The sequence below is a fragment of the Cupressus sempervirens genome, chromosome 10 (assembly GCF_028749045.1).
Source record: "Cupressus sempervirens isolate cs-2001-9-10 chromosome 10, ASM2874904v1, whole genome shotgun sequence".
Classification (NCBI taxonomy): domain Eukaryota; kingdom Viridiplantae; phylum Streptophyta; class Pinopsida; order Cupressales; family Cupressaceae; genus Cupressus; species Cupressus sempervirens.
In genome coordinates, this window is record NC_143127.1 from 161,670,111 (window position 1) to 161,814,289 (window position 144,179).

The 144,179-nt window shown below is 33.3% G+C and overlaps 3 protein-coding genes across 3 annotated transcripts; all 3 read right to left on the bottom strand.

The window, feature by feature from the left end:
* Positions 1–16,992: 16,992 nt before the first annotated feature.
* LOC149533096 (aspartic proteinase nepenthesin-1-like) lies at positions 16,993–37,875 on the bottom strand. Its single transcript, XM_089805800.1, has 3 exons — positions 37,491–37,875; positions 37,357–37,445; positions 16,993–17,076 (listed from the first exon to the last, which is right to left on the bottom strand). Exons 1-3 carry the CDS (start codon positions 37,873–37,875, stop codon positions 16,993–16,995), a joined length of 558 nt encoding a protein of 185 aa, XP_089661926.1.
* A 26-nt stretch (positions 37,876–37,901) lies between these two features.
* LOC149533097 (aspartic proteinase nepenthesin-2-like) lies at positions 37,902–38,672 on the bottom strand. The gene has a single exon (XM_089805801.1). It carries the CDS (start codon positions 38,670–38,672, stop codon positions 37,902–37,904), a length of 771 nt encoding a protein of 256 aa, XP_089661927.1.
* A 42-nt stretch (positions 38,673–38,714) lies between these two features.
* LOC149533098 (aspartic proteinase nepenthesin-2-like) lies at positions 38,715–87,031 on the bottom strand. The gene is made up of 3 exons (XM_089805802.1): positions 86,123–87,031; positions 80,792–80,925; positions 38,715–38,925 (listed from the first exon to the last, which is right to left on the bottom strand). The coding sequence occupies exons 1-3, from the start codon at positions 87,029–87,031 to the stop codon at positions 38,715–38,717; spliced, it is 1,254 nt and encodes a 417-aa protein (XP_089661928.1).
* Between the last annotated feature and the right edge of the window lie 57,148 nt (positions 87,032–144,179).

Consider the following 144,179-nt stretch of genomic DNA (forward strand, 5'->3'; position numbering starts at 1 on the left):
ATGGCAGGCTAAGATGTTTCCACATGTCTAGTGCTAGTTGTTGCAAGATTTGCATGGTCAAATGCTTTAAGTTGTGTGGCAAGTTCTCCTTACGACGCATGTCACAAACTCTGCGGCTGCAACGACCAAGTTTCGATGTTGGATCTTAGTTTTTGATCGTCAAGATCTCGTGGGTTTAGTTCCACATTCCCTATGCATGGGGTTTGAATGGTTTTTAAAACCAAGGTGCAAGAAATGTTAAATAAAATGAGTAGCCTGTGTTTTCTTTGGCCGTTGGTGGATTGTGTAGCCAGAGTGGCAATTACTACCTGTGGGACAGGAAAATATTCTCTGTGCTTCTCAAATCCAATATGTCGTTCATTGTCCAGATCCACCTATGAATGAACAAAATATTCTATGGACTATGAAATATTTCGCACAAGTTCAGGGTCGAGGTTTGATTGCTTGGTACCTGAGCCTAAAAAATTTTCTCTGTACAGCCATGAAAATAATTTTGAATTTTTTTTGAAAAAGCAGAGAATAAATTAGATCTATAAAATGAATTGCAAATCAAATAAGACCATACCCAGATTTGCAAATTGGGCCTTCAGGTTTCGATTTGCAAAAAAATTGCCTCTTGGTTGACTATGGCCTAAAATAGGAAAATTTATAGTCAATCTTCATCAAATTGTCGCTCTAAACACAATGGCCAGGTCCACTTTGGCTCTAGAAACTCCCAATTATAGCTAATGCTCTAGATCTGAATTGGGTCCCTTAAAGAGATGAAGCAACAAGGTCTCCAATGGCTATGTGAAGAGTATCTCCCTATGCTCTAATACTATGTAAGAATCTGCCTTAGGGCAGAATTTACACAAGACCAAGGAACTCAAAACACAAGCACAAATTAGACTAGAGTATGATCAGAATAACTGTATAGTATTCAATTCTATGTACAAGTACACTAGGAGTGCCTCAATATAAAAGGCCTCTGAGATGCATCTAGAATGCCTCGAAATCAGCATCATGATAAGTTCAACAACTAGGCACATGTCCACCAAATATGGGTTATCCTCCATTATGCACAAAATTAAGTGCGATGATGAGAGGATAAGCCTACAAAGGTGAAACACGCACATCAGTGTTGTAGACAACATGTGCAAAATTAGGAGTGTGAAAAACTGTGTTGTCTACATGACAACTCAGTGAATGATGCAAACTCATGTGCTATAGACACCATGTGCATAATTAGAGTTGTGTACTTCTGTGTTGTCTACATGACAACTCTAGAAGATGCGCAAACTCCTAAGTGTCTCATAAAGAGAAATAATAAAATAATGCACTAACCTAAGTAAACTTAAGTAAAGTGTAAATAGTAAATACCTATTTACACCAACAACTATTGAGTATACTAGAGCTATATATCTTGTGTTCAATTACATGAATTCAAAATTTCAGCTCCATATCAGTAACGCAACTGATCTTCATACCTTTTCTATCGCATTCAATAAGGGTTTTCTTTTCCAGTTCCACCCAACTTAGGGTTTTGGTGGTTTTTGGCTTTGTCAACATTGGAAGTCCTATGATCGGATGAGTCATTTTCTTCATTATCAAGATGGGCTACTCCAACATAACTACCCATTGTGCCCATGGCCCTAAGGCTAAACCTTATCCATTTTATTTGAAATTCTCAGGGCATGTGTGGAATGTGGGTTAAACCCTTGGCTTCCAAGTGTTGATAATCTGGTTTTAACACACCATTCACACACAACTTTTCCAAAGTTTCATCCATTTCTAGGGTTCTTATATCCTGAATTGAACAATGAAAATGTGAGAGAATATAATTTACCAGAAGTACCTTAGATGGAATTTGAGACTAAGCTCTAATTGGATAAAGAGTTTCTGCAATAGCTAGACTCAACCTGAAATCTGGTGCTTTCCATTCTACTCCTCGAACTAACATCACATACCCTTTCTTTGTCTTGCTATTGGAGGATGCCATCACTTGGTAGGGTTTGAGAAAACATGAAAGACTTCAACAATAATTCACATAGATCACTTGGATGCACAAGAATCGCTCTTCACAAATAGCTCTTGAAAATTTAGAGTGACAAATGAATTCAATTTCACCCTTTTTATCAAATTCCACCTTTCAATCACCATAAATGCTTGGTAAGATTGCTTGGTTGATGATAGACTATCTTCCACTTGGCTTGAATTAATTTCTTGGTAGGAACATTAATGACTCAGTGTCCACACAATGACTCAGTTACTCTTGACCTTTCTCAGTTGAGTCTTGTAACATGACCTAGCTCGATAAGGTCTAGAATTTTCTTAGATACTTGGTGATCCCTTTGCATCTTGAATGCTGATATGGATCTTTCCTCTTATCTTACTAGAACTAATGTAGGATGTCTACTTTAGAATCATAGTTCTAATTATCCTTGTGGTAGATCAAATATAAATTCTCGAGTCAACCAATTCTTGAGTGACATGTGCTTCATTTCTCAGACTTGCATTTTCAGAAGATTTTAGAATCCAGTATTGTCTCATTTATCTTCTAATGTTATCATTCTTAGCTTTCTTTTCATCTTCAATTCTTCTAGTGTTCATATAGTTCTTGGCAATATGACCAAGTTTTGTACAAATGAAACATCTTCTAGTGGTGTCTTTTGTCCTCATGTGATGTCTTACATACTTTATTGCAATGTGTGCAAATTCTCCACAATAGTGAAATCTACACCAAGTGTTGTAGTCCCAACCAAATATAGCTTTTACAATTTTCTATTGGATTCAATATCTTAGTTTTGCATTCAGAGGATTTGTGCCCATTCTTCTTGCATTTGTGACATTTGCCTTCAAATTTAGATTTTTCTTTGCATTCATTACCTCTATGACCATGCATATTGTAGTGTTTCCCATTGAATTTAGCTTTACCATTACTCCAATATTTGTTTGACATATTACCTAGCTTACCACAGTGATTGCAAGTAGGTCTTTGATTCTTTTGAGCTCCTTGCTTGGATGATTTACCTTCTTTTGAATATCCAATTCCTGCTTTGCCCTATTGTCTATATCGACTTTGCTCATTTAATTGATTCATATCTACTTGAGATTTCATCATCCTCTCATTGGTTTTTTTTTTAGTGCTTAGATCATTCTACAATCTTTCATCTTTTGATCATAAATTCATGATTTCTTCATTTACATTAGTAAGATAATTAATGAAGTCTACCTATTGAAGGGACATATGCTAAATTTCATTATTCTTTCCTTCTAACTCTTATTTTATCTTATTTTTCTCTTCCATGACTTCCAACAATCTTATTGACTAAATTTCTTGTTCTCTTTTTTAGCTTTATGATTTCTTCTTGCAGTGTACCATTCTTTTCTAGTAGTTATTTGATTGATTCATTAGCTTCATCCAAATTACTTTCTTAATGGATATCTTCAATTCTTTCTTCAATGTAGAGTTTTTCATTCATCTGTATTACAAGATCTTTTCAAGGATTGAGAGAGTTGCTCCTTTTCTTTCTTAAGTTTTCCAATAGCCAATTCCAAATCCAACTTTTCATTGTCAATAGCCATATCAACTTTGAATACCTCCATAGCCTCTAAGCTTTTCTTAAGCTATTAAACTTCTTCTCTAAGAACCATAATGCTCTAATATCAATTGTCAGAAATATATATGATACACTAATTTACTAAGAGGGGAGGAGTGAATTAGTAACTAATAAAACTTAATCTTTATTTACCAATTAATCCTTCATGTGTATTCTGATCTAATTGCATGCATGAAAAAATAAAAGCATTAAAATATTTATAACACTTTGACACACAATATGGTAACCTAGAAACCTTCCAAATAGAAAGTAAAACTAGGGCAGGGATGATACCTATAAGCTTTAGTACTGTAGTATAAAGTTGGCCTATTAAGGCTTACAATGATCACTTCTGATGATCTACCCTGTTGGGAGCAATAAGGATTGCTAGGTCCACCTTGCAAAAGGATTTATAATCATACAATGAAGTATGCAGTCAATAAAGAGATTTATAAAATATTGTTAAGTCTACCTTGTGAAAGGATTTAACTATTCCACCTATTAGGATGAGCTAGTGGTTGATATTTGATCTACAACTTGATTTACTAAATGAGATTCCTTTGAGTGCAATGATCACCTTCCCATGATAGATAAATCTTTTTTTCTCCTTATACTATTGTAGCCTTTTACTTCACACTTCTACACTTTTATACTTTGATGATACCTCTTTGGATATGATTCAATACATTACATGTATACCAATCCAATTTACAATTCAACAATGTCAACTACAATACAAGTTTCACCAAAATACACAAAGTTAGTGTAATTGTAGGTACTTGGGTTCTAAAGAAAAACTCAGTGAGGCTTTGATAATTGACAACCATTGTCAACACTCAACATCATGATGCACTTGGTAGACGTAGAATCTTGACTCATACTAGTCACTTCCAAGTAGTTTGAACTCGGTCTACACTAGGGACTTGGTGAATACTGTGAAACTTGACATATAAACTAAATCACTTGGTTGACATTGCATACCTCGGTTAACACTATCACTATGAGCTTGATATAAACTAAATCATTTGGTTGACACTACATAGCTCAATCAACACAAGCTACAAACTCTGTAAGCACTGTAGAACTCAATTTGCACTAAGAAACTTGGTAAACACTATGAAGCTCAGTTTGCACTGATAATCACCAACTTGGTAGAAACTGCTCAAGACAAACTAAATCATGTTCTTGAAACTTGGTAGAGATTGAATTACTTGATTAACACTATTAACTATACAATAAGCTCAGTAGCTACTAGTTGTCTAATTAAGTGTGTGTGTCACTAATAAACAAACTTGACTGTAATGTCAACAATATATGTATATGTATATATGTATATGTATACATATACTATACATATACATACATATACATATATATACATATACATCTATATATGTACATACACACACACACACACACACACACACACACACACACACATACAAATTTATAAATTTGCTCTTTTTAAATGTATATATATATATATATATATATATATATATATATATATATATATATATATATATATATATATATATATATATATATATATATATATATATATATATATATATATATATATATATATATATATATATATATATATATATTTAGTGTAATGTTTTATATGTGTGTGTGTGTGTGCATGTATCTACATATATGCATGAATATATATGCATGCATATAAATACATACATATACATGTATGTGTGTATATATCATGTATATATATATATATATGCATGCACTTATATGCATATATGTACACACATATATCGAATGAATACATATTTCTACACATGTTTATATCCACATGTTTAATTCCACATGCACACACACACACACACACACACACACATGTATGTGTATTTAAACATGTGTACACATACTTTTTTTAATGTATATATGCATGTATCATAATATATGAATATTGTGAACCTTTGTCCTAAGAAAAATCTTATCCTTAAACCCTAATCATAACTCTTTATTTACCTAAACCTCAATAACCCTAATAGTAATAATCATATTTACACTATCCCTAAAAATAATCTAGACCAATATTTTGATCCTAAGCCTAACACAATAAACAAATTTCTAACCTATGTCCAAATTTTGAGCATTGTCCTAGTTACCCAAACCTAAACCCTTTACATGATTTAAGCCTAGAACTTATATATGTCATATATAGTTAGACACACACATGATTTAAATGCACATGCACATATATAATAAGATTGATATCTATTGATGTTTAATTTTATGTTTAAACATAGAAATTTTTGGAAATGTAAGAGGAGTAACAGAGAGGGGAGGGGTGAATCAGTTATCACAAAAAAATCCAAGTCTCTTAGATTCTAATACAAACTTTTACTTATTAAACCAAATACCTACACTACTCCATTAGAACTCGATATTCACTATAACTCGCTCAAAAAAGCAATCTTAAAATATTAATGTGTATTAAAATTTAGCAACTTAGTTGTAGAAACATAAAGCATTAAGCACATAACATGAACACATGAGAAACCAAGATTTAATGTGGAAACCCAATTTGAGAAAAATACCAATGCAACTAGTTACAATTTTCCACTCTTCTGAAGTGAGCCCTTTTTGGAGCCAACCTTGTTAAAGGTTACAAAACACACAGTTAAGTTTGACCCTATCAAAGGATTTGAATAACCTTGTTAGGAGTGGCCTTGTTAGAGGTCTTTACAAACTTCTTTCAAGAAATGACCTTTTTAGAGGATTTACAAAATGACTATTAAGTAAACTTTGTTAAGAGATTTCTTTACTGCTAGAATGATTAGAAAGAAACAATAGTTTGACTTGATTGATGAAGAAACTAATTTGAAAATTTAGATCACTATTCTAGCTTAATCTCTAGATCCTTCTTGATCAGATGTTTTTGTTATCATTTGTTCACCCTGCCAAGATTCAAATTTCAAACATCTAGCTTGTCCAATGGCTAATTCCCAAAGATAATACTATTTTAATGCCAAGCCTTATGATATATTTTGCGGCCCACAAGTTTCTAATCGTCAGATCCGATGAAGATCTACGGAGGGTGCTGTTTCTCTATGGTGAAGTTGTGCGAGATTTATGTTAGCGACATCACGCCCTTTTGACGCATGTCTAGTGGGTCCAATTTGCAAGTCATCCAAGACTCTTTGGCGGGTCAAAAAAGTTTCACGGTGGGTCGGAAAGGTTCCACGACACTGTGGGTGCTATGTCGCTATCGTGTGTTGGCCAAAAAATATTCATAGTGACATAGCGCCCGACCGGCCAGAGGTTGTTTCTACGGTGAGTCCCAGTGTCAGCGGCAACGGAAAAGATCAATGGCAAGAGCTTCAGGCAAGTGGTTGGGGCCCATTTTGTACCTCATCTACCTAGTTGGTGGAGTCTAGTGCCATGGTGGCAAATCATTGGAAGACATGTGCAAATCAGAAGACATGTCATCAGTTGGGCACTATGGCACTATGGGGAATTGGCCTCAATTTCCTCATAGCGACATAGCACCTTGTTGACATGTGGCTGCTCTGTGGGGTCAAGTCTTGGGTCTACCAGGTTGATGTTTCAAAGGCCAGTAGGGAGGTGCCAAGTGTATAAGTTTGAGCATATGTGGTTTACAGGCCCAACAATTTTCAAGGGATGTGTAGAGTACGAGGTGGTTCTGACCGTCAGATTGAGATTGATCTACGGTAGGCGCCATCGTGCTATGAGGAACTGCTTGAGAAATATCAACAATGACATAGCGTCGGGGCACCATGTGTCCTGGTGGGACCATATTTTCATGTAGCCATCATAGTAAAGGGTTGGGGTTGCTCATAACCGCCAGATCAGTTCAGATCGATGGATGACGCTATGTCGCTATGGTGAAGTTGTGCGATCTTTACCATAGTGACATGATGCCCATCTGCCACATGGATCAGCAAGGCCAAATCTCACCAAAGTATGACAGGTGTCATTCATGGTGCGTTGTTGAGGTGGTGCCAGATATGATGGGCCCGGGGTAAAGCAGCACAGTAACATGACGAGTCTTCATGATCATCAGATTAGGGCAGATCAACAGAAGGCGCTATCTTGCTATGGTAAAGTTGTGCAATCTTTACCATAGTGACATAGCCTCTTGCTGACACGTGTCTCGCTGGCTTAGTCAAGGTTGGCGGTTAGCGGTTGACGGTTAGTGGCATCATTACAATTAATAATGATAGTTTGATGGGTGGTGTGGTTAGTCCATTAAAAGGAGGTCAACCACAGAGGACTTCCCAGGTGGCAAAACGAAAAGAAGCAATTGGACTGCATGGTCCAGTTGGCTTGTGAAACTAGGTTGACTCTCTGACCCCCGTTGATTCATGAACCAAGAAATGAAGGTAATTGATTTTGTTGTGTGATTTGATCTTCATGATCAATCCCGACCTACCAAAAATGAATGCAAAACATAGGGAGACACTCCACCATCTCAGTCGATCCATCTACCCAGTCAGAACATCGATGGTGCCATTTTTTGTCATCTCAGGACACCTATTGCAAAAAAGATCAAATTTTCTCCAGATCCCCATGATTTTCCTCTGTGGGACTTAATGGTACGTAGCTGCAGGGTCACTTCAGCAGCAAAAAGATCTCAGTTATGCCTAAACTATAAAGGCAGATTTTGTAGTTTTGAGAGGGGACTTTTCTCTTTGATTTTCCTCTACTTTTGCTCTGCAATTCTAGTGTGAAATCCCCTGTGCCTTTGAATTGTCTGATTCTCTATTTATCTCCTTTGGCAATTGGTACTAAGTGCAAGAATTCTTTGTCAGTGCCATTATTTTGTGGAAATTTGTAATTTGCATGACTGTATCTCTACTGGCCTATGAATGATATATAAGTGAACTTCTTCCTTGTGTCATTCATCTTGGTTCTCTAATCTGTATGTGGTTATTTGATGAAAGCAAGTCTAGATGTGTATATCCTTACTTTCATTCTGGTTCAGTAGTGTATGTATGGGCAGAGAATTGGTCCGAACACTCTATTTTGGTGCATCACCTCCTTAGATTAGACTAGGTAGATATGCTTTCATGCTCTTCTTCTCCCTTTTCCTCTCTAAGAGTAGATAGGTGCGCCCTGATAGTAAGAGGAAGCTGGCCTTCTCCAGAGACTCAACCTCATAGTTCAAGTCCCACAGCTTGGAGGTTGTTTCCATGTTTGACTAGGTTGTCCTCGTGCATAGGCCTTGGACAAGGGTGCAAACCTAAGTGACAACAATTTTTGGCATGCCTGATGGGACCTTTCATATTAAAGATCTAAAGTCTACTAGTGTCAAGAAGAAAGAGTTTCAGAGATTAATGCTGAAGAGGTAGTGCTGGCTTCAGTATTCAAGCCTTTAAGAGGCTGATTCTTCAAAGTACTTGGCGACTTTGAACATCAACAAATCTAGTTCCAGGCCAAAGTTGCAGTGATTCATGCCTAGAGCTAGAACAAGGGCGTCTTCTAGAGGTAAATTTCAATATCAAGAGCTTTCTCTTTCAAATATTAGAAGAAGGAGGACTAGAACTTCATTATCACCAGTTAGGGGTGTAATAACAGTCAATATACCTATAAGGTCTGTCTCTACTCCTCCTGTTGTTTGAACTCAACCTAGATTGCCATCAACACTCATTAATAGAACACTTGTTTACATGGCACAACCGAGAGTTCATGCTTTTGCCACCTTTAATGGTGGAAGTCCTCTATTATTAGCCCAAAGACATGATATACCAGTATTTGCACTAAAAAGTATACCTGATTAACTGGTGAAACTTCCATCTCTCCTTTAGAGCATATCCAAGAAGTAGCAAATGTTTGTAATATTCATGGTATCATAGAGGATGATGTTGCTATTAGACTTATAGCCTCATCTTTAAAAGGAAAAGCATTATAGTGGTATAGAGGCTTAGCTCATGGTTCTATAACTGATTGGGATGGGACTAGGAGCAGGATTATGCAAACATTTTGAGGATAGAAGTGACCATCTGTCACTTTTAGAGTAGTTGACTACTATAAAAAGAGCCCCCCATGAGTGTATGACTGATTTTAACTATAGATTTCAAAAGACATGGGATAGAATACCTACTACAGTGAAACCTACCCCTAGTAATGCCTTCTTGCATTACCTTAGAGCTTTTAATAGTGATATTGCCACAACAATCCAAACTATGGGAGGAGATACCTTGCCTAATGCCTATGAGATAGCCATAAAAGCTGAGAACATCCTAATACAAGGAGGAAAGTTGGCTCCAAGGCCCCCTATGCCTTTCTTTCTTGATGTTCCCAACCACCAACCAGCAATGGCCCCTCTTCCTACAACTTCTACATCACAAGCCCTTACTCCAGTTCCCCAAGCTTCCACATCCTCAAATGGGATAGATGAACTCAAAGAGATGCTCCAAGGTCTAGTGCTGAATACAAATAAGAGAGAGAAGACCCTAGATAAAAAATTGCAAGAGTAGGGGAGGGAGTTGAAGGACCAAGGGAAGAGATTAGAGGATAGTTTTTCTATTATACAAAAAATGAGTAACAAGGTGGTGGCCTTAGAAAGGAAACAAGCTCAAGGTGGCAAGCCTCCCCAACTGCAATATCAAGCTCCATATGGTGGTAGGCCTCCTAATAAGTGGAATAGCTCTTTTGATTAGGGTAGGAAAAATAGTCATGCTTCTGCTTCAAGCTCAAATTAGAATAGAGCTATAGTCCCTCAAAATAACTTGGCCCAAGATCAAGATTTTTGTCCTTCTTGTAACTATTCTTATGCCTATTGCATGTGCCAGAAGGTAGAATCTTATTTGGCCCTAACTGCCCAAGAACCTGCAACAAAGCAATTGTACAAGGAGGATCATTCCAAGGAGGCCTCATATATTCAAGGACATGATGATTGCTCTTTAATGAATCATCAGACTGGGGAGCATTGTAATGTAAACCAGGATTTTGTTGCTCATAACACAAGAAGTAAGAAGAGAGCTATGGAACATGATGCCCCTCCTTCTCCTAAGCAGGCCTCAACTTCAAGTGTTGCACCTCATGCACATGCAGCAAATGAACAAACAAGTACTTCACAACAGCAAAAGCAAGATTCTAGAAAGAAAGATGGAAGTGATCCTTATGTTGCTCCATCTCAACATCTTATAAATACAGCTCCCAAAGTTTCTACCAAAGTTCCTAATACACCATTCAGTGTGGTAGATCAAATGAAGAAGACAAATGTGAACATTTCTATGTGGGATGCTGTTGCTACCGTACCAATGCAGAAGAGGATGCTGCAGCAAGAATTAGAGAAGATTGAACCCAAGGATCAACCATCTATCATAGAGAGTGCCACAAGTCTAGTACAACCAGCAGGGGATGTGGAGACAAATAAAAAGGTTAGACCTCCTCCATTCTATGTGTCTCTGATTATAGGGGGAAAATTAGTCCACAATTGCATGATAGATTCAGGGGCTAGTAGCTCAGTAATGCCTAAGTGTGTTGCTAATGCTTTAAGAATGAAATATGAGCCCATTGTTAGGGATGTGTTACAATTAGATGGTAGTACTGTCAAGACTGTAGGTATCCTTAGGAATGTGGAGATGGCCCTACATGCATGCCTTGGTTGCACTATGATTCAAGACATATCTGTTGTTGAAGTCAAGCCCTATTTTGCTATCTGTCTCTAAAGAGACTTCACTACTCAAATTGGTGGATTCATATCTGCTAATTGGTCATATATGTCATTTAAGACCAGATATGGAGCCAATGCTTCAATTAGAGCAGAACCTCAAGCCCTTCATCACATTGAATCTTACACCCCCAATCCCATCAACATGAATTGCCCTATTTTAGAGATGGATGAAAATGACATAGTAAATGAGCTTGCCACTTCTATAGTGGAGATTCCTAATTTTTGCTTAGATGAGTGGGCAAATGCATATCAGTTTGAGCCTATGTCAGAAACTCTTGAGATAGGTCTTAGTACATATTGCATAATAGAGAAAGATGCTCAAGTTCCTGATCTTGTTGGGACTAATGATGATATAAATGGAACATGGAGTATGTACTTTGATGGCTCAAGGAATAGAAATGGATCAGGGGCTGGTGTTATGTTGATCTCTCCTACACAAATAAGATACTACTTCTCCTTTAGGCTCCAATTCAGTTGCACCAATAATGTGACTGAGTATGAATCTTTAATTCAAGGTCTCTTACTTGCCCAAAAGAGAGGAATTCAAGCCTTGAAAGTATATGGGGATAGTGAGTTGGTAGTTAACCAAGTGAGAAACTAGAATATCACCAAAAATGGCCTGCTCAAGTCTTACAAACATAGAGTCTGGGATTTGCTTGAGGGCTTCACTGCATTTAATATTTAGAGCATTCCTAGGAAAGAAAATAGACATGTTGATAGGCTTGCAGTAGTGGGTGCAGCTTATGATGTACCAGGGAATCTTGAGGAGAAGAAGAAGAAACAAATAAAGGTGGTGGTGAGGCTTGCCATCCCTGACAACAACACTCATTGGCAGGTGTTTGATTCTGATGAGAAAATTGTGAGTTTCTTGCAGAATGAGGCAGAATTCTCAGATAGAAACCAGTCAAGACTGCAAGACCAGTATGGTGATTAGATCATTCATCTCAGTTCTAACAAGTTTCCCAAGGGTCTCATTACCTTGGAGAGTGTCTTTAATCTTGATGATCAAACAAGAGGCAAAGGAATAAATCTAGCTAAAGAAAAGGATGATTATGCCCCAATTACAATTGCTAATGGAAAATCTCTGAATATGGGGAAGGTATGTTCTGAAACTGAGCAAGAAAACTTCATTCATTTATGTCAAGAATTTAATGATGTATTTTCCTGGACATATGATGGCTTAAAAGGGTTTGACCCTAGTTTGTTTCAGTATACCATAGATTTAATTGATAAGGCCAAACCAGTAAGGCAAAAACAGAGGCCAGTGAATCCTAAGATTGAACCTCTAATGAGAAAAGAGCTATCCAAGTTGATAGAGGCTAATATAATATTTCCTATCAAACACTCATCATGGGTAGCTAACCTTGTCCCTGTAAGGAAGAAGAATGGAGAAATTAGACTGTGTGTGGACTTTAGGGATCTTAATCAGGCTTCTCTTAAAGATCACCATCCTCTCCCTTCCATGGAGAAAATCCTGTCCAGAGTCAGTGGTTTAAGGAGATTCTCTTTTCTTGATGGATTCTTTGGTTATAATCAAGTGCTGGTTAAAGAATCTGACAGACATAAAATAGCATTTACCACTAAATGGGGCACATATGCTTATCACAAGATGCCATTTGGACTAACAAATGCAGGTGCCACATTTCAGAAGGCAATGGAGATGGCCTTCAAAAGATTAATTGAAAAATTTGTCTTAGTATACCTTGATGATATAACTGTATATTCAAAAAATGTAGAAGATCATTTTGATCATCTAAGACAGGTATTTCTAAGATGTAGAGAGTTTGGGGTCTCCCTCAACCTAGCCAAGTGTGTCTTTACTACAAGCCAAGGAAAATTATTGGGACACATTGTATCTAAGGATGGGCTAACCATTGATCCAGAAAGAACAAAGGCAATACTTGCCCTTCCTCTTCCTAAACACAAGAAGGGGCTGCAAAGTTTCCTTGGTAGAATAAATTTTGTAAGAAGATTTATTCCTAATCTTGCTACCATGGTGAAAACTCTTACAGCTATGCTGAAGAAAGGTATGGTCTTCTCATGGACCAAGGAAGGAAAGGAGAGTTTTGAAGAGATCAAAATAGCCATAGCCCCAGCCCCTACTCTCATGAACCCAAATTTTGAGAAAGATTTCATCCTCTACACTCTAGGTGGTGAGTCAAGTATCTCTACTATCTTGACTCAAACAAATGACAAGGATGAGGAGCAGCCCATAGCCTTCTTTAGTGAAGGGCTCAAGGAATATGAAGATAAGTAGAACTTTGTTGAGAAGTAGGCCCTTGTGGTCATCAGAGCCTTGAAGAAATTCAAGCACCTCTTGTCCCACAATAAGATCCATTTGTTGGTGCCCCATGCCAGTGTAAAAGACTTCTTGTTAAGAAAAGATATCAATGAAAAGAGAGCTGGATGGATAACTAGGGTAATGGAATATGATGTTGATATTTAGATTACCAAGCTGGCAAGGGGAAGAGGATTGTGCAAAGAAATGTTATTAGGCCAGGATTCAGATGAAGAGGCTACTATGGTAATAACAGAGCAGTAGGAGGAAGGAAATGTTAATGCTCCAAGGAGCTGGATAAATGACATGAAGAGCTTCTTATCAGGGAATGGATACCCTCAGGGATTGGACAGAACTAAAAGAAGACAATATAGACTGCAGTCCATTCCCTATGTTGTAATTGATAGTATCCTATTCAGGAGGGATTTTAATGGGACCCTGTTGAGATGCATTGAAGAGGATCAGGCTGAGAGGATGATAAAGGAACTTCATGATGGCCCTGATGGTGGCCATTTCTCTGCAAGAACAACTGCTATGAAGATAATGAGGGATGGTTATTATTGGTCATCTCTGTTCCATGATTGTCATGGATATGTGAGAAAATGTGAGAAATGTGCTTTCTTCTTGGGCAAACAGAGGCTTGTAGCTCTCCCCCTTCGTCCTATTTAGGTGGATCAACCCTTTACCCAGTGGGGGTTGGATTTTATAGGCCCCATTAATCCTCCATCTAGTGCAAGTCATAAATGGATTTTGGATGCTACTAATTATTTCATGAGGTTGATAGAGGCAGTTGCCTTGAAGGATGCCACAGAACCATCAGTTGTTGAGTTCCTTGATGGGATTGTATCTAGGTTTGGTGCTCCTTCTACTATCATCTCGGACAATGCTAAGTCTTTTGTTGGAACCCAAATTTGTGCATGGGCAATGAATCACAATATCTACCTAAGAAAATCATCAAATTACTATCCCTAGGGCAATGGTTTGGCTGAGTCTTCCAACAAGAATCTGATCAGAATCATGAAGAGGACAATAGAAGACAATCAGAGGGTCTGGCATAAGAAATTAAGAACTACTCTGTGGGCTGATAGGATAACACCCAAGATATCTATTGGGAATTTACCTTTTGTGCTGGTATATGGTAGAGAGGCAAGACTCCCAATTTCATTGGAATTCCCATCCTTGGAGTTGGCTCATCAGCTTGAATTGATGGAGGATAGTGCCATGTCAGTAAGAATGGCAAAGCTGATTGAACTAGAAGAAAAGAGAATTAAAGCTATGCAAACCCTAGAGACACATCAACAATAGATGAAGAGGAGTTTTGATAAGAAAACTAGGGTCAAAACCTTCAGAGAGGGAGATTTAGTTCTAAAGTGGGATTCAGACAGAGCAAAACTAGGAAGACATTCCAAGTTTGATGAACTATGGAGTGGCCCCTATCTGATTGCTAGTTGCAAATAGGCTAATGCATTCTAGCTAAGCCAGCCCAATGGAGAGATTTTGCCCATTCCAGTCAATGGGATCTATCTGAAACCCTGTTTCTAAAAATTTGGGAATTCTTGTATATAGGTAGTTTAGTTTCTTTTCTATTTTTTCCTTCTTTTCAAGAAGTGCGTGGGCATAGCCGTCTCCCTGTGAGGTAGCAAATTTTGAGGTGTCTTAGGTTACAGAGGAATTTTTGTTTTTGTTTTAGTTGCAGTTGTAAAGCTAGGGTTTTCAATGTTTTGATCTCCTCACAGAAGGGTTAGGGTTTTGTAATTCTCAGATTCATACTTTTTAAACTCCATAGCCCAATGGATACATGAGGCCACTGGTCATACACATAGCAAGCTTGTGTCCCCTGCGAGTCGCCATAAATGTTATCATTTGTTCACCCCGCCAAGATTCAAATTTCAAACGTCCAGCCTATCTAATGGCTAATTCACAAAGATAATACTATTTTAATGTCAAGCCTTATGATATATTTTGCAGCATGTAAGTTCGTAATCGTTAGATCTGATGAAGATCTATGGAGGGCACTGTCTTGCTATGGTGAAGTTGTGCGAGATTTATGTTATCACCATCGTGCCCTGTTGATGCATGTCTGGTGGGTCCAGTTTATAGGTTGTCCAAGACTCTTTGGCAGGTCAAAAAAGTTTCACGATAGGTCGGAAAGGTTCCACAACACCGTGGGCGCTATGTCGCTATCGTGTGTTGGCTGAAAAATCTTCATAGCAACATAGCGCTTGAGCAGCCGGAGGTTGTTTCTACGGTGAGTCCCAGTGTCGGAAATAAGGTTCGCGGCAATGGAAAAGATCAACAGTAAGAGCTTTAGGCAAGTGGTTGGGGCCCATTTTGTACCTCATCTGCCTAGTTGGTGGAGTCCAATGCCATGGTGGCGAATCATTGGAAGACACATGCAAATCAGAAGACATGTCATCAGTTAGGTGCTATGGCGCTATGGGGAATTGGCCTCGATTTCCTCATAGCGACATAGCGCCTTGTTGACACGTGGACACTCTGTGGGGTCAAGTCTTGGGTCTGCCAGGTTGATGTTTTGAAGGCCAATAGGGAGGTGCCAAGTGTATGAGTTAGAGCATATGTGGTTCACGGGCCCAACAATTTTTAGGGGATGTGCAGAGTACGAGGTGGTTCTGACCGTCAGATTGAGATTGATCTACGGTAGGCGCCATCACGCTATGAGGAACTGCTCAAGAAATATCAACAACGACATAGCGCCAGGGTGCCACGTGTCTTGGTGGGACCATATTTTCATGTAGCCAACACAATAAAGGGTTGGGGTCACTCATAACCGCCAGATCAGTTCAGATCGATGGATGACGCTATGTCGCTATGGTGAAGTTGTGCAATCTTTACCATAGCGACATGATGCCCATCCGCCACGTGGATCAGGAGGGCCAGATCTCACCAAAGTATGCCAGGTGTCATTCATGGTGCATTGTTGAGGTGGTGCCAGATATGATGGGCCCGAGGTAAAGCAGCATAGTAACATGACGAGTCTTCACGATCGTCAGATCAGGGCAGATCAACAGAAGGCATTGTCTCGCTATGGTAAAGTTGTGCGATCCTTACCATAGCGACATAGCGTCTTGGTAACACATGTCTCGCTGGCTCGGCCAAGGTTGGCAGTTAGCGATTGATGGTTAGTGGCATCATTATAGTTAATAATAATAGTTTGAAGGGTGGCCCGGTTAGTCCAATAAAAGGAGGTCAACCACAAAGGACTTCCTAGGTGGCAGAATGAAAAGAAGCATTTGGCTCGTGTGGCCTAGTTGGCTTGTGAAACTAGGTTGACTCTCTGACCCTCGCCGATTCATGAACCAAGAAATTAAGGTAATTGATTTTGTTGTGCGATCTGATCTTCATGATCAATCCTGACCTACCAGAAATGAATGAAAAATATAAGGAGACACTCCACCGTCTTAGTCGATCGATCTACCCATTCAGAACATCGATGGTGCCATTTTTTGTCATCTCAGGACACCTGTTGCAACAAAGATAAGATTTTCTCCAGATCCCCATGATTGTCCTCCGCGGGACTTAATGACAGGTAGCTGCAGGATCACTTCAGTAGCAAAAAGATCTCAGTTATGCCTGAACTATAAAGGAAAATTTTGTAGTTATGAGAGGGGACTTTTCTCTCTGATTTTCCTCTTCTTTTGCTCCACAATTCTAGTGTGAACTCCCTTGTACCTCTGAATTGTCTAATTCTCTATTTATCTCCTTCGGCCATTGGTACTAAGTGCAAGAATTCTTTGTCTGTGCCATTGTTTTGTGGAAATTTGTAAATCACATGACTGTATCTCTGTTGGCCTGTGAATGATATATAAGTGAACTTCTTCCATGTGTCATTCATCTTGGTTCTCTGATCTGTATGTGGTTATTTGATGAAAGCAAATCTGGATGTGTATATCCTTAGTTTCATTCTGGTTCAGTAGCGTATGTATGGGCAGAGAATTAGTCTGAACACTCTATTTTGGTGCATCACCTCCTTAGATTAGACTAGGTAGATTTTCTTTCATTCTCTTCTTCTCCCTTTTCCTCTCCAAGAGTAGATAGGTGTGCCCTGATAGTAAGAGGAAGCTGGCCTTCTCTGGAGACTCAACCTCGCAGTTCAAGTCCCATAGCTTGGAGGTTGTTTCCATGTTTCACTAGGTTGTCCTCGCGCATAGGCCTTGGACAAGGGTGCAAACCTAAGTGACAACAGTTTTCTTGTAGCTTAACCTTCACATTTTTTTCTTTGCCTTAACTTCACTAACATATCCATCTTTTTATTCAACTCTATACTCTCTTTTATCCCCACAACTTGACCTTTCTTATATATCATATGCTAGGAAAAGTCCACTTGTAAACCTTTCAAAATATCAATAAACATCCATTTAGTTAGTTTTTATTAAGGAAATAATTAATAAAAGTAATCTATTATTAGTCACCTAAGACTGGACTGAACACTCAGTTAATACTGAACTTCCTTTGATGAGCAACCAATCTTGCTTAATACTAACTTTTGGTTTGCTGACTAAACAAGCTCAGTGAACACTAATTTCTTTGTAGACTAACCAAACTTGGCTAACACTAATTTCTTCTTGGCTAGCACTAGAATCTTCTTTGGTGCTTGACTGAGCTCAACTTGCACTAACTCCTCTTAGTTAGAGTATGACATTTATGTAACATCAATGACAATATACAATTGAATTTTTTTTTTCAAAAACCTTCCTCTTTGGTCAACTTTCTTCAACTTGAGCTAATAAACAAGATTTTTCATTAAGATCTAGATAAAACAAATTTTACCTTTAGCCTAATTTCCAATTCCAACTAGTTTTCCCTTTCCATTTGATAGTTTGGTTTTCCCATTCATGAATTCAACTTTGTATCCAATATTATTTAGCTGATCTACACTAAGTAGATTATGTCTTAATCCTTCAACCCAATAGGCATTCTCACATTTGATTTCATTAGTTAATTCAATGATTCCTTTTCCTTTTACATAACATGGTTCATTGTTCCCAAATCTAACACTTTCACCATCATAGTGTTCCAAATGTTCAATTTTTTTAATCACTAATCATGTGATGAGATTAACCATCCATGTATCATTTTTGCTAACATGAGAGATAAGTGCCATCTTTTCATTTTCCTCATCATTAGATTCATCTTTGAAAACAATATAAACTAGTTCATCTTCATCATTATCACTATCAGAATATTTTTCAATGTAACATGATTTCTTACCTTTGCCTTTGAAGTCCTTGTAGCTTTTCAATTCTCTCTTGCCTTTGAATTTGTTAAACTTATTTTCTTCTTATCTTTCTTATTTCGACATTTAGCTGTAATGTGGCCAACTTGCTCACGTGAGAAACAAATAAATGGAATATTTTTCCTAAATTTTCCTTTTCACTTTGCTACCCTTTTTGCTAGGAGAACCTCAAATATAACTTTAAGGTTCTCATTTGAATCCTCTTCGTTTTCACTGTCAACTTGTTTTCCTTTTGAGTTACCTCTTTTTCTACTGAGGGTTAGTCTAGCTTTGATTGTAGATTCAAGATTACTAGAAGTAGGAGTATAATTATCAAAATGTTCTGAATCAAAAGCAACCAATCTTCCCAAAAGAGTATCTAGGGTTAGATCATGTGCAGGATTGCATCTCATCTCTTGAATAGCTGAAACTCTAATTGCATAAATAGGAAGAAGAGTTCTTAGTACATTGTTGACTACTATTTTATCATCAATTGTTCCATCTAAGGCTCTGATTACACTAGCACTTTCTTTGAACCTTTCACTATATTGGGTGATGTTCTCACCTTCTTCCATTTTTGGTGGATCAAATTTTCCTCTTAAGATTTTTTCCTTAACTATTTGCACATTTTGGTCACCTCCAAAGACTTTCTTCAATTTTTTGCACATGTCAATTATAGTAGGACAATCCTTGACTTCATCAAATTCAGAATATTTCAAATAGGATGCAATATCAATCATCATAATGTTGTGGTCCTTTTCTTCTTTGATTTGCACCATAGACATAGGCTTGGGTGGTGCCACATATTTTTTCTCTAGAGAGAATACACCATCATTACTAATGCTTTCTATATGAAGCTTCATTAACTTTGGCCATGGTAAAAAGTTTTCTCTATTAAGTTTAGGAATTTCCCTTGTATAAGACATCCTAATCTTTAGCTTAGGTACTTTAAAACCCTTCCCTTGCAAGAAGCAATGCTTTGATACCAGTTGTTGGAAATGTAAGAGGATTATCTGAGAGTGGAGGAGTAAATTGGTTACCACATAAACAAATCCAAGTCCCTTAGATGTCAATACAAACTTTTATATCTTAAACCAAATAGTTGTACTTCTTAGTTAGAACTAAATATTAATCATAACTTGGTCAACAAAGCAATATTAAGATATTAATATGTATTAACCTTTAGTAACTTAGTTGTAGAAATATAGAGCATTAAGCACATAACATGAATACATGAGACACCAAGATTTAATGTGAAAACCCAATTTGGAGAAAACCATCAATGCAACTAGGTATAATCTTTCACCTCTCTAAAGTGAGCCTTGTTAGGAGCCAACCCTATTAAAGGTTACAAAGAACATGATTAAGTGTGACCCTTTTAGAGGATTTGAATTACTTTATTTGGAGTAGCCTTGTTTGAGGTCTCTAGACACTTCAATATAGAAACTCTACCTTGTTAGAGGATTTACAAAATGGTTGTTAAGATATTTCTTTATTGCTGCAATGGTTAGAAAGAAACAATAGTTTGACTTGATTGATGAAGTGGATGACTTTGCAAATTTAGATCACTATTTAGGTTTAATCTTTAGATCCTTCCTGATTAGATGTTTCCTTTCAGCTTAACCTTCACACTTTCTATATTGCCTTGAATTTGCTCACATATCCATCTTTTTATTCAACTTTATACTCTCTTTTATCCCACAAATTGACCTTTCTTATATATCATAAGCTGGGAGAAGTTGGCTTGTAAACTCTTTCAAAACATCAATAAACATCCATTCAATTGGCTTGTATAAACCAAATAATTTAAAACAAAAGTAATATGTTGTCAGTCGAGTAACATTAGAATGAACATTAAGTTCATGCTGAACTTCCTTTGATGACCAAACCAAATCAGTTAACACTAACTTCTACTTTGTTGATTGAACAAGCTCAGTTAATACTAATTTCTTTGCAGACTGACCAAACTTGGTTAGCATAGATTTCTAATTAATTGACATTGGAATCTTCTTTGGTGCCCAAGTGAGCTTGGCTTACACTAACTATGCTTAGTTGGAGTGTGATATTTGTGTAACATCAATGAAAATATACAATTGAATAATTGTTTTCAACAAGAAATATCTATTAAAACCAAAAATTTCTATTTAGAATCATTAAAACATGCACACATGTTTAGTAGATCTCTATCTATCATGTCCTAGGGTAATATGTGATACATTCATATGCATAATTAGATACTTGCTTTAAGTTATCCTATAGTACCACTTTAATTCTATGCATGCATGAATAAGAGATCATGACATGAAGTTTAGAAATTCATGATGGATTGATGTTTGATTTTGAGCTTGCACATGTGTTCCTAATTTGGGAGCAATAATGTTATTTAGTTCTTTCATGGATACATGTATGAACTAGATAACATCATCAAGAAAGTTGTGATCTAGAATGATGTTTGATTTTATATATACCCCACCACCACACAAAGCCATTCTCTTAGGGTCCTTTTCAACTTCATGATAGATTTCTGTTTAATTTTAGGATTTTCCTTAATACATCCTAAATTAGGACCAACCTATAAACATGTAATATGTCCTAGACACCAACACCTGACAAAAATAATTTATTCAATATAGATTGATGTTCAATTTTAAATTATTCCTATTAGTGCCCCCTTATATATGTACACATGTATGAAATATCTAGATGATCTAGTTTAGAAAATTATGATGAATTAAGGTTTGATTTTAGGTTCTGCCATCATGTAGATTGATGTTTGATTTTAGTATTTCCCCTTAAGTCATTCTTTATTGACCCCTTTCATGTTTATGTTCATTTAATTTTAGTATTTATATGGACATATGTTCATTTCATGTACATGTATATTGGACTTATATGTACACATGTCCATTTAATGTATAAATGATATGTATATGTTCATTTCATGTTTATCTTGTTTATACATGTGTGTAGTCATTTCATGTTTAGGACTTACTTGTGTATGTCTATTTTATGATTAGAACCTATATGTGTATGATATATCTACACATCTAGGCCGAGATCCTAATACCAAGCCTAACAGTAATCATAGTTCTAACCTATGTCTTGGCTCTAATGATTAATTATAAACATTTCCATAACTATTCCTATAACTTGTGCATTGAAGGTAGAAGATAAGTTGGGAAGAAGGAAAAGTAAACAAAAAGTTGATAAGGATAAGCAAGTAATCTTTGATAAGAAATATGTGTTCAAAGGTACTTGTTATAAATGTGGTAAGAATGGATATCAAGATTTTGAATATCCTGATATGAAGATTAACAAATAAAACTTGGTAATACATGAAGAGAAGAAAGTAGAAACTTCTTATGTGGATTTGGCTTCACCTAAAGTTGGAGAATCTCTTTTGATGAGAAGAATTGTGTAGGCTAAGAAAGTTTTGGAACTAGTGCAAAGAAGGAACTTATTAATAACTACTTGGAAGTCTCAAGGTAAATGTTGTAAAGTTATTATGGATGAAGGTAGTACTAATAATCTTATTCATGAAGAAACTAAAACATCCTACTCCATATTGAATTAATTGGTTTTAATCTAATCATTGGGTGTAAGTTAGAGAATCATTCTTTGTTAATTTTATTATTAGACCTTTTAAGGATGAATTTTTATGTGATGTTCTAGACATTTGTGCTTGTCATGTTTTACTTTGAAAACCTTGGCAATTTGATAGAGGAGCTATTTATGATTGTAGAAAAAATTATGTGATGTAGGAGCATCGAGCTTGGATTTTGTGAGCACTATGTTTTGTATGGTTAGGGTTGTGTTCAAGGAATGTCTATGGACCTTTTTCTATGTGTGCATAGTGATTGGATGGATGGTTTTGGAGTTTGAGCTCTTTTGGTGGCTGCTAGTAATGTGTTCCTTATTTCCTGGGTGGACTTTGGAGATTATTTCCATGAGCTTTGATCTATGGGAGGTGGTTTGTGCACAATGAGGATAATTGGATAGCATATGGATCAATGGCTAAGGCTTATTAATGTTATTTTACCTTATGAGCTAGTTATGCATTGAAAACTTAGTGGTTTTCCTAAGTTTTATATAATCTCCCAGGCTAACTTGTGGCTTGAGTGTTTATTTAATGTGAGTGTTTATTTAATGTAACTTGATAGGATAACTTGTGCTTTAGTTTAGTATTAGTAGAGGGTCTTGGGATGTATAGAGTCATTATTGATGATAGAGTTGAGCAAGGTTAGTTGAGAAGAACCAACTTTAGAAAAGCTAGTTAGTTGAGTGTGGGCTTAGGAAATAAGATGATTACTTGGTGACGTGTGAGATCAGGTTAGATATTTCTTGGGGTATTAGATTGTTACATTGTTGTAGATCTAGATTAGCTATGAGTTATTTGGGTCTTGTGAGATCTTGCAGAACTATTACTATAATTTCTTTGTATTTGGCCATAATCGAGAAGGCCTTATAGCCTAGCACATTCCATGTAATCAATTATCTAATGAATAAAGAGTTGAATTATTAATTAAATATTGTATTATATGGTATATTTACATTGTGTGGTTACTTTTTGGGGGCTAGATAATCACCTATGTAGACTCACTTGGCTCATGTTGTATCAAGTAGTAGGTTTTGATCTTAGGGTGATGTTCATGTTGAGAATCGATTATTTTGAGAGTCCTAGTTGGTGATTTTGGTGTGGGGTGGTAGGTTGCACTCTAACCTACACTTGCAAGGGATTTTTTGATAAACCATTTGATAGTTGGATGTGACAAGATGGTTTTGAAGATGGAAGGAAGACCTCATGATCTAGCTTGGGTTGGATTTATTAAGAAAATAACATGGATTTAAGTCAATGTTATATGGGTTGACATTTGTGTATCAAAAAGATTTTTTTTTTGGATAGTTAAGATGATTGTGCAAACAAGAAGATAGATCATGGAAGTACGTTATGTTCGAAATATTCAAGATATGACAAGTTATTTAGAGGGTAGGGGTGAATCAGTAACTTTAAAATTCTTCCTTTAAAATTTACCACAAATCAATCTATGCTATTGCATGCATTAATACTGAAAGATAAAACATTCATCACACAAAAGAACACAATATTTTGGTGACCCAAAAACCTTCCAAATAGAAAGTAAAACTATGGTGGGGATGATACCCACAAAACTTCACTACTACAACATAAAGTTGGCCTATTAAGGCTTACATTGACCACTTCTGGTGATCTACCTTGTTAGGAGCACAAAGGACTACTAGGTCCACCTTGTTAGGGGATTTACAAACATATAATGAAGTATGTGCTCAGATAAAAGATTTATACAAAGACTGTTAAGTCTAACTTGTTAAAGAATTTAGAAACTGATTCACCTAGTAAGATGAAGTAGTGGATCTACTTACAACTAATTGCTGATAAGATCCATTATGCATTGATCGCCTTATGTGATGGATATAATTTTTTTGCGTCTGTATTGACCTTGATGTATTCCTTGAACTACTGTTGATAATCCTTCACATGTACTACTCAAAAATACTTCATATTACTTCTTAATTACTTAATACAAATGATATCTTACAAAACATCTTACATATATACCTTTCAAATTTATGAAACTGCAAGGTTGGCCAAAACACAAGTGAACAACTCATTACAAAGTTGGCCTGATAGTAAATAACTCGGGTTCACTGAACTGACTTGGTGACCTTTTGATACTTGACATCCACTGCATTACATGGCATCATCATGCACTCAGAAGAAATGAAAGCTTGGTTCATACTAATCACTTGGAGTAGTTCTGAACTCGGTGACCACTAGTGACTTGGTAGATGTAGTGTCACTTGATAGATAATGCATGCTGAGTTTACCTTGCTTCACTGGGTAAACACTACACATCCATCACTCGGTAGAAATTGACTTTATGTCATGCAAAATAATAAGTTGGTAGATACTGTGAAGCTTGGTAACTATTATTTGTTCGGTGAACACTATAAGCTTGGTAAACATAGTTGAATTGCACATTCACTAGGTAGCTTTAGGAATGCTCGGTGTGAATTGCTTAACTGCTAAGCTTACAAGGTAACCACTGAATTCTCGATATAAATTGTAAACTGAGTGATGAGCTTAGTAAGCATTCATAATCAAATAAGTGTTGTCACTAATGACAAATGCAACATAATGCCAACAATCTCCCCCTTTAGCATTAGTGACAAAGACACTTATGAGCCAAAACTTATGTTCACTAACATTTTGATTTTGATTTTTCAAAATTGATCTTTGTAAAGGTGTTGTATATACTATATATCTTACATATCTCCCCCATACATATGGCATAATATATACCTAGGTTTTATCTGTACATATATCAATTTATTTTCTTCCTTATTTCTCCACAAGTCTCTTTACTCCCCCTATTCTCTTCCCTTGTTCATCTCATACTTCCACTTTTTGACAATAATGCCAAAGAGTATATACAATAAATTCAAATAGAGACACTAAAATGTGAGAGAAACTCAGAGTGTACCTTGAGAATAAGAGCCAATTTCTTATCCCAATTATCTTGCAAAATTTTGTAGGTGGAGAGTGCCACTTGAACTTCTACAAAAAGTTCAATCATATGATTTTCTATTGAAAAATTGTTGTCTTGGACCAATGTTTTTGAATAAGAAATACGTTTATGCATTTGGTCCATAACTGGAAGGATCATATTCTAGATGTTAATTAGTGTAGACCTGATCCTGGCTTCCTCTCTAAGTAGCTTTGCCTACATTTCTGACAAAAAATTCACCTTCATGTGATGTGATGACGTTGAACTCAGGTCAAGTTGTAACTTTTGAGCACTAGCCTTCATGTCCATATCAATCTTATTTAATTTTTCCTTAATATCCTTGGTATACTTGATAACATCACAAAGCTTGCCAAAAAGTAATGTTACATTTGTAAAGGATTGTTCAAGGTTGCTCAAAATTGTGGATAATTCTACCTACTTTATTGCAATGTGCTGAGCAATGTGCTCAAGCACCTTATTGTCAAATTTCTTCTCTGCCTTTTCAATGAGCTTCTCTTGGCCAGAAGTGTCCTCATTGAACTTATTTATAACCTCTTCTAATTGTAACAAAATGTGTTGAGATGGATCAACATCAACACCTATAGCTTTAGTAATTATGTTTTTGGCATTCTCAATTATTGTGAATTCTCTATCCCTCTCTTCTCTTAGCTACTTTTTCCTTACATTTTTCTCTAAAAGCTAACTGACCAATCTCATTTTGTTGGCTGAGGCAGTGTCCAAATCTATCTTGGGGATACTAATTTCTTTATCCAAGTCTATATCTTTATCAATTGCCTTACCAGTAAGAAATTTTTTTAGAGGAGTCTTTGGTTTTACTTTAGTGCTTACTTCATTGGATTTAGAAATATAAACAATAGTTGATGTAGTTGGACTAGCAGAAAAGACTTGAATTGGTCCAACTAGAGGAAAACTGAGAGAAGTACCAACTATATCCAAAATTGATGTGCCTCCCAAAATTGATGTACCAATAGGTAATGTACAAGATGGAATATTTACAATTGAAGAACTAACTGGAACAAAAATTGGTGTAGTTAGAGCTGTGGTAGACAAAATTGTAGAATGAATTGGAAGACTTATTATACATGGTGCAGAAGAAATTGATACAAACGTGGAACTGATAGCTATGCACATTGTTGTGATGGATTGCTCGAGTGTTGATGAAGAGGGCTGCAGCTCAGTAGATGGAGTAACTGATACTTCCATTGAAGATACTTGGAGTTGTGAGGTGGCAGGAGCAGATGATATTTCTGATGTAGATGCAATCAATCCTGTTGAAGCTGACTCCAATCTTGATGATGTTGTTGGCTTAGGTGGAGAGTGAGGAAGGGAAGCAATGACTTCTGCTACAATCTTCATTGGATCATCTTCTTCATCCACTTCCTCTTTAGCTTCTTCCTTTTTCTCTTCAACATCAACCCTTAGTTCCTGATAGTCTTCAACATCAATAGTAGCACATGGAGTGCTATCATCTTCTTCATCATCACTATCACCATCATCATCCTTGATCTCAACTAGATCATCACTAGACATACATAGATGATATATATTCTTCCACATGTTTGTTGCATCTCTTACAACATGCTCAATGTCTTTAATTAAAATCAAACATGTGTGGAATCTAATCATCATTTTACCTTCATTATTCCTCATGGCTACCTTTATTTCTACCTCAGTAAGATTTGGAAATAGTTTCCTCAAGGATTGTTCATAGATGTCCTTGGCTATCTGTGTGACTAACTCCCACCTTGGCTGTAATCTTACTAACAATTCTTTTGAGATCAAGGAGCAATCTGGTCTAGGGAATACTTCCACTTTCCCATTTTGGAGAGTACTAGCTCCTAAATTTGCATCTTCTTGGCATTAGTTCTAGTTTCAAACTTTAAAGCCTTGAATTTTGTGATGCCAGCTCCCTCTTCCATCTGTTTTTGCCTTTCTTGGAAGTTAAGTTGGGGCTTGCTAAACATTAATTCACCTTTATCTTTGCCTTTGCCTCTCCTAGTGAAAACAACTATGGAGGCCTTTGGAAGTTTAGTAATGATAAACCTCCCTTTCTTCTTAGCTAGCTTTACCTCATTTTTTGATTCTTGCTCTTCATCATCTTCTTCTTGATCCTCTTCTTCATCCTCTCCTTTTCCCTCGGTAAGAATTAAGGGACCAGTGGCAGTTTTCATCTTAGCAATCTTCCTCTTTCCTTTACTAATTGCTTGAGGTAGCTTGATTTCCAATTCAATTCTGGCTTTTGCCTCATCATATGTGCCAAAGACTAGTTGCTTGCAATTACAAGCTCATTTACTAGTGCTTCAATGATGTCCTTGGTTTCATCAATATTGACCTCATAAGGGAGAGGTTTCACCATGCAACTCGAGGCCTGACTACCTGAATGTATACTCTATCACTGTCTACCATGAAACATACATCATCTATATAATCCTCAACAAGTTTAGGAGGAATCCTGAACCTATTGTTCATTCTTTCTTTGAAGTCTTCAAAATAATTTTCCATTATACTGTCAAATTTTACACCCATTTTTGCAATAAACTCATTTATCTGATACAAAATGGGAACATCCTTTCTCCATATGATAGAACCTATGGATGGAAATATTTTTTGCACATAAAAGAAAAGACACGTCAACAAAGAACCAAATTTTTAGGGATTGTTCTTTGATGACCTGATGCTATTCATATTCTTGTTTAGTTGCTTCAATAGTAGCTCTGACAGGTCAAATTCCATGTTTTTCTTCATGACTTTGAATGCTAAGTCCACTGTCTCACATGGTACACTGTTTAAACAACTGGAACTATAAATTTTGTGGGCAATTACATGAATTTCAAACTTGAACTCCACATCAGTAATAGTGCTAATTTTCAAACCTCTACCATCCCACTTGGCTAGGGTTTTCTTCTAGAGTTCATCTTGACCTAGGATTTTGGTGGTTTTTGCTTTGGTTAGAATGGGAAGGCCAGTAATCTTGTGAATCATCTTTTTGGTGATCAATATAGACTGCTCAGCCCATAACTGACCATTATGTACACGGCTAAGAATATACCTAATCCATTTTATCTGAAAGCTTCTTGGTAGGTGTAATATATGTGTCAACCCTTCTGTTTCCAAGTGCTTGTGCTCGGGTTTCAATGAGCCATCAACACACATTTCTTCTAAAGCACTATCCATTTCTAGGGTTCTTATCTCTAGAAATGAACACTTATAATGAGTGCAGATATTGTTAATCAAAAGTACCTTTGGTGGAATCTATGATTGTGCACCATTAGGGTTGAGTGCCTCCGCCATTGCTAGAACTATCTTGAATTTTGGTGCTTTCCACTCTACACCCTTGATCAACATCTCTGATCCCCTTTTCATCTTGCTGCTACTAGTGCTTCTGGATGCCATTGCTGCTCGGTAAGTGATGGAAATTTTTGAACAAATTCCTTAGCTACAAATTCGCTCAAAATTGATTGGAATCGCTTAAGTGCACTTGGAAATATCTTTGCTCTAAGAATACTAAAGATGCGGTGAAAAATGAAGTCAAATTCTACCCTTTTGATGAAAATTTGCCATTAATGCTAGATACCATATTGACGTAGTGCATGATAGACTATCATCCGCTAACCTAACTTGGAAAGAGTATCAACTTAGTAGAAAAACCAAATTCCTTTTACTCGTGACCTCGCTCGGTAAGGCCTTCAACCAACTTTTCTGGGTGGATTTTGATGCAACTTGGTGAAGGATAAGCTTTATATGATCCTTGTGTATCTAGAATATTGATTAGATCATTTTCATTCCTGATATTTGTTGGAACTGCTTATGATTTTCTTACTGAGTACAACTCAAACACATTCTTAGGAATCTAGTTTGAGAGGATGGAGTCACCCACTTCTTGAGTGACTTCACTTTCATGATTTGAGCTTGTATCCTCAGTAGATTTAGGAATCCATTGCTGCCTCATTTGTTTCCTTATGTTATCAGCCCTTGCTTTCTTTTCATCTTCAACTTTGCCTATATTCTTGCAGCTTTTAGCTATATGACTGAGTTTAGTGCATGTGTAACAACTTATAGTAGTATGCTTCTTTCTTAGGTGATGCCTTGCATAATTTATGCTAGTGTGTTCATATTCTCCACAATAATGACATCTGCACCAGGTATTGTAGTCCGATCCAAATATTGCCTTTACAAGTTGTTCAGCTAGATTGAATGATTTGGATCTACATTGAGATGCCTTGTGACCATGCTTTTTGCATTTGTGATATTTACCTTCAAACTTTGATTTCTCTTTGCATTCGTTAGCTTTGTGACCATGCTGATTGCAGTTGTAGCACTTTCCATTGAATTTTTCTTTTCCATTGCTCCAACATTTTTTTGATGTATGACCAATTTTCCCACAATGATTGCATGAGGGTTTTTTATTCCTTTTTGCACCTTGCTTGGAAGATTCACCTTGTTCTTAATTGTATCCAAGTCCTGCTTTACCTTTTTGCCTATGAAGATTCTGCTCATTTTGCTAATTCAATTGATTCATGTCTTCTTGTGATTTCAACATTCTCTCATTGATTTTTTTTTCAGCATTTAGGTCATTCTTCAATTTTTCAATGATTTGCTTTTCACATCTCAGCTCTCTCGTTATTCTTTTATTAATTTCCTTTTCATAATTTAGATCACTTCTTATTCTTTCATTTTGTGCTTTGAGAATCTTGATTTCTTCATTTGTTCCAGTGATTTGATCAATGAGGTCTTCATGCTAATTGGATTGATTTTTTTGTTCATTTTTTCTTGCCTCTAAGTCTTCATTTTCCTCATTCCTTTGCTCCAAAATTTCACATAACCTGATTGATTGAATTTCTTGTTAACTTTTGAGTTTCCTTACTTCTTCTTGCAGAGATCCATTCTTTGCTAGGAGTTCTTTGATTGCCTCATTAGCTTCATCTGAGCTACTTGATGGGAAAAAGTCTTCAGTCTTTTCTTCAACATACTGATGGTCATCCATTTGTCTTGCAAGTTTCTTTCTTCTTTTCAGGGATTGGGAAAGATGCCCCTTTTCTTCTTTGAGTTGAGCTATGGCCATCTCCAGATCTATCTTTTCATTTTCAATTGCCTTGTCAAGTCTGAATATCTCCTTTTTTCCTTAGATCTTTGCTCAAGCTATCAAACTTTTATCCTAAGAACCACAAAGCTCTGATACCAATTGTTGGAAATATACAAGAAATGACAAGCTATTAAGAGGGGAGGGGTGAATCAGTAACTTTAAAATTATTTCTTTTAAATTTACCACAAATCAATCTATGCTACTGCATGCATTAATACTGAAAGATAAAGCATTCATCACACAAAAGAACACAATATTTTGGTGACCCAGAAACCTTCCAAATAGAAGGTAAAACTGGGGTGGGGATGATACCCACAAAACTTCACTACTGCAATGTAAAGTTGGCCTATTAAGGCTTACATTGACCACTTCTAGTGATCTACCTTGTTAGGAGCACAAAGGACTGCTAGGTCCACCTTGTTAGAGGATTTATAAACATACAATGAAGTATGCACTCGGTTAAGAGATTTATACAAAGACTGTTAAGTCTACCTTGTTAAAAGATTTAGAAATTGATTCACCTGTTAAGATGAAGCAGTGGATCTACTTACAACTAATTGTTGATAAGATCCATTATGCAATGATCACCTTATGTGATGAATATAACTTTTCTGCCTCTGTATTGACCTTGCTGTATTCCTTATTCACATGTACTATTCAAAAATACTTCATATTACTTCTCAATTACTTAATATAAATGATATCTTACAATACACCTTACATATATACCTTTCAAATTTACAAAATTGCAAGGTCAGTGAAAACACAAGTGAACAACTCATTACAAAGTTGGCCCAATAGTAAATAACTCGAGTTCACTGAACTGACTTGGTGACCTTGTGATACTCGATGTCCACTACATTACATGGCATCTTCATGCACTCAGTAGAAGCAAAGGCTCGATCCATACTAATCACTTGAAGTAGTTATAAACTCGGTGACAACTGGTGAATCAATAGATGTAGTGTCACTTGGTAGATACTGCACACCGAGTTTACCTTGCTTCACTGGGTAAACACTATACATCCATCACTCAGTAGAAACTAACTTCATGTCATGCAAATTGATAACTCGATAGATACTATGAAGCTTGGTAACCACTATTTGTTTAGTGAATACTATAAGCTCGACAAACATTGTTAAACTACACACTCACTTAGCAACTTTAAGAATGCTCGGTGTGAACTGCTTAACCGTTAAGCTTACAATGTAACTACTGAATGCTTGGTATAAACTATAGACTGAGTGATGATCTTGGTAAGCATTCAGAATCAAATAAGTGTTGCCACTAATGAAAAATGCAACATAATGCCAACACATTATGATTATACTTAAAATGATGAGGCATGTGTTGGTTTTCATGAGTAGATAGATGGATTTATCATGAAAATTGTAGAGAATATTATATTGAGAAATGAGATCTTTGATTGTGAGATTTTCATTTGTGATAATGAGGATTTATATATGGATACATATTTTTATACAATTTTTGAGATGGATCTCAACTCATATGTTATTTCTCAAATTATTGAGGATGTATAAAATATTATCGACATTGTTGATTTGGATTTTCATATTGTTGCTAATGTGGATATAGTTTTGGATTTACATGGTTCTGATTTGGTTTTGGAGTTTTGTGATGTTGGTGACTTAGATTTCATGTTTGATGATGTTACTATTGCTGGTTATGATCAATTACATAAATTATTGGTGAAGTACTCTGTTGTTTATTTTTTCCTAGGAGCAAGCATGTTGATGGGTTAACTGTGGTATGAAAGATTTTGATGTTTGAATAGATGGAGCAGAGCTGGTAGATTTGCATATTTATTCTCTTATCCTTGATGGAATGGAAGCTTTTAAAGAAGATGAAGATGAGTGCAGATATTTCTTTAGGCATCAAAGTGTGGGACAAATTTTTTTATTTACCTTGTGAGTCTAATGCAGAACCACCAAGGTTATATTTTGTAAGCCCTATGTTTTGCATAGTTAGGGTTATGTTTGAGGAATATCTATGGACCTTATCCTATGTGCACATAATGATTGGGTAGACTGTGTTTGAGCTGGAACACTTTTGGTCACTACTGGTAATATGTTCCTTATTATCTTGGTGAGCTTTGGGGATTGTTTCTACAATTTTCAATTTGTGGAAGTTGGCTTGTGCGCTCTTTGATGAGGATCATTGGATGGTGTATGGGTCTATGGCTAAAACCACTTAATGTTATCTTACCTTATAAGTTAGTTATGCACTATAAATTTGGGGCTTGTATTAATTGTTATGCAATTTTCTAGGCCAAATTGTAGCTTGGGTGTTTATTATTGTGAGTTTTTATTTAAAATGTATCTTGCTAGGTCAACCTCTGGCTTGGTTTACTATAGACCTATAAATTATTTTGATGTCTAGAGTTATTATTGATGACATAGGTGAGAAAGGGTAGCCAAGAGGAGAAGAGTTATCAAAGCTAGTAGGTGAGTGTGTGCTTAGGAAACAAGAAGATTTATTCATATCTTGCAAACTCAAGTTTAGATCATCATTTTGATTTCTAGTAGATTGTTGTATTGTTGTAGACTTGGACTAGCTAGGAGTTATTTCTTGTGAGATATTGGAAAATTATTACTAGAATTGCTTTATATTTGGCCATAATCAAGAACGCCTTACATCTTGACACATTGGATGTAATCAACTATTTGATGAATAAAAAGTTGAATTACCTATCAAATTTTGTATTTTGTGGTTTATTTCCATTCTGTGGTTCCTTGATAGGGGTTAGGTCATCTCCTTTGAAGAATCACCCTACCTCACACTACATCCTTATGTTATAGTTAAGATGAGTGGAAATAATTTTTTTTTATTCCTTTGAATGATTAAGAAGGATTGAAAGAAAATAACCTTAGTGTTTTCAAGAATTTCAATTTGAGAATAATAGAACCTATGGTTAAGGTTATTACTAGAGGATAGTCTAACTTGATAAAATGATCTAAATGTGTCATTAAGAACATATGCAAAGGAAATAAATATTCTAATTAGATGAAGGCATGCAACATGTATGATTCATTTGATCCTAGAAGTAGTAGCAATGTCAGATATGAGATATCTGATGAAATAGTTGGTTGGAGCAATAAATTTCAACAAACTTCTATATTGATTGATGAAGAGGGTTTATGGGTTAAGAATGAGCATGGGATATATGTTTTGAATTCTTTCAGACATTCACAAGTCCTTACAGAATATTTTTTGTTAGAATGGGTTTCTGATGCAAGATAATACTTGGGCTATTGGCAATATTGTATCCCTATAAATATATTTGTGTATTTTGTGTTTCTAGTTATCTATCTGACAGTTTGATTAAGAAAATACATGTTTGTGCTTTCTAAATTCTGTGAGTTTGGCTCCTTATTGTGGACATATCATGGATCATTATCCTAAGTGCATAGAATATAATATTGCATTTGGTGAAATTTATTGTTCATCTTCTTGGGTGTTGATTTCCTATATTGTTCTTCATATGATGCTTGGTATTTATTTAGGCAAGGTTCTATATTTAAGAGATAGCTTGTGTGTTCTTGGATCTAGAGAGGCAAATAATGTGTGGACTTATATCTAAGGTCACTAAATATTTTACAATGTATAATGTATTTGATCATTAATTCATTAAGGATTATTCCTATATTATATAACATGTTTCCTTTATTGGAGATTGTGAACTCAAAGCGAAATTGTGTATCATGATGGCTATATGTGTAATGTCAATGAGTGTTGTGAGTTTTAAATAGTCAAGTTTCATTAGTAGGTGAGGTGGAGAAAGAGGATAGCTCAAGAGTTGTGCATTTGGTCTATAACTTGGAATGTATTGGTAGTAATTGGGAAGGCCTTACAACCCAACATGTATATGATTTATTTTTTGTAATTCAAGATCTTGTGTTAATAAAGAGAGTTTGTTTCAATTGTATCTTGTTATCTTTCTATTGTGTTTTTATTTGTTGGGGGCTTGGTCATCTTGTTTTGGGGCACACCAAACATGTACTACACTAGGAAGTCACATGTGTTGAGTGGATCATAGTTAAATAATGTTACTAAAAAGACATTTTATTATTATTTTGTTTCTAGTAAGACAATGTGACATTATCAACCATTCATAAAACCTACCAAATAAATGCAATCGATGTTCAATAGTAAGTATGGTGTTAGGATTTGATATGAGGCTATATTCTAGAGATTTTCTAGATAACTATGTTTCCTTCAACTTTTTGGGATTAAATAAAACTTAAGCCATTCATCTATGATCATCAAAAAATCATAATTAGTTCATTTAAAATGGTGAAATAGTTCATATTAGGTATATATCGATGCATTTTCCGTTATCAATACCAATGTGTGGAGTCTGCAAAGAAGTTGGCAACAAATAAAGGCATTTTTATCTTGATTTGATGTTGCACTAATTAGATCTTTGATCATTTGATAGTGGTCCAATATGACAAGTCACAATGCTTGAAAAGTGGAAGTATAAGTAGAATTTTAATTTTAAAGGGATTGAAAAATATCACCAATAAATTTTTTAATTTTTTAATAGCCAATGAAATATTACACAATAAAAGACCAATTTTCAATTAGTAGAAAAAATTTCTAATACAACTAAGTAATTTCTCCATTCTCATAAAACTTTTCACTTATAGACTTCATATTTTTTCCATAAAAGAATTTTTTTTTCCTATTATAATATTTATTTTCTGTAACAATAATGCCATATAGGTTGTGATTTTCTAATGATTTTCTAAAATTGTACATTTATATTTTAAATTTAAAAAACTAACAATCACTATTAAAATTTACTCCCTAAAATATTGTTAGGTCTATTAGAGATCTTGTGCTTATTAATGTTTATGTAGAATCATCAATCATATGTAAAGTTAATATTTTACATTTCTTATTTATGGTCTCAATAAGTTTTCAAAGTAATTACTAAAAATTGTGACAAACCCAAAAAAGCATTTTTCAAGATTGGAAGAAAATTAAATTAATAAGTTGATCTTTTTGTGAAAATTAATAAAATAAATATAGTTAGTTATTTCTATTTTGGAATTTGAGGATAGATGGATAAAATTATTTATTTGTATTTTCAAATTTGAGCATTGTCTTTTGATTAAATAATTTAAAGATTTATTTAATTAACACATATAAAAATAATTAAATTTATTCAATTATCTAGAGGAAAATAATAATTGAAATTATTAAATCATTAAAATAAATTTTAAAAAGTGGAGCTTAATTTTATGAAAAATTAAATAGTGTAAAACCTAATAAATTTTATTGAAGAAAAATTAGATTAATTAAATTTTTTTTGATTAATTAGAGGAAATATAGAATTAATTAAATAGTAGAATAAAAACATTAATTAATTGCATAAAAAATAATTAATATGACATTCAATTAATTTAAATAATTACATAATAAAATTACTTAATTAATTAGAGAAACAAGTAATGAAAAATATTGTTTACATGAAAGGGTAGCTTTCAATGTCTATAAATATTAGAGCCTCAATTTTTTAAAATTTATTACAATGTTCATGCCATGTTAAAAGACAAATCTTTGAGTTGACATGTAAATAAAAATTTATATGAACTCAATTGATATATAATTAATTGATAGTCTACATGTAGACTAGTATGCAATCTTAGCTTTTTAATAGTTAAGCATGTTTTAAAATAACTCCAAAACTTTTTACAAATGAAACTCTTAACAATACACAAAATTAAAATATCTTTCTTGCCAAATTCATTCAATTGTAAATATTTTATGAAAATTTTAAAAATCACCTTGAATTTGCAACAAAGATTGTCTGGCCATGGTCATGATATCATTTGTTTACTTGGTAACCCGTATTGGCAAATCTACTTACGATTTAGTGTGGAGATATAATTTTCTTCATAAAATGCTTGTATCTTCAATGTATTTCATCGACAATGAGGTGTGAAAAATAGTAAGAACAATAAATCCTGTACAGTTTATTATTTGACATAAAATTATTATGAAGTTGGATACCTTCTCAAGAGTTCTATTCTTGCTCTTATTAGCACTGTCCTTTTGAGAATTAGTAGTGGCAAGAGCTAATAAAGAATCACAATGACATTATCTTAGAGGATGACACATTTAGTACTATGAAAAATGTCATGCGAAACTCTTGGGAACAAACACATATTTCAAGATTGTCATGCCTCCAATTTTCTCTGGCACATCTAGTACTATGCAAAATGCCATGTAAAATTCTTGGCAATAAACATGTATTTGAAGTGTCATGTCTCCAAGCAGCCTTATTTTCTCTAAAAATAATTGACACAAATAATAAAAAGACTACAAGGAAAAAGAAAAGATCTAATAAAAAAAACAGTTAAAATTAAAAATTTTATTGTAATATCAAATATTACTTCAACCATTGTGTAAGTAGGAATTATTTGCTGTTTGTTCAGTTCGCAAAATAAGAACTAATGCTTTAAAGTAATCTGAATGCTATAATTTCATGCCTTACAATAGAAACTAAAAATATTATATTATTTGCATGTATGAAAAACTGACTATATACATCCATTGTAATTGAAGTATTGATCTGCTTTCCAAGGTCCGGTAAAAGAATAGAAAGAAAGAAAAAGAGAAAAGAGGAAAAAAGAGAAGAAGAGCTCGAACAAAATTTAAAAACTAAATATACATACACGCGCTTATCATAGCGTTGATTGCATTATTAGAATTAAAGAAGAAATGCCAGGCAGGGCATTGCTCTACGAATCACATCTACTCTATTGCAATGCTCATGCACTAGAGTGAAACTGTTAAAATAATGAAAGGACATATAAAGGAAACGATGAAGGTCAACAGCCCTAGAGATGAGATAGGCGAACCTGAAATAGAGTTGAACTGTTGATCGAATTTCGGTTAAGATAACTCGGCACAACTAACAGGAGCAGAAGAGATCCTCTCAATATCATTGTCGTAGAGAATATGCATATTCTGCTGCTGAAAATTTCCAAGTATGGAAGGAACTTTCGCTGCGGATTCTGGGGTCATTTACAAAATCATCAGACACAACAAACCACTGTTTGAATCCACGATCGCAAAATTGTATTTCCCTTCCACAACGTAATCCGCACCCCCGTCCAAGTGAAATGTCATGTCGGGAAGATCAGTATCCGTTGCTCCGGAAAGAGCCCAATAGCAGAGACTATATTCATGGCCACCAAACCCGTGGGCCACCTCCCATCCGAGTGCCGAGTCCAAAGCCCGGGCAACTCCATCGAAGCCATCGGGTAATAAATAAGTGAGCGTGCTGCCCGAGTCGACGATGAACCCTCCATTTCCATCCCTCCCAATATCCAACGTTCCCGCTGGAATGTCCGCCACGGTTGTCCCCACGCTGATTCCTTTCACAGAGACGTAATAGAATGTGTCCAGCTCAGGACGGGCAGAGTTCTTCACCATTTGCGTAGACTTGACATTGGATCCTTTTAACTCGGCTGCGCTGCGGAAGAAAAGAGGGCTTGTTTCGGATGTCGATGTAGAGGCATAAGAGGTGAGACAGTAGGGAATTTCGACCCAACCGAGGAACCAAGCTGAGAAATGAAGGAGAGGCTTCCTCGTCCGAGTCCGACGAGACCATCCAATTCAGAATATCCGTCTCCTTGCGTGTCATGGCTGCAACCAAAGGCGACCCCTTCGATTGATTGTGGGTTTCCGCAGCTATCCCACAGTATAAATGTCTCGTTTGACAAGACGCCCTGGGTTTTGGAGCCGTCTCCGTAGGTGTAGGAGTTCTCGCAATCTTGCGTGCAGGTTTTGGTGGGGAGGGAAGAGCAGAGGAAACAGGGGCAGGAGATCTTGTTGTAGGTGCTTGATTTGGCCGGATCGAAGATTGGGTATGGCTGAGAGAAGCAGCTCGGGCAGGGTTTACACTGCGTCCAGATGAGATCGCTTCTAGTGTCAACGATGCCAATCATTTTGCGTGGCGGGGTTCCGATGCCCATTGTCATCATGAACTCTCCTACGGTGTCCCCAATCTTCACAGGCGCGCTCAAGTGGGGGGCGTGAGACAAATCTCCTATTATGACTGCAGTTTCTAATCTTTTGAGCCTGGCGTTACTTCTGTTCACAACATGAGTCATGTTTGTACTGCTCCACACGCGCTGCATATCGACATGCAAGGCTTTTACTTTCACTTGAGCGTTCAGCACCATTAGCATCCCCAGCAGGATTGTCGTGACACCATTGATGCGTACCATCGTAGAGAAATATACAGCTGTGGCAGAAAGGCTTTCGTTGCTTTATCCTTTTAATGGAAGAGGATCAGAGGCTTCGTGACAAGAAATTTGGGCATTTGCCAACGTTGGGAACAAGAACGAGGAAGGCGTTTCCAAGGCAACAACTGTCATAAGAGAAGCCGACGAGGAGAAGGGGGCTCCATCAAAACAAATATTCCAACAGGGCATCTCTACAGCAGTTTCGACGCAGCAACACCCGGTGTCAAGTTTTGGACTGAGAAATTAATGAAATTTATCAAGCAAATGATGAATGTTCTTGTCCAAGTTGAAAATTGTAATGTATAATATAACAAGTTTTTAATAAATTAATAATAAAGAAACTTTTAAAAGGTTTTGATACGTATATATTATACAAATCAAGAAAATTCGTATCAAACAAAAATTCTACCTCGCAAACTACATTTCGATGGATTATCCATAAACATATTATTTGCAGGCCTATGGTATATTCAAGTCTATGAACTTACAAGGCTTTAGATAATTTCTGTGATATAATAATGTTTCAAAATAAAATAATATATTTATCCAGAACATAAGTAATTGATACAAGATACTACAATGCATAAAATGACCACTTAAAAAATGACACACCTAGGACAAATTATGTACAAGGAAGTTATTGAAAATGGCACTTGTTGATAAACAAGATTATCCCTAATCCAAATGAATTATGCTCAAATTTTTACTTAAGCACTCAAAAGTGCCTTTGCTCAACGACTTGATGAAAATATCAGCTAGATGATTCTTAGACCTACAAAAATCCTTTTTATTTCATCATTCTCAACTAGATTACTATCGAAATGATAAGTAATTTCAATGTGCTAGCTTCTTCCATAAAAAAAAGCTTCTTCCATGAAAAAATTAAGATTTCTCATAAATACTATTGATGAAATATGGTCACAATAAATTATGGATGCATCTTCTTTTCCTCCTTTCAAACATGGAAAGGTTCTTTTTAGTGAGTTAGCTTGACTACTTTTACATTTGATGGTATGTGTACAAGTCATTTCAACTACTGTGGAAAAGACTCCTCCATAATTTGCTTTCTACTAGAAAAGTACATATAAGGTAGATGATCATGTTCTAATAGTTATAGTTAGACCAAGAACAAAGTGTAAATAGTTTTCAGAGTCCAAAAATAAAAATAAATGGTTTGAACATCAAGTCATGCCACAACTTAAACTATAGCTTTTAACAACCTTTTGTTATCTCTTTCTAAGCCCTTGCTCAAACTATATTCCAAATCATAGGACTTGAAATGAATCATGTCAAATTTAAGCTTAGTGTGGATACATCACTACTTAAGTATATGAAACTATTTTTACTTTAATTCTAATAAGAGATTGTAAGACGTTGAAGAGAGAAATAGAGAGATGATACTTTGTCATGGTGGCTTCACTTAGTGAACCTAAATCATAGAACATCTAGTTGTGACATACCCAAGAATCAACCTATTTCCAAAAAAAAATTCAAAAAATTATTTTTGACCCCATCCAATAGCCACCGAGTACTCCTCATACACATTTTCCTTCATAAATTCTCACTGCCACCACAAGATAACCCCTCCTTATTATTTAGGCAATATACTACCCCCATTATTTACCCCCTTAAAACCCCCCAATATGAATGCATATGGCATTGAATTGCCTATCAAATGAAGACCCTATGTACTTTGTATGTAAATCAAAATTATTGTTCATTTAACTCACCCCCCATTGTACTCCAACAAGCTTGTCTTTGCTAGCATATTCTATATAATATGTGTACATGTATAAGATATACATAGAAATATATGGTACTATGGTCTAAATGGAAGATTAGATTTCATATATCTGGCTATATGTATGAATATTGACTTCCTTGTTTTTATTTTTGTTGATCTCACCTATTTAGGATCTAGCTACAACAATTTGAAATATATATCTATATTATATTTATATGGCATTGTGCAATATTCTATTAATACATATAATTTCATAGTAAATATTCAAATTCAAATAGATTTTGAACATATTATCAATAAATTATGTTATTAATTTTCTAATTATCATTCTATTTTTTACTATGTAGACACATGTCTTCAATCTATTTTTTTCTCTTGAGACAAACATGTTAATACTTTTCTTTGTTTCTCTATGACAATACTTCATACTTATTTTTTCTTTCATAAGGCATCTGATACATGTGGTATCAATTAGTGTTAATAGCACCAATTTATAGTTTTGGACTTTGTATTAAAAGGACATTTTAAAGCAAGTTAACTAATGGATATTCTTATAGATAAACTAAGACAAAAGTTTAAACCTTTTAAATAGAGTTTTCTTGAGAATTTTCTTATTATGAGGCACATCCACTCATCTTGCTCTACCTGCCTACAAATAGCATGAACCAAATATTCTATTGTACATTGCAATATAGCTAAGCAAATAAATGGTAAACAAGGAAAATTTTAACTATAGTTACAAATATTGCACATGATTATAGTTTATTAGGAATATTTTCCTATAAAATAGGAGCTCTTACTTCATATCCCTCTCAATTTGAGCTGATGAAAATTAGGTAGAATTGAGAATAACTGCACCACCTTAGAACAAATTTGTGCCACATGTCAAGAATTGATCTTTTCTCTCTTTTTTACTCACCAAAAAACAATTAATCCCACCCTAAATCATGACACCAAAATTTAAAAAATTTAGTTGATCTTGTTGGAGTGGGGTTGTCGTTGCATCAAAAGACCGATCTATCAATGCCCAATATACCCACTTATCTTATAGTACACAAAAGTGGTTAAACTTTTGTCAAAAATCCCAATTGGAGCACTGAACAAATTTCCAAAAATCTCCCCCTTGGCATTAGTTAATGGTCTAAGGAATTCAATCTTATGACCAAGCTCTTATACCACTTGTTAGAGTGGGGTTGTTATTACAACCACTCAACTTATAGTACACAAGTTAAGATCTTTTCATAAATCCCAAGGGGAGCACTGAATAAATTTACAAATCTACCAAGATTGCTCACCTTTGAATATCCTTCAAAAATCTCAATAGTCACCTCTTCTATTTTTTAGTAAGCCCCGCAGTATGGGACCAGAGGCTTTGTGCACTATATTTTTTCTACAATTTATTAATTTTTATTATTGAAATTAGACTGAATTATTTTAATTATTTTTAAAAACTATATAATTATAGTGATTACTACAATCGATGAATAGTCTATGTTACTTGTTTCTCCAACATATTTTGTATTGTTTGTGCAAACATGACAATATATAATATATTGGTTCAAATAATTTATTTATTTTGTGTATGTTCAACTATAGAGGCAATTATGACTTCCTCAATAGTTCCCATCATAGGCAGGATACTAATGGTTTCCTTTAGTTCAAAGTTTTTTCAATGGACCAATGGAATTTAAGATTTTTCTCATTGTTTGTATAAACTAAAGTTTAGTTATGAAAACTTGTTCTTGAAAATCATTAAAATAATTGAGATAATATTGTTTATATGCACCCATATTAGCTATGATAATAAAAGCCAATGGAAAAAATTAGATTTCAAAAATAAAATAAAATAAAAATAAAATGATAGATGTATTAAGTTATTTAATATTGAATCAACATTAAAATTAACATATTGGACATGTTATTATTTTTTATTTACTATAATTCTACCATGTACAGTGCATTTTTATAAAATACATGGGCTTCAATAATTGATATAAAAACTTCTTATTTTGCTAGATTTCTCCAACCCATCCATTTATTGATAATTGAAAAATTCAGTCCTGCTATGTCTATTATTCATTTGCATTTGTCAATTTTGCATCTAAATCCTATGGCCATCAATATTGTTTCATATTTTTACACTCACTTTGGACATTGAAAAAAGTCATCTCTCTCATTTTGTAGTTTGGAAAAAGCCTTGATGCATCTGTTTCATTTGCATCCATAGATTTTAATCCTAATTCTTGATTTTACTAGTGATAAAACTTTGAATACTTTTTCTGCAGACCTAAAGTTAACATTCAATACTCAACTACTTTTAGCATTCATACTCTTTATTGTTCCTGTAAAAGATCAACATAGACAACTCACTTTATTATTACTTCAGTAAGGCTTCTAAACTTAAAAATATGGAAAATTTTGGTAAGGCCCCATTGTGAACTTGAAAACACAAACAGATGAAAATAAAAATTTCATGGGCTATTTTGAAAGAAAATACACATATAATCTCTACTTACAATAATTCCTAACTTTGTAGACATGTTAGTGTAGAATAAAATAACTATTTTGGGTCTTTGACATTTCATTGGAAATTTTTAAAGTTTCTCTACACGATAACCTTATGTACCCATATTTCTTTGACAAATCCATATTTCATGGCCTTCAAAGCATTTCCCACAGTTGAAAATCCAACCCTTACGACATATATTTCTCAACTCTCATAAAAATAATTCTTTGACCTAACATGGTTATTTAGTTTTTTTGTGTGTATAAAATTGTGCTCTATTATGAATAACATACCTAAGTTCTATTGGTTTTTGGTCCTTTAGCTTTCCAGATGTTTTCTTTTCTAATTGTTTGGGGAATATTACCTTCTTTCTTTCTCTTTTTATTACTTAATAATACATGGCCTAAAAATAATAGAAGATCAATAAACTGACCCACACAAAACCAATATTACAATAATTTTCTATGATTTTTTTTAATATTGCTCCAAATACCCCAAAATTCTAGTTCTGTTGATTACTACTACTAGCGCCCAATAACCCTTCAAAACCTTGGCACTAGGCTAGATATTTGGCATTACATATCAACTCATGAGAAATTCAAAGTTATCATCTATAATCCTTGGAAAATAATTGATGTAGATGCCCAAATTCTAGGATTGGGACACTATTTGTTCTTTCTCTAGACATTAACAGACAAACAAAGAGTCAGCCATAGGCTCATCATTCTATCATAATTAATCCCTTGAGATCCTCATTCTGATCTCCAGATAGGGTTACAAAGCCTTCATGAAATTCTCACTAATAGGATCTATGGTGAATGTGTGATCTTTCATGCTTTGAACATGAGGTGGAAACTAACTTTAGGTAGCTCTTGCAATTTCTAAATAAAAAGAGCTCCCTTTATCCTATGTCATACACCATAAAATGACTATGGGATATTATGCAATTTCCTATGACCAACTACATGTATTTCTCATACATAATATTTCATTAGAAGGATCCACTTTCTTGTGATACATAGACAAATGACTATATGATACATGAAATCTTCCTCTACATACTTTAGCAACATTGACACAATTTTTTGTGTTGACCAATACCAAGTTCTCCCAGTATTAGACTCCGATGTCTTTGAAAAAAAACCAAGTCTAATAGAATTAATGCCTTACAATTTCTAGAGAGACAATTTCACATGTGACATACTAACCACAACAATGTTATAAAATGATGAGCAATTCATTTGCATACTCAATACAATGTGTAGAGGATCATAGATAAATGATGACATACAATACCCCAATCAAACTTGGTTACAACCACCACTACTTGATCCAACATTTCCATACATGTTCTTCAAGAGGAAGGGCATTGATGCACATAACAAAAATACATCATCGATAATTCTAGGTACCATATTGTATTAGATGCAATTCACAATGTTGACAATAATTACAATGCAACATGACTTTACATTCATGTAGCAACAATGCCAACTCAAATAATCCTCAAATCAAACATTCTTATAGATTTTTTCGGAGGAAAATACAACATAAAAGATGGCCTTGTGAATGTATCAGATGGTATATTAAAGACCTACACAAGAAAAGTAAAATGTGAAACACATCAAGTTCCCATACTTTGCGTAATTATGTCTATTCAAAAAGTGCTAACAAATGGACAAACAAAAATTACAAAATAATTTCCAATACAAATTGCATGTGCTTAAACCATATATTGATCTCAAGGACTAATGTTAAATGGTCTTGCACTTGACATAATGAAAATTACACAACATGACTTAACATACACACAAATTTCCCAAAAAAGGATAATTGAATCACTATTTCTACTAAAAATTTAGCAACCAAAACATTTCAAAGTCAAACAAAATACCCACCACAAAATGTCTTGCCTTCACTCAAATGCACAATGACATCTTGAGAATCCAATAACTTGCTCAATTGAAATATCACACATATTATTGTGTACATTGAATGATCGAAGCTTAAAAAGCCATTCTAATGATATTAAGAATGACTATGACCTTATTTCATGTCATATCTTTTGCCTACAAGAGGTGCACTTACCTCCATCACATGCAAATATCCTTGAATAATTAAAAATTCATACATTGTATCATCTACATGGTATAATAACTTTTACAACAAATAATTTACTAGTCTCTAAAGGAAGAGAACACAAAACAAACAACTATAAAGCCATAACAATGAAACTCCATAACAACAACACTGAACTCAATGATTGCAATGTCTACATATGAGCCAATGCTCCATCGCTGAAATTGTAGTCATTATGACTGAAATAGTTACACATCTGTTGACAAAGAAACATCTTTTTATTGTGGGTGAATTTAACTTGGAAATTTCTAAAGAGAGCACAACAACCAAAAGACTTCAAAAAATACATGCAAAAAATCAACTCGCATTTTACAAACAAACCATTAATCGATAATGTATGGAGAAATTTAACAACATATATTTGTTCTACATCTAAATTTGAAGCATATTAGGCAAACCACATTACAACTATGATGAATATTTACTGTAGAACATGATAATTCATTGCACCAATGTATATAATGATTCCAAATTACATAATGGTCTTATTGTACATACACTGACCGAAAATTTTCTTTACAACAATGATAATGAATACAACAAAAGTAACATATTCAACAAATAGACAAGACCAAAATGAACCTAAAAGGTAATAACCAAATTTGTTCATATTCTTTACATACTCTAAAGGATCAATAAGCTTAACATACCATCTTTCCATGTGTTACAAAGAAAAACCAATAAATCAACCCAATATAAAAGAGTCAAAAGTGCCTAAAAGGTAATAAAATAAGTTGTTTTTATCCTTGACATAGACTTATAGATCAACAATCTTAACATAATATTTTCCTATCTCTAATAGACCAAGGCTAAATAGCCAAAGCTCCATAACAATAGAGATTTAAATTCTATAAAGATAGGTACAACATTCAAAGGTGATGTGCTAGTCATCTACAAAGTTGTGCTCAACAAAGGAATAAGATCACGCAAAGTCTTTCTTTCTAACTTAAAGATTCTAAAGGAGAGATGACCATAATATTTAATGTTGGTAGAAATATCTAATTGAACTTCAAGGAAAAAATCATTCCAGCAAGTGGAATAGTAATAACATGATTCCAAACTACACCGAGAATAGAAAATGGCTACAAAGATTCATAGTACATCTTAATTTTGAAAGAATCCAACACAGTTAAAATAATTAGTCCACTCCCAATTGAATATAAGCTCATTCCAGGCACAACTATATAACATTTTCTAAGTATTACAAGAAAATACCCAAATGGCACAATAGGTGTTATAGTTGTAGGGACAAACAAAAAAGGAAATCAATACATACTTGATATTAAGGATGGGCATATTGATATGGATAAAGTACAATTATACTCCTACTCTTGGCTATAATCCTCATTTACCATTTTATTTTCAAATCTTACTCATGACTTCTAAAAAAATTAGCATTATTTTTCAATAATTGTTCTACATGCATGCCAAATTCATCCAACATTATTTCCAAATAGAATCTAAAAGTTAATGAAAATTAAACTCCAATTATGTTGTTTAGAAATATCACTAGAAAGAAAGACTAAAAGCACACTCTTCACACAAGTTTATCAACATACGTTTGCAGACTCAATAAAAAAAGGACATTGCAAAGACTCCATTGGTTGTTACAAACAATAATCGAGGTTTATTTTTTAAACATCTTGGACTCTTTATTTCATTACCTTTGTTCTTAAATTCTACTAATATTATTTTGCTTCACCTATGTTGTTAGACTATTGAGCTCGACAAATACATATTCACACCCATTCTATGTATTTCGCCCCAAATGCAATTATAAATTTAACAACTACAACACATTGGATGGAAGCATAGCCTATTGTATTAAATAAAATGAACTCAACTACATATACTATTTGTATATCAAAGCAATAATAAAAAAAGATAACAATCAAACCATCCAATCTTTCACAGAAAAGAATATCATTGAAAAAAATTGGCCTTCCTTTAGAAACATGACTTATGAACAATACATCAACAACCAATCAACAATAATATTTATACTATGAGATTTTATGATGAGAGGAAAATTCAGTCTCAATCAAAACATCGTGGTAACACTTGTCAGAGCACTTGAAAATTAGGTACAACATTCTTCTCACAAAGGTACCTATACTATTACTTTTTATCTCACAAATTTCCACATTATTTTATTTTTTAATGTGCTACTAAGGACCCTGCCAAAACTATATTTCTCTATAGGCCCTCACAATGACAACTGTAAAGGAAGCATAAATGCCATCCCTTTGTTTTGTTTCAACCACCTATACATAATTTTGGTGTCAAATAGAAGTGAAAAAAATAAATTCTAAGCAATATGTTCAATATGCTAAAAACACTTGATGTATCTTAAATTATATATCTTCAACACTACATATATAAAATAAATTGTTAATGCTCTTTTTAACAAATATACTATCTATAATGTTAGTTTGAACATCTTATTTATGATGCCAAATGAAAAATAGTCCAATCTATTTTCTTGAAATATGTTGCATATGCTTTAAACAACTACTGGGTTTTTTACTCTATTATGTTCTCATTTTTCTAGAATACATACAATATCTATTTCATTTGAATTTATGGGTATGTGATGTAGAGGGTAAGTGTGGTGGACAAGGTTTTCAATAAGTGAATGATACAACCCAAGAAACTCGATGCTTCAACTATGCTTCAAGAAACTCAAAATATGATTTCACCCTCCCCAATGGAAAATGATGACAAAATAGATCTTTTTATATTGTATTATAAAATATTCATATGGTTAATGGGTTTACAACAACACCCAACACTTCAATCTGGAGCAGTTTTCCTCAAACTCTTGCTCTTTATTAAGAACAACCACAAATACTTTTAATCCCTCCACAAATGATCTAATTTAACCTTTGAATAACCAAACACAACAACCTACAGCCTCTCATACCCTTTTGATTCATTAACTCAATGTTAGAAAGGAAAAAAAGACAAGATACACCACCTTGCTGCCCTCTGGATAGACCTGTGGACAATTGTAATAAATTTTTAACCAGATTGAATTTCTTCAATCCCTTTGGTGAGTTTTACTGTAATTAGGTTATCTTCATTCTATCCAAAGCACATCAAAATCTAACAGTTCAATCCCAAGATATTTCCCCCACATCAAATTGCATTTTTTGAAACTTTCATTTCTGCACTTTTACCCCCTTTTTTAAACTGTGATCACTTTTTCTTATTATTTTTGCACATCACTTGTTAGACATGTATAATACAATGTTAGTGAACATTATTCCATGGGTTCTAGGTCTTTGATCCCATGGAACAATCAATCCCTCATTGAAACTTCAAAATAATTACTAAAATCCAAAGAAAACTGCAATTGTACAGTATGAATGAACAAAACGAGAGTAACTAAAAGATCTTCAATGCATTAGGATAGTATTACAATAAGATTCAAACTCTTCTCAATAAATTTTGAATACTCCTCAATGAAATACCCAAGTCTAGAAATCAAACAAAATAAAATGCCTTGAAGAACTAATCTTTATTGATGTTTTCCTTGCACAATTCGTACACTCCAACATTCTACCATACAATGCCTTCATTTTCTAATGGAAAGTTTATTTAAGACTTTAGACACTAACAAATCTAACTCATTCCAAATTTATAATCTAACTGTGGCTTTTCAAATATTTGAATTTGCAACCTTACAATTTATTAATTCAATAACCCCTTATGTTATTTTATTGATCTAATAACCCATTGACTTTCTCAAAAGACTCCTAGACCTTTTAAATGCTCAAAGTTATCAATTGGATGCTATTGATCCATTGCAAATCATGTTTATTCTTTGAAGGACACTTTGCCAACTTATAGAACATTTTCTTATTAGATACTATCAAAAGCCATTATAGGCTTCAATATGGTCCAATTGACCTCCTTAGAGTCTTTATGGTGTTTCTTTATCCATTGATCTTCATTGGCCTTTATGATATTCATGTTGGTTTTGAATGTCATTTTCATTTTGATTGATTGTCCTTGGTGCCTTGCACCAGTATGCTTGTGTCAAGATGTCATGAAAAAATATTGACACAACGTACCCGTAAATTCAAATGAAATCTAATAGATTATGAAAATCTTATAGCTCTAATAAATTATCTATATTATTTTTACCATATATATTGTTAATGTATTGCACAACAAGTTTAGTCAATTCATGCAATATTTCTAATTATATTCAAAATTCCATTTCTTTCTTATATTAATTTACATGCTCTTTCATAAAATATATGTATAATGCTCCACCTAGTACCATGTAAAAAGATTAATTTTCTAGAGAATACTAAGTTGCAAACTAGTTTCTTAGCCCACTTCATGTATTTTGATTTACCTTGAATGTATCAATCTATTGCATAACTAAAAAAAATGCAACAAGATGATATAGGCTTAACAACAAGAAGATTCAAGTACTTTTTCATTATTGTTACTATTCACATATGAAACAAACAGTCAACATTTTTACCTATTTTAATTACTATAATTTTCTAAACTATTAGTGCAATCATCAATAATGATTCCTCTATTCATTGACAAGCCAATGCTGATAGGTAAAGAAAAATACTATGCATTTTCAAGATAATTAATTGTTCTGCAAAAGACCCAAAGAAAACAAGGTAGCAGGTGAGGGGCAATTCTTATTGAATTTGATTAAAAATCTCACTGTTTTTTTTCTTGATAAATATGAAAAGAAAAATTCATATTTTTGGAAAATCACTTTGTTTATTTCACTTGGTCTAACATGTTGGAGGAGATTACAAAATAAATTTTCATTTTAGCTCCCCTATATTTTATTCTACAATTGCATTTCTAGAAATTGTATGGGAGAAATCTTGTTATTGTAGTTTCTAGAAAATGCTTTCCGTAGTCTTTAAATGTTTGTTCACAATTTGATTTTCATTCAATTGATGCAAATTTATTTATGTATAACCATCTTCTCTAAATCTAATTTATTTAAGATGGAAGATTTTCTAACGATGAAAGACATTCATTTTTTTAAAAATGTGCACCCATTCAACATTTTATTATTGTAAATTATCCAATTAAGAGTTGTCATTGTTTTTAGTTTAGTTTTCTAACATTTTTAGTTTCATCTTTGTATATCATAGAAAAGGAAAGAGAAAAGGAAGATAAACTTTAGTATGGACAAGGTGAAAGGGAAGGGTTTATACAATATCCTAAAGTTAAGATGCAAGGTGAAAGAGAAGGGTTTGTACAATAGTGCAAGTAAAGTTAATCATAGTTAACATTATATATGAAAAAATATCTTTTTGAGTAAGTTCAAAAAATTATTTCTCAAACTAACCAATGGAATAAAATTCTAACTATCTAATGTGTTTGTAGTTTTTTTTTTTTTTCCCCTAAACTTTCTAAATGAGTTTTAATGTAGTTCTCATTCTTATATTTCTCTAAAATTTCTATATGGGTTCGATTTTACAAGGAAACTTACATTCCTAATATGTATTTTTCATAGCTCTTAAAACAAAGCAATAATATATATGTACATCCAGACACACATTTACATTGTATTATTTGAAGAAGGATGACATTCAGAAAATCAACACATAATTTCTTCCTTTCTTGCAACCCATTTAAACTCATTGACCAGAACAATCAACTTGTTGCTGAATTTTCATCATAATATCTACACTAATATCAAATAGTAATGGGCTATGTGCTTCAAACTTTTTTTACAGTACTCAATTTTTGAATTCCACATAGATTTTTATATCTATGTATTCGAAAAATTTAAGCTATGAATGTGAGCCATCAATATTTCTTTCTACAATCTATATAATAAAATATGTGACAAAAAAGGGATCAAACAATATTATATATGAAATTTCTTTGAATTAATTTTGAATGAGTTTATTTATTTATTATTTATATTTTATCAAAGAAAAAATTTCTTTACCATTATAGATTTTTTGCCATCAATCAATTTGTTTTAAAATTTGATGTTTGATCATTGCTAAATTATTCATCTTTTCCTATCAACTCACAAATTAGGCATTTATGCACTACTATTCCAATGTCCTTACAAAGAAAAGACCAACACCTAAAAAATGTTTCAATGTCCTCATGCCAACAACATCATTAAAGGTAAGAACTTTGGCACTTGTTCCCCTTGTTTTTATTCATGAATGTCTCATCTATTGAAGATTTGATTATACTATTATACTTCATTTTCCTATATCGATATTTTCATGTTATTATAGACCATTTTATGAACACATAATTTTCTAATAATTTTTTAATAGTAAATGAGAAAAGGTAACTGAGAAAAATAATTTTATTTTGCTACAATTTTAAAAGGAAACTAAGAAAAAACAAGATCGACATTATACAGCTAATATTGTTGAACAATTACATTCTTCACACTTATTTTGATTTTATACCTAATTTGTTCAACACAAATGAATGGAGTGTGTGGATCTCGATGTGGCTCTTGAGCTAGGGTTTTAAGTCTGGAAGGGGATCTAGAGAAGGATTCTAATGAGGATGAGAAACCAATTGGACCTTTTCTTCCTTGTTGGTCATTTTTTTAGAGGGCAATTTCATGGATGTTGTCGATGGAGGATGTCTGTCTCTATAGTTCTTGGTTGTTACCCCTTGGTAAAAGCATAGATCTATGTCACCATTTATGATACCAAAACCTATTCTGGTCAAACCTCATTTCTCTATCAAAACTCAATTTTTTTTCAAAAACTAAAAATATCCTTTTATAGATCTTAGATTGACTATCATCATTATATAAATTTTTGAGTGTTTTGATTAGTTATAATATGTTATAATCTCAAAATATTATAAGTCGATATTTCAACATTTCAGAAGATGCTCCCTCAAAAAAGGAAACAAAATAGTAAATCATATCAAAAAAATAAAAAAATTATATTTATCTCTAGAGGAGAGAATCCTCTTCACAAATATGTAATTTTTTCTCAAGAAGGTATAGATTTGATAGGGAAGTTTTGACGGGAGGAAAAAACTATTGGATTCTAATAAGGTCAAATTCGTGTACTTATAACAAAGAAAACATGCATAAAAAATAATTATTTCTTTTTTTTTTTCACTACCTATACATGTCATCTATAAGATATTTTCAAATTAGAACAAAAAAACATGATTTGCATATACTTGTTTGACGGGAACTACACCCTATATTTTTTACAGTATAAAAAGGAACTTCAAAATAAAATAAAATCAATAAATTCTTACTCAAAAAAATTATAAAAATTATAGGCACAAAAATTATACAATTGTACATATTTCATTAGTTTACATCATCTTCATATTTTAAACACAAATACCATTTTTTTTGTCATTAATGTTGAACTGTCACATTCTGATATCCCGTTTCTTTATAAAAGGTGACACAGGTTTGTGCTTTTACCCCACTACTTTAGTGATAATTTGGAGAAATCTTGATATGGAATGCTTACTCTTGGATTCATTAGAGGTGGGAGACAAGTATCATTGTCTCTCTTTTGTTCTTAAATAGGTGTAGCTTTTCTAGAAGGACATTTATGTCTTTTTCTAAGTTTTCCTCCCAGTTTCCTCTTGTTAGGGTTAGGATTTTTGTAAATATGGATATGTTCCTAAAGATAAAAATATGGAGATGTTCCTAAAGCTAAAGATATTTCCTCTCTAAAGAAGGACTGATTGGTTGTCTTCCTTTGATAATAATGACTACCTTGTTGGGGGGAATTTTTTGTGGGTAAAAATTGATTTAGCTTCCAATAGTGGTATTTTTCTTGTTCCAGTGTTGTGTAGAACATCATGGGTCTAGCCATTATAGTTTCAATGAGGAAGGTTCCATCCTATTGGTGATGGCTATAGTGTATTTTAGTATAACTCTTTACATGTGGTGTTAGGTGTTGAAGGGTGTTGGCTATGTTTGGCTAGAGGTATGCTTGATGTCTTGGGGTCTTTTTCTATTTCCTGGATTGAACTCTTTAGTGGGATTTTTCTAGGAGACTTAAATGATCTGTGGTCGCCGTATGCATGTAGTCAAGAATAAAATTTCTTAGCAATTTCATGTTGAACTTGTAGCTTGCAATTTTCTTCTACAATCTCCACGACTCTCCATCTACACTGAAGATGTCATTGCCCAAAAAATTATTAGAATATCATTAAAGATCTAACCTTTGGGGTAATTCTCAAATTGTGTCTTTAAGATATGCTCTATATTCTTTAGCTTAACCATCACAACAGTTGTAATGGCAACCAATCTATGAATTGTCATGGTCTGCAATGGGGAATCTCTGAGAAACTCTGTGTACCATTAACATTGCTCACTTTGGTTTTTCCAAAAGGAAATTAAGAAAACAATGAAAGGATATGATTCAAGTGCATAAGAATCACATGAATTGTGGTACCTTATTAAAAAATCCACATATTAACACCACCACTAGGCCTAAAACTATAATAACTACCATAGATGTGTTGTAGAAAATACTTGATCTTAAGCAGATCATATTTTAATTGTGTCAGAATATCAAGATGATATATTAGAGTTTGCAATGTTATATAACACAATAAATTATTCACCCCCATGTTAGATTAATTTAATTTGATCACATGTGCCTTTAAAGTTGAGAGACAATATATCCTTAAATATTGATTACAAAGCACCAATCTTCTCTCCACATAAAATGTGTGGTTACACTATGAACTAACATGAATTACCTCCATTGGATGACATGTATAATGAGGCATGTTAGATTTGGTAGCTTGGATATTTGTTCATCCATATGCTATTAGTTAACAAGTAATTGTTTTACTAACTAATTAGTTAGAGTTGAGACAAATATTTGTTAATTAATTGACCAATTTTAGAAGCAACTAGAAAATAACTTGGTTAGGGTTGTTAAGTTATTTTTAGTCTTGACTATTGATTGAGAATCAATCTCAGTCATTAGTTTTCCAATAGGAGTATTATAAAAGGGGATCAAGCGAGATTTTAAAGAACAAGCCATAGAAGCATTTGTAGTGTTAGGATATGAGTTTGTAGTTATATAGAATTATCTTGCAATGTTAGTAAGGGCATAGTGTTAGCATTAGGGATAACAGTGGATGAATGTTAGTAAGAGAAATTGGAAGGTTGTCAGAGTTTTTCCAGTGAGACATAAGGAATTTTGTATCTCTTGATTTTCTCAACTTAATATAATTCCTCATCTATAGAACTAGTTTTTCCCTTATGGGTTATTCTAGGGATGATTTGTCTAAAATTATTGTTGGTGGATGCACCAAGTTGTGGTGTCAAAAAGATGACACAATTTTTTTTCAAATTTGCAATAGTGCGCATGCACTATGTCTCATGCTCCACAAGCCTAAGGCTTATGGAGACCAAGACATAGCGTGTATGCACTATAGCATGTGCACCGCCCATCTCATTATTTTGTTTCCTTTTGCTAGTTTCCTTCCCTACCCCCAACAATGCAAAAATGTTTTGTAGAAGGTGTTTTTTTTTTCTCAGCCTCCTTGTAAAAATTCCTCCTAGTCACCCAAGATCAGGATTAGGATCATTAATTATGTTTTCTACTCTCTTTTTTGCATTGTTTTGTATGATTTAACATTTTTTGTATGTTTTTTAGTTTTTATTCAAGTTTATTTATTTATTTAAAATGAAATTATTTTCTTATTAGAAAATGTGAATAATGAACAGCCAAATTCCCAACCTGATCAAAAATTCAAATTGAAAACCCTCCGCAAGATCAAAATGAAAATCCTTATGAGGAAGAGCAAGAACTTTCACAACCTCCACCAATTGAAAGGCCTCCTCTTGACACCCAAGACAATATAATCAATGAAATATAAAGAGAGAAAAATGAATTAGAAGCAATAACTGTTAGGTTGATAGCTTGCGGGAAAGCTACTCCTATGAGAGCACAATTAGCATCCTCCCTTGAGTCTACTATAAGCCATGTAGCTTTAGTTAGTGGTTAGTTAGATAATTAGCATGTTAAGAGAGAAGAACATAGAGGATATTATGCAAACAAATTATCTTATAATGATGTAAGAAAAAAGGACATAACAAAAGGTAACATATGTACATTATTTAAAAAGCTAAGAGAACAAGACACTATTAAATATACAACTAAAAGGTTCTCCATCAACTGATGCATACATGATCATATTAGAAATAACTTTTGGGATAGATGGTGGATGGTCTTTGATGCCCCTCCATGCAATAATCACGAGCTTCCAATATATTTCTTTAAATAATTATAATGTGAATTTGTCCTCGGAGAGATCCCTAATTATTTTGACATGTTAGATTCTTAGGATAGAGGTGGGGGGTCATCATTTGAGACACTGAGGGCACATCATGACTCTAATTTAGTCAGATAGCCTATTGTCAAGCCACAGGGTGAGCATTTCATTATTCCTTCAGTTGTGAAGGAACATGTAGAGACCAATACTCTAGGGAGTATCAATTTTTTGATGCAGACCCTCATTTATTGTGCTAGTAAATCAGTTGAGGAGGATCCTTCTTTATGCCACAGTCACATGTGCACATCATGTGGATCCTTATGCAAGTTGGTAGTCACGTTAGAGATACTATAGATGTTGTGCTAGCCACTGGCAACTTCCTAAGTGACACATTTGGAATTGACACAAATGTAAAATTATAATTATAATAAACTAATTTGATCACATTTCATATGTATAGTGAATGATTAATTAATTAGAATGTCTTGACATTATTCAAAATTGAAGGTAAGAGTGTTGATGGCCCTAGTACAGATTCCTAGACCCCATTTTATGTCTCATCGATGAGTTGAAACATACATATCAATTTAGTCATTTAAATTAATACATATATTTATTAAGTAATCATATGAAGGATTGATAAATTTTATTTATCCATGTACATTAGTTCTCTACTATACCATAAACATTCACAGGGAACTCTAAACCTAAACATGATATGAGCTTTGTAGAGGTAGATTTGTTTCATATTAATTTAATTCATTTGATTATATTATATTCTATAAAAAACATGTAAATTATATTATATGATTTTTAGTTGCTAACATCTGTGACTCCTCCTCATCTTCGCTAGTTCATTGATTATGAAGTTGCTATCAGGATGGCTAGTTTAGAGCCATTGACTGAGGTATGAAAGAGTTTTCATAGTTTTAGTTGTTATTTATAATAGTTAGTATTGAATTTTCAAATGTTATTTATCAGCATGATCAAGTGATTATATTGATTGAATTGTTGTAGGGTCTTGTTATTCCCGATCATCTACGAGTCTTTGAGGTGGATGTATAGGGTGCTTATTTGATGGCAGCAAGAAAATAATTAATGTTGTGCATATGTATAATAATTATTGATTCATATATATTTTGTTTGTATCAGCTCTAGTTAGAGAGGAGCCTAAACAAGAGGACGAAGGAGCATGTGAGGAAGACACCAACTCCCCCATTATCTCCCTACATGCAATGACCGAAGACCTCTAGGGATTTTTTTCCTTCCCCTCGTGGGAAAGAGAAGATATAGGGATAGACCCATGCACAGGCATTAGTGGACATATATCTTGGATTTTAAGTTAGTGGACATATTTGACATATATTTGATGCATGAGATTATTAAACTTACAACTTGGATGCATTAGTTTGATCATGTATGACATTCTTGGTTATCATAATATATATCTTGTTTTTCTTGTTTACGTTTTAAGTATTTCATATATTTCATTTTAATGTAACTTGCATCCAAAATAAGGGTAGGAATCATTATAATAAGCTTTGATAGTATCTTTTAACATGTGAATAAGGCTATGAAATTATTTTATATTTAAATTGTACAAGTTATGAATACTTCTGATTATGAGTAAGTTATTAGGAGTTTTTGAGAATGAGTAACTTATTTGGACTATTTGGAGTACAATCAAAATTGAATTTTGACTCTTGAGTTGACTCCATTATGTAAATGTCTAAGCTTGAATATTAGTGTCATCATAAACATTTCAAGAGTTTATATATGCTTTATCTTTAGAACATGAGAAGACTTGAAATAAAGTTTTTAATTTATTCATGGAAATTGATATCAATATTAATTTCTTATCCATATGGCTCTTCGAGAGCTTCATTCATGGAAACACATTATATATGCTCTTTTTATGATTCCTATAGCTATACTTGTTGCATTTTTTCTTTGATATCTTTTGTGTATAACTATCTTGGTTTAGGGTACCTAAAGATGGAGCTCTAAGATTTTACAACCAAAGGCTTCCATTTATATCCCACTTTTAGATGATTGTACCCAAAAAAATGTAAATAATGGAATCCTTGAAATAAAAGATGAATAAAGTTTGAATGATTATAAGTTGACAAAGACATGAACATGCATATGAAGATCTTAGATAACAATCCAAATCACCTATCATGTCTAGTGTGTAACATTTTGTAGAGTTCCTTATAATATTGTATGTAGTAGAAAAAATATATACATCAATTGGTGAAATTCATTGAAAAGGAGCTATTGGAGACTTTGGGGGATATGCTACAACTATATCTTTGCTATGGAAGCAACATGATCAAAACATCAAAGTCTTAACAATTGGTATCGGTTCTTGCTTATTTGCCTGAACATTTCCCTACTGTAGCACTAACATAGATTATTTTGAAGAGACATATACTCTAAGAAACATCAAAATCATTAATAGCATACTAGAGATTTACAAATAAAGACCAAAAAATCACTATTAATATTAATAAGAAATTCTATTCTAGTCTACAGATGAGGATGAGAAAGCATGGTTATTATCTACCGAGACTAGGCCTAACACAAAAATAGATGTCGTATTTAAAAAGGATTCAATGGAAGAGTCTGAGATCAACGCTCTAATAGAAGTAGACAATATGGCATAAGGTATCGAGTATGGATGAAAAAGTAAATAGCAAGACACATATTGCAAATGTGATTCCTTGCACACATCGAGGGATAGTGGCATCTAAAATGTTCAATGAAAATATTGGTTAGTGGTGACACCATACAAAGATTAACGAAATTGAAATTGAAACCCTATCAAATATAGATGTCACGGGAATATAGATGTCATAGGAATATTGTATGGCAGGAATTGATAAATTAAAGGCTCAAATGATTAGAAATGACCACCCATGTCATATTTTTGTGCCTTGAAGAATTGAAAGAGACCTATATAGAATAACCAAACACAATGCAGAAGAAACGATGGTTGGAGCAAATAGAGAAATATCATTAGAAAGTACACAAGGAGCCACATGAGTGGACAAAGTGGAATTTTTTGAGGTTTCAACATCATCAGGAGTCTTGTAGCTTTGAAGGGCCTCATAAAAAAGATATAAATATTGGCAGTAACCATATCACCAAAGTGAATAAGAGCTTCATATTATTGATTAAGGTCATTTGATTCAAAGAGCTATGGTTATAATAATGGAGATTATCACATATTAAAGATATGATATCATAAACCTATGATAATTAGGGTGAAAAGGCATGTTGTTTAAAGTTAGGACTTTTCATTTGCATACAAATATAAGATGCAAATGATGATATATTTGACATCTTTTATAAGGACAAAAATATTTATTCTATGGAAGAATAAGTAGCAGCATTATGACTTTGTAATATAAATTCTATTATTTTATTTTTATAATAAAATAAAATATCTCTTTTTTAATTTTTAAATGGCATGAGGATTTAAAACTATAGATGAATCATCCTTTGTAATTATTTTTCAAAATTTGGTAAACAATTTAAATGTCAGATAAGTGGACATGGTCATTTAGCATTTTAAATTGGATAATCACAAATATTGTAAAATATATAGTTGTTTCCATTTTTGTGTCTAGTTTGTCTCCCTACTAGAGGAGTTAAAGTTCAATCTAGACTAATTTAAGATTGTGTATATATTTGATCTATCACATCTTGATTATTTTATTATTGCTAGTAAAGTGTGTAAAACATTATAAATTTGTACGTGGAAATTCATTGAAGTTGACTCTATTACCCAGATGAGAAAAGGCACTGGTCTTTTTATTATTGAAGATAGAAAATCTATAATTTCCTTCATACAAGCATCAAATTAATTATTATTAAATTATACAGAACATTCAACTATTATCCAACATCCATTTTTATTTTAATTGAGTTCAAGGACCTTGCTAGCACAAGAACTCCAAAAGTTTAAATTTTCTATAGAAAAGCCTTGAATGACACAATCAACATTTGTGGTGAAGCTTTACTCACCAAGGTCTAGCAGAGCCTGAAGTGTAGGGGAATAAAAAAGTATTCCCATTCATTGGCCAAAACTAATTGAGAATTCCTATCAAAAAAGTGGAAAGCTCTCAGATTTCAATTTGTAGTTTTGGGAACTATTGAGCTATCATTTTGCGCGATGCTTAATAGCAGAAACCCTTTCAAAATCCTCTCTTGAAAAGCTAATTGAGGATCAACTCCAAGGTTTTGGTTGATCTTGCAACCTACTAAAATTTGCTTAGTTGAAGATAAATGTATTTTTTCACAGGGAGGCCTTTGCTTGTCCGAACAATTCAGATAAAATGTAGAATCCACATGGGTGAACCCACAATACTAGGTGCCACTTTTGGGGGATGAAAGAAATTTTGAAATGATGAAAAATTCGCATATTGAATTTTACGTATGTTAGCCCGAACATGCTAACTATGTTCATGCGAACATAAAATAATTATATCTTCGCACGAACATATTGAGTTTAAACAAGGTATGTTTTCCTGAACATACCTTGTTAATATGTTCATGCGAACATATTTTAATGGTAATTTTGCGATTAAAATTCCACTTTTCCATTTGAGATCTTGATAAATTTTTCTTTTTTGCATGTTCGTGCAAACACAAATTTTTTACGTGTTCGTGTGAACATGTTAAATTAAATTTTTGACTGCCAAATTATTTTTCTCATACTTGCGTGCAAACATGTGTTCATACGAACATATTAGACATGTTCGTACAAACATTGTGTTCGTGCAAACATCTCAAATTACAAATTTTTGGTGTTGTTTTCTAGAGAAAAAATGAAATTGGCTCTTTTGACCCCTAAAATTGAGATTGAATGATCTCCTACTATAAAATAAAAAATGCCAATTTGTGCTACTCAAAGTAAGCTTTCCAACAACTATAATTGTAATACATATTATATTCATTAAGACTTTCAAATATGAGTTTAACTCATTATAGGTTCATTACCGATTGAGCATCAACCGACTTCGACACCTTGGAAAAATTAGTAAATTAGGTCAAATATTTTTTGAAAAATATGTAGGAACTAGCTTATTGAGATACCTTTCTATTAAAAAAAAAACGTTTTTGATAAATTGACTTCAAATTATCTATGTCAAATGGAACGTATGTCTGAGTTATGATTCGTGTCACTTCAAAACTTCATAAACTATACAATATTCAACCAAAATGAATCAAACCAAATGCATCGTCTAGATATTGATGTTATGAATCTAACACCAAAAGAATTACATCATTATCATTTCTAGAAAAAAAGTTATGTGTGTCAAACAGAGTGTCACTCTTTTAAAATATTAAATTTTATTATGTACCACTTTTCGAAAGAGATGAAAAAATTGACCTAAATATTTTTTTTTCAGATTAAAGAATATGGTTACAAAGTAGTAATAGAGTACTCAAAATCATTAGTTTATGTCATCTTGAAATTATTTATAGTTTTCGAGATATAGTCAGTTGAACATGATGTTTGTTGCAAAAATATTGATTTAAATGTCAAAATTGGTCAAAAAGTGGAACCCATTATTGTGGGATCACCCACTTGCTATTTCAAAAGAATAAAACACAAAAAGAAATATATTTTTCTATTTTTCTATTTTGTAATGAATGCAATCTAATAATGCAACTATATGAATTTCTAAATTAACCAAGTGTTTGTAAAGGCGAATAACGAAGGTAGGGTAACAAAAGTTTAAGTAATTAACATGAAATTAAAATCCTAATGGACATAAGCCATGGAAACAATGCATCTGCGAGTTAAGTCTTGAAAAGATCAGTGGATAACCAATGAAAATAGGAGCAATGTGTTGGATACAATTATTTCATTGTGTGTTGTCTTTGATGTTACACAAATATCATATTCGTTATCAGTCAGTGTCTACCAAGCTCTGAAGGTTAGCAAAGAGAATTACAGAGTCTACTAAGTATTTCTAGAGGTTACACTATGAAGTCAATCTCTATTGAACTCACTTGGGCACTGAAGGCTTCTGTGGCAGAAATTAGTTTCTACTGAGCTCATAAGATCAGCAAAGGAAAATTAGTTCTTACCAAGTTCACTCTGTCTCCAAAAGATTTTACAGAATTTACAATGTTTACCAAGCTTCACTTGGTTAACACTGGAAATAATTTCTAGAGCAGTTTTTATCAAGCTAGGTCAACCAATGAAGGATTTCACTAATTTAGGAAATAAAGTTTATTTGTTTAATGTAATGCTTGTAGTTGACTGATGTATAGTTTATTGGTAAATGTAACTTGTAATTGAGATGACTTGACAGTCTGTAATGTATAAATAAAAATTCAAGTTGTGTTCTCAAATGTATGAATGGATGTATGAATGAGAAAGTATGCAAGTGAGTTGATTGTGAAGAATAAGTGTGAGCGAATTTTGAAGAATGATCAGATATCCTTGAGGAGCATCAGAGTTGTATTCGATCTGTGAGGATCTATTGAAGTAGAGAAGAGAGCTGTATCAACAAAGTTCAGTTGCATCTCATTTAGGTCACTTATTGTTACTTTCTCACCATTGTAGTAGTAATTCCTAAATCTCTTAATAGAGTTGGTCTAATAGCCATTTTGTAAGTCCTCTAACAAGGTGTATAGTTCAACTAAATTGTTCTAAAGTCCTCTAGCAAGGACACTCCTAACATGGTGATTAAATCCTCTAACTAGGTCACACCTAACAGTGTGTTTTGTAAACTTTAATAGGGTTGGCTCCTAATAGGGCTCACTTCAAAAGAGTGAAAAATCGGTAGCTAGTTACTTGGTGGTTTTTTCCATATTGGGTTTCCATGTTAAATCTGGTGTCCCTTGTATTTATGTTATTTAATTTTGCATGCATGTTAATAAATTTGAATGCTTAAAGATCAATATCAAGTTAATCTACCAAGTTACAACATTTTTCTGTGTAGCTATCGAGTGACAGCAATTAAGTTTCAAGACATCTAATGGATCCGTGGATTTGTTTTTGTGGTAACTAATTCACCCTCCCCTCTTAGTTACTCCATCTATAATTCCAACAATTGGTATCAGAGCTTGTGGTGCTTGCAAGAAGAATTTCAAGTATCTAAGCTAAAGATTAGGATGTCTTACAAGAGGCAAATTCCAAGGCTTAATAGGGATAACTTTTTAGCATGGCAAGGTCTCATGAGACTCCATCTGGCTTCCATTGGAGATACAGGATTCAAATATCTGGATGGGGCATATGTAACTCCTTCTAGTAGATTCTCTACTAATGACATTACTAAGAAAAAGACTCATAACATCATGATGATAAACATTACTTTTGCCCTAAGTTATGAAGAATTTGATGATGTTAAGGATTGCAAAACTACCTTTGAAATGTGGAACAAACTGAAAGAAATCTATGGAGGAGATGATAATGTAAGAAGAGCCAAAGCAAAAAGTTTAAGAGGACAATTTGATCAGATGAGGATGAGAGAGGATGAAAACATTACAAAATATGTTGAAAGAGTCAAAGCAAGTGTTAGTGCAATCAAAGCTTCTAGACGAGATATCAAGGAGGAAACAATTATAAGTAGAGTTTTTAGAACATTGCTTCCCATTTATGCAATTAGAGTTTTTGCAATTCAAGAAAGAAGATGTGAAGATAATTGTAAGATAAATTTAGAGGCCATGGTTGGAAGATTAACTACATTTGAGCTAGACAACTATGATAACTATGTTTCAGCTACCAAGAACATTGAATCAGCATTTGAAGCCAAGCTTTCACTCAAAGCAAAAGGAAAGAAGATAAAGGATTGTCAGTCAAAAAGTGAAGAAGAATTAGAATAGAGTTATGACAGTGATCTTGAGGTGGTTGAAGCTCTACTAGTAAGGAAATACTCAGGAGGCAAAGGGAAATACAAAGGTAAGGTTCCTCTAATATGTTTTTCATGTGAGGAAATTGGACATATTGCTGCCAGGTGCCCAAATAAGGAAAACAAGGATGATAAGAAAGGTCACAAGTGTAATGGTAAGAAAGACTTCAAATTATTCAAGGACAAAGATAAGAAAACATGTTTCATGGCTAAGGAGTCTAATGATTCTGATGATGAAGAAGATGAAATTGTGTACATTGCTATGAAAGATGAATGTGACAATGATGAGGAAATGACACTTATTTCTCATGTGAGAAAAAATGATACATGAATTGTAGATAGTGGTTTCTCTCATCATATGACTAGTGATAAAAATAAGTTTGAATATTTTGAAGACTATAATGGTGGTAGTGTGAGATTTGGTAATAATGAACCTTGTTGCATAAAAGGAAGAGAAATAATCTCACTAACTAAAGAACTTGTATGTGATGATGCATATTAGGTAGAAGGACTAAAACAAAATATGTTGAGTGTGGCACAACTACTCAATAATGAGTTCAAAGTGAAATTCATGCATGGAAAAGTAAGATTGCTAGATGACAAAGGAAAGCTGATTGAATCAGGCACTCAAACAAAAGGTAATATGTTCTATCTTGAACTTGGTGAATGTTCATGTTTTATTGCTCAAGTTGAAGAAAGTTGGTTATGGAATAGGAGGTTGTGTCATGTGAACTTTGATAACTTGGTGAAAATAAGTAAATTCAGGAAAGTAAAAGGCATTCCTAATATAAAGAAACCTAAGGTTGTTCTATGCAAGAATTGTCAAATTGGTAAGATGGGAAAGACTAACTTCAAAAGTAAAAACTATCATTTTAAAGAAGTTTTAGAAATTGTAGATACTAATTTGTGTGGACCTATTGGAATTGAAAGCTATACTGGTGAAAAGTTCTTCAATCTTTTTGTTGATGATTACTCAAGAATGATGAGTGTCATGTACGTGAGAGAGAAATCAAAAGTATTTGAGAAGTTCAAATGGTATTTGGCCAAAGTTCAAAAGGAAATAGGAAAAAGAATAAAATGGTTGAGGTTAGATAGAGGTGGTGAATTCATTTCACATGAGTTCAATAACTTTTGCATTGAAAGAGGGATCAAAAAATAGGTATCAGCCCTTGGAACTCTTGAGAAAAATGGAACAGCTAAAAGAAGGAAAAGATCTATCATGGACTATGCAAGAACCTTAATGATTGAAAAGAACATTTCTATCAAATACTAGAAGGAAGCTATCAGCATTGCAGTTCATACCTTGAATCGAGTATAACTGAAGAAGGATTCATTCAAAACCCCTTATGAGTTATGGTATGGTTATAAACCCAATGTAAGTTACATAAAAGTATTTGGAAGCAAATGTTACATTTTGAAAGAATCTAGAAAAGGTAAATTTGATGTGAAAGGTGATGAAGGAATATTTTTGGAATATTCTTGCAGAAGTAAAGCATATAGATGTTTGAACTTGTCTACTCACAAAATCAAAGAAAGTGTACATGTGAAAGTTGATGAGTTTACAGAAAGAATTGAAGAAGAAAGCAAAAGGGAACTAGAAGATTATAAGAGATTTGTTTTCATTAAACTTGATACGGTGCCAGATACACCTATCAGTTAGAAATCTTCTAATCCCTAATCTTTAGTAACCGAGTTGTAGGAAGTTCAAACCAAGCTAAAGGAACCCAAGTCACATTTTGATGCTACCAAGCCAATGCCTATCGAGTCTAAAGGACCCAAGTAGCAGACAAAAAAGCCAAAACCTAAAGCTAAAGTATAAGAGGATGAGAATGCAAAGTGTTCAAAAGGCAAGGAACCTATATTAGCTAAGTATGTCAGGAGACATCATGCACCAGATCAGATCATTAGTGATAAATCTGAAGGTACTATGACAAGAAGTAAGTTGAAAGGGACTTGTTTACTTACTGATTTTGAACCTATAAGTGTAAAAGATGCATTAGAAAATGAAACTTGGATTGAGGCTATAAATGAAGAGATATAGCATATAAAGAAAAACAAAATATGGACTCTTGTACCTAGGCGTAAAGACAAAAATGTGATTGGAACTAAGTGGGTATTCAGAAATAAGTTGAATGAAGATGGTAAGGTGTCATAGAAAAAAGCTAGACTGGTATGTGACAGATACTCTCAAGAAGAAGGAATAGATTATGGAGAGACTTTTGCTCCTATTGCAAGATTGGAAGGTGTCACGACTTTACTTGCATATGTTGCATACAAAGGATTTAAGGTTTATTAGATGGATGTCAAGTCAGCATTTCTCAATGGTATATTGGATGAGGAGGTGTACATTGAGTAGCTTGAAGGTTTTGTTGATCCAAACAAGAAGGACATGGTCTGCAAATTACACAAAGCATTGTATGGTCTAAAACAAGCCCTTAGAGCATGGTGTGAAAGACTACATAACTATATTATTCATATTGGTTTTCAGAGAACTAATGATAATAGTAGCTTGTGTATCAAGGAAACACTAGACAATAAGATTGTTTTGGTAGAAATATTTGTGGATGATACTTTGTTCACAAGAAATGATGATCTTTGCAAAGAATTTTTAGAGCAAATGAACAAGGAATTTGAAATGTCAATGTTTGGTGAGATCAAATTCTTTGTTGGTCTTCAAATTTAGCAAAGTAAAAATGGCATCTATATCACTCAATCTAAATATATCAAGGAAATACTAAAAAAGTTTGGCATGGAAGATTGTAAACTAGTTGGGACTCCTATGTGTACTAAATTGAAACTTACCAAAGATGATGAATCAAAGGAAGTGGATCGGACATTGTATAAATCTATGATTGGAAAGTTGCAATGTGTAGTGCATACAAGGCCAAATATCGCCCTTGTAGTTGGTATTGTAGCAAGATTTTAAGCAAAACCAAGAGAAAATCACATGATGGCAATCAAAAGGATCATGAGATACTTGAAAGGAATTGAAGATTATGGATTATGGTACAAATTTGGAGGTAATATGGATTTGAAAGTGTTTACTGATGCAAATTGGGCAAGAAATATTGATGATAGAAAAAGTACAAGTGGAGGAGCTTTATTTCTTGGACAAGTAAAAATAACAATCGTAAATCCCAGTCCATAGTAGAAGTAGAGTATGTTACAACAACAGTAAACTATTCTAATATTGTTTGGTTCAAACAATTATTGGAAGGTATGAAGGAAGAAATCAAAGAACCCGTTGTTATGTTTTGTGATAATACAAGTGCAATTAACATATCCAAAAATCTAGTGATGCATTCAAAAACCAAACACATTGCAATAAAGTATCACTTTGTCAGAGAATTGGTACAGGATAAAGAGATCAGATTGAAATATGTCTATACAAAGGAACAAATTGCTGACATATTCACAAAGCCTTTACCTAAGGATGAATTTTTGTATCTAAGAGGTAAGTTAGGGGTCATTTCCCTATTTGAAGTTCACTAAAATGAAGATTTAGTGCTGCATCAATAGGTATCAAGTTGAAGATCTTTCAGTTGATGCAGAATAATCATGGAAACATTGCATATGAATCAATACATAAGGTAAATTTCTATTCATCTGGTTTGTGTTGTCTTTGGCATGTGTTGTCAAAGAGGGAGAGTATACTATCGTATCTTTCTAAAATTTGATGTTTGTAATGAAGTTATGTAATTCCTTCACAAAGGGAGATTGTTGTATTTGAGGTGTTTGAGGAATGAAATGTAAGAGGGAGAAACATTCTATCAGAAAAGACTTGTTTTAAAATTTCATTCTGCTATGACATGTTGTGTTGCCATCAATGGCAAAGAGGGAGATTGTTGGATACAATTATTCAATTGTCTGTTGTCTTTGATGTTACACAAATGTCATATTAGTTATCAGTCAGAGTCTACTGAGCTCAAAAGGTTAGCAAAGAGAATTACAGAGTCTACTGAGCATTTCTGGAGGTTACACTATAAAGTCAGTCTCTACCAAGCTCACTCAGGCACTAAAGGCTTCTGTGGTAGAAATCAATTTCTACCGAGCTCACAAGGTCAACAAAGGAAAATCAATTCTTACTGAGTTCACTTGGTATCCAAAGGATTTTGTAGAATTCATAATGTTTACCGAGCTTCACTTGGTTAACACTAGAAATCATTTTTATAGCAGTGTTTACCGAGCCGAGTCGACCAATAAAGGATTTCACTATTTTAGGAAATACAATTTATTTGTTTAATGTAATGTTTGTAGCTGACTGATGTATGGTTTATTGGTAAATTTAACTTGTAATTGAGCCGACTTAACAATCTATAATGTATAAATAAAAGGTCAAGTTGTGTTTTCAAATGTATGAATGGATGTATGAATGAGAAAGTATGCAAGTGAGTTGATTGTGAAGAATAAGTGTGAGCAATTTTTGAAGAAGGATCAGCTATCCTTGAGGAGCAGTAGAGTTGTATTTGATCTATGAGGATCTCTTGAAGTAGAGAAGAGATTTGTATTAGCAAAGTTCAGTTGTGTCTCATTTAGGTCACTTATTGTTACTTTCTCACCATTGTAGTAGTAATTCCTAAATCTCTTAACAAAGTTGGTCTAATAGCCATATTGTAAATCCTCTAACAAGGTGGACAGTTCAACTGAATTGTTCTAAAGTCCTCTAGCAAGGCCACTGCTAATAGGGTGATTAAATCCTCTAACCAGGTCACACCTAATAGTGTGTTTTGTAACTTTTAATAGGGTTGGCTCCTAATAGGGCTCACTTCAAAAGAGTGAAAAATTGGTAGTTAGTTACTTGGTGTTTTTTTACATATTGGGTTTCCAGGTTAAATTTGGTGTCTCTTGTATTTATGTTATTTACTTTTGCATGCATGCTAATAATTGTGAATGCTTAAAGATCAGTAACAAGTTAATCTACTGAGTTATAGCATTTTTTTGTATAGCTACTAAGTGACATCAATTAAGTTTTAAGACATCTAAGGGATCTGTGGATTTGTTTTTGTGGTAACTGATTCACCCCCTCTCTTAGTTACTCCATCTATAATTCCAACACAATGCTTCCTTAATTCCACTAATGCAATCATCAATAGGAATTCAGTAACCATAAAATGTTTCACTTTTCATCAAATTGCAAGGCCATGGAAAGTGCGCTCACGCGAGAGGAAAAGTTATGCATGAACATTATAGTGTTAGCAAAATTTGTAGAACCATAGCAAACACCAAAATTAAAAGATCACACAACTAGAACAATGCAATAAAAATATTGGCTCAATTACACTTCATGATCATAAATTCACAAAATATAACACACTTAGGCAATTATCACTACACTCCAAATGCGAGCACCAATAGCATATATTATTGCTTCAAAATAATGGTGGCCTAGAGTACACATTACATTCCTGAATTTATTAGAAATCTTATTCTCAATTTGTGTTGAGAGTGAGAGATATCATTATGAAAACATATGCTTCTAAATTAATAAAAAAAATCTGTTTATATACAAACTAACTCTCTAATTGGTGCTTAGTAGGACTCCATCCATATTTACATCATTTAATGGATGCATGAGCCTATATATATCTTAAAACAAAGAAAGAATGAGAAAATAAGAAGAACAAAGCCTTTATATGATGTAAGAGTGTGTGAAAGTGCCAAAAATAGAAGCTCCATCTTTACTAGTTGTCTATAGGAGTTAAATTGTCATCAGAATGTGTTTATGATGCATGGAAAGCCCCAAATTTAGAATTGGTAGTTAATTGTCGGCACAACTTTCAATTCTTCAAAATCTTTTAGCAAACTTCGAAAAAAGTGCACCTCAGAACTGGCGCACCTATGAACCTAGTGCACCTGTGCACCTTGAAAGTAGATTCAAAGAATGTAAAATTTCACCAAGTGTCAAAACTAAAATTTTGGCTTCTAGGTTTTGTTCCTCTTTATACTAGAGCTATAGCTAGGTATTTTCCATTGAATTTCTTGATGATTTTAGTGACTTCAACTACATCTAGAAAGTCTAAGGCTTCATACTTATCCTTCACTTTCTGCCTATAGTTTCCAACTTCAATGCGAATCTCTACAAAATCTCTAAGTTTTGCATCCAACTCTAATAATGATTCCTCCATTCTGAATGCTTGTTTGATGTCATCAACATTGGCAACTTCTTCAAAAGTCTTCCAAAATTGCTCAACTACTACCTCTACAACTATTAATTTTTCCCTAGAATCATCTTCAAAAATGTCTAAACATGCATCAGTATAATATTTCTCTGCCACCAAAATTTTCTATTGGTTTGATCCTTGTGCTTGTGAATCTCTACATGTAATTTTTCCGTTACTTTATTGCCATCTATAATCTTCTCTATCTAATCATCAATCATATCTAACTCTTCCACTGTATACACCTCCATTAACGTCTAATACATTTGGCCTTTGATTGCCTATAGTGCCTACAAGTCCTTGCCCCAGGTATGTACTTTAACATCAAACCAAAATCTTGATTCAAAATGGCCACTAGCCTATCTGCATTATCTTGTATATGGTGGAGCAACTTAAGATTTCCCTGTATAATATGTACACCTTCTCTTCAAAAGGATTTTTCCATTGTTGACAAGCTTCCAAAAATGGGTCTAGTTGTACTATCCCATTATCCCTTCTCTCCAATGTTGTGCTCAAAGTTTCCTTTGGATTTGAAGGATCTAAAGGACCAACAACTTCATTTAGATATCCTTTTAGGATATCATTTTATCTTTGAAGTGTTATCAATTCTACCCCATCCTGTTCTAAGTGCCTAAACACTTCTTTAATTCCTTTTGTCACCATCAACTTAGCCATGTCCAATTTAGATTTCCCAAGCATGACCTCCTTGATTTGATAATCTCTTGGAGTCAATTCTTCAACATCTACATGCAAAGTAGGGATATCCACATGAGAAATTAAGTCTTGGTTCTGATCACTCATGATAAAGGCTAATGCCAATGCATCTTTTGTTGGTGACTTCAATCAATTCCATCCTATCCTCTCCCTCAGTAGTGAATTGCTACTCTTTTTCTCTAATAACTTCTTTCCCCAACCATCTTGGAACATGCTCTATCATAGATTTTCCTTTTGAAGATGAAGGAATTTGCTCTGCTATTCTTTTTCCTTTATCCCTCATCTTTGGAGTCTTCTCTTTCTATGAGAGATCCACCCCAGGAGCCTCTATATCTATGGAGTCCATAGTTCTCACCTCTGTCTCTTGGGAAGTTTTTTGAGGTTTCTCACTTACTTGCGCTTCCTCTGACACTTCATTGAAGGATACTTGTTGTGGATCTTCCTCTTGTTCTACTTGAACTAGTTCTTCTTCAGTGTTTGGAGGAAGTAAGGTAGCTAATCCCTTATCTACACAAAATTTAACATGAATGGGTGATGGTGGAGCTACTTCAGGTTCTTATGGCTTAGGTTGAAACTGACTATGATCCTCCTATTGAGGTTGATTAGTTAGAGTGTCCCTATTTTTTCTACCACAAATTTAGTACTGAGTGGCATAAAATCAAAATATGACATTTGAAAGACATCAGTACCTTCACCCTCCTACTCATCAATCCATTGTTGCAGCTCATCTTCTGATATAGTAGACTAAATAGGCTTCTCAAGAACAGATGGTGGTGTAAGTTTGGAGCTTCTTCTCCCTTATAACTCCATAGCTCTTGCAATATGAGTCATCTAGTTTAAAGGAAGGTTATCCTCTTCATCCTCATTATCCTCTTCTTCTTCTCCTTCTAGGATAACTTCCCAAACTAATGGGAAAGGAATCACTCTCCTAATCACCTTCTATCTCCTCTTGAATAGAGTCTCAATATTTCATCTTTTAATAGAAAATGGGGAGGCATGTACCTCTTGTTAAGGTGGAGACACTCTTGTACTTTAATTTCAGCTCCTTCTTGCCCTTGTTTAGTTGGTGGTACCATAGGGTTATCTTGGGTCTATATAGCTTCAACATTCTTCGACCCATATACATTTTCTACCCCTGGCTATGGAGGTGCTTGAGTTGCTTCCTCTTTTGGCTTGGCTTATTGAGGAGAAGTCCTCTTCCTCTTGTATTTACCCTTTTGAGCCCTATAATATCCAACTTCTCTACCAAGTTGGTGTACTATTTTCGGCTTCACTAGGGACTGAGCTATAAAAGTAGGCATTATGACCTTAACTACTTGACCTTTAGTTGGGTGGTCTTGAGTGTTGAAGACTATCATTTGAGGAATTGGATCCAACTTGAAAGGTCTTTTGATCCAATCCTTTGTCAATTTGATGAGATTCCTATCCCTATGATTGATGTCCGAGTTTTCTTCTTTTTTAATCTTAGCATTCATGATAGGTCAATCACCAACCTTATCCCTATAGAAGAACAGATCAAGAACATTCTTTGTATCCTATTGCATAACCTTTAAAGGGATCTTTAGTTTCAAGGCACTACTTGCTAGATAGAGAACCATCCTATAATAATCCCTTATATAGATATTGTAGTTGTCTACTACATTCATCTAGTGATCCTCAATTGCATCTTCATACTAAAATGTCTTGCTAGCCAAATATTGTACTCTTCTAATGTTATTAAAATAAAGGCAAGGAGAGTTATATTCCTTCAAGGGATACTGATCCCATTCAGGCTCAAAAGCTGGAATATCTTGTCTCCAAACCACACTAAATAGTCCTATCATAATAAGCCACACCTATGTTATTTTATGTTGTTTCCTTACTCTGTCATATGCAAACAAGAGTTGTCGAGTGATCTCTAGTAGAATGAGTCTATCACTAGGGTAGCTAGAGAGCTTCTTAGGATTCATAGTGGTATGCATTACCCTCAAATAGGTGAATGTTCGATATTGAATGTAGTAGGCTCCAACTTTTGAAATCTTTGCAAGTTGCCTCCTTTGACATTCTCTTCACATAATCCCATTCAATAAATTAGATTATTGTGAATATAAATGTATCATTTACTATCGTATATTCCTTGGTATGCTCTAGAAGCTTCTTCTTCACCAGCTAAGGATATAATATATAAGGTCATGTGTTTGAATCTTGTATGCTACCCTTTTTGTAGGGCATTAGATAATCTATCACCCTTGTAGCTAACAAGTATACCAAATATGATCTCATATAGAACTTCTAGTTATTCTTAGTTGTCATCAGCTACTCATCCAAGTTCTCACTAAGAATGGAAGCCCAATCAATCGACAACTTTTTCATCTTGATAGTCTCAATAAAATGCACCATCCATATATTTAGGTGTCCTGACACTCAAAACCCCATGACTCTACTCAAGAGTATGATAAAATATCCAATATCTTCCCTCATGTATCCTCTCATCATATCCACTTCATATGCTTTATACCCTAAAGGAGTCTTCTCAATGAGGTATGAGGACTAGATGATTTCGGAAGCTTCTTCTACATGTTCCCTGTACCATCTTTTCGCTTAGTGATAGGTCAATCTAATGAACTGATCTACTCTTGGAAGATGGAACACCTTTTCTATGTTCTTAGGTTAGAGATCTAGGATGATATCTCTAGTTATACTCTTCAAAAGCCTTTCTTCAAAAACATCATTTTCTGCTAGTGCCATGATCAATTCTAAAGATTGCACTAATACTGGATGGGATGCTATGTTAACAAGTTCTGATATGATCAAAGTGGATATCATCACTCAGGATCTTTTAGTGGGTTTGTTACACAATTCTAGGAATGCACTCAAGTCTATGCGACCAAGTTTATTGTCCTAGATCTCTAAATAATCATCTTGAAAGCATCACTTGTTGAACACCTTGAAACTTGAACACTTAGGTTTTTGTGACCATCTTTGCAATAAGGGAGGATGATGATGAAGCCATTGAATCTGCATAAAAATAATGCCTATTAGTTTGGAGTTGAAAATATCAATTAAATTAAACCCTATTAATGATGCGAACAAAACCTAAAAACCATAATTGATGAAAACAACTAAAGACCTAATTTTTAAACCTTTGTATGCAAAAAAAGGGTGCACTTGGTGCACTTCAAAGGTGCACTAGGTGTGTCTAACCTTGAAATATTAGATTGCACATTTTTCACACCTCTAAGGTGCACTAAGTGTGCACCTTGATCAAAGTTAAGTTAGAAAGGGTGCACATTTGGTTCACCTTTTGGGGTGCACCAAGTGCACACCCTTTACGTTTATCCTTCTAACAACCTTTATCCTTTGGATATGGTGTGCAATAGCACTCCTAGGTAGGTAAACTTTACGCACCATTACTAAGGTGTTCATTTATTTTTAAAGTCTTAAAGCTTTTGCATTTGTAAAAGGTGCACAACTGCACACCTATCAAGATGCACAGTTGTGCACCTTAACTTGGTTTTTTAAATGTTTGTTGTGTTTGGTGGGTGGGTATGTGTAGGATCATGGTATGCCAAAAAGTAGCGATCTAAAAATTTCGTAGTTCTAAAATATCTCAAACCATTTCAAAATCTATTCCAACTTTTTTTCCACCCACCCTGATACTAAATGAAAATAATTGATATCTTTATAAGGTCTATTATATCTTTTGATACCAAACCTATATGGTCAACTTAAAAAAAATCCTAAAAATGTGCTTTTGGCCTATTTTTATGTGATTTTTATTTCAAACATATAGCTGACGACTTTTTTTTGACCAAAATTTGATGAAATGAAAAAGGTTTCTTAAGAATATTCTTATCTTTCCATAAATGTAAGGTTTTTATAATTATGAGTTTAGTAAGTAATTATTACTTATTTTCTAATGAAGTTATGTATAAAGTGTTGACTGATACACTACTTGAAAAATAGCTATAACTTTCAAATGGTACAACATTTTTTAAATCCAAAAGATACATCACATTCTATGTTTGTTCTACTATAAAGAAAAAAAATGAAAAATTGAATTTTGTAGAGTTTTGAATTAGTTAAGGTGGTTAGACATGACAGTTTTTTTATTCCAAAAATATTAAAGTCAAAAATTAATTATTAATTATCTATTTAGAATAAAAATACCCAAAAATGTGTATCACATCCAAGCATGAGTCTACTACTTATATCTAGAATATTATCATTTCATTTTGATTAAGTTGGTCAGACATACGTCTACTTCTTATTTTTGTTCTGAATTTTTTGTAATATTACATTAAAATTAAAAATTTTGACCAATCAATTTTTATTTTTTTGAGATAAGTCCTAGTAGTTTAGAAACTAGATTCAATTTGATAGAGATTCTTTTCTGTCAAATTATTGATATAAAGTTAATAACAAGTAGAAAATTGCACGTCAAGTTGACATAACCCTGATTTTCTAATTTTTTATTGCCACTTAAGAGCATAGTTTGGTTGACCATGATCCTATACATACCCGAGTGCAGGTGAAAATGGTGAGGAGTGCAACAACACACCTAGGTAGCTATGCAAGTGTGGAAGACCAAAAATAGAGTGAAAAAAAGAAATGACAAGTGAAAAGGTAGGGGGTCCTCGAGTTTTATAGACCTAGGACCGAGTGCATCCCTTGGTGTTGTGCAGTTGCATTGATGTGCATCACCAATGACTGATGCTTTCACTTTGTTTGCTTTCCTTTGAAATTTGGTGCACTAGCACACCTAGGGAGGTGCATTGGTGCACCATTTTTCTTTTCAAAATGATTTATGCTTCCTAATGATGATTTTTAGAATCTAGGTTTTCAAATTGTGACCTAGATTTGACCAAAAAACACTAGATAAAACCCTAAAGAGACTTGGACCCCAAACTAGGGATTTAAAAAATTGAAAAAATAAGTAGGGGGTCCCCAATTCTAGGTGAAATGGGTTGTGCATTGTGAAACCACAACAAATAACCCCAAAAAAAGGAAGAAATGACAAAGGCATTTCTTCATCAACAAACATTCCTTTAACATGTGTCCAACACCAAGTGAATCTTGAATACAAAAAGTATTTCTAAATATTACTTGCTGATTTTTTATTTGTATGTGTGAAAATGTGGCCTATGCTAACACACACTTCAACATGGTCCTTATTTGCGGATTCATTCCATAATGAACATTGGATTGTTCATTCAAAAATCAGCCGGCAAGGCGACCTGTTACCTTCTATCTAAATGGAATTGCTTGTTAGATATCCTTAGATTTGAGGTGTTAAGCAACCAGACCCTCTATGAACGAAGGATATAAAAGAAAATGTGAAGTTAATCTATATGAGAATGCATATTAATCTAGAATGGAGTATGCATGTTTAATCTAAGAACATGTAAAAGAAAACTATGCTAAAATGTATGCATATTACTTCTATATGAAAATTAAGCTAGATGAGAATCAATTGAAAATGCAATAAGCTTGAATAAGTATGCAATTTGGCAGCAATTCGATGCAAATTCTAATTCCTCCTTTTAAATGAAGAGGTGGGGGTCTCTTAAATAGACTTTTCTGAAATCCATCAACGGTTGAGATCGATTTCAATCAACGGTCAGGATTAAAGGTGAGGTTTAGTTAAAGTGGAAGATTTCCAAATTAAAGGGGGTTAACTAACTTAAATCTAAGTGTGAGAGTCAGTCAACTTAGATAGACTTTAGTGTAAAAGCAAGTGATCTGGGTCACTTCTAATTTGATCAACATTGAACTGGGAATTTCCCTTTTTGAACTGAAGAGAGATTTTGGAAAGATATTTAATTTAATAAAATGAGATATGCTCTCATAATTAACTTTTTCATTTAATTAAATAATTCTATTTAATTAATTAGAGACACTTTTCTTATTTAATTAAATAACTTCATTTAATTAATTAGGAATAACTTCCCATTTAATTAAATAACTTTGTTTAATTAATTAGAAGTAAGTTCTCCATTTAATTAAATAATTTTGTTTAATTAATTAAAATAGGCATATTTATTAAATTAAATAAATTTAATTCCATAGTACATTAGCCTTAAGAGATCATTTAATTTAATAAAGTATGAATACTTTAGATTAAATTAAATTGAAATCAAATAGGTTTAATATGGCTAATATGAGTGCGTACTATAGAGATTAAATAATGAGTATGATGAATATAGATTAGGGTTTCCTGTATCTGACAATTAAGTCAAGTAGTGAGTAGCAGAATAAGAATTTCCTATTAGGATAGGTCTTAGGATTTATTAGAATAGACCAGAATTGGTATCATGGCAATGAGCCAATTTTGGGGTATTACATTATTTACCTTGTGAGTCTATGCAAAACCACCAAGGTTATATTTTGTGAGCCCTATGTTTTGCACAGTTAGTTTTATGTTTGAGGAATATATATGGACCTTATCCTATGTGCACATAATGATTAGGTAGACTATGCTTGAGCTGGAACTCTTTTGGTGGCTATTGGTAATATGTTCCTTATTATCTTGGTGAGCTTTGTGGATTGTTTCTGCACTTCTTTTTGTGGGAGTTGGCTTGTGCACTCTTCGATGAGGATCATTAGATGGTGTATGGGTCTATGGCTAAGATAGCTTAATGTTATTTTACCTTATAAGTTAGTTATGCACTATAAACTTGGGGCTTGTCTAAAGTGTTATGCAATTTTCTAGGCCAACTTGTAGCTTGGGTGTTTATTTAGTGTGAGTTTTTATTTAATGTATCTTTCTAGGCCAACCTATGGCTTGGTTTAGTATAGGTCTATAAGGCCTTTTGAGTAATAAATTTGAAATGACTTCTAAATTGATTGATGAAGAGGGTTTATGGGTTAAGCATGAGCATTGGATATATGTTTTGAATACTTTCAGAGGTTCATAAGTCCTTATGGAATATCTTTTGTTAGCATGGGTTTCTGATGCAAGAGAATCCTTGGGCTGTTAGCAATATTGCATCCCTATAAATATATTTGTATATTTTTTGTTTCCAGTTATCTATCTGATAGTTTGATTAAGAAAGTGCATGTTTGTGCTTTCTAAATTCTGTGAGTTTGGCTTCTAATTGTGGACATATTTCCTATATTGTTCTTCATACGATGCTTGGTATTTATTTAGGCAAGGTTCTACATTTAAGAGATAGCTTTTGTGTTCTTGGATCTAGATAAGAAAATAACATGTGGACCTATATGTAAGGCCACTAAAGATATTACAGTGAATTATGTATTTGATCATTAATTCATTAAGGATCATTCCTATATTATATAAGATGTTTCCTCTATTGGATATTGTGAACTAAAAGATAAATTATCTATCATGATGGCTATATATGTAATGTCAAAGAGTATTGTGAGTTTTAAATAGATGTGTATCATCAATAGGCGAGGTAGAGAAAGAGGATAGCTCGAGAGTTGCACATTTGGTCTATAACCTAGAATGGAATGGTTGTAATTAGGAAGGCCTTACAACCTGACATGTATATGATTTATTTTTTGTAATTCAAGATCTTTTGTTAATAAAGAGAGTTTGTTTCAAATGTATCTTGTTATCTTTCTATTGTGTTTTTATTTTTTGGGGGCTTGGTCATCTCATTTTGGGACACACCTAACTTGTACTACACTAGGAAGTCACATGTGTTGAGTGGATCATAGTTAAATAATGTCAGTGAAAAGACATTTTATTATTATTTAGTTTCTAGTAAGACAACACGACATTATCAACCATTCATAAAACCTACCAAACAAATGTAATCGATGTTCAACATTAAGTGTGGTGTTAAGATTTGATATGAGGCTATATTCTAGAGATTTTCTAGATAACTATGTGTCCTTCAACTTTTTCAGATGAAATATAACTTAAGCCATTGATCTATGATCATCCAAAAATCATAAGTAATTCATTTGAAATGGTGAAATAGTTGATATTGGGTATATATCAATGCATTTTCCCTTATCAACACCAATGCGTAGAGTCTACAAATAAGTTGACAACAAATAAAGACATTTTAATCTGGATTTGATGTTGCACTAATTAGATCTTTGATCATTTGATTTTGGCCCAATATGACAAGTCACAATGCTTAAAAGTGGAAGTATAAGTAGAATGTTAATTTCAAGGGATTGAAAAATATCACCAATAATTTTTTTAATTTTTAAATAATTAATGAAATATTACACAATAAAAGACCAATTTTCAATTAGTAGAAAAAATTTCTAGTACAACTAAGTAATTTCTCCATTCTCGTAAAACTTTTCACTTATAGACTTAATATTTTTTCTTTAAAGGAATTTTTTTGCATATTATAATATTTATTTTCTCTAACAATATGCCATATAGGCTGTGATTTTATAAAATTGTACATTTATATTTTAAATTTAGAAAACGAACAATCACTATTAATATTTACTACCTAAAATAATGTTAGCTCTGCTAGAGATCTTGTACTTATTAATGCTCATGTAGAATCATCAATCATACATAAAGTTAACATTTTACATTTCTTCTTTATGCTCTCAATAAGTTTTCAAAGTAATTACTAAAAATTCTGACAAACCCAAAAGGGTATTTTTCAAGTTTGGAAGAAAATTAAATTAATAAGTCGGTCTTTTTGTGAAAATTAATAAAATAAATAAAGCTAGTTATTTCTATTTTTGAATTTGAGGATAGATAGATAAAATTATTTATTCGTATTTTCAAATGTGAGTATTATCTTTTAATTAAATAATTTAAAGATTTATTTAATTAGCACATGTATAAATAATAAAATTTATTCAATTGTCTAGAAGAAAATGACAATTGAAATTATTTAATTTTTAAAATAAATTTTAAAAAGTGGAGCTTAATTTTATGAAGAATTAAATAATGTAAAAACTAAGTAATTTTTTGAAGAAAAGTTAGATTAATTATAAATTATTTTTATTAATTAGAGGAACTATAGAATTAATTAAATAGTAGAATAAAAATATTAATTAATTGCATAAAAAATAATTAATATGATAGCTAATTAGTTTAAATAATTACATAATAAAATTACTTAACTAATTAGAGAAACAAGTAATGAAAATATTGTTTACATGGTAGGGAAGCTTTCAATGTCTATAAATATTAGAGCCTCAATTTTTTAAAAGATATTACAATGTAATACAATATTGATGCCATGCCAAAAGACAAATCTTTGAGTTGACATGTAAATAAAAATTTATATGAACTCAATTAGTATATAATTAATGGATAGTCTACCCATAGACTAGTATGAAATCTTAGCTTTTTAATAGTTAATCATGTTTTAAAGGGACTCTAAAACTTTATACAAATGAAACTCTTAACAATACACAAAATGGAAATATCTTTCTTGCCAAATTAATTCAATTCTAAATATTTTATGCAAATTTTAAAAATCACCTTGAATTTGCAACAAAGATTGTATGGCCATGGTCATGGTATCATTCCTTTACTTGGTAACCCATATTGGCAAATCTACTTACGATTCAGTGTGGAGATATAATTTTCTTCATAAAATGCTTGTATCTTCAATGTATTTCATCGACAATGAGGAGTGAAAAATAGTAAGAACAATAAATCTTGTACAGTTTATTATTTGACATGAAATTATGATGAAGTTGGATGCCTTCTCAAGAGTTCTATTCTTGCTCTTATTAGCATTGTCCTTTTGAGAATTAGTAGTGGCGAGAGCTAATAAAGAATCACCAAAAAATAATTGGATGACATGACGTTAAAGGATGACACATGTAGTACTATGCAAAATTTCATGCGAAACTCTTGGGAACAAACACGTATTTCAAGATTGTCATGCCTCCAATTTTCTCTAGCACATCTAGTACTATGCAAAATGCCACGTAAATTCTTGGCAATAAATACGTATTTTAAGTTTGTCATGTCTTCAAGCAGCCCTATTTTCTCTAAAAATAATTGACACTGATAATAAAACGACTTCAAGGAAAAAGAAAAGATCCAATAGAAAAAAATAGTTAAAATTAAAATTTTCATTGTAATATAAAATATTAAGTTTCACCCATTGTGTAAGTAGGAATTATTTGCAGTTTGTTTAGTTCGTGAAATAAGAACTAATGCTTTAAAGTACCCTGCATGCTATAGTTTCATGCCTTACAATATAAACTAAAAATATTATATTATTTACATGTATGAAAAACTGACTATATAAATCCATTGTAATTGAAGTATTGAATATCTGCTTTCCAAGGCCTGGTTAAAAAAGAAATAAAGAAAGAAAAAGAGAGAAGACGAAAAAAAAGAAGCTACAATAAAATCTAAAAACAAAATATACATACACACACTTATCATAGCATTGATTGCATTATTAGAATCAAAGAAAAGATATTAGGTAGGGCATTGCTCTACTAATCACATCTACTCCATTGCAATGCTCATGCACTAGAGTGAAAATTTTAAAATAATTAAAGCACATATAAAGGAAATGATAAATGTCAATAGCCCTAGAGATGAGATAGGAGAACCTAAAATATAGTCGAACTATTGATCAAATTTCGGTTGAGATAACTCGACACAACTAGCAAGAGCAAAATAGATTGTCTCAATATCATTTTCATAGAGGATATGCATATTTTGCTGGTGAAAATTTCCAAGTATAAAGGGAACCTTCGCTGTAGAATTTTGGGGTCATTTCAAAAATCATTAGACACAACAAACCACTGTTTGAATCCACGATCACAAAATTATATTTCCCTTCCACAACGTAATCCGCACCCCCATCCAAGTGAAATGCCGTGTCGAGAATGTTGAAATATTAAATGCATATTGACGTTTGTCCCTGGAGCCCAACACCCACCTACCATCCCTGATGACCTGCACAACAGTCATAAACAATGAATGTGATAAGTGAGTTTTGAAATCTGAAAAGAGGGGGAAATGTTTTTTGGAAGCATGAAAAAAGGAATGTTCTATTCTATTTGACCATTATTCAGCAGATGAGTTCAGAGGAAGAGTAGAAGAAGTTGAAGTTGAAGAGCTCAAAATTTGTGGAGAAGGAAGAAGAAAGAAGTTGATTAGCAAATCCAGTCATCAGAGTGCAGAGAAAAGGAAGTTCATTTTGTGCCTGCAGTTGCACGTGTTTCTTCTTTGGTCATTCTATAAGTTTATTGTTTTTTTGAGTTCGTCCTGTGAAGCAGTGTTTGCTCCAAGCACCATTTTATGCAACCATTAGAGCTACAAGTTTAAAGTTTTACCAGTTTTAGGGTTATTTTAGAGTTTTTTGGTAGAAGCAATATGCTCCAAGACTTTGTAATAGTTTCAATCAAAGTTGAATAGCAAGCAAGCAAGCATACGTGAATCTATTGTTTCTTGTTCATTGTATTTGTGAAGTTTTTTGTTGAATATTTTAAGCCTTGGGTTCTCTGGTTTTAATGGTGGTAATACTCGCATTGAAAGGCTATCACTCGGTTTGCTCTTTATTTGAGTTTTTAACTTTATAGTTATTACCGAGTTCACTCAGCATTTTCTTCTTCCAAGCTCCTCTCTCCAGTGGATACTAAGTTCACTCAGTAATCACACTATTGAGCTCTACCCTACAGTGGCTACCAAGTTCACTCAGCATCCATTGTTGTCAAGTTTTTCTTCTTCTATTGAGATTACTCGGTACACTCCTGCCACTCGGTTTATTAAGGTGCCGAGTAAACTAGCACTCGGCAATAGTTAGCGCTGAGTGAAAATTTTAAAAGGTGTGAATTTATTCTTAATATTTCTCACATGGTATCAGAGCTTTAAGGCCCCACATCAATAGTGAGTTAGGGAAAAAAATTTCTGGTCATAATTGATATGGCAGGGGATGCAGGAAAGATATGGCAATAGCCACCACCATTCAATGGACAAAATTATGATACATGGTCAAAGAAAATGAAAACCATTATGGTTGCAAATGATTTATGAGAGTTTGTGATTAATGGGTTCAACGATATGACAGACCTAGCTTAGTATATTGCTCTTACCAATAATCAAAAGACTCAGTTGAAAGAGTCAAGGAGGCAGGATGCTAAGGCATTAAGTCTTATTGAAGCAGCAATGACAGAGGCAATATTTCCGAAGATTGCAGCAGCAGATTATGCAAAGAAAGCATGGGACATCCTTGAGACAAACTTCAAGGGGACTGATAAAGTCCATATAGTAAAGCTACAAAACATAAGGAGGGAGTTTGGGAACCTTCAGATGAAGGAAAATGAGTCAGTTACAGATTTTAGTTCAAGGACCTCTAATGTGGTTAACCAACTGAAGTGAAATGGAGAAGACTATCAAGAGTAGAGGATAGTGGAAAAGATATTGAGGAGTTTACCTCATAAATATGACAATTTGGTCATGACCATAGAAGAGGCAAAAGACCTCACTATTTTGACAATGAATGAGTTGATGGGTATTCTTCAAATCCATGAGCATAGGATCAATAGATCTACATCTTCTTCTTCCCAACAGCAAGCATTCAAGGCTCAATCAAATCCAAGAGGAAGGGGAGAGGAAGAAATGGCTCAAGTAGAAACTCCAAAGGTAGAGGCTGAGGTAATGGAGGACAAAGAAATGTTGTAGTAGAAAGCTCAGGAAGAGCAGATCGAGCAAGTAGCTCACAAAATACTTCAAGAGGAGGTAAGAAAAACTACCACTCAAATAAGAGTAATGTAGAATGCTACTACTATCATAAATATGGGCATTATGCAAGTGAATGATGGAAGAAGAAAAATGATCAGTTAGGACAAGAAAATGTGGCTGATGTGAACATGGGAAGTGGAAACAATGCCACTGCCTTCATCATGTGTAACGTTGGTGAAGAAGAAAGCCCTGAAGTTTGGTACCTCGATAGTGGATGTAGCAACGACATGAGTGGTAATGAAACCTTGTTTTCATTCATTGACAAGAGTTTCAAATCTTAGATTAAAATGGGTAACAATGGAACCCTACCAGTAGTGGGCAAATGATCTATTATGGTCCACAACAAGCAAGGTGAGAAGAAGGAAATACAAAATGTGTATTTTGCCCCTGGTATGAAACAAAATTTGATGAGTATTGGTCAGCTCATTCAAAATGGATACAAAGTGCTAATGGAGAATGACACCTGTGTCATTCATGAAAATGATGGGAGCAAGAACCTACTTGTAGCATTTCAAATGACAAAGAACATAAATACAAAATGTGTATTTTGCCCCTGGTATGAAACAAAATTTGATGAGTATTGGTCAGCTCATTCAAAATGGATACAAAGTGCTAATGGAGAATGACACACATGTCATTCATGAAAATGATTGGAGCAAGAACCTACTTGTAGCATTTCAAATGACAAAGAACATAATATTTCTCTTGAGGATAGAGACATGTTTCTCATCTCAAGTTGATGTTGCACCTCACACACAATCAACTCTGAGGAGTGTGATTGAAGACCCTTCATGGCTATGGCACCTCAGGAATGGTTAAATTTGTTGTCAAATAAAAGAATGGTAGAAGGTTTTCTATGAATAGAAAATTCATGTGACAAGTGTGATGCTTGTATTTTGGGTAAGCAATATAGGCTTCTCTTTAATTTTGAAAATTCTAGAGGGCTAGATATCCATTAGAGTTAGTGCATACTGACCTATTCAGTCCTATGCAAGTTACTTCCAGTGGGGGGAGTACTTATTTCATGACATTTATTGATAATTTTAGTCGTAGGACATGAATTTATTTTCTGAAATCTAAATTTGAAGCATTTGATAAGTTTCTTGAGTTCAAAGCCTAGGGTGAAAGAGAATGTGGACACTATATCAAGGTCCTAAGATCAGATAGAGAAGGGGAGTATATCTCCAATTCTTTTGTAATTTTTTGTAGGAAACATGGCATAAAGAAAGAGCTCATAGCCAGCTATACACCACAACAGAATGGAGTGGTTGAAAGAAAGAACTGGACCATTGTAGAAATGACAAGGAGCATAATGAAAGAGAAAGGTCTCTCAATTGAATTTTGGGGAGAGAATGTGGCAACAATAGTTTACCTAATTAATAGGTGTCTTACAAAGGAAGTCTGTGATAGAATTCTAATGGAAGCATGGTCACAAGGAAGATGGAAAGTTGAACACCTAAGGGTGTTTGGATGTGTTGCATATGCACATGTGCCTAAAGAGAAAAAACAAAAATTGGATGACAAAGGTGTGAAGTGCATCTTCATAGGGTACAACTTAGAATCAAAGGCATATAGATTGTATGACCCATTGAATAATAAGATGATTCTCTCAAGAGATGTGGAATTTTTTGAAAATCACTCATGGTATGGACCAACTAATGAATCACTGAGCACCTCAAGTAAAGTGCCAATTATGAATGAAGAAGATGCTAATGAACAACAATAAGAAGGAGCAGATAGAAGAAAAGGCAAGTAGCCTCAGTCATTGCCAAGCTCCTTTAGGCATGACCGAGTGTCAATGCTGAGTAATAGTGAAGAGCGAGCTAGTCGACAAAGCAACATCAGTGAAGATTCTAATCCCACACTCTCCTCCCTATTACCAAGAAAGACCAAGAGTCCTAGGGAGATATACCAAAATGAAAGGTATGAAGATTATGATGAGAGTGTTAATTTTGCATTGCCCAATATATTTTGAAGAAGCTATTAAAGAGAAGAAATGGTGTAAGGCCATGGATGAGGATATAGATGCTATAGAAAGGAATGAGACATGGGAGCTAATTGATTTGCCTCCCAAAAAGCAAGTGATTGGAGTGAAATGGGTCTACAAAACCAAATGCAATGCTGAAAGCAAGATTGATAGGCATAAGGAAAAGTTGGTAGTCAAGGGCTACAAATAGCAGTATGGTAGAGATTATGATGAGACATATGCCATAGTTGCAAGAATGGAAACCATGCGTGCTATCATAGCAATTGTAGCTCAGCACAAATGGAAGGTATATCAAATGGATGTGAAGTCTGCCTTCCTAAATGGTGTATTGAAAAGAGAAGTGTATGTGGAGCAATCACCTAGTTCTAAAGTTGCAGGTGAAGAGAATAAAGTATATAGATTGAAGAGAGCTCTTTCTAGGCTCAAGAAAGCTCCAAGGGCATGATATGGTAGGATTGACTCATATTTGATGAGCAATGGCTTTAGCAAAAGCAATGGTGAGCCTACTCTCTACATCAAGGCAGAAAATGGAAATGTGTTGGTTGTTGTCTTGTATGTAGATGATTTGATTTTTACTGGTAATAACAAAGCTCTAACATGTGAGTTAAAAGAGACCATGAAAAATGAATTTGAGATGATAGACCTTGGTCTCTTGAAGTACTTTCTAGGCATAGAAGTAAAACAAATGCATGATGGCATCTTTATCTCTCAAGAAAAATATGCAGGGCAGATCTTGGAGAGATTCAAAATGTAGAATAGTAAGGCAGCCCCCACACCAACATCAGTAGGTCTGAAGTTGAGCAAGAAAGACTATAGCAAGAGAGTGGATCCAACACTATACAAGAGTATGGTTAGAAGCTTAATATATTTCACTGCAACTCGGCCAAACTTAATGCATGTAGTAAGTCTAATTTCTAGATTTATGGAAACACTAAAAGATTCCCATTGGCAAGTGGGAAAGAGGATCCTAAGGTATGTGAAAGGTACCAAAGAATTTGAAATTTTGTATATTGCAAAAAATGAATTTAAGTTGATAGGTTATACTGATAGTGATTGGGCTGGAAGTATAGATGATAGGAAAAGCACTTCCAATTATGTATTCCACATGGGATTGGGTGCAATTTCATGGGCATCCAAGAAGCAACCAATTGTTGCTCAATCTATAGCAAAGGCTAAATATATAGCAGCAAATGTAGCAGCATGTCAAGCTATTTGGTTAAGAAGGATCTTGATAGATTTGAATGAAAGGCAAGAGGATGGAACCACAATTTATTGTGACAATGTTTCCTCAATTGCATTGTCCAAGAATCCAATCTTCCATGGGAGAAGCAAGCACATAGAGATTAGATATCACTTCATCAGAGAGTTGGTGGAGAATGAGAATATCAAGATGGAATTTTGCAAGTCTGAGCAATAGCTAGCAGAATGCTCTCCATCGCTCTCAATATCCAAGGCTCCCGCTGGAATGTCCGCCACGGTTGTGCCCACGCTGATTCCTTTCACAGACACGTAATAGAATGTGTCCAGCTCAGGACGGGCGGAGTTCTTCACCATTGGCGTAGACTTGACATTGGATCCTTTTAACTCGGCTGCGCTGCCCAAGAAAAGAGGGCTCGTTTCGGATGTCGATGTAGAGGCATAAGAGGTGAGACAGTAGGAGAATTTCGACCCAACAGAGGAAAGGCTTCCTCGTCCAAGTCCCACGAGACCGTCCAATTCAGAATATCCGTCTCCCTTCGTGTCATGGCTGCAACCAAAGGCGACCCCTTGGATTGATTGCGGGTTTCCGCTGCTATCCCACAGCGTAAATGTCTCGTTTGACAAGACGCCCTTGGTTTTGGAGCCGTCTCCGTAGGTGTAGGAGTACTCGCAGTCTTGCGTGCAGGTTTTGGTGGGGAGGGAAGAGCAGAGGGAAGAGGGGCAGGAGATCTTGTTGTAGGTGCTTGATTTGGCCGGATCGAAGGTGGGTTCTGGCTTAGAGAAGCAGCTCGTGCAGGGCTTACACTGCGTCCAGATGAGATCGCTTCCAGTGTCAACGATGCCAATCATTTTGCGTGGCGGGGTTCCGATGCCCATTGTCATCCTGAACTCTCCTACGGTGTCCCCAATCTTCACAGGCGCGCTCAAGTCGGGGGCATGAGACAAATCTCCTATTATAACTGCAGTTTCTAATCTTTTGAGCCTGGCGTTACTTCTGTTCACAACATGAGTCATGTTTGTACTGCTCCACACGCGCTGCATATCTACACGCAAGGCTTTTACTTTCACTTGAGCGTTCAGCACCATTAGCATCCCCAGCAGGATTGATGTGAGACCATTGGTGCGTGCCATCGCAGAGAAATATACAGCGGTGGCAGAAAGGCTTTCCTTGCTTTATCCTTATAATGGAAGAGGATCAGAGGCTTCGTCACAAGAAATTTGGGCATTTGCCAACGTTGAGAACAAGAACGTGGAAGGCGTTTCCAAGGTAACAACTGTCATAAGAGAAGCCGACGAGGAGAGGGCGGCTCCATCAAAACAAATATTCCAACAGGGCATCTCTACAGCAGTTTCGACGCAGCAACACCGGTGTCAAGTTTTGGACTGAGAAATTAATGAAATTTGTTAAGCAAATGTTGAATGTTCTTATCCAAGTTGAAAATTGTAATATATAATATAACAAATTTTTCATAAATTAATAGTAAAGAAACTTTTAAAAGGTTTTAATACGTAATATATTATACAAATGGGAAAAATTATTATGAAACAAAAATTCTACCTCGCACACTACATTTGAATGAATTATCTATAAACACAATAGCCTATGCTATATAGTCTATGACTTTGAACAAGGTTTTAGATAATTCTAGCAATATAATAATGTTTCAAAATAAAATAATATATTTATCTTGAACATGAATAATTATACAAGACACTACAATGCATAAAATGACCACTTCAAAAATGATACACTTAAAACAAATTATGTACAAGGAAGTTATTGAAAATGGCACTTGTTCACGAACAAGATTATTTCTAATCCAAATGAATTATGCTCAATTTTTTTCTTGAGCACTCAAAAGTGTCTTTGCTCAAGGACTGAATGAAAATATCAGCTAGATTACTTTTAGACCGACAAAAATACATTTTATTTCATCATTCTCAACTAGATTACTATTGAAATGATAAGTAATTTCAATGTGCTAGCTTCTTCCATGAAAAAATTAAGATTTCTCATAAGTACTATTGACGAAATATTGCCACAATAAATTATGGATGCATCTTCTTTTCATTCCTTTAAATATGCTTAGATTATTCTTTGTGAGATACCTTGACTACTTTCACATTTGATGGTATGTCTACAAGTCATCTCAACTACTGTGCAAAAGACTCTTTCACAATTTTCTTCCTACTAGAGAAAACTTTTTAACGTAGATGATCATGTTCAATAGTTATAGTTAGACCAAGAACAAAGTGTAAATCATTTTCACAGTCAAGCAATAAAAATGAATAGTTTGAATATCAAGTCACACCATAACGAAAAATATAGCTTTTACATTAATGTTCCTTTTGTTATCTCTTTCTTAGCCCTTGCTCAAACTATATTACAAGTCACGAGACTTGAAATGAACCACATCAAATTTAAGCTTAGTGTAGATACTTCATTATTTAAGTATGTGAAACTATTTTAACTTTACTTCTGATAAGAGATTGTAAGATGTTGAAGAGAGAAATAGAGAGATGATACTTTGTCATGGTGGCTTCACTTAGTGAACCTAAATCATAGAACTTGTAGTTGTGACATACTTAAGAATCAACCTATTTCCAAAAAAAAATTTCAAAACTTTTATTTTTGACCCCACCCAATACCTAGCATGTATTTCTCATACACATATTCATTTTAACACACCCCCCCTCGCCCACTGTACTCCAACAAGCTTGTCTTTGCTAGCACATTCTATATAATATGTGTAGATGTATGACATGTACATAGAAATATATGGTACTATGGTTTGAATGGAGATTAGATTTCATATATTTGGATATATGTATGAATATTGACTTCCTTGTTTTATTTTTTCTCGATCTCACATATTTAGGATCTGGTTACAACAATATAAAATAGTTACCTATATTATATTTATATGATATTGTGTGATATTCTATTAATACATATAATTTCATAGTAAAGATCCAAATTCAAATAGCTCTTGAACATATTATCAAAAAATATGTTATTGATTTTGTAATTATCATTGTATTTTTTTACTATGTAACACATGTCTTCAATCAAATTTTCATCTTCAAACAAAAATGTTAACACTTTTCTTTCTTTCTCTATAACAATATTTCATACTTATTTTTTCTTTCATAAAATGTCTGATACATGTGGTATTAGCTAGTGCTAATAGCACTAATTTATAGTTTTGGACTTTGTATTATCTAAGAACATTTTAAAGTAAGTTATCCAATGGACATTCCTATAGATAAACCAAGAAAATATTTTAAACTATTTTAATAGAGTTTTCTTATTATGAGGCACATCTACTCATCTTTCTCTAGTTTCCTACAAATAGCATGAACCAAATATTTTCTTGTACATTGCAATAGAGCTAAACAAACAAATGGTAAACAAGGAAATTGGTTACTATAGTTACAAATATTGCACATGACATGTTAGCAAAGACATGACACTTAAGGTATTTCTAAATATTACTTGCTGATTTTTTTAAATTAAAAATTTAAAAATATAAAATTTATTAGTGTTAGGTAGAGGTCCCATGGAGGGGGCTTGGACTCCACTTTTTAGGATAAAATGGTTTATTTGGAATATTTTCCTTATAAATTAGGAGCTCCTACTTCATATCCCTCTCAAATTGAGTTGATGAAAATGGGGTGGGATTGAGAATAACCCCACCACCTTAGAAAAAATTGTGCCACATGTCAACAATTGATCTCTTCTCTTTTTTCTCCACCAAAATAAAATAAAGCCTACTATAAATCATGAGACCATAAATTTAAAATATTTGGTTGATCTTGTTAGAGTGGAGTTGTCATTGTACCAAAAGATCTATCTATCAATGCCTAATATACCCACTCAACTTATAGTACAAAAAAGGTAGTTAAGCCCTTTTCACGAATCTGAATGGGAGCACTAAAAAAATTTCCAACAATCTCCCCCTTAGTGTCACTTGAGGGTTTGAGGAATTCAAACCTGTGACCAAGATCTTATACAAATTGTTAGAGTGGGATTATTGTTGCACCAAAAGAACAATCTATCAATGCCTGATACAACAACTCAACTTATAGTATACAAGAGGTAGTTAAGCCCTTGTCATGAATTTTGAGGGGAGCAGTGAATAAATATATAGATCTACAATGTACAATTCATGGGACCACCAAGATCTCTCACCTTTGAATATCCTTGAAAATTCTCAATAGTCACCTCTTCTATTTTTTAGTAAGCCCCTAGTAAGGGACCCCAGGCCTTGTGCATTGTATTTTTGCTATAATTTATTAATTTTTATTATTAAAATTAGACTTAATTTTTATTTTTATTTTTTTAAAAATTGTATAATTATAGTCATTACTATAGTCAACAAATAGTCTATGTTACTTGTTTCTCTAACATATTTTGTATAATTTGTGAAAACATGAGAATATAAAGTTGCATATGTTTGACTATAGAGGCAAGTATGATTTCCTCAATAGTTCCTGTCATGGGCAGAATACTAATGGTTTCCTTTAACTCAAAGTTTTTTTGAATGCACTAATGAAATTTAAGATTTTTTCACATTGTTTGTATAAACTAAAGTTTAGTTATGAAAAATTATTCTTGAAAATCATAAAAATAATCCAGATAAGAGTGTCTACACCTCTACCATGTAGAGTGCATTTTTATAAAATACACTGGCTTCAATAAATGATAATAAAAACTTCATATTTTCCAAGATTTCTCCAACGCATCCATTTATTGATAATTAAATAATTCAATCCTTCTTTGTTCATTATTCATCTTTATTTGTCTATTTTGCATCTGAATCCTATGGCCATCAATATTGTTTTAGATTTTTACTCTCATTTTGGAGGTTGAGAAAAGCCCTCTCTCTCATTTTTTAGGTTGGAAAAATCCTTAATGCATTTGTTTCATTTGCATCCATAGATTTTAATCCTAATTCTTGATTATATTGGTGATAAAACTTTGAATACTTTTTTTCAAACCTAACGTTAGCATTCAACACTCAACTACTTTTAGCATGCATACTCTTTATTGTTACTGTAAAAGATCAACATAGACAATTCACTTCATTATTACTCAGGTAGAGATTCTAAACTCAAAAATATGGAAAATTTGGTAAGACCCCATGGAGAACTTGAAAACACAAACAAATGAAAATAAAAATTTCGTGGGCTATTTTGAAAGGAAATGCACATATAATTTCTACTTACAATAATTCCTAACTTTGTAGATATGTTAGTGTAGAATAAAAAAACCATTTTGGGTCTTTGACATTTCATTGGAAGTCTCCAAAGTTTCTCTCCATAATAACCTTATGTACCCATGTTTCCTTGACATACCCATATTTCAGAGCCTTCAAAACATTGCCCATAGTTGAAAATTCAGCCCTTACGACATTTAGTTCTCAACTCTCACAAAAATAACTTTTTGACCTAACATGGTCATTTAGTTTATTTGTTGTGTGTAAATTTTTTCTCTATTATGAATAATATACCTGAGTTCTATTAGTTTTTGGTCCTCTAGCTTTCCATATGTTTTTTTTTTAATTGTTTGGGGAATTTTTCCTTCTTTCTTTCTCTTTTTATTATTTAACAATACACACTCTGAAAATAATAGAAGATCAATAACCCAATTGACATAGAACCAATATTATATTGATATTCTATTTTTTTTTTATAATGCTCCACATACCCCAAAATTTCATAGTTCTAGATTGATTACTACTCCTAGCACTCAATAACCCTTCAAAAATTGGACACCAAGCCAAATCTTTTGCATTACTATTTCCACTCATGAGAAATTCAAAGTGAGAGTCTAAAATCCTTTGAAAATAATTAATGCAGACCTTCAAACTCTAGGACTAGAAAATCATTATTTGTTCTTTCTCTGGATATTAAGAGACAAACAAAGATTCAACCACAGGCTCAACATTCTATCCTAATTATTCTCTTGAGCTTCTCATTCTAATCTCCACATCGTGTTCTAGAGCCTTCTTGAATTCCTCACTAATAGGATCTATGGTGAATGCATGACCCTTCATGTTTTAATCATTAGATGGAAACTAACTTTAGGTAGCTCTTGCCATTTCCAAATAAAAGGAGCTCCCTTTCTCCTATGTCATACACCACAAAATGACTATGGGATATTATATAATTTTAGGTGACCAACTACATGTAATTCTCATAGACAAAATTTTATTAGTAGGATCCACTTTCTTGCAATATGTAGACAAATGACTATGACATATATGAAATTTTCCTCTACATACTTTGGCAACATTGACACAATTTTCTATAGTGACCTATATCAAGTTTTCTTAGTATTGGACTTTGATGTCTTTGACAACAAGCTGAGTCTAGTAGAATTAATGCCTTACAATTTCTAGAGAGACAATGTCAAATGTAACACACTAACCACAAAAATGCAATAAAAGGACAGGAAATTCATTTGAATACTCAGTACAATACATAGAGGATCACAAACAAATGATGACATATAATACCCCAATCAAACTTTCTTACAATCACCACTACTTGATCCAACATTTCTATACATGTTCTTCAAGAAGAAGGGCATTGATGCACATAACAAAATACATCATCTATGTTTTGAGGTAACCATATTGCATTAGATTTAATTGACAATGTTAGCAATAATTACAATGCAACATGACTTCACAATCATGTAGCAACACGGCCAACTCAAATCATCCTCAAACCACACATTCTTATAGAGTTTTTTGGAGGAAAATACAACATAGAAGATGACCTTGTGAATGGATCAAATGATATATTTAAGGCCTACACAAGGAAAAAAATTGATATAATATGGATCTAATTTAATGATCCCAAAATTTCCCATAAACAAAGATAAACTAGCTCAATACTATTTTGTATCAATTGAAACACATCAGGTTCACATACTTTGTATAATTAGGCCTATTCCAAAAGTGCTAACAAATGGACAAATAAATAGTAGAAAATAATTTCTAATAAAAATTGCATGTTCTTGAACAATACATTGATCTCAAGGACTAATTTTAAATAGTCTTGCATTTGACACAACCAAAATTATAGAACATGAGTTAACATACACACAAATTTCCCAAACAAGGATAATTGAATCATTATTTGTACTAAAACTTTTGCAACCAAAAAATTTCAAAGTCAAACAAAATACCCACCACAAAATGTCTTGCCTTCACTCAAATGCATAATGCCAACTTGATAATCCAATAACTTGCTCAATTGAAATATCACACATACTATTGTGCACATTGAATAAACAAAGCTTAAAAAACCATACAAATGATATTAAGAATGATTATAACCTTATTTCATGTCATATATTTTACCTAAAAGAGGCTCACTTACCTCCATCACATACAAATATCCTTGAGTAACTAAAAAACCATACATTGTATCATCTACATAATACAACAACTTTTACAACAAATAATTTACTAGTCTCCAAAAGAAGAGAACATAGAATACAAAACCATGAAGCCATAACATTGAAACTCCATTACAACAACATTGAACTCAATGATTTCAATGTCTACATATGACCCAATACTCCATTTCTGAAATCATACTCATTATGATTAAAATAGTTGCACATCCATTGACAAAGAAACACCTTTTTATTGTGGGTCAATTTAACTTGGAAATGTCTAAAGAGGGCACAACAATGAAAAGACTTAAAAAAACACATGCAACAACATATCACACATTTTGTCCTTAAGAAAATAGATGTTGTGAAAAGACTACTAATTGATAATGTATGGATAAATTCAACACCATATATTTGTTCTACATCTAAATCTGAAGCATATTAGACAAAGAACCTTACAACTATGAATAATATTCACTATATAACATGATAATTTAATGCACAAATGTATATTCTTCCAAATTACATAATGATCTTATTGTATAGACATTGCCACAAATTTTCCTTTACAATAGTGAGAATGAATACAAAAAAAGTAACAGATTCAACAAATAAAGAAGACCAAAATGAACCTAAAAGGTAATAATCTAAATTATTCTTATCCTTTACATATTATTAAGGATCAATAAGCTTAACATACCATTTTTTCATGTGGTACAGAGAAAAACCAATAAATCAACCAAAGACAAAAGAGGCAAAAGAGCCTAAAAGGTAATAAAATAAGTTGTTTTTATCCTTGACATAGACTTGTACATCAACAATCTTAGCACAATATTTTTCAATCTCTAATAGACCAAGGCTAAATAGTGAAAGCTCCCTAAAAATAGAGATTTAAATGCTGGTAAGATCAACACAACATTCAAAGGTGTTGTGCTAGTCATCTACAAAGTTGTGCTCAACAAAGGATTATGATCACACAAAATATTTATTTCTAACTTAAATATTCTAAAGGAGAGATGACCATAAAGCTTAATGTTGGTAGAAATATCTAATGGAACTTCAAGGACAAGATCATTCTAGCGAGTGAAATAGAAATAACATGATTCCAACTTGCACCTAGAATAGAATATGCTCAAAAAGATTTAGATTGCATCTTAATTTTGAAAGAATCCAACACAGTTAAAAAAATTAGTCCACTCCCAATTGAATATAAGTTCATTCCAAACACAACTATAAAACATTTTCTAACTAGTACAAGTGAATACCCAAATGACACGATAGGTGTAATAGTTGTAGGGACAAAAAAGAGAGGAAATCAATACACAGTTGATATTAAGGATGGGCATACTGATATAGATAAAGCACCATTATGCTCCTACTCTCTGCTATAATCCTCATTTACTGTTCTATTTTCAAATTTTACTCATGACTTCGAAAAAATTTAGCATTAGTTTTCAATAATTGTTGTATATGCATGTCAAATTTATTCAATTGTATTCCCAAATGGAATCTAATAGTTAATAAAAATGAAACTCCAATCATGTTGTTTAGAAACATCACTAAAAAGAAAGACTAGAAACACCCTCTTCGCACAAGTTTGTCAACATACATTTGTAGACTCAATGAAAAAAGGACACTACAAAGAGTCTATTGGTTGTTGCACATGATAATTGAGGTAAAATTTTAAAACATCTTGCACTCTTTATTTCATTACCTTTATTCTTACAATTGACTAATATTCTTTTTCTTCATGTAGGTTGTTAGACTTCTGAGCTCCACAAATGCATATTCACACCCATTTTGTGTATTTTGTCCCAAATACAATTATAGATTTGACAACTACGACACATTGGATGGAAGCTTAGCCCATTGTATCAAATACAATGAAGAACTCAACTACATATACTATATGCATATCAAAGAAATAATAACAAAATACAACAATCAAACCATCCAATGTTTCATAGAAAAGAATCTCATTGAAAAAATTTGGCCTTCCTTTAGAAACATGACTTATGAAGAATACATCAAAGACAAATCAACAATTATATTTATAAGCTACACAATTTTATGATGAGAGGCAAATTTAGTATCAATTAAAACATCATGACAATACATGTCATAGCACTTGAAAATTAGCTACCACATTCTTCAAAAAAGACACCTATACTATTACTTTTTATCTCACAAGTTTCCACTTTAGTTTATGTTTTAATATCCTACTAATGCTCCTACCAAAACCATATTTCTCTGAAGGCCCTCATGGTGACAATTACAAAGGAAGCATAAATGGCATCCCTTTGTTTTGTTCCAACCACCTCTACACAATTTTGCTCTCAAATAGAAATGAAAGAAAAACTTTCTAACTGAGAAATATGTTCAATATGCTACAAACATTTGATGTATGTTAAATTATATATCTTTAGCACTACATATATGATATAAATTTTTTATGCTTTTTTGAACAAATATACTATCTATAGTGCTAGTTTGAACATATTACTTATGATGCCAAATGAAAAATAGTTCAATCTATTTTCTTGCAATATGTTGCACATGCTTTAAAAAATTATAGGTTCTAAAGTTTACTATATTATGTCCTCATTTCTCTAGAATACATACAATATCTATTTCATTTGAATTTATTGGTATGCTTGTGTCAAGATTTGATGGAAAAATAATGACACAATCATACCCAAAAATTCAAATGAAACCCAATGGATTATGGAAATCCTGTAGCTCTAATATACTATCTATGTTATTATCACCATATATATTGTTAATGTCTTGCACAACAAGTGTAGTTAATTCATGCAATATTTTTAATTATATTCAAAATTCCATTTCTTTCTTATATTCATTTACATTCTCTTTCATAAAATTTATGCATAATGCTCCACCTTGTACCATGTAAAAATTTTAAATTTTTAGTGAATGCTAAATTGCAAACTAGTTACTTAGTCCACTTAATGTATTTTGATTTACCTTGAATGTACCAATCTATTGCACAATGAAAAAAATGCAACAAGATTGATATAGGCTTAACAACAAGCAGATTCAAGTTCTATTTCATTATTGTTATTATTCACATATGAAACAAACAATAAACATTTTCACCTATTTTAATTACTATAATCTTCCCTTATGTTAGTTATATCATCAATAACGATTCACTTTATTCATTGGCATGCCAATGCTTGTAGATAAAGAAAAAGATTAAGCATTTTAAAGATAATTTCTTGTTTTGCAAAAGACTCAAAGAAAACAAGGTAGCAAGTAAGGGGCGGTTCTTATGAAATTTGATTAAACAATCTCATAGTTTTTTTTGATAAATATGAAAGGAAAAATCATATTTTTTGAAAATCACTATGTTTATTTCACTTTTTCTAATATGCCGGAGGAGATTACAACATAAATTTCCATTTCATTTCCCCAATATTTTATTTTACAGTTGCATTTCAAGAAATTGTATGAGAGGAATCTTGTTATTCTATTTTCTGAAAAATGCTTTCCATATTATTTATGTGTTTGTTTACAATTTTATTTTCATTCGATTGATAAAAAATTATTTATATATTAGGGTAAAAGTACAAAGTTGTGTCACCTTTTAGGCTGACTTATTAGAACAACTGAATTTGAGTATTTCTATCTAAAAATCAATTTTATTTCAAACATATAATCTAGAAAAATTCATTCTAGCTAAGTTATATATGAGCTCACACTTTTTCAATAAGAAATGTCTATTAAATGCATGTTTTATACTAGTTTGTATCCAAGCAGAAAACTAACATTTCAATAACTCTTACTATTTTTTAAGATACTTTTTTAATAACATATAAACACCATTTTATAGAGCTGAATATCAATATTAAAGAAGAAATGAGGTAACAATGGGTACCAAAATCTCTAGAGATTGCTAACCAAAATCATAAAGTGATTGACACCCAAGTCAATGAGTTGGGTGGTCCAAACACCTCAACTTAGTTCCTTTTGGAGATCATTGGAGCTATGATTCAGAAGAAGGATTCTAACACTAGTTCCAACTAACAACTAGAATGATCTAATTAACATTCAAGATGCTCAAGGATCACCAAGCATGATGAAAAGTAGGAGACCTTACCAAGCAAGGTTGGTTTGCAAGAGCTTATTGAGCGAGGTCAGGTTGCATATTGTTGTAGATTCAAATTGGTAGTTCCTACTGAGTGATGGTGACTCTACCAAGCTATAGATGTCTCCCGAGCATTAAAGAACAAATTGAGTGGAGGACAACTTGTTACCAAGCGAGTATGAAGTATAAAGCATTAATGGAAATTGTAAGGAAGAAATTTGTTAAAAGTTAGAAATCGAATATAGTTAATATAATAATACATTACTTATATAGTTAATATATCTAATATTACATATATGCTTAAAGATGAGTTATAGATATAGTTATTTGTTAACTAATGATGATTAACTATAGAGACATGTCTCCTCCTCTCATATTTAGGAGTCTTCAAATCTACATTTGGAAGACATCAGTCACATTGGCATTGTTAGTACACTTGCAGAAAATAATCCATCTCACTTAACATCGTTACATCTTAGTACCCATTTGGAATAGTTAAAAGTTATACTAACATCCTTTTATGTTTTTAGTAGGCCCTCCTCAAAAAACTTGTAGCACTCAAATACATGGAAACATAAAAGAATGTCATATTTGTAATTAATAATCCTCTATTTTTCCTCTTCTTGTTCATCAATTGTAGACATGTAGGAGGTAAAATGCTATGATTGATAAGTGACATTACCATGATTGAAGATAATAGACAATTTAAAGTATAGTACTTAAAAAGTGGGTGTAAAAGTAACTTCACATATTTGGACTTATTGCAAGAGAAATTGCAATTGAGATTATTCTTTCTTTCTAATAATGTTGTATAGATTCTTTTTCATTCTGTAATAATTGTCAAAAGAGAAGGAAAACTTTTGTAGAGGTTTTTTAGAGATTTTACTTTAGAGATTACTATAAAAATGAGGTCGTGTCTTTCAATTTTATCTATATTAACTATGGCTGTATTCAAAGTAGCCCTCATGACTTGTGAATTTTCTTTTATAACTTAATTTTGACTAATGAAATTAATGTATCTGATTGAGGATGGTTCTCAAGTGTCATGGAAGTAGCAATACATCATGAGTAAGAGGCAATAAACCAAGTACAACATATGGGAGAAAAATAAGTACAAGAGACAATAGTTTTTATACAAGTAGAATATTGATGGCGAAGTGTTTGTATCTTTTGTTGGAGGAAATGATACACATACTTCTTAAGCAACACATCAAAACACACTAAAATAATAAATGATGGAATTTTATGTTTCAAATGTATAACATAATGAAACAAGTAAGGAGAATGTCAAATTAACTTTTATTATATATGTAATGTATGAAACACTAAGGAGTCCTTATTCACTTATACAAGCTATGTTGTCAAATATGGTTCAAATCCTAGTTCATATTTCATGTACAACAATTTGTTCTAGGTTGAGGATTGTATGTGATTAATATATATATATATATATATATATATATATATATATGACTATTAAATCAATAACATGTTCATATTCATCATTTGAGAATCAAATGATGATATTATAGAATTTAGAATCAAATAATGTAGATTTTATACAAGTTGCATTGACATCATATGTGCAATGAATTCCCTCAAAGTTTACAAGTCCAAACCCGTGTTTTAAAGGATCATGGGTCACTAAACCCTACCCTATCTTGAGACAAAGGTTCAATTGCTTGGTCTTAGGAAAACCCTTCCTTGGTAACATCTCATCCTTCCGATTACAAATCAAATAACAAAAAATAGTAGAAATAATCATATTTCAATAATCAAAAGATTAAGATTGTTATTTATAATAAGAAAAACCACCATTCCAATATTGCTTCTTGTGTAAGAATATAAAAGAAACAATACTTTTTTAATAATTAATATAATAATTATTATTCCATTTAAATTTTAAATATTAGTGATATCAATCTTCAATAATACATTTCTTTGAGAAATCTAGCTTCTCACCTTTAAATTATGTAAACATTTCTTATTTTGATATTTTATTAAATAGCCTTTCACCTTTTGTTTAAGAAAAAAACATAGCTATAAAATTATATAATTATATATTAATTTTATAGAAAAGCCATAATCTACATAACTTAATCTTCTCAAAACACATTATTTATATTATAGAAAGTTTTAAAAATGTGAAGGAAATATAATATTGTCATTAAAAGAAATAAAATTTTCTAATTACTATAAAAAAATCTTTGATTGCAATGAGAGAGGTAAGATATTTATACAAACATCTAAGTAGAAAAATAAAATAAAAATATAGAAATATTTTTATTGGTAAATAGAAAAATAATATATATATATATTTGGGTACTTTTCTAATATTTTCATTGAATAAATATTGTACTTTTAATTATCTTTTTACTAGATTATTATTTAAATTTTTGTTCACTATATATATATATATATATATATATATATATATATATATATATATATATATATATATATATATATATATATATATATATATATATATATATATATATATATATATATATATATATATATATATATATATATATATATATATATATATAAGAAATAGATTTTTTATCTATAATACAATTTATTAATAATAATAATATACAACAAAATCTAAATTTTTTAGTCAAAAACCATCCCACATAATTTATATGAAATATATTATGTAATAGAAAATAAAAAACTACATCATTCACAACAATGTTTTACCTTGATAAGGATATATTTCCATAGTAAGTGAAATTGTGATATTGCTATCATGATTTAACTTATTGACATTAAGGTCAATTTGTCTATTAGTGACTCAACACTTAGTGAATTGGTTACATTGCTACCAAGCTCTATAGTTGCTATTGAGCTTATCATTCAGTTTGCAATGTTAACCAAGTGATTCAGTTGTTCTTGAGCTAAGTAATCAAAATATAGTGTCTACTGAGCACCTGAGTCAGTTTGTAGTGTTCATTGAGCTATACAGTGTTTACTGAGCTTTAGAGACAAAGTTTAGTGTGAACTAAGCACAACAGAGTCTATTGAGCTAGTAAGTGAAAGTGAAGAAGATCGTAGTGCTAACTGAGCTCTATACTGTTAACCAAGTTCAACAGTGTCTACTAAGCTCACAGGGTTAACGAAGTGGATCTAGCATTGACCGAGTCATATAGTGTCAACCTAGTGATCTAGTTGCTACCAATTTTCTTAGAGTTCACTAAGTCACATAGTGCTAACCAAGATCAAGCTACTTCAAAGTGATTAGTATGGACCAAGCTTCAAGTTCATTAGGGTGCCAATGATTATCGAGCATTGATAGTGTTTTTCATGTATCAGAACATCACTGAGTTTGTCTTTAGAACCTGAGTTACAACAGTTGGGCTGACTTTGTGAATTATGATGAAATTGGTATTGTAGCCAAGTCTAGTATGTTCAGAGATTACTTTAGTGGAAAATATTCACCTTTTGGTGATCCCATCTCATGGGTCGATCATCATTTGGTGAATAGAACATGCAATGTAGGCCAACTTTGTCGCCAGATGTTTATCATATTTGGGTTAAATGCCCGTGGTAGTCACCTATCAGTTATCACATGATTGGTCAAAATATCAGTCCAATCACCAATGCAATATACATTTTGGATACATTTATTTTAAACATTTCACCAACCTTTGCATGTTTGTTTCTTATTGGCCCATGTTATTTCACCATTACTACAACCAAATAATTTTCCCTTGGGTTGGGTATCGTCTACCATTTTCCTGACATGTGTCAACCACCAGCCCCATTTAGCCAATTGTTTCCTACTGTGGGCTTGCATAGGAAGGTGTGCTTCATCTATATTTGACATTCCCACTTGTTAATCCCACATAATTCACCAACCTAGATTGGACTATAAGATATTATTCTACAAAATTCACTCTTTTCTGCTATGAAGACTAACATTTATTATTGCCGCCAAAGTTTTAGAGTGCTGAGTGCATTGCCCATTGACTCATGGACCCTAGTTTTCATAAAAGGCAAGTGATTTTAATTTTTTTTATGTTAACAGTGGTACTACCATACTGGTACAGTGGTACTAGTTATTTTTTAATTTTACTATCTAGTGTCCACTAGTGACTAGACATCTAACATGCTAAGATAGCCTATAGGTTTGCGAATTATATTGGATAGTACCATAGTAGTAGTACCATTTTTTTGAGAATGAATCATATTATTGTTATTATATGTAGTCTAAGTAGTCTACTATCACTGTTCACAATCTTTGAGTCATCACTATTTGAATCTTTTGTTCAATAACTAAGTTGATTTATTTTTTGCAGCCTTTATCAGTTTGCAATGTCAAATAAGAGGGGTAACAGGGGTTCTGGTAGGATCTCTGAAATTCAAGAGAGACCACCATTACCAAAACATAGAAGCATAGCAATATATTTTGGTATTGAAAATGTTGGCAACCTATAAGATTCACAAGTTAGATCTCTTGAAAAAGGAGATTCATCACAAGTTGGAGACTCAAACCATATTGAAGCTTAAATTGGTGAACCTAATATCTCAGTCAAGGATGAACTTGAACATGATTTGGAGGCACTTCCCCTGAGTAGGGAGTTAGAAACTGATATTATAGAGCTGAAGATGATTTTGGACCACTCGGGTGAGAAAACCAAAAGCGACTCCATAAATCATGTTCATGCACAAAAAGGGAAAAGAAAATTGGAATCAAAGAAAGATCAATCTTGTTGGGATCTATCCAAATGAAATTTTTAGTTAAAATGGGTGGAAAAATACTGGTTCATTGAACCAATGGCCAATCCAATTGATGGTGAAGCCTCTTGTAGAATGCAAATGTAAGATTAGCATAGAGATAACAAAGAAGGAGAAGAGATTCTAGCTTAAACTTGATACCATAGAAAAGCATTTTGGTAAAGTTTACAAAAAGGAAACTATAGATAGAGTTGAAAAATCTGTGCTAACTTGGAAAAAAAAAAGACAACTATTTGCATATCAAGAATGCCAAAATATATGAGTTATAGTAGGAAATATGGGAGAAGCATTTTGTAGTAAAAGGTTCCATTGAAGATTTCATTGGGAAAGCAATGGAAGTGCAAAATATTGGAAAAGTAGTTCAATTAACTATGGTCTTTTATATTTTGAGTATAGGACATCTTGTGATAGACTACCCTTCAATTACTATCTTATTGCATTTTTTCAAACTTTAGAACTATCTGAACAATCATTGGTTAGTAAATAGCGGGTGGGAATGGGCTAGATATCTTGCACAGGTTGAAAAAGAAGATATGAAGGAAAAAATAAAACACTCAAATTTCATTGCACTATCTCTAGATGAAGTTACAACAATTGATAATACTTCCTAGGTGTGCGTGCATGTTTATACTATAAATAATCTTTGTCATCAACCCTTTCTACTATTTGTTACTAAATTAAATTATAGTGTGATAGCTGAAAATTTATATGATTTATTAAAGAGTACTCTAATTGAATGTGGAGGTTTGGATAAAATGGAGATTGCAAAAAAGTTGGTGTGTGTTGGAGTGGATGAAGCTTTGGTTATGTAAGGTCATAAAGGTAGTCTTTGCAAAAAGATCAAGAATGATTTGGCACCCTACGCTATTTCCACTCATTGCACGGCCCATTGAATGAATCTACCTTTTGGAATTGTTAGCACTTTTGGTTGTGTAAGTAAAGTGGAATATCTAATCAAAGAGATTTACCAATACTTTTGTCGAAGTCCAAAATGAGTTCAAGAATTTCAACACTTTTCTCAAGGAATTACTAATGGGAGGAAGCTTCTTAATGAAAATGACACTAGATGGATCTCTTTGGATGGATCAATGCATCGAGTAATCCTTGAATATCTATCATTGCTTGGACTAATCCACTCTGTGCGAGATAGATTCCCTCGGCTATATTCAAGTCTAACTAATGTTAAGACACTCTTGACTTTAGTAACTATTCTCCCCATGCGATAGGACATGAGAAATATTATACAAATGGCTCAACAAAGAGCTATGTACATTGCAAAATATAATAAGCTAGATGTAAAATGACATGTAATAGTCTAGATACTTTGTATCGATTACTACCATTAGATGAATCAAATTTTGCAAAGTGGATAGAAATCATAGATTTGAACAATCTTAGGAACTTTTTATATATTGGTGCAAACGATGAGGTTTATGCTAGGGTATGTGGAGTTGACATACCAATGCAGTACTATGCCTACATCAACCTCAACTCCAACCCCAATGAAGTAGGAAGTGAAGTTGAATCAGAACTAGAGAAGGTACTTTCACGTGTTACAAGTGAAGACTTCAAGAAGATCAAAGACTCTGTGCTTGACTCTGTCAAGCGAGTTTGCTACAATCTTTTGTCAGAAATTAGACTCAGATTCCCCCTAGAGGAACTACTCGAAGCAATGTCAATTTTTTTTCTACAGTATTGGTCTTTAAACTATCTGACTAATTTTCAAAGAAGGATGATGACTTTGATTTAGTATTTTTGCAAATCTAAAGTATTCAATGGAGTAACTATAAATATAATTTTAGATGAATCTCAACTGAGAGATCAATCATATTCTTTTGCAAACATAATGAGGGAACAATATGATCTTATGGAGAACCCAAATGAAGAGGGAGCGATAACAAAGCTTTGGAAAAACCTTGTTGAGAGCAATTAGTTGAGAGATTCAATACCAAAATATTTCAAGCTCATTGATTTATGTTTGACAATTATATTGGGTTCAATGAAGGATGAGAAAGTTTCCAGTACTTTGGGCTTCCTAAAGTCAAAGGTTAGAAACAAATTAGACAAAAATTTGGATAATTGTTTGAGGCTATATAATTCTAGGTATGAGGTAGATAGTTTCCCTTATGATAGCTCTCTCAGCATTTGGATAAACCAATGTCAAAGAAGAGGGATTGCCAACATTTCAGACCCAAGTGGCAATGGCAGTTGCAATGGTTCATGTCTTGATATTGGAAGAAATGAAGATGATGTTGACTTTGGCATGCATATTGATGTTTATAGTGAGTCTAAAGAAAAAAAAAATGAATAATGAAATGTTATATGCAATCAATACAAAGGATTCTGATGATAGTGATGCTAAGCTAGTCTAGGTAGATTGGCAACTATAGCAGCTTCTCAGCCTCAAGTTCTAACTTTTGCATGAGTCAAGTAGTAGGCTAGTAGTAGTAACTCTGATCTAAAACTCTATCCACTAATAAATTATATTTGTAGAAGTCAATTTATAGCCTTCATTCATTGTCCTTTTATAGATGCTTGATTTTTTTGAACATGTTGATGTTACAAATTTACATGTTGAGATTTTCATTGATTGTATTTTTTTAACATGTTAAAATTTTCATTGATTCTAGTTTCTTTAAGAAATTTTAACATAATGCATTTAATAGAATAAGCTCTATTTAAAAAAATTTGTATTATAATTTATAATTATAAATCAGCCTGTACCATAACACATTTAACAATTACAAACAATTACATCCCTTTGCAAATGACTCGATGTCAAATTGAAATGAGCATAAATTCCCTTTTGCAGATATAAGGGAGCAAAAATAGTTGTAGGTTAGTTTTTTATTGTATATATAATTAGATTATTACTACATAATACATTATGTGTATACAATCACATTGGCAATTTTTCACATTGCCAATTGCACAATTTTTTCAAGTAATAGGAAATTTTTTTCCATTTGCTCTGTGTAGTAATAGTATGCCAGTGCCTAGCTACCCAAATATCTTGATATGTTGGCTCTTGATTCCTATAACAGTTAACATTAAACAAAGTAACAAAATGAATACTTCAGAGAGATAATGTTACATGAATTGAGGAATTTATCTATAATTTCATTCATTATTGATAGTGGTTTGATGCAACTTGCAATTCCTTTTGGAGTGGTTCCCTAAGGAAAGTTGCCTAAATTAGAATTCATGCTATCTTGCAAATTTTTCATGTAATCTTCTATTCCAATGAATCTACTGTTTAAGTTAGCTAGATTTGGTAATCCAACTTTTGGCAAGTTTAGTATGATGTGATTTATCTTTATCAAGTCTTTAGAAGCAGATTTGAGAGCTTTTTCTATTTCCATTACTTGTTCACAATTGTGATAGACATCAATGGTCATTATAGAGGCATCAAAGTGGTTGTTTATTCCATGGTTTGTCAAATCATTGTCACTAGATCTCTGTACTTTATTCAAAATTTGGATAGTAATATTTTTTAAGAAATTGGTGAAGATTCTTCTTTTACCCTAAACATCATTTTTTATATTTTCAAAGAGAAGTTTGAGATTGCTATTTAAATCAAGCCATTGAAACAAACTATCACTATTCTTCATTATTTTGTCCTAATTTTCTTGTTTGATAAGTTTAACCATGTTTATTATAGTATCCTTCACATGATGGTCTTCGGAAGAGGTCATTCTATTTTGTGCAATTACATTCTCCATCTTTTTCTTCATTTCAGACGTCTCTTTTTCACTCTTTTTTTTATATTTCCTCTAGTTTCCCTTGCCAATTGGTTGCTCTCTTCCCCTCATCCTCCAATTTCTTCTTCAAGTCTTGGATTGTATTTGGAGTAGTTACATATTTTTACTTCTCTTCCTTGAGTTCCCTTTTCAAATCATGGATTGTCTATGCAGTGGACTCCTTTTTTTTCACATTGTCCAATTCTTTCTTCAAATCATGGAGTCTTTGAGTAGACTCCTCTTTCTTCCCATTCTCCAATTCCTTTGTCAAATCAAGAATTTTCCTTGCAACTAATTCCTCTTTTTTCTTTGCATTCTCTAATTCCCTCCTCATATGGTGGATTATGTTACTGCTTGCAATAGCACTAGACTCCATTTTCTTCACATTCTCCAATTCCTTCGTCAAATCAAGGATTGTTTTTGTAGTTGACTCCTTTTTTTCATATTCTTTAATTTCTTATTCAAATTGTGGATTTTGTTTGCACTAGACTCCTCGTTTTCTTCTTATTCCCCAATTCTTTTTGCAAATTATAAATCATCCTTGCCTTAGACTCCTCTTTTTTCTTTTCATTCTCCAATTCAATCTTCAAATTATCATTTTCCTTGATAGTAGAGTCTAGGTTAGTTTTCAATTTATTGTTGACCTGTGCACTACTCTGTACAGACTTGAACAACTGTGTAGTAGAGGCTTTTTCATGCTGAAGTCTTTTTTGGTACTCATCTAATTCTTTAGTGAAATTTTGCACTTGTTCATTCATATTATCTTGCTAGAGAATTGCCTCTATAGGAGAAGAATTCTTTATCCTATTTTTCAATTCTGTGAACCTATTTTATATTGCCTTCTCCTTGGCTTTCACATTATCAAGGTCTACTTGCAACTTTTCTATTTTCTTTGTAAGCCTTTTGTTTTCCCTCTCTACTTTCAAGAGTGTAGAGTAGACCATTTTGTTGCTCTCTTTTGATATATTATTTTTGTCAATATTTTTCACTTTTGACAAATCTATTTGAAGATGGTAACTTGTATATCGTTACGATTTATTATATTTTATGGTGGATTATTATCTCTACCCAAGGGCATAACAACCATGAAGTTCATCATTTCATTGCTTGGATCATATGTTGGAAATATTTTGTTAGTAGATCCTTGACATTTAGCAATTGCATCACCTTTCAGAGTCTTCATAATTTGCCTATTTTTTCACTTGTCTATTCAAACTTTGGTGCAAACACATTCAAACTAAAATTTGAGTTTTCTGACACAATTAAGTGTTTGAAAGGTGAATTATCAATTATATCATTGTAAGCTTCTCCAACTCCAATTAAACTTACTCCACCTATAATTGTATTTTGAGGATTACGAACAGATTGAAGATGGCCCATTCCAAATCCTGGCATTTTAGGACTATTTTTTGGGTTTTGTATAGAAGCTACTAGTGCATACATTGGTGAAGTAACTGCTAACATTGTTGGCAGTGTAATTGTCATAACTTTTTTCTTTTTTTGTACAAGGTTCATCCATGCTAGTGCTAATGCTAGTGGTACTAGGATCAACTACAATTGGATTTGAAGATTTAACAAATAATGTCTTGGGATGACCTTCAAAAGAAGAAGTATAATATTTTTTGCCCTTTCTAGATGAATCATCTTCAATCTTAGAGAGTCCAATGATTGGTTTACATCCTCTTTTGGGTGGGTCTATTACTGAAACTAGATTCCAAATCCCTTCAACACTTGCACCAATGGGCCCTATACTTGCATAACCCATTTTTTGTATCATAGTTGCCCATTTACTATATGTTTGTTTAATAGAATCACTCATTTGAAGTTTAACAATATCTCTACCCCTGGATGACCTAGAATCCTAAATACCTTGAATGTCAACATTAGACTTGAGGTCCTTCTGTCTTTCGTTATTACTGTCACTACCAAAATCATATAGTACAGTTGGATGCTCTTTATTCCAATAATCGTTGAAAAGCTCATCCTCCTGAATTTCATCAAAACTTGTTGATGTCCTTGGTTCACCCAAATTTTGCCTCATTTTCAAAAAATCAGTCATCTTGGTTTGACACCACAAAGCAGATGCACATGCCTCTTTAATTGCTTTAAGCATAGACCTCTTAGAAGGTTTAGACGCTTTCTCGTAAAAATTTAAGTATGGTAGAGGCTCTAATTTGTGTGACTCTGATATGTGCAATGTTATAATTTGGGATGACAATTCTTGCATTGAAATATTTTTTAAACTTTTCTATCAATGGCATCTCCTGATGTTGATATTTTCTTGCATAGTTCCCATTGGCAATAAGTCTCATTTTTATTAAATTGAGTGGATCATAATTCCAGTGAATCACAAAATTAAAGAAAAAAAAATTACCAATTCATTTGCCACTTTGAAAGCCTTTCTCTCAAATGTGAGGCCTCTAATTTCAAAAGGCAAGGAAGGAAATATCATTTCTTTTGTTATCCACTGAAAAGTTCATTTGCACTCTCCATCTGTTGTACATATTCCAATGCAAAAATCTTTTATGTAATATGCACTGTAAGTTTGTAGGGTTCAACCACTGAACTGTAAAACTTCAAGACAGTGTACTCTTCCATGAAGAATTAGTCAGCCAATTGAATCTAACTTCTCAATTGAATGCAATCTTTACAAGACATAGGCAATCTAGGCATCGAAGTGCCTACGATTTTTTGGTAAATAGTTACAAAAAAGAAGTCCAAAAAATGGTTGTAGCTTTTATTTGTAGCAGTCATCCTCATCTTATGTGTCCACTCATATACTGGACTTGGAGTCTCTGATTTCTTCTAGATTGTCTCATCAAACTTATAGACCTCAATATCAAGCTCGTTGTTCTCTATCTATAAATATTAGGTGATGCTTTGCTAAAAGAAGGTAGCACAAGCAACTTGTGAACCTAAATGTCTTTGTCTTGCATGTAGTTGTACTTTGTTTAATCATTAGTAATTGTTCTTGCATAGATTCAACAATGTGTTGAACAAAATTATATCTTATATCTACCTTCTCAAATGATTAACCTTGAAAATGGATATTATAAATCATTTCAAGAACACTGGCCCCCACTTCCTTGTTACTATCCAATCCTAGAAAAAATGATAACAAAAAAATAGTATTATCAACCTATGGCACAGAAATATCATACTAATAAGGAGGTTTATGGTCTATGTCCAGTGTAACACTAGTAGAAGACACTGAGTTTTTTTAAACTCTTAATAAATGAATCTTGAAAAACTCTTTCTAGTTTGTCATAAGATTGTGCTAGTTTATCCAAGTCAATGTGTTCGTTAAAGCTTTCTAGTTTAAACCTTTGCCCTAGGTCTAATAGAGTGAAAAATGCACTCCCGGTTATGGATAAAATTTCCTCCTGAGTATTCTGGTTTACAATTGACTTTCTATTTTTATCATAATTATGAGTGCATAGTATTACAATTTTAGGAAAAGGAAATTAAAATTAATAATAATAATAAAATAATAAAAAAGTAATAAATAAATAATAATAATAAAAATTATAAAAATTAAAAGGAAAGTTATAAATATTTAAATAGAAATTATATAAAAAGTAAATTGGAGTTATAAGCTTGCATGGGAATTAACGTACCTTTCTATTTCTCATATGTCAACAACACGAGGGTTAGTGCATCAATTAAGCACATAGTGTCTACAACCCTATGACTCATCTAGAAGGTTGGAAAAGACCCATGCTTAGTTGGTGACACCTTCTAGCTGTTTCTAGAGGCATTCTAGATGTTTCCTGAGAGCTCTTTATATTCAGGCATTCCTAGAAACTTAGACATAGCGTTTGGAGAGAAATTGGAGCATTGGAGGATTCGAGAACTCTGAAGAAGGGAGCTTGCTCTGCGGATTTTCTGAGGAAGAGCGAATTAGCATCAGAATCCGAGTAGATTCTTGTGATTTTAATTATGCTACTTCTGCATCTTGCATTCCTTGTCTTCTTCGTGTCTTCCATATGTCTTCTGAGAATTTTCATATTTTTATTGTATGCATTCTCAATATGGGTAGTTAAATTTATTTGAGAATCTTATATGCATAGATCTGAAAAGAACACGGGGCTAGGGATTAAATTGTAGCCAAGCCATTACATAAAGTATTGAGTAAATTTTGAGATCAAAGGTTTATAAGAAAATTTTGAAAATTGAAATTTATATATTGTGTATATATATGTTTATATTTTTAAATATGAATACATACATATATATATATATATATATATATATATATAAATATGTGTGTGTGTGTGTGTGTGTGTGTGATGTGATATTTGATTAAACTCTATATGTGTATATATATATATACACACACACACACACACACACACACATATATATATATATACATACATATGTATATATACATACATATGTATATATACATATATATATTTAATTAAAAGTTGAATGACATATATTTCGCAGTGAGTGAATGTTAAAAAAAATGCATCACGATTTACATTGGAGGGAAGCATTTTTATTAAAACACAATATTAAAAATATAATAATAAATTTGGAATGGGGGGGGCAAACATATTTCCCCACCCCTGCTAACAGCAATTCCAATGCAGACTGTAGTACCGCAGAGTACCTGCAGTCTGCAGTGTACCCTGCGATCCGTAGGTCATATATATATATATATGTTGTGACTGGTGGTTATTAAACTCGCTATGTGTAATGTGCGGTTATCATATGTTTTATTAATTCAATTTTTTATTTGTTTTGTAAATTGATAATTATACATGGATATGTATATATATATATATATATATATATATATATATATATATATATATACATTATTAATAATAAATAATTAATATATTGATAGATGATTGGAATTTAAAGAGTAATTCTTTAATAAAAAATTATTTTATAATGTTGAGCAATATAGATTCAATTTAATCTTTTAATTTGGCAAGATGAATATGAAAAGAATTTCTATTATTAATTTGAGAATGATGGGGGTCATTATCATCAAAATGTGTATAAAAAAGACATTTAGAACATTTAGAAAATTGAGTCTAATGGTTTTTGGGGAGAAACTTTTATCTATCAATACAATACATGGGTTAGGTAAAATGTGAAATTTCTCCACTTGATATTTAAATTGGAAAACGTAAACTGAGACTTTTACATTTAAATTCAAGTTTGTGAACTTAGCAAAACCAAAACATGTGTCTGCATTGTGTATTCTTTATGCTATTGTTTTGAGTTTTGGGTTGACTAGTGTTGACCAATTATAGGACGTCTACCAGAGGCTTGGGGGTTATGTGATTGTGATGTCATGATGATGTTTTAATCTCGATCTTTATAAACCCAACCATGGATATGTGATGGAATACTCTATGTATTGGTTGTAATTACTAATTGTTATAGTTGAGATTCTTATGTATGAGACATTTGACTTAACCATTTTTGGTTCATCGATCAGCTATCCTTGGTTATTTTCTAGTCGCCTTGATGGGACTGAAATGTGGATTTATTCTTGATGATGTCATGTTGTGACATGTTTTGACTCAAACATTTTGGAGTCTTCGATCAGTATGATTGAGATATATTTTGGTTATTGAGAAACATTGGATACTTTTAATTATCAGTGAAACTTCAGTTGCCAATAGAGAGCTGTTGTGTTCATAATTTTCTATGGACGCTTGCTCATGGAGATTTGATGCTTTTATGCATATTTGATGATTTTATTATGGATTTTTTTTTGTGATTTTTATGTTTTATGATTCTATGAGCTTAGGGTAGGATATCTGCATGTAGTGTCAAGAAGTGGCTTGCAATGGGGGCCAGGGACCTAAGAGGCTACCAGGGTAACTCATTGTAAGTTTGATTAATAAGTGATAACATTCACACCTAATACTAACTAAATGAACCTAAAAAGATAAGATTTTTGGTTCTCACCCATGCCTTGAGTGCTTGTACAGGCTAGGATGGGAGTAGTGAAAACGCATGGTTGCGACCTTGCATTCCATAGTATGCCTCGTCAGTATGAGAGGATACTAGTGGCCGCATGAGATCAGTATGGACCAGTGGAATTTAGCTAACTACCAGGGTAACTTGTACATGATAAATATGATGACACTTTCTTACTTGCATAGTAGGTTCCTACATGTCATTGTGTGCCTCTGGGATTAGATGTCAATTTTGTGATGGAACCTTTGAGTTAGTATACATTTAGAATTCTTGGACTTGTAGAGATTGATGCTATATGTTTTGGATAGCCTATTTGGGACTTGAGATTATCTCCTTATCATGGTGAGAGTGGACCACTTAGGTACCATGAGGTTGGGTGGTAGTGTATTTTCCACTCTTATCATTTGAGATTCATTGAGACATCATGGCTGATGCGTCCTTCATGTTGGTGGATATGTATCCTTTCATTGATGATTAGCATATGTTAGATGATGTTATCTTATGCTTTCATTTGCATGTTAGATTACTTTCTGCATATGATATAGTATATGTTACGAGTGAAATTCCTACTATGTTAATACCAATGATCTCTTCGGTGATTTGGGATGTTACGCATGGAGGGATGGCTAGGGCCCATGATGGTCTAATGATGCTATTAATAGTTGGGAGGAACCGTGCACTTAGTTTATTATGTATGATCTTTATGATGGATGTATATATCTTCTATGATGATGTATCATGTGTATCATGTGATTATCTTTACTTTGATGTATCATGGATTAGAATAGGATGATGTACCTTATTCTATATATGTATATTCTTTTGAGCTTTTCATACCCTATGACATGTGCAGTGGATGATTGAGCATTTGAAATGTAATGTATAAACATTGGACTTATCATTATTATTTCATGTGGTTGTTATATTATATAATGTTAGTTGATTTAGATGTAATTCAACGTTAATGGATCTTCAAAGAATGTAATATGTTATGTATGTTATGTTTACTTTTAGATAGACATTGCTATTGCTTTCATTACAATGCATAAGTTATTTTTGGTATTTACTATTATATTATTGTAAAAAAAAAAAAAAGATGCTACCAAACTTAGTGAAATTCTAGGTTAATTCTTTGGATCCCTTGGTGAGGCATTACATTTGGTATCAGAGCTCGAGTTTCTACATTGGGAGCTCTGTGTATTTTGGAACAACTAGAACTTTGAACTAAAGTGTATCTCTTCAACTTGAAACTAGCTGAACTGAAATAGAACTTGAACTGTTACTTGCATATTTTTCATACTCCAACACTTAGTTTTCAAAACTGGAAATTTTACTTAAACCTAAACATAGAACTGAACTTAGTCTATTGCAACATGTGATTGTAATAGTACTTTGTACTACTATAGGATGGTATTTGGGACTAGGTCTTCTGTTAGAGGTCATGGTAGAGGCCGTGGAAGAGGTCGTGGTCGTGGTAGAGCTGGCAGTGTTCATGAGTCTGCCCATGAGGGATCGGCTCATGTAGAGAGTAGGGAAGAGCACACTAGTAGGCAACAAGAAGAGAGTCGTAGAGAGGACCAAGTTGAGTCTGAAGAGGTTGGTTTGAGACAGATGATGCAGACTATTCTAGAATGTCTACCTCCTATTCAAGAATAGCCCAAAGCACACTAGACAGAACAAGAGCATAGACCCAGATCTAGAAGTCGTTGGAAGGATCGTTAGAGGTCCATTGTGTCCACTCAAATGAAGGATCTTTCAAGATCCAAGGTTAAGCCTTTCAATGGGCAAGGTTCTGGTTATGTGGCTGAGTAGTGGCTTATTTCCCTTGACAGGATTTTTTCCACACAAGTTTTCTACAACAATGTTAAGGCAAGATTTGCGATCACTAATCTGGAGAATTTTGGGGCCACTTGGTGGACGATTGAGGAGAAGAAGCTGGGAATTGATATGAGCAGTGTCATGTGGGAACTATTCTTAGAGAGTTTCTGAGAACGATTCCTACAAGAGGAATGGAAACAGCAAAGGGCTGATGAATTTCATAATCTTAGACAGTACACTTGTTCAGTGATCGAGTATGAGTGTAAGTTTTATGAGCTCATGTCTTTTTCAGGGTTCTGTGAAAATTTAGCTTAGTTGACACAACATTTTATTAGGGGTTTGAATAACAATATAATTGGGGGTGTTAAGGTATTTGAGCCAAAAATCCTCAAGGATGCAGTATGTCGAGCTATCCTTGTTGAGAAAAGTGTCAACCTTGGTCAACCAGCAGCATCAGGATCTAAAGGCAACTACAATTCAGGTGGTAACAAGATGTTTTCTTTCTCTAAGGGGAAACAGTATCAGCAACAGTCTCAGCAGAAGCAACAACAAAAGGGATCGAATTCTAAGGCTCAAGGTGGTGGTAAAGGTTCTAATTCCAAGAACAACCGCAATGCTCAACACAATAAACAAAATCAGCGCAATCAACCAGCTTAGAGTACCCAGTCTTTTGTTAGCAGGAATAGTCATCAGCAATCAAATGTACCACCTATGGGTAGAGGATCTGGCAGAAATACAAAATGTTTTTCATTTGGACAGATTGGACGTTATGCAGCTCAGTGTCCACAGCGAGCACCTTAGTTTTTAGGACCTAGACCTAGAGTTTTAGAGCCTACAGTTGGTGATGCAGGTAGAGCTCATAGAGTTTTTGCAGTAGTAAATCACCATCAGGTAGATCATCATTGAATAGTGGTTGAGACCACAGGTGCTATTCAAGGTATATCTCTTTCAGTATTGTTTGATTTAGGAGCTAAAGATTCATTTATTTCACCATCTATAGTTTTTAAGTGTAAGCTGGATGCGATGAAGCAAGATCATGGTTGGCAAGTGGAACTAGCCTCAGGCATTAAGGTCTCCACAGATTCTATAGTTCATAAGTGTGGGCTTAGCTTAGGAAGCTTTGATACTGCAATGGATCTTTGAGTCATACCCCTTGGTTCCTATGATGTGGTTTTAGGCATGGATTAGCTTGGATCTCATAGAGCCAGTATAGATTGCAAGAAGAAGACGATTTTGTGCCAAGATGACCAAGGGAATGATGTGAAGATAGTTGGGATACGAAGGCCTATATCTCTGCAAATGATTCCCGCTATGCAATTGAAGTGGAGTTTTCATAAGGGATGTCAGATATTTGCTGTTATGGTAAATGATATTGATGAGGAAGATCCCGTGAGGAAGACTTTAGATCACCCGATTGTACAGGAGTACACAGATGTTCTTGCAAGTGAGATTCCAGGCATGCCTCAGAAGAGGGACATTGACTTTAGTATTGATCTGATTCCTAGAGTGGAGCCTATCTCTAAAGCTCCTTATCGCATGACTACACAGGAACTGGGTGAGCTATGTCTTCAGCTAGAGGAACTTCTAGCCAAAGGGACCATTCGACCTAGCGTATCACCATGGAGAGCTCCAGTGCTCTTTGTGAAGAAGAAAGACAGTTCTTTGTGCCTTTGTATCAACTACAGACAGTTGAATAAGGTGACTATTAAGAAGAGGTATCATCTGCCTAGGATTGATGACTTATTTGATCAGATCAAGGGAGCTACAATATTCTCCAAGATTGACCTTAAGTCAGGATACCACCAGCTTTGCATCAAGGAAGCTGATATTCACAAGACCGCTTTTCGAACTCGCTATGGGCATTGTGAGTTCACAGTGGTACCTTTTGGGTTGACTAATGCTCCATCAGTTTTCATGAGTTTAATGAATGGTGTGTTTCGATCTTATCTGGACAAGTTTGTACTTGTGTTTCTTGATGACATATTGATATATTCTGAGACTCAAAAGGAGCATGAGGAACACCTGTGGTTGGTATTGTAGTGTTTGAGAGACAATTAGCTTTGTGCCAATGTAGCTAAGTGTGAATTCTTCAAGTTAGAGATTCAGTATTTAGGGCATGTTATTTCAGGTGATGGTATTTTAGTGGATCCGGCAAAGATTCAAGGGATAATAAATTGGCCTACACCGACTAATGTGTCAGAGATCCATACTTTCATGGGTCTAGCTGGTTATTATCGCAGAGTTGTCCAAAACTTCTCTAGGATAGCACATCCTATCACTTCTCTTCAGAGGAAAGGAAAGAAGTTTGTATGGATAGAGAAATGTGAGGAAGCTTTTCAGAAGCTCAAGGAGCTTTTGACTAGTGCACCAATTTTAGCAGTTTCGGATCCAGAAGGTGATTTCATGGTGTGTATAGATGCTTCTCTTGAAGGGATTGGGGTAGTGTTGATGCAGAATGGATGAGTGATTGTGTATGAATCACGCAAGCTCAAGGATCATGAGTTAAATTATCTTACACATGATCTTGAGTTAGCAGCAATAGTTCATGCTTTAACAAGGTGGAGACATTTCTTGTTGGGGCACATATTTGAGCTACATAGTGATCATCATAGTCTTCAATACATTTTCACTCAGCCTAATTTAACTGCTCGCCAAAGGCGATGGATGGAGTTTCTTTGCGAGTATGATTTTGAGGTTAAGTACATTCAGGGTAAGGAGAATGTGGTGGCAGATGCTTTGAGTCGCAGGAGACATGTGGTATCATCTATGACTCTTAGTGTGGAATTGAGGAGTTAGATTCTTCACGCACTTCCTACAAATTCTTGGTATCAGGAAGTGTGCAGAGTGATGGATTCAGGAAGACCTTTGGAAGGTAGGTTTGCAGTTTATGTTCGTGAATCAGATGGTCTTTTAAGACATTTGGTCAGGATTTATGTGCCATTACTGGATGAGCTTCGCACCTTGATTCTAGCAGAAGCCCATCGTACACCTTACTCAGCACATCCAGGTGTCAAGAAGATGCATGTTGATTTGAGACATTTGTTCTTTTGGTCTGGGATGAAGCAAGATATTGCTGATTTTGTGGTTAGGTGCCTTGAGTGTCAGAGAGTTAAGGCAGAACATCAGCACCCGGCTGGACTTTTGCAGCCAAATCTCATTCCTTCTTGGAAGTGGGATATCATCTCCATGGATTTCATAGTAGGATTACCTATGACGGTTTGACGTCATGATGCTATCATGGTCACCATTGATCGGTTGACCAAGGTGGCACATTTCTCATCGATCAGGTCTTCCTAAATAGCAACTTCTGTAGCTAATGTCTTCATGCGTGACATAGTGAGATTACATGGTATTCCTAGAAAGATCATTTCTGACAGGGATCCTGTATTCACATTTGCAATTTGGACATCGTTGCAGCATGAGCTTGGAGTGCAGTTAAACTTCAGGTCGGCATATCATCCAGAGACTGATGGTCAAATAGAGAGGGTGAATCAAGTTTTGGAGGATATGTTACAGATGTATGTGATGGATAGGCAGACACATTGGGAGGACTATCTCTACCTAGTGGAGTTTTCTTACAACAACGGATATCATAGTTCTATTGCCATGGCACCATTTCAGGCATTATATAGATATCCTTGTCATACACCATTGAGTTGGGATAGCCTTGAGGATCGCATCCTGTTGGGTCTTGAGATGCTTCGTGATATGGAGAAATAGGTAGTGTGTATCCATGAGCACTTGACTACGGCACATGATAGGTAGAAGAAGTATGCTGATGCACATAGGACTGATAAGCAGTTTGTTGTGGGTGATAAGGTTTTCTTGAGAGTGCATCTGCGAATGAGTCTGATCTGATATAGAAAGGGTTCTAAGCTAGCACCTCGCTTTGTGGGACCATTCGAGATTTTAGAGAGGATTGGCTTTGTTGCTTACTGCCTTGCTCTACCCCCAGCCTACCTCGCATTCATGATGTTTTCCATGTTTCAGTGCTTTGACAGTATATTCCTGATATTGTACATGTTCTTGATTGGAATGTGTTGCAGGTAGAGGATGGGAAACTAGCTTTGGAGCTGGTTCATTTTATGGAGCAGCGAAAGTTGACCCTCAGAGGTGGAACCATCGAGCAGGTAAGGGACCAATGGGACCCTACTGATGATTCCTCAGCTACATGGGAGGATGCAGCTAGCTTGTGGGAGTTATATCCCTACCTTTTTGTACTCTTCCAGGAGTAAGCCTAACCCAAGGGGGGGTGGATGTAGTGCTCACTCTTGTTCACATCTTTTCTGGACATATTGTTGTTGTTATTATCAGACTATGATAGACTAGTTTTATGTTGATGGATTAGTGGTTTTGTTTTGAGACTATCAGACATTATGTTATGGATTCAGTTGGTATATGATGAGATCATTTAGACTTTACATTTCATGTATGCATGATGATCATTACATTGCTTTCAGTTATTGTTGATGATTAGTTAGATGGTTTATTATCTCATGTGTTTTATTATGGATACTTACCCCAGACTTGCATGTGTATGGTGTGCATGTTTTTCTTATTGTATGGCGTTTCTGATGTGGTTAAGAAAGGGAGTCGTAGTCACCTACTTAGTCAGGATCTACATGATGCACCACTTCCTGCCATTATCATTTTAGCTTAGCATTATATATATTGTATGTACATGCATAGTTTTTCTGTAGGTTGTAGGTACCGTGTATCGACTTTCCTGAATTGCCAGGATGAGGGTACCCTATTATACTATCTCAATGATAAGAGAAGGGAGATAAATTCTCAAGTCCAAATCCCAAACCCTTAAACCACTTGTCCTAGTCAAGTAGGACAAGTATCCAGATATTTTACCCACTGAATGTGTCGGAATACATAATTCATGATTTTTAACCCTTTTGACTGATTTTGTGTGAATTGCTCTATGATGGGTTTTCATATTTTATCTTGGAAGTTTATGGTGAATTTTCTATTAATTAAATTTTAATAAATAGATTTAATTAATTAATTAATTATTTTGGAGAAAATTAATATAAAATATCATGATATTTGATATTTTGATTTTAATTAATTAAATGAGAATTAATTGAGGAAAAAGAATTAAATAAAAGAAAATTAGAAATTAAAATTAATAATAATAATAAAATAATAATAAAGTAATAAATAAATAATAATAATTATAATTATAAAAATTAAAATGAAAGTTATAAATATTTAAATAGAAATTATATAAAAAGTAAATTGGAGTATAAGCTTGCATGGGAATTAATGCACCTTTCTATTTCTCATATGTCAACAACACGGGGGTTAGTGCATCAATTAAGCACATGGTGTCTACAACCCTATGAATCATCTAGAAGGTTGGAAAAGACCCATGCTTAGTTGGTGACACCTTCTAGCTGTTTCTAGAGGCATTCTAGATGTTTCCTGAGAGCTCTTTATATTCAGGCATTCTTAGAAGCTTAGACATAGCGTTTGGAGAGCAATTGGAGCATTAGAGGATTCGAGAACTCTGAAGAAGGGAGCTTGCTTTGCGGGTTTTTTGAGGAAGAGTGAATTAGCATCAGAATTTGGGTAGATTTTTGTGATTTTACTTATGTTACTTCTGCATCTTGTATTCCCTTTCTTCTTCGTGTCTTCCATATGTCTTTTGAGGATTTTCCTATTTTTATTGTAGGCATTCTCAATATGGGTAATTAAATTTATTTGAGAATCTTATACGCATAGATCTGAAAAGAACACGGGGCTAGGGATTAAATTGTAGCCAAGCCATTAGATAAACTATTGAGTAAATTTTGAGATCAAAGGTTTATAGGAAAATTCTAAAAATTGGAGTTTATATATTGTGTATATATATGTTTATATTTTTAAATTTGAATACACACACACACACACACACACATATAAATACAATTATATATATATATCTGTGTGTGTGTGTCTATATGCTATGATATTTGATTAAACTCTGTATGTGTATATATATATATATATATATATATATATATACACACACACACACTGATATATATATATACATATATACTTATACATATATACTTATATATATATACATACATATGTATATATACATATATATTTAATTAAAAGTTGAATGACATATATTTCGCAGTGAGCAAATGTTAAAAAAAAATGCATCGTGATTTACATTGGAGGGAAGCATTTTTATTAAAATGCAATATAAAAAAAAAAAAAATTTGGAATCGGCGGGGGGGACATATTTCCCCACCCCCACTGACGGCAATGCCTATGTGGACTACGATACTGCAGAGTACCTGCGGTCTGCAGTGTACCTGCGACCGCAGTGTACCCTGCGATCTGCAAGTCATATATATATATATATATATATATATATATATATATATATATATATATATATGTTGTGATCGGTGGTTATTGAACTCGTCGTGTGTAATGTGCAGTTATCATATATTTTATCAATTCAATTTTTTATTTGTTTTGTAAATTGATAATTATATATGTATATGTATTTATATATATATGTATAAATATATATATATATATATATATATATATATATATATAAGTATATATATGTATATACATTATTAATAATAAATAATTAATATATTGATAGATGATTGGAATTTAAAGAGTAATTCTTTAATAACAAATTATTTTATAATGTTGAGCGATATAGGGTCAATTTAATCTTTTAATTTGGAAAGATGAATATGAAAAGAATTTCTATTATTATTTTGAAAATGATGGGGGTCATTATCATCAAAATGTGTATAAAAAAGACATTTAGAACATTTAGAAAATTGAGTCTAATGGTTTTTGTGGAGAAACTTTTATCTATCAATACAATACATGGGTTAGGTAAAACATGAAATTTCTCTACTTGATATTTAAAATGGAAAATGTAAACTGAGACTTTTACATTTAAATTCAAGTTTGTGAACTTAGCAAAACCAAAACATGTGTCTGCGTTTTGTATTCTTTATGCTATTGCTTTGGGTTGACTACTATTGACCAGTTATAGGACGTCTACGAGAGGCTTGGGGGTTATGTGATTGTGATGTCATGATGATGTTTTAATCTCAATCTTTATAAACTCAACCATGGATATGTGATGGAATGCCATATGTATTGGTTGTAATTACTGATTGTTATAGTTGAGATTCTTATGTATGAGACACTTGACTTAACCATTTTTGGGTCATTGATAAGTTATCCTTGGTTATTTTCTAGTTGCCATGATGGGACTAAAATGTGGATTTATTCTTGATGATGTCATGTTGTGACATGTTTTGACTCAAAAATTTTGGAGTCTTCGATCAGTATGATTGAGATAGATTTTGGTTATTGAGAACCATTGGATACTTTTGATTATTAGTGAAACTTCAGTTGCCAATAGAGAGCTGTTCTGATCATGATTTTCTATGGATGCTTGCTCATGGAGATTTGATGCTTTTATGCATATTTGATGATTTTATTATGAATTATCTTTTGTGAATTTGATGTTTTATGATTCCATGATCTTAGGGTAGGATATCTGCATGTAGTGTCAAGAAGTGGCTTGCAATTGGGGCCGGGGCCCTAAGAGGCTGTCAGGGTAACTCATTGTAAGTTGGATTAATAAGTGATAACATTCACACCTAATACTAACTAAATGAACCTAAAAAGATAAGAGTTTTGGTTCTCGCCCATGCCTTGAGTGCTTGTACAGGCTAGGATGGGAGTAGTGAGAACACATGGTTGCGACCTTGCATTCCATAGTATGCCTCGTCAGTATGAGAGGATAGTAGTGGCCGCATGAGATTAGTATGGACCCGTGGAGTTTAGCTAACTACCGGGGTAATTTTTATGTGATAAATGCGATGACACTATCCCACTTGCATAGTAGGTTCCTACATGTCATTGTGTGCCTCTGGGATTAGATGTTGATTTTGTGATGGAACCTTTGAGTTAGTATACTTTTATGATTCCTGCACTTGTAGAGATTTATGCTATGTGCTTTGGATAGCCTGTTTGGGACTTGAGATTATCTCCTCAGCACAGTGGGAGTGGACCACTTAGGTACCACATGGTCGGGTGGTAGTGTATTTTTCACTCTTATCATTTGAGATTCATTGAGACATCGTGGCTAATGCGTCCTTCATGTTGGTGGATATGTATCCTTTCATTGATGATTAGCATATGTTAGATGATGTTATCTTATGATTTCATTTGCATGTTAGATTACTTTCTACATATGATATAGTATATGTTAGGAGTGACATTCCTACTATGTTAATACCGATGATCTCTTCGATGGTTTGGGATGTTATGTATGGAGGGATGGCTAGGGCCCACAATGGTCTAATGATGCTATTAACGGTTGGGAGGAACTATGCACTTAGTTTATTATGTTTAATCTTTATGATGGATGTATATATCTTCTATGATGATGTATCATGTGTATCATGTGATTATCTTTACTTTGATGTATCATGGATTAGAATGGGATGATGTACCTTATTCTATATATGTATATTATTTTGAGCTTTTCATACCCTGTGACATGTATAGTGGATGATTGAGCATTTGAAATGTAATGTATAAACATTGGACTTATCATTATTATTTTAGGTGGTTGTTATATTAGATAATGTTAGTTGATTTAGATGTAATTCAACGTTAAGGGATCTTCAAAGAATGTAATCTGTTATGTATGTTATTCTTACTTTTCGATAGACATTGCTATTGCTTCCGTTATGGTGCATAAGTTATTTGTGGTATTTACTATTATGTTATTGTAAAAAAAAAAAAGATGCTACCAAACTTAGTGAAATTTTAGGTTAATTCTTTAGATCCGTTGGTGGGGCATTAATAATAATAATACTAATAATACATTAATTTTAATTTTAATAGTATTATAGTATTAATTTCTATTTTAATAGTATTATAGTTTTTGTTTTGGTCTGGGATAAAGTGAGATATTGCTGATTTTGTGGCTAGGTGTCTTGATTGTCAGAGAGTTAAGGCAGAACATCAGCACCCGACTAGACTTTTACAGCCAAATCTCATTCCTTTTCAAAAGTGGGATATCATCTCCATGGACTTTATAGTAGGATTACATATGACTATTCGACATCATGATGCTATCATGGTCATCGTTGATTAGTTGACCAAGGTGGCCCATTTCTCACCGATCAGGTCTTCCTACATAGCAACTTCTGTAGCTAATGTTTTCATGCGTGACATAGTAAGATTACATGGTATTCCTAGAAAGATCATTTTTGACAAGGATCCTGTATTCACATCTGCATTCTAGACATCATTGCAGCATGAGCTTGGAGTGTAGTTAAACTTCAGTTCGACATATCATCCAAAGACTGATGGTCAGAAAAAGAGGGTGAATTAAGTTTTGGAGGAAATGTTACAGATGTATGTGATGGATAGGCAGACACATTGGGAGGAATATCTCTACCTAGTGGAGTTTTCTTACAACAATGGGTATCATAGTCCTATTGGCATGCCACCATTTCAGGCATTATATGGACATCCTTGTCATTAACCATTGAGTTGGGATAGCCTTGAGGATCGCATCCTATTGGGTCCTGAGATGCTTCGTGATATGGAGCAATAGTTAGTGTGTATCTGTGAGCACTTGACTACAACACAAGATAGGCAGAAGAAGTATGCTGATGCACATAGGAATGATAAGCAGTTTGGTGTGGGTGATAAGGTTTTCTTGAGAGTGCATCCATGAAAGAGTCTGATCCGATACGGAAAGGGTTCTAAGCTAGCACCTCTCTTTGTGGGACCATTTGAGATTTTAGAGAGGATTGGCTCAGTTTCTTATCGCCTTGCTCTACCGCCTAGCCTAGCTCTCATTCATGATGTTTTCCACATTTCAGTGCTTTGACAGTATATTCCTGATATTGTACATGTTCTTGATTGGAATGCTTTGCAAATAGAGGATGGGTAGTGGGCTTTGGAGCTAGTTCGTATTCTGGAGCAGTGGAAGTTGACCCTCAGGGGTCAAACCATCGAGCAGGTAGGACCCTACTGATGATTCCTCAGCTACATGGGAGGATGTAGCCAGATTGTGGGAGTTATATCCCTACTTGTTTGTAGGATTCCAGGAGTAAGCCTAACCCAAGGGAGGGTGGATGTAGTGCCTGCCCTTGTTCACATCTTTTCTGGACACATTGTTGTTGTTATTATCAGACTATGATAGACTAGTTTTATGTTGATGGATTAGTGGTTTTGTTTTGAGACTATCAAATATTATGTTATCGATTCAGTTGGTATATGATGAGATCATTTAGACTTTACATTTCATGTATGCATGATGATCATTACATTGCTTTTAGTTATTGTTGATGATTAGTGACATGGTTTATTATCTCATGTGTTTTATTATGGATACTTACCCCATACTTGCATGTGTATGGTGTGCGTATTTTTCTTATTGTATGGTGTTTCTGATGTGATTAAGGAAGGGAGTCATAGTCACCTACTTAGTCAGGATCTACATGATGCACCACTTCCTTTCATTGTCTATTTAGCTTAGCATTATATATATTGTATGTACATGCATGGTTTTTTTGCAGGTTGCAGGTACCGGGTATTGACTTCCTTGAATTGCTAGGATGAGCGTACCCTATTATACTATCTCAATGATAAGAGAAGGGAGATAAATTCTCAAGTCCAAATCCCAAACCCTTAAACCATTTGTCCTAATGAGGTAGGACAAGTATTTGCATATTTTACCCATCGAATGTGTCGGATGACATAATTCATGATTTTTAACCCTTTAGACTGATTTTGAGTGAATTGCTCTATTATGGGTTTTCATATTTTATCTTGAAAGTCTATCGTGAATTTTCTATTAATTAAGTCTTAATAAATAGATTTAATTAATTAATTAATTAAATTAGAATTAATTGATAAAAAAGAATTAAATAAAAGAAAATTAGAAATTAAAATTAATAATAATAAAATAATAATAAAGTAATAAATAAATAATAATAATAAAAATTATAAAAATTAAAATGAAATTTATAAATATTTAAATAGAAATTATATAAAAAGTAAAATTGAGTTATAAGCTTGCATGGGAATTAACGCACCTTTCTATTTCTCATATGTCAACAACACAGGGGTTAGTGCATCAATTAAGCATATGGTGTCTACAACCCTATGACTCATCTAGAAGGTTGGAAAAGACCCATGCTTAGTTGGTGACACCTTCTAGTAGTTTCTAGAGGCATTCTAGATGTTTCCTGAGAGCTCTTTATATTTAGGCATTCCTAGAAGCTTAGACATAGTCTTTGGAGAGCAATTGGAGCATTGGACGATTTGAGAACTCTGAAGAAGGGAGCTTGCTCTACGGTTTTCTGAAGAAGAATGAATTAGCATCAGAATCTGGGTAGATTCTTGTGATTTTATTTATGCTATTTCCGAATCTTACATTCCCTGTCTTCTTCATGTCTTCCATATGTCTTCTGAGGATTTTCCTATTTTTATTGTAGGCATTCTCAATATGGGTAGTTAAATTTATTTGAGAATCTTATATGCATAGACTTGAAAAGAACACAGGGCTAGGGATTAAATTGTAGCCAAGCCATTAGATAAACTATTGAGTAAATTTTGAGAATTGGAATTTATATATTGTGTATATATATGTTTATATTTTTAAATCTGCATACATATATGCATATGTGTGTGTGTGTGTGTGTGTGTGTGTGTGTGTGTGTGTGTGCGCTATGATATTTGATTAAACTCTGTATGTGTATCTACACACACACACACACACACACACACACACACACACACACACACACACACATGTATACATATATACTTATATATATATATACATACATATGTATATATACATATATATTTAATTAAAAGTCAAATGACATATATTTCGCAGTGAGCGAATGTTAAGAAATGCATCGCGATTTACATTGGAGGGAAGCGTTTTTATTAAAACGGAATATAAAAAAAATAATAATAAATTTGGAATGGGCGAGGGGGGGGGGGGGGACATATTTCCCCACCCTTGCTGATGGCAATGCCTATGCAGACTGCACTACCGCAAAGTACCTACGATTTGCAGTATACCTGCGACCACAGTGTACCCTACGATCTACAGGTCATATATATATATATATATATATATATGTTGTGACCAGCGGTTATTAAACTCGCTGTGTGTAATGTGCGGTTATCATATGTTTTATTAATTCAATTTTTTTTATTCATTTTGTAAATTGATAATTATATATGTATATGTATTTATATATATATGTGTATAAATATATATATAAGTATATATATGTATATACATTATTAATAATAAATAATTAATATATTGATAGATGATTGGAATTTAAAGAGTAATTCTTTAATAACAAATTATTTTATAATGTTGAGCAATAGAGGTTCAATTTAATCTTTTAATTTGGAAAGATGAATATGAAAATAATTTCTATTATTATTTTGAAAATGATGGGGGTCATTATCACCAAAATGTGTATAAAAAAGACATTTAGAAAATTGAGTCTAATGATTTTTGGGGAGAAATTTTTGTCTATCAATACAATACATGGGTTAGGTAAAATGTGAAATTTCTCCACTTGATATTTAAATTGGAAAACGTAAACTGAGACTTTTACATTTAAATTCAAGTTTGTGAACTTAGCAAAACCAAAACATGTGTTTGCATTGTGTATTCTTTATGCTATTGTTTTGGATTTTGGGTTAACTAGTGTTGACCAATTATAGGACATCTACCAGAGGCTTGGTGGGGCATTACATTTGGTTTCAGAGCCCGAGTTTCTACATTGGGAGCTCTGGGTATTTTGGAACAACTAGAACTTTGAACTAAAGTCTATCTCTTCAACTTGAACTGTTACTTGCATATTTTTCATACTTCAACACTTAGTTTTCAAAACTGGAAATTTTACTTAAACCTAAACATAGAACTGAACTTAGTCTATTGCAACATGTGATTGTAATAGTACTTTGTAATGTTGTAGGATGGTATCTGGCAATAGGTCTTCTGTTAGAGGCCGTGGAAGAGGTCGTGGTCCTGGCAGAGCTATCAGTGTTCATGAGTATGCCCATGAGGGATCGGCTCATGTAGAGAGCAAGGAAGAGCACACTAGTAGGCAGCAAGAAGAGAGTCGTAGAGAGGACCAAGCTGAGTCTGAAGAGGTATGTTTGAGAAAGATGATGCAGACTATTCTAGAATGTATACCTCCTATTCAAGAATAGCCCAAAGCACACCAAACAGAACAAGAGCATAGGCCCAGATCTAGGAGTCCTCGAAAGGATCGTCAGAGGTCCATTATGTCCACTCAGATGAAGGATCTTTTAAGATCCAAGGTAGAGCCTTTCAATGGGCAAGGTTCTGGTTATGTGGCTGAGCAGTGGCTTATTTCCCTCGACATGATTTTTTCCATGCAAGATTTTGACAGCAATGTTAAGTCAAGATTTGTGATCACTAATCTGGAGAATTTTGGGGCCACTTAGTGGACAATTGAGGAGAAGAAGTTGGGAATCGATATAAGCAATGTCACGTGGGAACTATTCTTAGAAATTTTTCAGGAAAAATTCCTACCAAAGGAATGGAAATAGCAAAGGGCTGATGAATTTCATAATCGCAGACAGTACACCTTGTCAGTGATCGAGTATGAGCATAAGTTTTATGAGCTCATGTCTTTTTCAGGGTTCAGTGAAAATTCAGCTCAGTTGACACAACACTTTATTAGGGGTTTGAATAACCGTATAATTGGGGGGTGTCAAGGTATTTGAGCCAAAAACCCTCAAGGATGCAGTACGTCAAGCTATCCTTGTTGAGCATAGTGTCAACCTTGGTCAAGGAGGTCTTGTAAGAGCACTAGTAGCATCAGGATCAAAAGGAAACTATAATTCAGGTGGTAACAAGAAATTTTCTTTCTCTAAGGGGAAACAGTATCAGTAGCAGTCTCAGTAGACGCAGCAACAGAAGGGATCAAATTCTTAGGCTCAAGGTGGTGGTAAAGGTTCTAATTACAAGAACAACCACAATGCTCAATGCAATAAACAAAATCAGCCCAATCAACCAGCTCAGAGTAGCCAGTCTTTTGTTAGCAGGAATAGTCATCAGTAATCAAATGTACCACCTATGGGTAAAGGATCTGTCAGAAATACAAAATGTTTTTCATGTGGACAGATTGGACCTTAAGCAGCTTAGTGTCCACAGTGAGCACCTCAGTTTTCAGGACCTAGACCTACAGTTTCAGAGCCTACAGTTGGTGATACAGGTAGAGCTCTTAGAGTTTTTTTGTAGCAGTAGATCACCATCAGGCAGATCATCAGGGAACAATGGTTGAGACTATAGGTGCTATTCGAGGTATATCTCTTACAGTATTGTATGATTCAGGAGCTACAGATTCATTTATTTCAACATCTATAGTTTCTAAGTGTAAGCTGGATCTAGTGAAGCAAGATCATGGTTGGCAAGTGGAACTAGCCTTAGGCATTAAGGTTTCCACAGATTCTGTAGTTCATAAGTTTGAGCTTAGCTTAGGAAGGTTTGATACTGCAGTGGATCTTTGAGTCATACCCCTTGGTTCCTATGATGTAGTTTTATTCATGGACTGGATTGGATCTCATAGAGCTAGTATAGATTGCAGGAAGAAGAATATTTTGTGCCAAGATGACCAAGGGAATGATGTGATGATAGTTGGGATACCAAGGCCTATATCTCTACGGATGATTTCTGATATGCAATTGAAGCGGAGTTTCCATAAGGGATGTCAGATATTTGTTGTTATGGTAAATGATCTTGATGAGGAAGATCCTCTAAGGAAGACTTTAGATCACCTGATTTTACAGGAGTACGTAGATGTTTTTCCAAGTGAGATTCTAGGCATGCCTCAAAAGAGGGACATTAACTTTAGTATTGATCTGATTCTTGGAGCAGACCCTATTTCTAAAAGTCCTTATCGCATGACTACACAGGAACTGGGTGAGCTACGTCTTCAGCTAGAGGAACTTTTGGCCAAAGGGAGCATTCAACCTAGAGTATCACCATGGGGAGCTCCAGTGCTCTTTGTGAAGAAGAAAGACGGTTCTTTGCACCTTTGTATCACCTACAGACAATTGAATAAGGTGACTATTAAGAACAAATATCCTCTCCCTAGGATTGATGACTTATTTGATTAGATCAAGGGAGTTACAGTATTCTCCAAGATTGACCTTAAGTCAGGATACCACCAGCTTCACATCAAGGAAGCAAAAATTCACAAGACTGCTTTTCGAACTCGCTATGGGCATTATGAGTTCATAGTGGTACCTTTTGGGTTGACTAATGCTCCATCAGTTTTCATGAACTTGATGAATGGTGTGTTTCGATCTTATTTGGACAGGTTTGTACTTGTTTTTATTGATGACATATTGATATATTCTAAGACTCAGAAGGAGCATGAGGAACACCTACGGTTGGTATTGCAGTGTTTGAGAGACAATCAGCTTTTAGCTAAGTGCAAATTTTTCAAGTCGAAGATTCAGTATTTAGGGTATGTCATTTCGGGTGATGGTATTTTAGTGGATCTTGCAAAGATTCAAGCGATAATAGATTGGCCGACACCAACTAATGTGTCAAAGATTCATAGTTTCATGGGTTTAGCTGGTTATTATCATAGATTATTCCAGAACTTCTCTAGGATAGCACATCCTATCACTTTTCTTCAGAGGAAAGGAAAGAAGTTCATATGGACAGAGAAATGTGAGGAAGCTTTCCAGAAGCTCAAGGAGCTTTTGATGAGTGCACCGATTTTAGCAGTACCAGATCCAGAAGGTGATTTCATGGTGTGTACAGATGCTTCTCTTGAAGGAATTGGGGGTTATGTGATTGTGATGTCATGATGATGTTTTAATCTCAATATTTATAAACCCAACCATGGTTATGTGATGGAATGCTCTAGGTATTGGTTGTAATTACTGATTGTTATAGTTGAGATTCTTATGTATGAGACAATTGACTTAACCATTTTTGGTCATCGATCAGTTATCCTTGGTTATTTTCTAGTCGCCATTATTGGACTATAATGTGGATTTATTCTTGATGATGTCATGTTGTGACATGTTTGACTCAACCATTTTGGATTCTTTGATCAGTATGATTGAGATATATTTTGGTTATTGAGAACCATTAGATACTTTTGATTATCAATGAAACTTCAGTTGCCAATGGAGAGCTGTTGTGATCATGATTTTCTATTAATGCTTGCTCATGGAGATTTGATGCTTTTATGCATATTTGATGATTTTATTATGGATTATCTTTTGTGATTTTGATGTTTTATGATTCCATGAGCTTAGGGTAGGATATCTGCATGTAGTGTCAGGAACTGGCTTGCAATGGGGGCCGGGGCCCTAAGAGGCTGCCAGGGTAACTCATTGTAAGTTGGATTAATAAGTGATAACATTCACACCTAATACTAACTGAATGAACCAAAAAAGATAATAATTTTGCTTCTTGCCTATGCCTTGAGTTCTTGTACAGGCTAGGATGGGAGTAGTGAGAACGCATGGTTGCAACCTTGCATTCCATAGTATGTCTTGTCAGTATGAGAGGATACTAGTGGCCGCATGAGATCAGTATGGACCCGTAGAGTTTAGCTAACTGCTAGGGTAACTTGTACGTGATAAATATGATGACACTTTCTTGCTTGCATAGTAGGTTCCTACATGTCATTGTGTGCCTCTAGGATTAGATGTCGATTTTGTGATGGAACCTTTGAGTTAGTATACTTTTAGGATTCCTAGACTTATGGAGATTTATGCTATGTGTTTTGGATAGCCTGTTTGGGACTTGAGATTATCTCCTGAACACGATGGGAGTGGACCACTTAGGTACCATGCAGTCGGGTGGTAATGTATTTTCCACTCTTATTATTTGAGATTCATTGAGACATCGTGGCTAATGCATCCTTCATGTTGGTGGATATGTATCCTTTCATTGATGATTAGCATATGTTAGATGATGTTATCTTATGCTTTCATTTGCATGTTAGATTACTTTCTGCATATGATATAGTATATGTTAGGAGTGACATTCCTACTATGTTAATACCGATGATCTCTTCGGTGATTTGGGATGTTACGCACAGAGGGATGGCTAGGGCCCACAATGGTCTAATGATGTTATTAACAATTGGGAGGAACCGTGCACTTAGTTTATTATGTTTGATCTTTATGATCGATGTATATATCTTCTATGATGATTTATCATGTGTATCATGTGATTATCTTTACTTTGATGTATCATGGATTAGAATAGGATGATGTACCTTATTCTATATATATATATTCTTTTGAGCCTATCATACCCTATGACATGTACAATGGATGATTGAGCATTTGAAATGTAATGTATAAACATTGGACTTATCATTATTATTTCATGTGGTTGTTATATTAGATAATGTTAGTTGATTTAGATGTAATTCAACGTTAAGAGATCTTCAAAGAATGTAATCTGTTATGTAATGTTTACTTTTAGATGGATATTGCTATTGCGTTTGTTATGGGGCATAAGTTATTTGTGATATTTACTATTATGTTATTGTTAAAAAAAAAAAAAGATGCTACCAAACTTAGTGAAATTCTAGGTTAATTCTTTGGATCCCTTGGCGGGGCATTACAGTATAGCAAGGTTTGCTAATCTAGGAACTAAAGCAACTAGTTTATTTGTATGTGCCCTAATACTATTGTTATATTTGTAATAATTTCTCCCCTTTACTGGATCTTTCCACTTATTAAACAATGAATGTCTAATTCCCATGATTTCAAAATCTCAATGGATAATAAGATAAAAAATATCATGACATTCATCGGTGAAACTTAGGGTTTATAGCACTTTCCTGAGTTCTATAGTGTGTTTCTTTTCCTTTATGCTTGCACTCGTGTGGAATATTTTTGACTTTGTTTTGTCCATGCTTACTACTGGTTATAACACAAAATTCTTCTTCAAGTCCTATTTAAAATAATTGTGAAGTGTAAACCTAAGACAATTAAAATCAAGATTTCTATTGTTGCAAATTGTAATGAAAAAAATTAAAAAATTTAAATACCCAGAATCGAGATTGCATAATTGGTGTTGTTGTCTAATACTCAAGTTTCACAATTTCAGTCTTCAGAACACAAAATGGAATTCTGACAGTCTTTGAAAATTTAAAATTTGAAAACCCTATCGTATCAGACTCAACTTGGAGAACTTTCAACTTCATACTCTAAAAACATAAATAGTTAATTGTTAAAAGTTAAAATGAAATTAATAAGTAATTAATTGTTTTAGGTACTTTACTAATAGTGTGTACAATGTACATGTAAACGACATAAAGAGTCAAGGCTCAATAATTTAGCGATGTACATAACAATAATAAAAAAGTAAAAATTTATTACATTAATATACATTGGAATTAAAAAATTCATTTTAAATAAATAAATTAATAAAAATTGAACTTAATTATCGATATTATTTTTGGGTCAATTTGTGAATCATGACACTTTTCAATCATGAGACTTGTCAAGGACACATGTCACAATTTTGGATGTTTCTTGACAACAGCAATAGCGGACCCAAATTTTACTCAAATTTCATCTGAGCTATTCCTATTTGCATTTATCTTCCTTTTACTTAACAATCATGGCATCACCAAGCTAGGATTAAGTAATAATTTTTAAAAAAGACTAAACATAATTATTAATAAATTAATTGAGTCCTAACACTTAATTGAGCTTTGTAATGACTAGATATGTATCACGATTTTGGATGAATCTAGGCACATGAGAAAACATTCCACAAATTGGCTTGAAATTCATCTTGAGCCGTCAACCTTTCTTTTAGTCAATGGTCAAGATTTTGTGTAGAATCTTAGAGGTGTTTCGATTTCAGGTTAATTATATATATATATATATATAATAATAATAATTAGAATAGTTATAATATATTATAAATAAAGAAGATTTTCTTTTCTATTATAGAAATGATTTTCTTTTCTATCATAAACATTTTATTGTAAAGATGATATGAAAAATTCAATGAAGATATATTAAATTTTATAAAATAAAATTGGTACAAGATATGAAACAAGTGCCATTAGTTTTTATATAAATCTAATATAAATTTAATCAATTTATTATAATATATAAAATATTTTAAGTAATAAAAATGTTATATAATTATATTTTTTGTAATTAAGTTAATTTAAATTTAAATTTTATTTATAAATATAATCAGATATATATATATATGTGTGTGTGTGTGTGTGTTCTATTATATAATAAATAATTATAATATAAAAACAATAATAATTTTATAATAATAATAAATCTTAAATGATTATATAATATAAGTAATATTATTTTTAAATGAATGACAAAAAAGATATTATAATTTATAAAAAATACATTATTAAAATATAAAATATAAACCAATGCACTTACATAAAAAAAAAAAAAAATTTAACGTTAATGAATCATATTGAAAATGAAATATTTAGCTCTTACCCCGAAGCCTACTGTCAAGTACCAATAATAAATTATAATGAGAGTAATTTAATTTAAATAAAATATTTAAAATTTAAAAATATAATTAAAATTTTTATATTTGTATTCATATTTATTATTTAGTTTCAAAATTAATATGTAATATAGTTTAATTATCAACAAATTATTAGCATATACTGATAATTGTGATAATTGTTTATAAACATAATTATAATAATATTAACTTAGTCTTTCAATGAGCAAACACGTGTCACAATTTCGAATGAATCTAGGCATATGAAAAAGCATTCCCCAAATCAGCCCGAAATTCATCTTGGGCTATCGATCTTTCTTTTATATAATGGTCAGAATTTCAGGTAGAATCTTTGAGTACACGTATCCCAATTTCAGGTAGAAATACACTTTATCTTCAATCTTATAGAATTTGGCCTGAAATAGAGTCGCAGTCAATGAAAAAAATTTACAAAGTATATTAATTAATATAGAGAAAAATATTAAAATAAATATTGTTAAAGAAATTGTTATTAATTATTATTATTTTATTTTTAAGCTTGAGCATGTCAAAATCATGATGTTAATTTAATTATTTATATAAAATATTATATATAATGTAATTCATAATTATTATTATAATAGTTTTAATATAATATAAATAAAGGATTTTCTTTTCTATTATAGAAATGATTTTCTTTTCTATCATAAAATTTTAACAATAAAGATGATATGAAAAATTCAATGAAGATATATTAAATTTTATAAGATAAAATTGGTGCAAGATATGAAATAATAATGAAAATAGTGTAATGTAAATAAAATAATTACAATTTAAAAATTTAATTACAAATGCTATATTTTTATTCATATTTAATATTTACTTTCAAAATTAAAATCTAATATAGTTTAATTATTTATAAATTATTAACATATATTGAAAATTGTGATAATTGTTTATAAACTATTCTTCATCATTTAAAAGATTTCATAATGAAAAAAGTTAGGCATAGGTGACAAGATAGGTATGAAATAAAAATGTGACACATAAATTATCAAAGTTATATTTAACTTTATTAAGGGTGTAATCTTTAGTTTTCCTTGAAATCCACTCTTATCACTCCATTTTTTTTAACCAATCAAATTAAAGAAAAAAGGTTTTACAAATTACAAAACTTTTAATTAGATAATTTTTGATTGAACAAGTTTTTACTATAGATCATTAATCAAATATATTAAATGAAACCATAAAGGGAATCAGGATTGTTGAAACCCTTTTTTTTGTTTCTAAGTTTTATGTTCTGACTTTATAACTATTAATAATTAATTATTTTTAACAAAGTCATAGACTAACATTTCAACAATGCATTGAGAACTAAGATGCAAAAAACAAAGTCATAGGCTAACAAGAGCAACAATTTGAGAAGCCAAAAACTTTTTTTCATTGATAATATTTTATACTGTACAATGTACATAGTACTGATTCATAACATAGATATTCAAATAGCTGATTAAATCAACCTGGTTGTACTATATCATAATTTACAAAAAAGGGCAAGGCTCAATCAAAAGAAAAATATAGATATCTTAAATACATTTTTTTACCCTAAGGGCAATGGTTAAGGAAACAATATTTAGGAAACAAGTTACAAGGAACTAGGGAACTAGGGAGGCTGGAAGCATCAGTGGGCTGAGGGGCCAAAGGATTGAAGCCTTCAATCAAAAAGGTCTTCAAGTCCCTCCATGAGGAATCTATTGGAGAAGATGATGTTGTTGAACTCATCTAGCCATGTGAAGTCGGTCTTGTTGACATCGTCCAACAATAACCACTTCCATAGAAAATCCCTTTTGAGCCGCGCCCACTTCCAATGGTGAGTCAATTGTCATTCATTCATGTCGAGTAGGAAATGATGCTTATGTATAATGCACCTTATGCCTTACTCTCAGAACTTGTCCGCTATGTCTACAAAAGGGATGCCAATGCCTGGCCCTAGTATCTGCTCGGCCAATACAAGAATTTTGACATCATCTTCTAAAAATGTTTCCCTAAAAATGTTATGTAGAAGCATCAGAATGTCTATTTGACTACCTCCAAGGTTGAGAAGAGACGTGAGGAAGCAAGAGGTAATATCTATGGACACACTATACCTCTTATGATTTCTCAAGAATTCATGGCCAAGGACCATAAATATAGCATGGTGGATAAAAGGACATTGGGCATCTGGCTTGCAAACCATGGCAATGACATCATTAGGAATGCTGCCCAAAGGGCTTTTGTTGAGCCATTATAGTGCATTTCAGGTGAATTGACATATCCATGACTAAGATTCAAGAAATTCTGCAAAGTGCAACTACAAATCAAATTCTTATTGAAGAACATGAAAAATGATAATGAAAGAGGAATTGAAGAGGCTATTTAACAACAGTTGCATTAAATTCTTTGGCATTCACGATCTTTCATATCTTATTTTTTGTATTCCTATTAATTTTTAAGTGTGTGAAATGCTGAAATTTACTAGATTTAATGTTAGACAATCGATAGTGCCTGACATTGAGTAATGATTTCCATGCAAACCTTTCCATATGTCTCCATTCCAGAAAATTTCATGGGACTCCAGGTCTTTTCAAGTGAGTGGCCCCAAAATGTATCTTCTACCATTGATCTCTAATTAATCAATGGCCAAAAAAACTATTGTATTTACTATTAACAATATGAAAGTGACGGTTTCTGACTTGGTAATAGTGACACTAACATAACAATATTAAGACATTATTAATAATAGACCTAAGATAGTACACAAGTTGAAACTTCAAGTGACTACTCAATAGTCAATACAATCATTAGCCAATACATGTGCAAATTTCTCTTTCAGATTAAATTTTTTTTTAGTTTACCACTGCAGAATAGCCAAAACCATTATTATTCATTTTCTTACAAAATAAGTAATTTGCCTCTGACATTATTAATTCATTTTTGGCAAGGGAAAAAATAGCCATCATTTATTTACCTGTTAGCAAGTAAAAACATTAATTCACCACATTTAAAATATTTTTGCTAGGGCAAGAAAAAAATTGCCAACATATAATATTTTATTTCCCTATATGGAAATAAAAAATTGCCCTCGACATTAAAATTTTTCAGCCCACAAAATGTTGGATTTGCCAACATTTTAGGCATTTTTTTCGAGAGGGGTTTCTTAAAGTTATCACTAAGTATGTTATGATTTGGATTTATATATTTGTAATGCATTGCATCGTATCCAAAAATGAGTATGTAAAAAGAATATGATGAGCAAAAGTGTGAATTAAAGAAGGATACAAGAAGTATAAGGGACAATAGAGATTTATCTATCACAATCAGCTAATCATTGAAATACAAAGAATCTCAACCAACAAATTAGAGCTATAGATTAGAGATCAACCACTAGTTTATCCTAATAGCTGCATTGGTCAAATCCTTTAACATGATAGACTTCACAGTCTTTGTTAAATATCTTAACCAAGTGTATACTTCATTGTATGTTTGTAAATCATTTAACAAGATGGACCTCATAGACCTTATTGCTCCTAACATGGCAGATCACCACAAGTTATCAATTGTGAGCCTTAATAGGTTAACTTTACACTGCAGTACTAAAGCTTGTGGGTATCATCCCCACCTCAATTTGAATTTCTAATTGGAAGGTTTCTAGATCACCATATCTTGTGTCAAATTGTTATGAATGTTTATTTTCTTTCATTCTTTCATGCATGTAATTAGATCAGAATATTATATAAAGGATTAATTGGTGAAGTAAGATAAATTTTTATTGGTTTCTAATTCACCCCTCCCTTCTCAGTAAACTTTCCTACCTTATATTTCCAACAATTTGTATCAGAGATCATTTGGTTCTCACATCAAAAGTTTAGCAGCTTGAGAAAAGATCAGAGGCAATGAAGGTATACAAGCTAGATAAGGCTATTGACAATGAAAATTTGAATCTTGAATTGGCCATTGGACCAACTCTCTCAATAATTGAAAAGAAGGAAAGATCTTGTAGTACAAATGAATGACAATCTCTACACTGAAGAAAGAATTGAAGATATATATCTAGAATAAATTTAGATGAAGCAGTGAAAGACTTATTAGAAAAGATTTCGAATCTTCACAAAGAAATCAAAAAGTTGAAAAGAGAACACGAAATCCAATCAGTCAAATTATGTGAAGTCGTGGAAGAAAAAGACAAAGCCAAAGAAGAGATAGAAGAAAAGAACAATGAAATTTAACAAATATCCCTTCATCAAGAAAATTTTATTGATTAGTTCACCAATAAAAATAAAGAGATTATGAAGCTAAGATCAAAGAATGAAAGAGTGTAGAATGATCTCAACATTGAAAAGAAAAACTATGAAAGAATGATGAAATCTCAAGAAAGCATAAATCAATTGAATGAACAAATTCAATAAAAAAACAAAGACAAAGTTGGAATATGATACATAGAAGAAGTTAAATCATCTCAGCAAGGACCTCAAAAGAATAAAAGACCTACTTTCAATCATTGTAGTAAGATACGTCATACATCAAACAAATGTTGGAGTAATGTTAAAGAAAAATTCAATCGAAAGTGTTACAGTTTTAATAAGCATGGTCATAGGGTAAGTGTATGTGAAGAGAAACCTAATTTTGAAGCTAAATGTCACAATTGCAAGAAACAAGGACACAATTCTTCAAAGTGCAAAAACCAAGCAATGCAACCTAGTAGAGAAAATTGTGAAAGAAATATTTGGATGGGATTACAATACATGGTGTAGATGTCACTAGTATGATGAATTTGGGCATATTGGAGAAAATTGTGTGAAACATCATATGAGAAAAAGAGATACTACAAAAAGGTGTTCTATTTGTACAGAACTTGGACATCTTGCCAAGAACTACATGAACCCAGATAAAATTGAAGATGAAAAGAGAGCCAAAAATGATAATATCAAAAAAGAAACAAGGCAGCAATGGGTACCAAAATCTACAGAGAAAGCTAACCAAAATCATGAGGTGATTGACACCCAAGTCAAAGAATTGGGTGGTCCAAACACTTCTACTTAGTTCCTTTTGGAGATCGTTGGAGCTGTGATTTTGTTGGTACCCAATATGGACCCAGTATTTCAAATTTTCAATTTGTGGTTTCCAACTACTTGAACTAAGGTTTGAAACAGTTTGAAGTGGTTTGATGGTTCAAATCAGTTTGAAATACAGATTTTTTGATTCAGAAAAGTTCAAAATCCATGTTCAGTTCAATGCCCGAATTCGATCTCAGTTCATAATACAAGTTCATGCTCTATCAGTTCAACAATTTGAAGAAAGTGCACAAGTGCAGAGCACGACTGTGGAGATATGGTCCAATTCAAAAGTTTAATCTGGTTGTACCTCTAGTGATTTTATTCCACATTCAAGTTTTAGTTTTCATTCAAAAGTCACAACACGCTAATTCAGATGCTGAAGGATTCCGGGTTCTCTAATTTTGAGTTCATGTTGCTCAGACTAAGTCTACGAAAGCATATGTTCAACCCCTATAGCACATAAAGCTCATAATGGTGGTTGATCATGTAGATCAAAGGCACCTTTAGTTTTAAATTTATAGTACTCCACTTGTATAATATCAATGATACCAAAGATGTAATGATTATAATATCTTGAAGCAAGCTTATCAGCATTAAGATTGTGGTAAATGATTTTTATGAGTGGGGCAAATTGAAAATAATCAGTGCTTGATATGAAAAGGCATCTTCAGGAAAAATACTAGAGTTCATAAAGGCATTATTATGTGACAGATCCTAGCTCATGGGCTCATAATTACCAAACTATTCTTCATAATTTTACCTATCTCAAGAGTGCCCATGGGTGAAATATTTTCTTCAAAGGGAAATAACATATTCTCAGACCTCCCACAATAATGAAAGGAACCTAGCATCTCACTACATCGATCCTCATAATCCATGATGTTGATGATATTCCAGGATGAGGAAAAGTTTGCTTTTCCTATACTCAAGCCCAAATGTAAAAATGGAGAGGAAGCTCGAGCTATCCTAGATAGGAACAAAGAAGCCACAATGGTGAATTTTGAGTTTTGATGAAGACGGGAACCTCAGCTATATGACACCATAAGAAAATTATCAAGTAAATGTAACAGAAATGAAATGTGCCTAACTTCTATGTAAAAGGAAAGAAACTATCTAGGTGATGACAGATAGGAGTTGTTTGACATTTTCCATCACCAAAGCTGAACTCATGGCAGTCAGAATTGAAGCCACATATTACAAGAAGTTTGTTGAGATGAACTTCCTTTCAAATCACATGCTTTCAACCTTGACATACCCTGAACAATATTGCATGCTGATTACATTTGAGAGAATGACATTGAGGAGCTTGCAAGGATCCAAGGAGAGTTAATGTCGTGATGCTGGTCACATCACACAAAGGGCACATGTCTTGCTTGGGTACTTGGAATCGTGTGAATTTTCCTAATTGGCTAATAAAACATTGATAAGGATCAAGTCACTGTGAAAATGTAGGGAACATGAAAATTATATGACTTAGTACTCGAGCCTCTTTACATGGCATAAATAGTATAGGTAAAGGAGCCAACTAGTTAACAAGGAGAATATGGAGCATTTACTTTTATCTCCACACATGTAAAACTTGAGTATGGAGGATTTTTAATCTACATTCCTCATTCTGTTGTCGCAAACTTGCCTAATTTGGGGAATGTGAACTAAACAATTGATAAAATACTGCTTCAACATGGATGTTTAATATTTGCAAAAATCCTCATCAAATTCATGGAGGTCGGCCTCAACCCAAATCATGTTTTGTGAATTCATAGGAACACAACATGAAGAGGCACATTAAAATGGTCAAAGGTGAAAAATGAAGCAATGGCCACTCTTCATTGATAGAATTAGATTGGATACTACAAGGTAGGCCCATGAATCATAAATCAATGAAAAATTTGTGAAAGAGTTGGTAATTAATCAATAGACTTCAGAGGGTAATTAAATATCTCCAGAAGGTTTTTTTTGTCGACGTAAACTTTCCAAATACTAAGCCTCATTACTCAAGATTAAGAGGGAATATAATAATATCTACATCAAGTAACCATGTAGCTAGTTTGGCATAGTCTAGTGTCATGAATCGGAATGATGTGTATGAAAGGACCATAAGGTTTCATAACCTCAATCAAAAGAGATAGAAGTAAAGCCAATGAATTCAAGGACTAAGTGCAATGGAAAACATAGTTTGATCAAAGTCACAAGTTAGTTACTCTACAGATCTAGTTTTGGTCAAAATAGGTGACACAACTCATGCCATGGGTATATTTACCGAGCAAATAAAGAAGCTTCATAATGGATAAGACTTAGATAAGATAGAAATATATGAATTTCACAAATGGTAGTGATTAGGTTCTTATAATGACTATGCAAGGCAATATATTGGTGAATGTCATGTCTTTGCATACATCACGACAATATGGTCAGCTAGTTATGTTTCATCTTTAAATGATACAAGAAGTATTGATTATTGTCATATGTCAATATAATAAAAATAGATTTTAAGACATAATATTTATGATGTTATAAGGGAATGTGACTAGAAGTTATCAGGGGAACATTTTTGAGAATCAATTATTATAACTGACAAATATCTTCAAAAGATGAGAGCTTATATAAGTTATAGAAAGTCGATGACAAGGGTTCCACTTCTACTCTTTCCCAGAGACTACAAAATGTGTTATAGGGAGGGGAAGTCTTCCAAGATTTGCTCCATTTTCTTGTGAGGAAGAGAGGGAAAAGTTTATTCCTGAACTGTGTGTTAGAGATAGGAGAAATTTTGATTTGTTAATCTAATGTAAGAGAAAAGAGTTTTAGTTTTTCTTTTAGATAGTGATTTTAATTGTAAATGTATAGTAGGATCTTTGTTATCTTTTACACTTTAGAGAAGGGAGACTGGAGGATAATTGCATGTCAAAACTTTCATTTTGCGACAGTTTCCTTCCACTGATCATGATCTTTGTGTTATTTTCAGTTTTCTCTAAAATACATTTCAATGTCCCTATTTCCTAATTATGTTATCATTTGGAGATATCTTTAATAGCTCTGATTCATCATTTCCTCAAGAGGATGGAAGATACTTTCTTTGTGTTTGTTTACTTCATGGTGCAACATCTAGGCAAATAGACTTTGTGTTATTTTCTATTCTTTTCTTTTCAGTCTCTTAGTTTTCACATCTATTTCATGTTTACGAATAGATGTTTGTAAAACATTTGCACTTTTTGGTTAAAAGAATCCATAATCAAATTCACTATAAATCATATATGGGGAGCTATACCTAATAAAATTTAGAGGAAGGTTATTAATCCAATAATATTCTATCCAATTGTTAGTATTGATTCAATCTTCCTGTTTGGGCATTTAGAGTTAATTTGTATATATTTTCTTGGAAGAAAATCTATTCACTAACAGATTTAGAAGAAGGAATCTAACACTAGTTCCAGTCAACAAGAAGAATGATTCAATCAACATTCAAAATGCTCAGGGATCACTAAGCATGATGAAAATTAGGAAACCTTACTAAGCAAGGTTGGTTTGCAAGAGCTTACCAAGAAACGTTGGGTTGCATATTGTTGCAAATTCAATTGGTAGTTCCTACTGAGTGATGGTGACTCTACCAAGCTCTAGATGTCTCCAAAGCATTAAAGAACATATCAAGTGGAGGATAAGATGTTACCGAGTGAGTACAAAGTATAAAGCATTAATGGTGATTGTAAGGAGGAAATTTGTTAAAAGGTAGAAATCAAAAGCATTATTTCACTACAAATTTCCAAAGCTATTTGTGAAGAGTGAATTTAGAGCTACCAAGAAATTTAAGTGTATTTTGTTGAAGAATTATTGAAGTTTTTAGAAACCCTATCAAGAATGGCATCTTCAACCAGCAAAGTGAATAAAGGTTCAAAAATGTTGGTTCGTGGAGTTGATTGCAAGGCACCTAATTCCAAGTTGAGTCCAGTGATTGTAGAGGTGCTCAACCCAACTAGTGCACAATCTCAAATATTGAGTAAGGTATTACTCATGCATGACATCCATTCTTTTTATCACTATTCTATCCAGGAACTCAAAACCTTAGAGGTGAATGAAGCATTTAGGGAATTGTGTATGGATGGTGGATTTAATCATGAACATCAAAATTTGGAAACCAAGGGCTTGACACATATCTCTCATATGCCAAGAGACTTTTAGGTCAAGTGGATGAGATATATTCTGAGCTATGTACATAATGGGTGGTTATGATTGGACCAACTCATTTATATAATGAAGAAAATGATTCATATAATCATTGGGCTTCCAAGTTAAACAAAGCTAAGACAACCAAAAACCTAGGTTATGTCGAATTGGAAAAGAGAACTCTTGTCAAGTGGGATGGAAGAGGTATGGAGATTAGTGGAGTAATAGACATGGAGATTAAGTTTGAAATTCATATAATTGCACACAAGTTTTACAACTCTAGATGGTAAAATGATGTATCATGCAAAGTTGTTGGTCTTGCATACAAGTTTATGAAGAATAACCTATCCTTCGACCTTACTAAGTTACTGTTGAACCAATTCAACAAAAACATGGAGAGCATTAGAGGAGCAAAGAATAATCCATATAAGTTTGGATCTCTTTTAAAATGTTTATTCTTCTTTGTTAAGAAATTCTTCTCTTCCAAAGGTATAGTAGTATGGAGGAAAGATTTTACTATTTTATATAAATTTAATGAGTGTATAGTAGAGATGGGTGAAAATTTTGATAGCATCATAGAAAAAGTTATTTTGAAATGTTTAAGGAGAAGATGAATAATAGATATAGGATCCTTAAGAAGCTTGTAGAAGATTACAAGGATGATATATGTTTTATGGTGGACTATGACAAAGTATATATTCAGGTAGTCAGATCTAGAGTGGCATGGGTTAAGCCCCTAGAGTATGAGGTTAATATTGATGACACCAAGGATATCATAAAGGCTCTACTGAATGAGCCTGTGGATCACAAAGCTACATGCTTTGGAACTTATGATGAGGCAAAGTCAAGAATAAGGATTCAGATTAAGCTACCTCAAGTAGTAAATAAAGGAAGGAAAAGAGTAGAAAAGCTATTGAAAGGCACAAAGAAGGTAGGTTCTCATCTAATGATTACCAAAAGAAAAGGTGATGATATTGAAGATGATGATGCATAGGAAGACGAAGAAGAAGCCAAATCTAAGGAAGAAGAGCCTCTAAAGAAGAAAGGAAAGTTATCATAACTAGACCTACCAAGTCATCCCCTGTTGTATTCACAAGAAGGGAAGCCAAGTCCATGAAGAAACTCAAGTTAGGTGAAGCAAAGCCGAGAATATTATTTCAAGAGATCTACTCCTACACTTCAGGAAAGATTAAAGAAGATGGAGGAAGGAATTGGCATGCCATGTTTCAAATTTCTTAAGTATGAGACAAGGAATGTAGAAAAGAAAAAGCATATTAAGGATACGATTATGGCCAAGTTGGGAAAATGAAAGTACTCTCCAGATGAGCTTTCACAAAAAATACGTTATGAACCTATGTAGACAATTAAGCCAAGATGGGAAAATGTATAGAAGACTGCCAAGGACATCTATGAATAGACCTTGAAGAAACTCATGCCAAATTTCAGCAAAAATGAGGTAAAGGAATCCTTGACGAAAAATGAAAATAAGCTCACTCTCAAGTTGAATACATGTACGATACTACTTAAGGATATTGAATATGTAGCGAAGGCAACTACAACAACATGGAAGAACATTTATAAGTTACATCAACCTACTGACTTTGTTGTCCATGTTGATGACTAAGATGATGAAGATGAGGAAGAAAATTTAGAAATGAAATATGATGAACTAGATGATGTCAATCTAGATGATGAGGAGGAAGAACAAGAAGGTAT

Bases quoted from the DNA above. Each gene is read 5' to 3' on its own strand.
- LOC149533097 (XM_089805801.1), bottom strand. From the start codon at position 38,672: ATGGTACGCATCAATGGTGTCACGACAATCCTGCTGGGGATGCTAATG.
- LOC149533098 (XM_089805802.1), bottom strand. From the start codon at position 87,031: ATGGCACGCACCAATGGTCTCACATCAATCCTGCTGGGGATGCTAATG. The intron at 80,926-86,122 runs GCTAGCTATTGC...ACTGTTGTGCAG, and splicing joins AGAGCGATGGAGAGCATTCT to GTCATCAGGGATGGTAGGTG. The intron at 38,926-80,791 runs GTGATCGTGGAT...TTAATTTCTCAG, and splicing joins TGGAAGGGAAATATAATTTT to TCCAAAACTTGACACCGGGT.
- LOC149533096 (XM_089805800.1), bottom strand. From the start codon at position 37,875: ATGGTGAAGAACTCTGCCCGTCCTGAGCTGGACACATTCTATTACGTC. The intron at 37,446-37,490 runs GTTTGTTGTGTC...CAGAATCCGCAG, and splicing joins GATCGTGGATTCAAACAGTG to CGAAAGTTCCTTCCATACTT. The intron at 17,077-37,356 runs GTTAGTTGTGCC...GTGATCCTGCAG, and splicing joins AGAGGATCTCTTCTGCTCCT to CTACCTGTCATTAAGTCCCG.